The following is a 144,179-nucleotide window of genomic DNA, read 5'->3' as shown; positions in this document are numbered from 1 at the left end:
GCATCTTTTAAAATACATATTTATAACAACTGCCCCTTGTCTGCCTGCAACCATGTATTTGAACAAGGCTGGAGAAAATTATTCTCACTTAATTCATGACCACCCTAATTAATTAAGCCTTACAAACTTCATGGCCTTTCATGACTCTACAACAGCAATAAAAATGTTTACTTTTAAGAGATCATCAGTGGTCCTTATATTTTTTAATGCCAAAGGCTGTTTTTTAATCTTCACTTTTGTTGATCCTATTTGCAGCATTTGGCATAGCTGGTAAGTGTCTACTCCATGAATTACTTTCTTCATTTAGCTTCTAGAATATTCCAGTCTCATGATTTAATTCTTGCCATTGCAGTTATTCTCTCTTTCTTTCTCTTTCTCTCAGCTCTCTCAAAGATTTGCTAATAACAATAATGTCAATCATACAGAATTATTAATATACATTTACAGGAAGAAAAAAGTTGTGAAAACTCTCTGTACTCTTTTCCACCTATGGCCCAACAAGTACTCTCTTGTGCCTGGGTTTTATCACTGTCACATGCACCTTCTATCTATGACAGTCAAATTGAAGTAGTGGTCAAATAAATGCAATAAAATATTTGAACTAAATACTCAACATGGAAAAAAATATCAATCTTGAGTAATATGTCTAGCTCAAGAGAGAAGCATGTGACAAATGTCAAAGACAGCTAAGTCTTGCTTTAAAATGTGAAGAATCAGAATACAAACAGCTGATTTCTTATTATATGCATGAAACAAATACTTCTGGAATAAGAATTATCAAAGATAAATAGAAATAATGTTTGAGTTATGAATTTAATATTATACACATTTATAAACAATAAAATTAATATGAATGTATAGGATTCATATAACAGCATTTTTTGATGATGGTAATTTCACTATGTCTTAGCAATTAAGTAATTGGTTGAAATTCACTGAAATGGTGCATCAGAGAGTTCAGACTTTCTTAACACTGGAACAGACTCTGTGACTCCTTTGTATCAGATAGTAGCATGTGTGGCTGTGTATGTGTTCACTCAACAAATACTTAGTGTCTACTATCTGACAGACACTCTTCTAGGCACTGGGATACAGCAGTAAACAAAAGACAAAATTCTTAGTTTTCTAGCATTTTAGATAACAATAAATTAAGCCTGGGTGTGAAAGACTGATGGTAACAAAATGTAAATTGGATGACATGGAAAATTTCATTGAATAGGTAAATAAAGATATAAAGTAGAAGTAACATGTATTTTCACATAAATGTTATTCCAGACAGAGTTAGGAAAAAATGCAGAGACCCTGAGGCCAAAGTATCCTTTGTTTATACAAAGAACAGCTAGGGGACAATGTGCCTGGAGTGAGTGTGAATGTAGTTACAGATGGTGTCATAGAAATGAGACATCATCAGAGAGTTAGAACAAATAAGTGACAGCATCAGACCAATATTTTCATAGAATAATCTTCAGGGCAAATAAGCAGAAGTAAGGAGACCAGTTAGAAGACTATTACAGTCATCCACACAACATGATGATGGTTTTAAATAGAATAGTAGCAGGGGTCGAGGCCCAATTCTGGATATACTTTAAAGAGAGAAACATGAGATTTAATAATTCACTGGATTTGAGGGGAAAGAAAAGTAACAAAAAAAGATGGCAAAATGACTCCAAGGTTTTGTTCTGAAAAACTAGAATAATGCAGATGGTATTGGGAATGTGATCAGGAGTCCATTAGGAACATGTTAAATATGAGACTTCTAGTAAGTATCTTCATGTGGAACTATCAAGTAAGTAGTCAAATAATTGAATCTGGAGTTCACTGAAGAAGTATAAAGCCGAGATAGATACTGGGAGTAATTAACAATATATAATTATTATGTTACTATTTTTACTTTTAACAAATACAACTGTATCTATATATAGGGTAAAATGTAATGTTTTGATATATGCATACATTGTGGAATGATCAAATCAGGTTAATTAACATTTCCATTAACTCAAATATTTATTATTTCTTTACTCAAGAACATTTAAAATCATCTCTTTTAGCTATTTTTAAAGATATAATAATAAACCATAAGACTAGATGAGATAGGCAATAATGTATCTAGAAAAACAAAGTTCAAAGACAGCACCATGGAGCTAATTTCCAGAGACAGATCAGGAGGTATTGGAAAAAAAAAAAACAGAAGCAGTAACTACATTAGCAAGAGTTAAAGAAAGCCTGTGGTATCCTGTAGCCAAATGAGGAAATATTTTATACAGGAGAGACTGATCAGCTATGCCAAATGCTGCTGATTGGTCGAAAAAAATAAAGACTAAGAAATAACCATTGCTTCTATTCAGCAAGAAGATGTAACTGCTCTCAATTTATACATACCTGACATTGGAGCACTAGATACATAAAAAAGAAGTTTTTCTAGATCTACAAAAAGGTTTAGAAAGCCATACAAGAATAGTGAGGGACTTCAACATCCCCCTGACAGCATTTCACAAAATATTAAGGCAGAAAACTAACAAAGAAGTTCTGCACTTAAACTCAGCACTGGATCCGTTGGATCGAATAGACATCAACAGAATACACCACCCAACAGCAACAGAACATACACTCTTCTCATCTGCACACAGAACTTACTCTAAGATCAATCACATGCTTGGTCATAAAGTAAGTCTCAAATAATCCACAAAAATTGAAATCATACCAAGCAATAAAAATATAAATCAATACCAAGATCTCTCAAAACCAAACAATTACACAGAAATTAAACAATTTGCTCCTGAATGACTTTTGGGCAAACAAGAAAATTAATGCAGAAATTTTAAAAATTATTTGAAATAAATGAAGAGAGAAACACAACATACTTGGTATCTTTGGGACACAGCTTAAGTAATGTTAAGCAGAGAGTTTATAGTGTTAAACATCTACCATCGAGAAGTTAGAAAGATCTCAAATTAACAACCTAACATCACAGCTGAAGGAACTAGAAAAACAAGAGCAATCTGCCCCCAAAGCTAGCAGAAAAAAAAAAAGTATCCAAAATCAGAGCAGAACTGAACAAAATTGAAAATGAGAACATACATCAAAAAAAAAAAAAAATCAATGAAAGTCCAGTTACGGTTGCTCAGGTCTGTAACCCCAGCACTTTGGGAGGCCAAGACAGGCAGATTACTTGAGGCCAGGAGTTTGAGACCATCCTGGCAAATCTGGAGAAACCTTGTCTCTACTAAAAATACAAAAATTAGCCAGGTGTGGTGATATGTGCTTGTAATCCCAGCTACTCAGGAAGCTGAGGCATGAGAATTGCTTGAACGAGGGAGGCAGAGGTTGCAGTGAGCCAAGATCTTGCCACTGCACTCCATCCAACCTGAATAACAGAGCAATACTCTGTGAAGGGAAGGAAGGGAAGGGAAGGGAAGGGAAAGGGAGGGGAGGGGAGGGGAGGGGAGGGGAGAGGGGGAGGGGAGGGGAGGGGGGAGGGGGAGGGGAGGGGAGGGAAGGGAAGGGAAGGGAAAGGGAAAGGGAAAAAATAAAATCATTGAAACCCAGAGTTGGTTCTTTAAAGAATAAACATGATTGATACATTGCTAGCTAGGTTAACAAAGAGAAAAAAAAGAGAAGATCTAAATAACGCAATCAGAAATGACAAAGGTAGTTTTACAACCAACCCTACAGAAATACAAAATATCCTAAGAGACTATTATGAACACCTCTATGGAAACAAACCAGAAAATATATAAGAAATGGATAAATTACTAGAAATGCACAACTTCCCAAGATTGAACCAGGAAGAAATTGAAACCCTCAACAGAACAATAATGAGCTTTTTTCTTTCTTTTTTACTGTTTTTGTTTTGTTTTTATTTTAAGGTCCAGAATACAAGTATAGAAGGTGCAGGTTTGCTACATAGGTATTCGTGTGACATGGTGGTATGCTGCACCTATCAACCCATCACCTAGGTTTTAAGCCCTGCACACATTAGCTATTTGTCCTGATGCTCTCCCTTCCTTTACCTCCCATCAAAGACCCTGGTGTGTGTTGTTCCCCTCCCTGTGTCCATGTGTTCTCATTATTCAACTCCCACTTATGAATGAGAACATGCGGTGATTGGTTTTCTATTCCTGTGTTAGTTTGCTGTGGATGATGGCTTTCAGCTTCATCCATGTCCCTGCAAAAAACATCATCTCATTCTTTTTGTGGCTGCATAGTATTCCATATTGTATATGTACCACATTTTCTTTATCCAGTCTATCACTGATAGGCATTTGGGCTGGTTCCATGTCTTTGCTATTGTGAATAGTGCTGCAATAAACATATGTGTGCATGTATTTTTATAATACAATAAATTATATTCCTTTGGGTATATACCCAGTAATGGAATTGCTGGGTAAAATGGTATTTCTGGTTCTAGATTCTTGAGGAATTGTCACACAGTCTTCCACAATGATTGAACTAATTTACATTCCCGCCAACAATGTAAAAGCGTTCCTATTTCTCCACAGCCACAGCAGCATCTGTTGTTTCTTGACTTTTTAATAATCGCCATTCAGACTGGCATGAGATAGTATCTCATTGTGGTTTTGATTTGCATTTCTCTAATGATCAGTGATGTTGAGCTTTTTTTCATATGTTTGTTGGCCACATAAATGTCTTCTTTTGAGAAGGGTCTGTTCATATCCTTTAAGCACTTTTTCATGGGATTGTTTCTTTCTCGTAAATTTGTTTAAATTCCTTATAAATTCTGAATATTAGACCTTTGTCAGATGGGTGGACTGCAAAAATTTTCTCCCATTCAATGGATTGCCTTTTTGCTCTGATGATAGTTTCTTTCGCTGTGCAGTTCTTTGGTTTAATTAGATACTATTTGTCAATTTTATCTTTTGTTGCAATTCCTCTTGGCAATTTCAGAATAAAATCTTTGCCCATGCCTATGTCCTGAAGGGTATTATCTAGGTTTTCCTCAGGGGTTCTTATGGTTTTGGGTTTTACATTTAAGACTTTAATCCATCTTGAGTATATTTTTGTATAAGGTGTAAGGAAGGGGTCCAGTTTCAGTTTTCTGCATATGGCTAGCCAATTTTCCCAGCACCATGTAATAAATAGGGACTCCTTTCCCCATTCCTTCTTTTTTTTGCCAGGTTTGTAGAAAATCAGACGGTTATAGATGTGTGGTTTCATTTCTGAGGTCTCTATTCTGTTACATTGGTCTATATGTTTGTTTTGGTACCAGTACCATGCTGTTTTGGTTACTGCAGCCTTGTAGTATAGTTTGAAGTCAGGTAGCAGGATGCCTCAGCTTTGTTCTTTTTGCTTAGTATTGTCTTGGCTATGTGGGCTTTTTTTATGGTTCCATATGAATTTTAAAGTAGCTTTTCTAATTCTGTGAAGAATGTAAATGGTAGTTTGATGGAAATACCATTGAATCTATAAATTACTTTGGGCAGTATGGCCATTTTCACAATATTGATCCTTCCTATCCATGAGGATGGAATGTTTTTCCATTTGTTTGTGTCTTCTCTTATTTCCTTGAGCAGCGGTTTGTAGTTTTCCTTGAAGAGGTCCTTCACATCTCCTGCTAGCTGTATTCCTAGGTACTTTATTCTCTTTGTAGCAGTTGTAATGGGAGTTCATTCATAATTTGGCCCTCTGCTTTTCAATTGTTTGTGTATAGGAATGCTTGTGATTTTTGCACATTGATTTTGTATCCTGAGATTTTGCTGAAGTTGCTTATCAGCTTAAGGAGTTTTGGGGCTGAAATGATGGGGTTTTCTAAATATAGGATCATGTTGTCTGAAAACAGAGACAATTTTACTTCCTATCTTCCTATTTGAATACCTTTATTTCCTTCTCTTTCTTGATGGCCCTGGCCAGAACTTCCAATACTATGTTGAATAGGATGCAGGATTTCAGAGGGAATGCTTCCAGCTTTTGCCCATTAAGTATGATATTGGCTGTGGGTTTGTCATATATGACTCTTATTATTTTTAGGTGTGTTTCATCAATACCTAGTTTATTGAGAGTTTTTAACATGAAGGGATGTTGAATTTTATTGAAGGTCTTTCCTGCATCTGTTGAGATAATCATGGGATTTTTGTCATTGGTTCGGTTTATGTAATGAATTACATTTATTGATTTGCATATGTTGAACCAACCTTGCATCCCAGGGAGGAAGCCAACTTGATCATGGTGGATAAGCTTTTTGATGTGCTGCTGGATTCGGTTTGCCAGTATTTTATCAAGGACGTTTGCACCAATATTCATCAGGGATATTGGCCTGAATTTTCTTTTTTTGTTGTATCTCTGTCAAGTTTTGGTATCAAGATGATGCTGGCCTCATAAAATGAATTAGGGAGGAGTCCCACCTATGATTCCAATTGTTTGGAATCATTTCTGAAGGAATGGTAACCAGCTCCTCTTTGTACCTCTGGTAGAATTTGGCTTTGAATCTGTCTGGTTCCAGGCTTTTTTTCGTTGGTAGGCTATTTATTACTGCTTCAATTTCAGAACTTGTTATTGGTCTATTCAGGGACTGGACTTCTTCCTGGTTTAGTCTTGGAAGGGTGTATGTGTCCAGGAATGTATTCATTTCCTGTAGATTTTCTAATTGATTTGAATAGAGTAGTGTATAGTATTTTCTGATAGTAGTTTGTATTTCTGTGGGGTCAGCAGTGATATTCCCTTTATCATTTTTTATTGTGTCTATTTGATTCTTCTCTCTTTTCTTCTTTATTAATCTACCTAGCAGTCTATTTTATTAATTTTTTCAAAAAAAAAAAACAGCTCCTGGAGCTATGGATTTTTTGGAAGGGTTTTTCATCTCTCTCCTTCAGTTCAGCTCTGATCTTATTTATTTCTTGTCTTCTGCTGCCTTTGGATTTGTTTGCTCCTGCTTCTCTAATTCTTTAATTATGGTGTCAATTTGAGATCTTTCTAGCTTTCTGGTGTGGGCATTTAGTGTTATACATTTCCCTCTTAAAACTGCTTTAGCTGTGTCCAAGGGATTCTGGTATATTGTCTCTTTGTTCTCATTGGTTTCAAAGAACTTCTTGATTTCTGCCTTAATTTCATTATTTCACCTGGAGTCATTCAGGAACAGGTTGTTCAACTTACATGTAGTTGTGTGGTTTTGAGTGTCTTAATCCTAAGTTCTAATTTGATTGCACTGTCATCTGAGAAACTGTTATAATTTCAGTTCTTTGAATTTGCAGAATCTTCCAATTCTGTGGTGGATTTTAGAATAAGTGTCATGTGGCACTGAGAAGAATGTATATTCTGTTGCTTTGGGGTGGAGAGTTCTGTAGATATCTATTAGGCCCACTTGATTCAGAGCTGAGTTCAACTCCTGCATATCCTTGTTAATTTTCTGTCTCATTGATCTGTCTAATATTGAGAGTGAGGTGTTAAAATCTCCCACTATTCTTGCATGGGAGTCTAAGTCTCTTTGCAGGTCTGTAAGAACTTGTTTTATGAATCTGGGTGCTCCTGTATTGGGTGCATACATATTTAGGGTAGTTAGCTCTTCTTGTTGAATTGATCCCTTTACCATTATGTAATGCCCTTTTTTGTCTTTTTCTAACTTAGTTGGTTTAAAGTCTGTTTTGTCAGAGAGTAGGATGGCAACTCCTGCTTTTTTCTGCTCTCCATTTTCTTGGTAAATATTCCTCCATCTCTTTATTTTGACCCTATGTGTGTCTTTGCACATGAGATGGGTCTCTTGAATACAGCACACCAATGGGTCTTGACTCTTTATCCAGTTTTTGAGTCTGTCTTTTAATTGGGGTGTTTAGCTCATTTACATTTAAGGTTAATATTGTTATGTGTGAATTTGATCCTCTCATCATGAAGCTAGCTGGTTATTTTGCACACTAGTTGATGTCATTTCTTCATAGTATCATTGGTTTTTATATCTTCATGTGTTTTGCAATGGCTGGTACCAGTTTTTCCTTTCCATATTTAGCTCCTCCTTCAGGAGTTCTTGCAAGGAAGATCTTGTGGTGATGAATTCCCTCAGTATTTGCTTGTCTGAAAAGGATTTTATTTCTCTTTCACTTACGAAGCTTAGTTTGGCTGGATATGAAATTCTGGGTTGAAAATTCTTTTCTTTAAAAATGTTGAATATTGGTCCCCACTTTCTTCTGGCTTGTAAGGTTTCTGCTGAGACATCCACTGTTAGTCTGATGGGCTTCCCTTTGTAGGTGACCTGGCCTTTCTCTCTGGCTGCCCTTAATATTTTTTTCCTTCATTTTGACATTGGAGAACCTGATAATTACATGTCTTGGGCTTGATTTTCTTGTAGAGTATCTTAATGGGGTTCTCTGTTTTTCCTGAATTTGAATGTTGGCCTTCTTGCTAGGCTGGAAGTGCTTCTGGTTAATATTTTAAAGTGTGTTTTCCAGCTTGGTTCCATTATCCCTGTCTCTTTCAGGTACTCCAATCAGTCGTAGGCTTGGTCTTTTTACATAGTCCCATATTTCTTGAAGGTTTTCTTCATTCCTTTTCATTCTTCTCTAATCTTTTCTACCTGCCTTATTTCAGCAATATAGTCTTCCATCTCTGATATTCTTTCTTCTGCTTGCTTGATTTGGCTATTGATACCTGTGTATGCTTCATGAAGTGCTCATGCTGTGTTTTTCAGCTCCATCAGGCCATTTATGTTTCTCTCTAAACTAGTTATTCTAGTTAACAGCTCCTCTAACCTTTTATCAAGGTTCTTAGCTTCTTTGAATTGGGTTAGAGCATGCTGCTTACCTCAGTGAAGTTTGTTATTACCCACCTTCTGAAGCCTACTTCTGTCAATTAGTCCATCTCACCCTCTGTCCAGTTCTGGAGCCTTGCTGGAGAGGTGCTGTGATCATCTGGAGGAGACAAGCCACTCTGACCTTTTGGTTTTCAATGTTCTTTTATTGATTCTTTCTCATCTTCAAGAATTTGTCTAGTTTCGATCTTTGAGGCTGTCCTCAGATGACACTTGGATGAGGTTTTTGCGGAGACGTTTTTTGTTGATGATGCTGCTGTTGTTGTTTTGTGTTTGTTTTTGTTGTTGTTGTTGTTGTTGTTTCTTTCAATAGTCAGGTCTCTCTTCTCTAAGGCTGCTGCAGTTTTCTGGGGTTTCACTTCAGGCCCTATTCATCTGGTTTGCTCCCATACCTAGAGATGTCACTCGAAGAGGCTGGAGAACAGCAAAAATGGTTACCTGCTCCTTTCTCTGGGATCCCTGACCTCGAGGGGCACTGACCTAATGCCAGTAGGAACACCCTTGTATGAGTTGTCTGACAATCCCTGTTGGGGGGGTCTCACCCAGTTGAGTGGCATGGGAAGCAGGGCCTATTTAATGAGGCACTTTGGCTGTCCCTTGGTGGAAAGAGTGTGCTGTGCTGGGGGAAAACCCACTCATCTGGGCTGCCCAGATTCCTCAGATCTAGCAGGAGAAAAGACTAACTCTGCTGGTCCATGGAGCATATGGCCACCTTTCCCCAAGGCGGCTCAGGCCCAGAGAGATCATAGTTCTGTCCCTAAGCCCCTGACTGGAGTTGGAGTTCCTGCAGGGACGCACTGCAGCCACAGTGTTGGCTCCCACCCCTCCCCCAAGGAGCTCAGATGGCTTAGACTGCAGGCAGCCACAGCAGTGTTCCCCATGGGAACTCAGGCTTAGGCTGATCCTAGCCTAGAAGATGTTGATAATCTGCATGGCTCCATGGTTGGGACCCAAGGCTCCAGTGGCATGGGCTCCCAAGTGGGATTTTCCAATCCATGGGTTGCACATTTCCATGGAAAGAGCATGGTTTCCCAGGCTGGGTATCATGCTCACTCGCTGCCTCCCTTGGCTGGGAGTGGGGGCTCCCCTGCCCTGTATGGCTCTCTGATGGGCTGCTGCACCACACTCTTCTTCCTTTTTCTCCATGGGTCATACCAGTCACCTAGTCAGTCCTAATAACAGGATCTGGATACCTCAGTTACCAGTGCAGGATTTGCATGCTCTTTTGGATCTTTTCGATGAGAGCCTCTGATTGCCACTGCTTCTAGTCAGCCATCTTGGCCCCGACTCCCACCCACCAATAACGAGCTTTGAAATTGAATCACTAATAAAAAACCTACCTATCAGAAAAAGACCTGGACCAGACAGATTCACAGCTGAATTCTACCAGACATACAAAGACAAGGCAGTACAAATCCCATCAAAATTATTCCAGACAACTGAGGAGGTGGAGCAACTTCCTAACTTATTCTATGAAGCCAGCATTATTCTGATACCAAAACCTGGCAGAGACACAACAAAAAAGAAAATTTCAGGCCGATATCTCTAAGGAACATAGATGCAAGACTCCTCAATAAAATACTAGCAAACAAAATCCACCAGCAAATCAAAAAGTTAATTCACCACAATTGAGTAGGCTTTATTCCAGGGATGCAAGGTTGGCTCAACATATGCAAATCAATAAAGGGGATTCACCACATAAACATAATTAAAAACAAAAATCATGTTGCCATCTTAATAGACACAGAAAAGAATTTCAATAAAATTCAACCATTCCTCTATGTTAAAAACTTTCAACAAATTACACATTAAAGGAAAATACCTCAAAATAGTAAGAGCCATCTATGACAAACTCACAGCCAACATCATACTGAAGTGGCAAAAGCTGGAAGCATTCCTTTTAATTACTGGAACAAGTCAGGGATGCCCACTCTCACCACTCTTATCCAACACAGTACTAGAAATCCTAGCCAGAGCAATCAGGTAAGACAAAGAAATTAAAGGCATCCAAATAGAAATAGAGAAAGTTCAACTATCTCTCTTTGCAGGCAACATGATTCTGTACCTAAACCCTAAAGACTCCGCCAAGGGCTCCTAGAACAGATAAACAACATAAGTAAAATTTTAGGATACAAAATTAATGTACAAAAATCAGTAGTATTTTGATATGCCAATAGTATTCAAGCTGAGAGTAAAATCAAGAAGGCAATCTCATTTACAATACTCACAAAGAGAAAAAAATATCTCTAGGACTACAGCTAACTAGAATGGACAAAGTTCTCTACAGTAAGAACTACAAAACATTACAAAAAGAAATCAGAGATGGCACAAACAAATGGAAAAACTTTCCATGATCATGGATAGGAATAATCAATATTGTTAAAATGACGATACTGCCCAAAATGACTTGCACATTCAGTAGTATTCCTGTCAAACTACAAGTGTTATGTTTCACAGAATTAGAAAGAAATTATTCTAAAATTAATGTGGAACAAAAAAAAAGGCCTGAATAGCCAAAGCAATCCTAAGCAAAAGGAACAAAGCCAGAAGTGTCACAGTACCCAACTTTAAACTATATTGCAAGGCTACAGTAATCAAAACACCATGGTACTGGTACAAAAACAGATAGGTAGACCAATGGAAACGGTTAGAGGATCCAGAAATAAAGCCACAAACCTATGACTATCTGATATTTGACAAAGTCAACAATAACAGACAATGGTGAAAGGACTCCCTATTCAATAAACAGTGCTGAGATAACTGACTAGACATATGCACAATATTGAAACTGGTCCCCTTCCATTTGCCATATACAAAAATTAACTCAAGATGGGTTAAAATATTAAATTCAGGACCTAAAACCACAAAAATATGAGAAGAAAACCTAGGAAATACTATTGTGGACATCAGCTTTGGGAAATAATTTATGACTAAGTCCTCAAAAGCAATTGCAGCAAAAACCAAAAATTGGCAAGTGGGACCTAATTAAACTAAAGAGCTTCTGCATAGCTAAAGTAACTAAAGAGTAAACAACCTACATAATGGGAGAAAATATTCACAAATTATGCATCTGACAATGGTGTAATATACAAAATCTGTAAGGAACCTAAACAATTCACAGGCAAAAAATAACCCCATTTAAATTGGGCAAGGGATATGAACAGACGCTTCTTGAAATAAGACATACATGTGGCCAATAAATATATAAAAAATGCTTAACATCGCTAATCATTAGAGAAATGCTACTCAAAACCACAATGAGATACTATCTCCCACCAGTCAGAATGGTTATTATTCAAATGTCAAAAGATAACAGATGTTGGTAAGGTTCCAGAGAATAGGGAACACTCATACACTGTTGTTGGGAATTTAAATTAGTTCAGCCACAGTGGAAAGCAATTTAAAAATCTTTCAAAGAACTGAGAGTTACCATTCGACCCAGCAATCCCATTGCTATGTATATACCCAAAGAGAAATAAATCATTCTACCAAAAAGACACATGTACTTACATGTTCATTGCAACATAGCAATGACATGGAATCACAACAGCAAAGAAATGGAATCAATCTAGGTGCCCATCAATGGTGGATTGAATAAAGAAAATGTGTACATATGCACCATGGAATGCTACGCAGCCATAAAAGAAAAATGAAATCATGCCCTTTGCATGGATGCAGCTGGAGGCCATTATCTTAGTGAATTAATGCAGGAACAGAAAACCAAATACCACATGTTCTCATTTATAAGTAGTAACTGAACTTTGGGTACACAAGGACATAAGGATGGGCACAACACAAAGTGGGGACTATTAGAGGAGGGATGTCAGGAAGTGGGAGAAGATTGAAAAACTATCAGGTACTATGTTCACTACCTGGATGATGGGATCATTCATACACCAAACATCAGTGGCACACTATTTACCAACATAACCAAACCTGCACATGTGCCCCTCGGACCTAAAATAATAGATAAAAAGAAATAACCATTGCATTTAGAAACATGAAAGTTACCAAAAATTTAACAAAGAGCATATCTAATGGAATTGTAGAGGCATTAAGGCCAATGCAAGTGTAGTGAGCCTGAATTAAGTGGAGATGTTAATGAATTATGTGAGAATAATTTTCTCCAGCCTTGTTCAACTCTAAAAACTCAGGCAGAAATAAGGGATTTTGATTCCACTTGTATGAAATGTAGTGAAAATGCAAGTTTATAGAGACAGAACATAAATTAATTGTTGCCTGGGGCTATGGTTGGAAACAGGGATTATCTGTAAATTGACAAGAGAGATTTTATGGGGTGATGATGAAAATGGCCTAAAGTGATTTATGATGATGGCCACAGCACAAGTTGTTAAAAATATTGAATTGTACAGTTGAAGTAGGTAAATTTTAGGATATGTAAAACATATCTCAATAAAGTTATTTAAAGACCCATAGATGTATTACATCTATAAAAACACATGCCAGAAGTTGCATTTTCCACCACCAACCCCTTGTTTTGCAGCAAGTTAGATTTCACATCAAATGTACTTAATACAGAACTTGAAGTTCTTGGATTCAATTGCTTATGCTCAACTCGAAATTTATAATGGTGTAGCTTATTTGTTAGCTTCAAAATAACAAACTAGAAAACTAAAATGCAAGGGTTTCATGGATCTAGAACTCTAGACCTAATGAATCTTATATTGAAAAATGGATTTATACAACAAATCTACATTTTAGTACATTCCTGATTTTAGGTAACATAAAGGGTTTTTAAAAAAAGATGTATCTAAACTTTACGGGAAAATAGTATCTTACTATTTGTTATAAATTAGCCCCTAATACCTACTGCACATTCTGAACAACCCTCCTGCTCAGGTCTCACATGGCCTGGCTCCATGCCTTAACGAATGTGTAATCAAGCCTTTATCGTGAAGTGCTTGCACCATGAATCGTCATACTTTTCTCATGCCAGGGTTGCACATGTCCATTCATAGTTACAGTGCAATAATCCCAAATAGATCATTTGGGTTCCACCTATACTCTCTGCTGCCTCCATTGGGTAAAACACCCTTACCTCATCCTGCTGATTAGAGTCAATTTTCCTTAACAGTACAGTGATTGTTCTTTGTTTTGTTTGTTTGTTCATTTGTTTGTTATTTGATCCCTGGACACAGGATTCTAACATGCTCTGCAGCATCTACAATCCCTGTGGAAATGCAAAACTGGGCCATTCTGCAAACCCAATGAGCCCAGTAGAAGTGGGTTTTGTAAAGTCAATATCCTCAGAGGCATACATCCAGAAGTCCTCTTTCCAGTTCTCAGGATTCCAAATTTTCCCTACAATGTTGAAACCTTAGCACAACAAAGCTCTTTTGGCTGAGTGTTTAGATTCTCTAGAGCTTGCTACTGCAGCAAACAGAACTCCCACCTGCCATTCTCCTATCTGCTGTCTAACTATGACTGATTAAGGCCTCTTTGTAAGCTACCACTGAGATTCTCTGGGTCTCAATCATAGCCAGTAATTGCTTGTTAACAGCCTTCAATCTCTCATTATCCTTGTGCATGGCATCAATAATCAATGAAACTTAGCGGCAACCAGCTAAAGCCACTGACTTTTTTATTTATTTATCTATTTATTTATTTTTGAAACAGAGTTTCCCTCTGTCACCCAGGCTGGAGTGCAGTGGTGTGATATCGGCTCACTGCAACCTTCACTTCCCGGTTTCAAGCAATTCTCATGACTCAGCCTCCCGAGTAGCTGGGAATACAGGCGGCCGCAATCACGCCCAGCTAATTTTTGTATTTTTAGTAGAGACAGTGTTTCACTACATTGGCCAGGCTGTTCTCGAACTCCTGGCCTCAGGTGATCTGCCCACCTCGGCCTCCCAAAGTGCTGGGATTACAGGAGTGAGTCACCGCACCTGGCCAAACTTCACTGACTTTAAATGTCTGCTTTATTGCATCTGTCAAATTTGTCTCTATTGGAACATTTTTCTCAGTTGCCAAAAAATTTTTAGAATTCTACTGTCACCTCATGGCAGGGACTATCTGTGCCCCACCTCCCAACCAGGATCATGTCCTCTGTCAGTTGCAGGGTTAGTTAAGCCAAGACAAATTCACATCTTACCCCCTGTATACTTATAATAGTCTCATTATCACTTGTTTTAGTTTGGATCTTCCGAGAAATAGACACCAAGACAGTATTAAATGTTCCAGAATTTTATCAGGAGAAACAGCCCTTGCAAAAAAAGAAAAAAAGGAAAGAAAGATGAAAAGCCTGAGAAAGCTGCCAGACACTGAAGTAAAAAAGAGAAGGAGAGAAAGCTGGATGGAAGCTGTCTTGGCTTTATGCAGCTTAAAGAAGGCCCATGCACTGCCAGGAAGTTTTCACAAAGCTGTTGGAGAGTCCTCAAGCTAGATCCACTGTCAGGGGAATCTCAGGTCTCCTAGGAATGCCTTCCTTAGGATCTCCATCATTTTCCATCAGTGGTTGGGAGCACACCATGGGAAGTGTGGACTTCACAAAAATGCACTGATGCATTTCAGCCTGCAGCTGCTCAGACCGTTTATTGTTTATGCTCCTTGTAGTGGGAGATCTCCAAGTGGCACTCCCATGGTGCCACCCATACCACTCAGATTATGCAAAAGCAGGCATCTTTATCTTGCTTCTGATCTTAGAGAAAAATCTTACAAACTTTCACCATTGACGATTATGTTAACTACGGGTTTTTCGTCTATGGCTTTTATCATATGAAGGCATTTTTCTTTTATTCCCAGTTAGTTTAGTGTTTGTGAATGCTTTTCCGAATCAATTGATATGCATACCTGCTTCCAGAATTTCCAGGCTTTAAAAATGGCTCTAGTCTTTGTCAGCGCAGTGACAACGCTGTTCCAACATTGATGTAACTCAGAGATTTATTTGACATCCAACCTGAAAACTAGCAAACTGAGTCTACAGGAACTTGTTTCATCCATCCTAGATAACAAGGGTACTTCAATAAGGAGGAAAGGAGTTGGGATGCATTTGCCAAATAAATGATCACAGTCCTGTCACAGAGTGATTTAGAAGATGTTCATTCCAATATGGGAACTACGACATGCCTATACCTAGTCACAGATGGTACAACCTTCATAGTTTCTATTTCACAGTGTGAGAGGGAAGTAGCACTCACCAAATATTCTATAGGTTATCTTGATGTTTTCCAGCCTCCTTTGCAGTTAGGACTATGTGACTAGATTGGGTCAATGGACCATGAGAATAAACTACTTGTTGTATCACTGCTGGTTAGAGGCAGTTAGTGAGCAGATTATGAGTTTTTCACACTTCCTTCCATTTTGTTGGCAACTGTGGGATCTTGTGGTGAGAATATGGAGCCACAAGACTAAAGAAGCCTGGATATCTAGTTATCACATAGAGGACAGACTCTACTGCCCAGGAAAATTGTTGGACCCACCTAAGATGATATATGATAACCAACATCAGATGGATTTTAAATTGTTGGAAATTCTAAAATGTTAGGATGGCTCATCTCAATTATCCTGGGTAAGAGCATCCTCCGAAACTTGTCTTTGTTCTTAACTATAATTCTGGTGAAGCAGGCAAGTTTATAGGTTTCCCTTTGGTGGTCCACACAGATGTCCTGCATGATGTGTGCTATATCTGTTTAAGTAGGCTTCTTCCTTTGCCCTGGAATTCAAAAAATGAATTTGCTCATGGAATCAACCTAAGTGTCCATCAATGGTGGACTGAATACATACGCACACACCATGGAATACTTTACAGTCAAAAAATGAAATCACGTCCTTTGCAGCAACATGGATGGAGCTTGAAGCCATTATCCTTAGTGAAATAACTCAGAAATAGAAAATCAAATACTGCATGTTCTTACCTATAAGTGGGTCCTAAACCATGGGTACATGTGAACACAAAAACAGAAATAATAGACACTGGAGACTCCAAAAGCAAGGACAGTGGAGGTGAATGAGGGTTGAAAAACTATTTGTTGGGTACAATGTTCACTATTTAGGTGGTAGGTTCACTAGAAGCCCAAACCTCACCATTACACAATGTATGCATGTAATGAACCTGCACATCCGCACACTGAATCTAAAAGGAAAAAAATATAAAGTTGCATAAAATACTCATGGAGAATTGGTCATCTGTGTTCAGTTCATCATGAACCTACTCTCAAGTTCATTAGGCATAAGAATTCGGTTAAAATATTGAGCTTTATATTTGTATATTTGAATCATTAGTCAATACAAATATTTGTACCCAAAGAATAACTGATGTTATCAGAGAAATGTCCTACTGAATAAGAATCTTTAGAATTGGTGCTATGCAATGAGTATTTGGAAAATCTCTCCAAGTAGAATAATCTACACACTTAGTTATGAACTACTGGTATGAAGTGAAAAGAGATAGAAGTCAAGAGTGAGTAAACATTAATAAACAAATAAGTGGATGGTAATAAAGCAAAGTGAGAAAAAACTCTTGGAGAGATTAGACATAGGGCTAAAAATCAAAACAGATAAAAACATTTTAGAAATGAAAGGAGTAAGTTAAAAAAAGAAAATCAAATATCAATTTAAAAAGCAAAAAAAAAAGAGGAATAGGAATTCATAAATTTAACACTGTAGAGGTAAGTGATGAGTTTTCCAGAGTAATTTCAGAAAAAAATTAAGGGACCAAAATCGTCACTGGCTTTTGACACAGTTTGTATGGAGTTCTGAGTAACAGGAAAGTTTTTTTCCAGGGAGCAAAATATTTTCTTTTTGCAGCACCTTCATACTTGTAGCACCTATCTCTCTCTTCAGATCTAAAAGCAAAAGTCACTTTTTTCAAGAAATTTCTACTCCATCTTCAAATATTTCTTCACCCCTCCACTTCTTTCTACAATTTCAGGGTAGATGTCAGGAAAAGTAGAAATGCTATTTTATAGAATGTCCCAAACTCACACTGGCCCAGAGCCATGAGAATATTTCACTTACCTTAGGTTTTCATAAACTTGGTATATTTAATCATAGCAATTGGTAAATGTTTGCCTTACGTACTGTTCCTCTTCTCAGACCTACCAGCTCATCGGTATTTGAATAGCTCTAAGGGTAAGGTCCTTGGACCACAGACTTGGTAGCCTTGTCATTTTTGGTGGTGCAACTCTAGTTATCTCTTAGCAGCTTTTCCACCCTCCATAACAGAGAGCAGGTCTGAAATTTACCTTTTGGAACTCTGACAGATGTTGCTCTTAGGCTCACTCCAAACTATGTCAAATGTCCTAGGGACCCAGAAAATTAAGTATTCTTTTTTTGTATTATTCATTTTTATTATTTATAATCTATACACAATAATTGTACATGTTTATGGGGTACAGTGTGATTCTCCATTGCATGTAAACGTTGAATAAAATGATTAAATCAGGGTAATTACTGTACCTATCACTTTAAATGTTTATCACTTCTTTGTGGTGGTAAAATTCATAGTCTTCTCTTCCAGCTATCTTGAAATATACATTTTTATTTTCTATAGTCACCCTACAGTGTAGTAGAACACTATAACTTCCTATCTAATTGTAACATTGTACTCGTTTACCAATGTATCTTGGTACCTGATATGGTTTGGCTGTGTCCCACCCAAATCTCAACTTGAATTGTATCTCTCAGAATTCTCATGTGTTGTGGGAGGGACCCAGTGGGGAGGTAATTGAATAATGGGGGCTGGTCTTTCCTGTGCTATTCTCATGATAGTGAATAAGTCTCATGAGGTCTAATGGGTTTATCAGGGGTTTCTACTTTTGCTTCTTCCTCATTTTCTCTTGCCACCGCCATGTAAGAATTGCCTTTCGCCTTCTGCCATGATTCTGAGGCCTCCCCAGCCATGTGGAACTGTAAGTCCAATTAAACCTCTTTTTCTTCCCAGTCTCAGGTATGTCTTCATCAGCAGTGTGTAAACGGACTAATACAGTAAATTGGTACCAGGAGTGGGGTATTGCTGAAAGATACCTGAAAATGTGGAAGCAACTTTAGAACCAGCAGAGATTGGAACAGTTTGGAAAGCTCAGAAGAAGACAGGAAAATGTGGGAAAGTTTGGAACCTCCTAGAGACTTGTTGAATGGCTTTGACAAAAATGCTGATAGTGATATGAACAATAAGGTCCAGGTTGAGGTGATCTTGGATGGAGATGAGAAATGTGTTGGGAACTGGAGCAAAGATGACTTTTGTTATGTTTTAGCAAAGAGACTGGTGGCATTTTGTCCCTGCCCTAGAGATTTGTGGAATTTTGAACTTGAGAGAGATGATTTGGGGGTATCTAGTGGAAGAAATTTCTAAGCAGCAAACCATTCCAAAGGTGACTTGACTGCTGTTAAAAGCATTCTGTTTTAAAAGGGAAACAGATCATAAAAGTTCAGAAAATTTGCAGCCTGATGATGCAGTAGAAAAGAAAAACCCATTTTTTGAAGAGAAATTGAAGCTGACTGCAGAAATTTGCATTAGTAAGAAGCCTAATGTTAATCCCCAAGCCATGACAGAATGTCTCCAGGCCATGTCAGAGACCTTCACGGCAGCCCCTCCCATCACAGGTCTGGAGCCCCGGGAAGAAAAAGTGGTTTCATGGACTGCGCCCAGGGTCACTGTGCTGTGTGCAGCCTAGGGACATGGTGCCCTGTGCCCCAGCTGCTCTAGCCATGGCTGAAAGGGGCCAACATAGAGCTCGGGCTGTGGCTTCAGAGGGTGGAAGCACCAAGTCTTGGCAGCTTCCATGTGGTGCTGAGCATGCAGGTGCACAGAAGTCAATAATTGAGGTTTGGGACCCTCCACTTAGATTTCAAAAGATGTATGGAAACACTGGATGCTCAGGAAAAAGTTTGCTGCAGGGTTAGGGAACCTCTGCTAGGACAGTGTGGAAGGGAAATGTGGGGTCAGAGCCCGTACACAGAGTCCCTACTGGGGCACTGCCTAGTGGAGCTATGAGAAGAGGTCCACCGTCCTCCAGACCCCAGAATGGTAGATCCACCAACAGCTTGTACCATGCACCTGGAAAAGCCACAGGCACTCAATGCCAGCCCATGAAAGTAGCCAGGAGGGAGGCTATACCCTGCAAAGCCATAAGGGTGGAGCTGCCCAAGACCATGGGAGCCCACCTCTTGCAACAGTGTGACCTGGATGTGAGACCTGGGGTCAAAGAGATCATTTTGGAGCTTTAAAATGTGACTGCCCTGCTGGATTTCAAACTTACATGGGCCCTGTAACCCCTTTGTTTTGGCCAATTTCTCCCATTTGGAATGGCTGTATTTACCCAATGCCTGTACCTCCATTGTATCTAGGAAGTAACTAGCTTGCTTTTGATTTTACAGGCTCATAGGCAGAAGTGACTTGCCTTGTCTCAAATGAAACTTTGGGCTGTGGACTTCTGAGTTAATGCTGAAATGAGTTAAGACTTTGGGGGACTGTTGGGAAGGCATGATTGGTTTTGAAATGTGAAGACATGAGATTTGGGAGGGACCAGGGGTGGAATGATGTGGTTTGGCTGTGTCCCTACTCAGATCTCAACTTGAATTGTATCTCCCAGAATTCCCACATGTTGTGGGAGGGACCCAGGGAAAGGTAATTGAATCATGGAGGCTGGTCTTTCCCATGCTATTCTCGTGATAGTGAATAAGTCTCCTGAGATCTGATGGGTTTATCAGGGGCTTCCACTTTTGTTTCTTCCTCATTTTCTCTCTCTGCTGCCATGTAAGAAGTGCCTTTTGCCTCCTGCCATGATTCTGAGGCCTCCCCAGCCATGTGGAACTGTAAGTCCAATTAAAACTCTTTCTCTTCCCAGTCTTGGGTATGTCTTTAACAGCAACATGAAAATGGACTAATACAGTACCCTCACCTCAAAACTCTAGTAATCACTATTCTACTTAACTTCTATGAAATCAACTTTGTTGATCCCACGTGAGTTGAGATCATTTGTGTCTCACTGCCTGGCTTATTTCACTTAACAATGCCCTCCAGCTTCATCCACGTCGCTGCAAATGACAGAATTTCATTGTTTCATATGGCTGAAGAATATTTTGTTTTGTATATATATCACATTTTTAAATCCATTAATCAGTAGATAGGCTTTTACGTTGATTTCATATATTGGCTATTGTTAATAATGCTACAATAAACAAGCGATGGTATAAATCTCTTCAACATAAAGTTTCATTTCCTTTGGATATACACCCAGTAATGGGATTGCAGGCTCACATGGTAGTTCTATTTTTAGTTTTTTGAGACATCCCCTTACTGTTTTCCATAATGGTTGTACTAATTTACATTCCCATTAACAGTGCAAAAGAGTTCCCCTTTCTTTACATTCTCATCAGCATTCACTTTTTTTTTTTTTGTATTCATAGCCATGAAGCCAATCCAAGAGTCCCATGGACAGTTTTGTTTTCATTTGTTTGTTTTTGATAAACATAGAAATTGACCCTTCTGGTGTTAAAGCTTGACACTTACATTCATTTTATCTGAGTTCCTTCCTCAGGAAAGGATTCCCAGGCCTCTCAGAAGGTATCAAAAAACTGAAACTCACCAGATCATCACATTCAGACAATAATTCATTCTCTCATTCATCACGATTGCTTCTTTAATTTATTTGTTTTTTTGTTTGTTTGCTTTGTTTTGTTTTATTTTTCAGACAGAATCTCTATCATCCATGCTGGAGTGCAATGGTGCGATCTCAGCTCACTGCAACCTCCCCTTCCTGGGTTCAAGTGATTCTCCTGCCCCAATCTCTTGAGTAGCTGGGACTACAGGCATCCACCACCAAGCCTGGCTAATTTTTGTATTTCTAGTAGAGACAGGGTTTCTCCATGATGGCCAGGCTGGTCTTCAACTCCTGACCTTTGGATGATTCACCCACCTCTGCCTCCCAAAGTGCTGGGATTACAAGCGTGAGCCACCACACCCAGCCCATGATTGCTTCTTTACCCCTCCTGAGTTCCTGTTTTCCCACACATAGTTACATATTTCTTCCCTACTATGTAAATCTCTAATTTGATCAGGGAGATGAATTTGGACTTGGCTGCAGCACCCAATTAAAGCCATCTTCCCTGGCAATACTTATTGGCTTTCTGTGCAGTGAGCAGCAGAACCAAGACCAAACCCCTGGTGTTTTGATAAGAGCCATTCTAACTGAGGTGAAATAGTATCTCACTATTACTTTGAATTTTACTGATGATTAGTGATGTTGACCATTTTTTCATGTACATCTTGGCCATTTTATTTTTAAATTTTTTTGGATACATAGTAGGTGTAGATATTTATGAGGTACATGAGATATTTTGATACAGGTGTGCAATGAGTAATAATCACATCATGCAGAATGGTATCTATTCCCTCAATTTTTCCTTTGTGTTACAAAGAATCCAACTGTATTTTTAGTTATTTAAAAATGTACAAGTATATTATTATAGTCACCTTGTTGTGCTAGCAAATAGTAGGTCTTATTCATTCTTCCTATGAATGAGTAAAATTCCATGAATGAACAAGAATATCTCCCCTCCAGAACCCTCACCCTCATTGCCACTACCATTCCGAGCCTCTGGTAACCATCCTTCTACTCTCTATCTCCATGAGTTCAATTGTTTTGATTTTTAGATACCACTAACAAGTGACAATATTTGATGTCTGTCTTTCTGTGCCTGGCTTATTTCACTTAACATAATGATCGGCAGTGTACCACATTTTCTGTATCCATTCTTTTGTTGATGGATGCTTAGGTTGTTTCCAATTTTTTGGCTATTGTGAACAGTGCTGCAACAAACATGGGAGTGCATATATCTCTTCAATATACTGATCTTTTTCTTTTTCTTTTTCTTTTCTTTCCTTTTTTTTTTTGAGACAGAGTTTCACTCTTGTTGCCCAGGCTGAAGTGCAATGGTGCAATCTCGGCTCAGTGCAACCTCCGCCTCCTAGGTTCAAGCGATTCTTCTGCCCCAACTTCCCAAGTAGCTGGGATTACAGGTGCCCACTACCATGCCAGACTAATATTTGTATTTTTAGTAGAGATGGGGTTTCACCATGTTGGCCAGGCTGGTCTCGAATTCCTGACCTCAGGTGATCCAACTGTCTCAGCCTCCCAAAGTGCTGGGATTAGAGGCATGAGCCACTGCACCTGGCCTGATTTTGTTTCTTTTGGGTATATGCCCAGCAGTGGTACTGCTAGATCATATGGTACCCCAAGTTTTAGATTTTGAGGAACCTGCAAACTGTTATTCATACTGGTTGTACTAATTTATGTTCCCACTAATAGTGTACAAGGGTTCCTTTTTCTCCACTTTCTCACCAGCATATGTTATTCCTTATCTTTTTTATATAAGCTATTTTAACTGGGGTGAGATGATATCTCATGGTAGTTTCTATTTGCATTTTTCTGACAATCAATTATGTTGAGCACATTTTCATATGCCTGTATGTCTCTTGGCCATTACTTCTTCTTTTGAGAAATGTCTATTCAGGTCGTTTGCCCATTTTTAAATTGGATTACTTGGTTTGTTTTGCTACTGAATTGTTTGAGTTCCTTATATATTCTGGGTATTAATCCCTTGTCAGAAGTATATTTTGCAAATACTTTTTCTTAACCTATAGATTGTCTTTTCACACTATTGATTTCCTTTGTTGTGCAGAAGTATTTTACTTTGATGTAATCCCATTTGTCTATTTTTACTTTTATTGCCTGTTCTTCTGAGGTCTTATTGAAAAAAATCCTTGCCTAGTCCAATTTTATAAAGTATTTCCCCTATAGTCTTCTAGTAGTTTCATAGTTTGGGGTCTTAAATTTAAGTCTTTAATTTATTTTGAGTTAAGTTTGGGTATATGGTGAGAGATAGTGCCCTGGTTTTACTGTTCTGCATGTGGATAGCCAGTTTTGCCAGCACCACTTACTGAGGAGACAAAGACAGTTCTTCTCCCAATGTGTGTTTTGCTACCTTTGATGAAAATTAGCTGGCCCTAAATACATGGATTTATTTCTCTATTTGATTCCATTGTTCTATGTGACTGTTTTTATGCCAGTGCCATGCTGTTTTCATTATTATACTTTTGTAGCATATTTTGAAGTGGGTACTGTGATGCCTCCAGCTTCGTTCTTTTTGCTCAAGATGGCTTTGGCTACTAGAGTCTTTTCCATTTCCGTATGGATTTTAAGATTGTTTTTTCTATTTCTGGGAAGAATTTCACTGGTATTTTGATAGAGATTTCATTGAATCTGAAGATTGCTTTGGATAAACATGGACATTTTGACAATATTAATTCTTCTGATCCATGAACATGGAATTTTTTACTTGTGTCCTCTTCAACTTCTTTTACAATCTTTTATATTTTTCATTGTAGAGCTCTTTCACCTTCTTGGTTTATTCCTAGATATTTAAAATTTTATAGCTATTGTAAATTAATTTGCTTCTTGATTTCTTTTTCATCTAGTTTACTATTGGTATATAGAAATGCTACTGATTTTTGTATGTTAATTTTGCATTCTGCAACTTTACTATCTTGATTTATTTTTTCTAACAATTTTTTTGGTGAAGTCTTCAGGATTTTCTATATATATGATTATGTCATCGGCAAACAGGGATACTTTGACTTCTTCCTTTCCTATTTATATGCCTTTTATTTTCTTTCTCTTGCCTAATTGCTCTGGCTAGTACTTCCAATAGTATGTTGAATAAAAGTGGTAGAAGTGAGAAGCTTGCCTTGTTCCAGATCGTACAAGAAAAGCTTTCAGCTTTTCCTCATTCAGTATGATGTTAACTGTGGGGTTTAATTTTTAACACATGGCCTTTATTGTGTTTAGTTATATTCTTTCTATACCCAATTTTTTGATACCAATTGGGTAATCATATTCAGAAAGAGTTGGAGATAGATTTGAGCCATGATAGAAAAGTAGCTTCAACAAGCTATTGAAAACAAAAATAGAAAAAAGGTGAACTACCCCCAAGAACAGTGGTTTGCTAGCAATTATTATACAGCTATTTCTGTGATGTGAGGGAGAGGAAGTCCACATTGATAGGTTTATCAGTCTCAGCAAAGGCTAATTTCAAGCTACCATTTGATATTTCTAGAAGAGTTGGTAATACATGCAAGTCATACATTACCATAATATACTAATTCCACCATAAAGATGCAATAATTATAACCTAAAAAGCAAAGATAAAAATACAACAAAATAATGAATAAATGGTGTCTTTCAAGTATTGATTTTTAATTTATTTAGATTTAAGTAATGTTTTTAATAGTGGCTGTTTAACAACTGACTTGCAAATATTCTGAAATTTTAACTGGTGAGCTCTGGTGAGATAGTATGAAATGGCTCTAGCACACCACTGCCAAGGGAACTTGTGAACAGCGAGATGATTCAGGCTCAATGGGGCCTGACCATATAAAATTTGATAAACTCTAAGAATACAAAGTTAGCTTCATGACTTTGAAGAGAATCTGTGCAACTAAGTTGCTCTTAAGTTTTTGCTTCCTTAGCTTTATGGTAAATCTACTTTTGGCAAACAGGTATTTTAACACACTAAAGTGGCTTTACAGCTTTCATAAATGAGCAGGAGTAAGAAGACAGGGATTGGACTCAGATACCATCTGCATAAATGTCACTGTAACCAGTCACAGAATACCTAGACGCTAGGAACTCTGAAGGAAAGGGGATAGGTCAGACTTGAGGGAGATTCTGGTCAACCTAAGAAGCAGAAGGGAAAACAGATACTCTCTGCTGTGAGGCTGACTGGCAGTCCCTCTTGCCTTTATGAGATGAGGGTCTTAGGCTCCTTTCACCTGATTCAGAGCATCTTATGGATCCAAATTTGATAGGGTAGAATTTGGACTGCAAATACAGAGAATTCAATGGACGTAAGTCATGAGATTCAGGCCAGATGATTTATTTCATAGTTTAAAACCCTCAGCAGTGACAAGAGCAATGAGAGAGAAATTGTGTCTTGTTCCTCCTTGGTTTGGGCCAGTTTCTGATAATGTATTTGTTACTCTCCTCTCTCCAAGCAGTAGCATTCAAGGTTGTTAGAGACTGGTGCTGTAGGAGAAAACAAAACAAACGCCAATGTTGCTCATTTTTCTTTCTTGTAGCTAACACATTTCTAACTCAAGTAATTTTAAAACTATGGGTGATTAAAAGCAAAAAATTAAGAAAATAAAAATTCCAGAAAAATATTACTTGTTACCACGACTGAAGATACTCTTAGTTTTAAAATAGAAGTGACTGGTTAAAGTACACTGGTTTTTTATCCATGTTTGGTAACTATTTACATCAATAAATAAAGTGACTTGAAAACTCCATTCTAAATATATGCAACAATTTTATTTTAAAATTGAAAGGTGGTAATTCTAAGTATCTTTTTATTAGATAACACCAACATGTACATATACACACACATGCATGCATGCACATTGGTGTGTATATCTATATAATGAAATTTTTAAAGAATGATCACCCCTGGTGCTGGGACTAATGATGATTACCATTTCATTCTTTTACTCACATATATATTTTAATCAATGTTTATTATGTGTTACTACTATAATAATAAGAATGATTCACACACTCACATGCACACATTATTTATTGAATAAGAGAAGAAAGTGATGGTAAAGTTAAGATTCATGCATTCCAAGTTCTCTGGCTAGAAAAGGATCTTAACACCATTAAAAGTTAAAATCATTCTTTAGAACTTTAAAAAATAAAACCAGTTAAATATAAATGAATTCAAAATGTTTGCTGTAAACTTTATAAAACTGAAAAAGACAAAATATTTTAGAACCAAAATAAATAATATTTAAAAGCAGAAATTTATTAACAGTAGGCTAGGTCTAAAATCTCAATTTACATAACAGAAAGATTAGTGAAGGGAGAGATTTTTTAAAGGTAAAATATGCTAAGCTTCCTTCATACTAAAGGGAGTCTCAAAATGCCTCTAATTCCAGATGTTCATATTTCGTATTTTCTACTTCTATTTCTATATTCTTTATAGAAATAGCTCATTACAAAGTGACATAGTGGAAAATTACAAAGAAAATTCAGTAAGGTAGTAAAATAAAAGAAGTAGAATTTAAGATATGCTAGGGCTCAGAAAGTATACCACTCACATATCCAAACTAGCTAATAAATTAATAAATTATGAAAGTTACAACTTGATACAAATGGACTGATAATTTAGTAATAGATATTTTAAAACAACAAAAGTCTTCATATTACACTATATTTATTCTTGATATCTTCTAGGGATTTATCTCAGGCGATAACTTGACAATTGCTCACAGATATATATACATACCAGAATGCTTATTACGGTGTATTTGTAATAACTAAAAACTGGAAGTGGCATAAATATTCACAATAATAGACTTTCAAAATGTTAAATACAGTAAGACATTCTTCTTCAAAGGGTTAACTTGTTTAAGTTTCCTAGTCCTTTGTTTCCTGCTTTCAAGACAAGACTCCCTCACTCTCTGTGTTCCCTTGCCCTGGGAAACAACCTTCCTCGAAGTCTTTATCTGTAGAGCCCACCTTCCACATCTGCTACTCACTCTGTAAATCACCCCTCCCATCACAACACCCCCTCCACCCTCCCCAACTCTCCCCGCCGCCAAAACTGTTTTCTCGCCAGTGTAACCGCATCCCTGCGGTTCCTTTTTCCCTTCTTAAGGGTATCTTATAAATGGCAAAAGTATTTATTTTAAAAAATTTGTACTATATATGGTAAGAACACAGCATGAGATCGACCATCTTACCACATTTTTAAGTGTACAATATGGTTTTGTTAATTTTAGGGACAATGTTTTTCACCAGATCTCTAGAACATTTTCATCATGCATATTTGAGACTTTATGCCCACTGACGCAACTACCCATTTGCTCCACCCCCTGGTTCCTGGAAACCACCATTCTGCTCTAATTTTGTGAGTTTGACTTTTTAGATACCTCACATAAGTGGAATTATTCAGTGTTTGTCCTCAAGGTTCATCCATGTTTTACACATTACAGGATCTTCTTTTTAAGGCTGAATAATATTCCATTAGATACATACACATACACACACACACACACACACACAGAGAGAGAGAGAGAGAGAGAGAGAAAGAGAGAGAGAGTGAGAGAGAGAGAGAGAAAGAGAGAGCGAGAGAGAGAGAGAGAGAAAGGAGGAGAGAGATGCCACATTTATTTTTATCCACTTATTTATCGATGGACATTTAGGTTGTAGCCACACTTGGCAGTTGTGAATAGTGCTTCAGTGAACATTAGAATGCTAATATCTCTTCGGTTTCCTGATTTCAATTCTTTTCCATAAATTTCAAGAAGTAGAATTGCTGGGTTATATTGTAATTGTATTTTTAATTTTTGATAACCCTCCATGTCATTTTCCATAATGGTTTCAACATTTTGCATTCCCACCAACAGTATACACAAAGATTCTAATTTCTCCACATCCTCCTCAACATTTCTCTGTTGTTGTTGTTGTTTTTAAGATCTATCCTAACAGGTGTGAGGTGAATCTCATTGCGGTTTTGATTAGCATACATTTGATAGTTAATGAAATTGAGCATCTTTTCATATGCCTATTGGCCACTTGTATGTCCTCTTTGGAGAAATGTCTATTGAAGTCTTTAGCCCATTTTTTAAATTATTAGGTATTTTGCTACAGAGTTGTAAGAGTCTTATATATTTTCTTTGGCAAAATGTCTATTCAAGTCTTCAGCTAACTTTTAATCAGGTTATTAGTTTTTTGCTATTGAGTTGAAAGAGTTCTTAATATATTTTGGGAATTAGCCCCTTAACTGATAAATGGTTTGCAAATATTTTCTCCCATTCCATTGGATTTTCAGCATTTCCTTTGCTATGAAGAAGCTTTTGAGTTTAATGTTGCCCCATATGTCTTTTTTTTATTTGTTGTCTGTGCTTTTCATGTCATATCCATGAAATCATTGCCAAGACCAATGTCATGAAGATTTTTCTCTATGTTTTCTTCTAAGAGTTTTATAATTCATATCTTACATTTAAGTCTTCAATCCATTTTGAGTTGGCCTTTGTGTATAATGGCCCAATTTCATTCTTTAGCATGAGGATATAAAGTATTCCCAACACTATTTGTTAAAGAGACTATCTTTTGTGGTTCCATACGAATTTTTGGATTATTGTTCTATTTCTGTGAAGAACGTCATTGGTATTTTGATAGCGATTGCATTGAATCTGTAGATTGCTTTGGGTTATACGGACATTTAAACAGTATTAATTCTTCCAATCCATGAGCTTGGGATATATTTCCACTTTTTTGTGTCCTCTTTAATTTCTTTTATAAGTGTTTTATTTTTATTTTTATTTTCATTTTTATTTATTTTTAAGATGGAGTCTCACTCTGTCACCCAAGCTGGAGGTTGGTGGCATGATCTCGGCCCACTGCAACCTCTGCCTCCCATGCTCAAGTTATTCTCCTGCCTTGGCCTCCCAAGTAGCTGGGATTACAGGCTTGCATCACCATGCCTGGCTAAATTTTTTTTTTTTTGGTATTTTAGTAGAGATGAGGATTTTTGCATTTTCATCAGGATGTTGGCCTGTAGTTTTTTGTTGTTATTGCTGTGTCTTTGTAAGGTTTTTGAAGGAAATGTTGGCCTTGTAGAATGATATTGGGAATATTCCCTCCTTCTCAAGGTTTTGGAATAGTTTGAGTAAAATTGGTACTAGTTCTTCGTTAAATATTTGGTAGGATACAATATTAAAGCTATCTAGTCCTGAACTTTTCTTGGATGGAAAACTTTTTATTGCAGCTACTATGTCATTATTCATTATTGATCTGTTCAGATTTTCTGTTATTCATGGTTCAATCTTGATAGGCTGAATGTGTCTAGAAATTTGTCCATTTCTTCTAGGTTTTCCAAATTATTGACACACTTTTGCTCATAATATCTCTACTTGAATGCTGCCTTTAAATTACTGAAGTGTCAATTGTAATGATTTTTCTCTGATTTGGGTTCATATAAATCGTATCTTACATTTAAGTATTCAATCCATTTTTTTCTTTTTCTTAGTCAATGTAGCAAAAGATGTGTTTATCTTTTCAAAAACAAACTTCTTGTTTCATGGACCTTTCTAATTCTCAATTTCATTTATTTCTGCTCTAGTTTTTATTATTTATTTTCTTCTACTAATGTGTGGTTTGGTTTGTCCTTGCTTTTTTTCTTGCAGTGCACCATGAGGTTGCATAACTGAAGTCTTTCTACTTTTTTGATGTCAGTATGTATAGGTATAAACTTTCCTTTTAGTACTGGTTTTGCTGCATTCCACAGACTTTGGTATGTTCTGTTTCCATTTTTGTTTCCTTCAATTTTTAAAAATATTTCTTTCTTAATTTCTCTATTGACACACTGGTCTTTCAGGAGCACATTGTTAAAGTTTCATGTATTTGTATCGTTTCCAAAGTTCCTCTTTTCATTGATTTCTAGTTTCATTCCATTGTTTTTCAAAATGATACTTGATATTATTCCATCTTTGAATGTGTTATGACTTGTTTTGTGGCTTTACATATGATCTGTCCTGGAGGATGTTCTATGTGCTGATGAAATTAACATATGTTCTGCACCAGTTACATAAAATATTCTGTAAATGTCAGTTAGGGCCATTTGATCTAGTGTTGTTTAATTCCAATAGTTCATTGATGATTTTCTGTCTGGTGATCTGACCATTGCTGAAAGTGTGGTGTTAAAAGGCCCCTACTACTATTGCATTGCAGTCTATTGATGTCTCTAGGTATTTATTCTAGTCTTCAGAGTCTGGCTTTGTTTTTACTTGCCCTTCTTCAAATGACTTTCCAAGAATTTAAAGAAGATTGAGTATTAAGTTACTCAAGTCTGTTGCCTCTACAGGCGTTTCAGTGCTAGAGGGATCTCTAAGCCCAGATATGCTGTATCTCTTGCAGACTCCTAAATACACAACTCTGATGGACTTGGAGGAAAATAGGGAGAAATTCCTCTGTTCACAGGCAAAGTCCCTTGCTCTCTTCTCTCTCTTTTCCCCAGGCAGAAGGAATCTGTCTGTGTAGTGGGCTGCCTGGAATTGGGAAAGGGAAGACACGAGCACTCCTGTGGCCATCACAGCTGGTACCCTGCTGTGTCACACCTGAAGCCTACAGCCTCCCAGATCAGCATAGTACTGGGGCTCACCTGGGGCTCATCTGAGGACCGAAGCTACCATTGCCTGACTGCCATTGATGTTTATTCAAGGCTACTTTAGTTAACTGGTGGTTCATCACACAGGTTGGACAACGGTCCATCCCACAAGGGCAGCCAGATCTCTTCTAACCAAAGTTTAGAAGACCTAGAAACACCATTTAGGAGCAATGACCTGAAATTAGGACTTTGGGATTCTGCCGTATGCTTTATTTTCCTGTGCCTGGGCTGGTACCTGGTTGCAAAATAAAGTCTATTGTACTCTTTCCCCTCCTTCTCCCAAGCAGAAAAAGTCTCTCTCCATACTACATGGTATGGAATTGGGAAAGGGGTGATGTAGGCACTCTCATGGCTGCCACAGCTAGTGTTGCGCTGGGCTGTACATCAAGCCTACAGCATCTGAGACCAGGACAGCACCAGGGCTTACCCAAGGACTGTAGTCACTATGGCCTAGCTGCCACTCAAGGTTATTTGGGGCCCCAGGCCATGTTCATCAGCCTGCAGTGAAGTAGGCTGAGACTTGGGTTCCTCGTGCTGAAGCAGTGGAGTCCCCTTGGCCCACGACTGATCTAAATGCTCGCTGTCAGCACTGGTGGAATTCTGCCTAGTGCTGTGTTCCGCTGTGACAGTGCAGCACTGAGTTTCAGTGCAAAGTTCCACACCAACTTTGCTTTCCCTCCCCCAAGAGCACAGCCTCTCTTCTGTGATATACTGCCTGGCACTGGGGGAGGGGTGATGCAGGAAATGGAACTCTGTCCTTTTGACCTCCTTCAGTGCATCCTTCCACGTTATTATGCTAACACCATGTAATGTGATTGCTTATCTGGTTTTGGGCTCCTATGAAGATGCTTTCTTAAATTGATAATTGTTTGACTTGATGTTCTTGGTAGTGCGTACAATTGCTGAAGGATTCTATTCAGCCATCATGCCTTACTAATGCCTTTTGTTAATTATCTTTTTCTGTTTAATCTTATGGTTATTTTGTCCCTCTTTTATTCTCTTGCTGTATTCCTTCATGTTTCATTTACTTTTTTATTGTATAATTCCTTTCTCTTTCACTTTTGTGTAACTTCTGTAAGTATTTTTATTACTATGCAGCTTATATTTAAAAATCTTGTAACAGTTTGTTTTGAACTGATACTATTAATCACATTTAAACACTACAGTTTTATTGTCCTCCCAATAATACACTTTTATTGTCCTCCCAATAATACACTTTTATTGTCCTCCCAATAATACTTTGTTACTGATGTCACACTTTATATTACAACTTACATTATGTGCCCATTAACATATTCTTACTTATAATTATTTTAATGCTTTTGTCTTTTGATATTATAGTAGAATTAAAAGTGATTTACCCACCACCATTACATATTCTGAGGAATATCAGCTAGATGTTAAGCTAGAGGTGCCTAATGCTCATCTCCTCCCACAAAAAGACCAAAACAACAAATAAGCTAGTTTTGACCAAAAAGACTAAGGAGAGCTCAGGTGTACATCAAGGGAGTGGCAGAAATTTTGTGAAGCATAGACACTCAGGATGGCTGCATAGAGAAGAGAAGAAAACACTTTCCCTGTGCTACCCCATCCCCACAGTCAGAATCAGATCAAAACCTGAAGGGAAGTTTTTCTGCAGGGAAAAAGGTAAGCAGTAGACCCCAACAGTTCCCATTATCACCACAGACACCACACTCTTTGCTACTGGAGAATCCTGTAGTCCTTACAGCCACTGACACCAACCTAGGGAGCTTCCTGGAGTTCACATAGCACAGGATGCAGCAAAAGTAGTTCTAAAAGAGAAGTTTGTAGCAATAAATGCCTACATTAGAAAAGATGAAAGATCCCAAGTAAATAGCCAAACATTGTGCCTCAAGGAGCTGTAAAAAGAACAAATGAAATCCAAAGTTATTGAATGAAAGGAAATAATAAAGATTAGAACTGAAATAAATCAAATAGATGACCGAGAAACAAGAAAAAAAAATCAATAAAACCAAGAGTTGATTATTTAAAAAATAAAATTGGCAAACTCCTAGATAGAGTAATTTTTAAAAAGAGAGAGAGATAATACTTAAATAAATAAATTAGAAATAAAAGTGGAGACATCACTACCAGATGCCTCAGAAATAAAAAAGTTTTAAAAAGGGTGATTATGAGGAATTATACGTCAACAAAATTGATAACTTTGAGGAAATAGATAGATTCCTAGAAAAATATCATCTGAAGATTGAATCAGGAGGAAATAGATAGCTTGAAGAATTAAAAACATTTCAGCAAATAAAAATCCCAGGACCAGATGGTTTCATAGCTGAATTCTACCAAAAATTCAGGGAAGAATTATTATCAGTATTTCTTAAATTTTTCCAAAAATTAGAGCTGAAAGGAACACTTTCTAAAACATTTTACAAGACCAGCATCACCTTGATGCCTAAGTCAGAGACACTGCCCAAAAAAATAAATAAATGAAACTACAGGCCAGTATCTCTGATGAACATTGATGCAATAATCATCAATAATACAGTAGCAAACTGAACTCAACAACACATCAAAAGTTTACACATCATAACCAGGTTGGATTTATTCCTGGCATGCAAGTCTGCTTTAACACATGCAAATCAATATGCCATATCACATTAACAGAATAAGAAAATAAAAACCTCATGATCATGTAAATTTACACACAAAGAAGTGTAGGAGGATCAGTCAGGGTGGTGGGAAAAATAGGAAAGACGCAAACCTTCTTGGAAGGCTGGGTAGTTTTGCAAAAGCTTCAGAAGAGAATTATGGCTGAAGGCAGCCAAATTCTCTTATCCAGAGGCTGAGGGCAAAGGGTAGATAACAAGGGAATGTAAAGGAACTTATCTAGATAAATTTGTTTACTGTAGGACTGCTCTATACTCAGGGGAGTGGACAATGTTAATTACCCACAAATTGTGTTTGCTCCAAGCCTTTGTCATTAAATCTGCACTGAATAAATACGAGCATCTCCAGCTTATTGGAGCTGCACTCTTGTCAGCGGTGCTAAGCTGTGCAGTTCCCTAGCTGCATTCTCAGGCAAAATACCTGTGTCTGTGTATTTCTTTCATTGGTTGCCTGGCCAGAGTCTGTGGGACAGACTCATCAAAAAAGCTTTTGACAAACTTCAGCATCCTTTTCTAATATTTTCAACAGTTTAGATATATAAGACAGTTTTCTCAACATAATAAAGGACATTTGTTAAAAACCCATAGCTAACATCATAAAGCTTTTGCACTAAGATCTGGTATAAAGCAAAAATGCCCATTCTCATCATTTCTATTCAACATAGTACTGGAAGTACTAGTACATACAATCAGACAAGGAAAATAAATAAAAGGCCTCTAAATCAGAAAGGAGGAAGTAAATTATCTCTATTTGCAATTGACATAATCCTATATGTAGAAAACCCCAAAGCTTAGAAAAAACCAATAAATGAATTCAGTATAGTTGTAGGATACAAAATCAATATAAAAAATCACAAGTATTTTTATATACGAAGAACCACCTAGCTGAAAAAGAAATTAATAAAACGGTTCCATTTCTGATAACATCAAAAACATAATATACTTAGAATTCAAATTAATCACGAAGGTGGAACATTTGTACACTGAACACAATAAAACATTGATTAAAGGAGATGAAGAAGACACAAATAAATGTAAAGACATACCATGTTCATGGATCAAAATAATATTGAAATGTTCATGATATTCAAATCAATATGCAGATTTAACAAAATCTCTCTAGAAATGCCAGTGGCATTCCTCACAGAAATAGAAAAACAAACCTAAAATTAATATGGAACCACAAAAAATTCCAAATAGTTAAACCAATACTGAGAAAGAAAAACAAAGTTGGAGACTTTGCCTTCCAGATCTGAAGTTATATTACAAAGCTATAGTAATCAAGACATTAATGGCACTGACATCAAAACAGAAACATTGACCAATGGAACAAAATAGGGAGCCCAGAAATAAATCCAAACATATATGATCAACTAATTTTCAACAAGGGCACCTAGAGGACAGAATGGGGAAACAGTAGTCTCTTCAATAAGTGGTTCTGGAAAAACTAGATTTTCATATACAAAAGAATAAAATCAGATTCTTTCTTACACCATACACAACAATGAAATCAAAAAGGAAGAAAATGCCTAAATTCTTGACCTGAAATAATAAAACTCTTAACAGAGAACATAGAAGGAAAGCTCTTTGATACTGGCCTTAGCAATTAATTTTTAGACATCACACCAAAGCTCAGGCCGCAAAACAAAAATGAATAAATGGAACTATGTTAATCTAGCAAGCTTCTGTACAGCTAAAGAAGCAATATAATGAAAGGAGAACCTATAGACTAGGAAAAATATTTGCAAACCACATCTCTGGCAAAAGATTAATATCCAAAATGTATAAAATACTTTTACAATTCAATTGCAGAAAAACAAATAAATTGATCAAAAAATGGGCAAATAAGCTAGACAGACAGTTCTCCAAGGAAAACATAAAAACGAAGAACAGGTATATGGAAAGGTGCTCCACATCACTAATTCATATGTCATCAAGGAAATGCAATTTAAAACCTACTATATATTGAAAAGATCACTTTTTTATCCACTAAATAATAGTGGCACCAGAAGTATAAATAAGATGTGAGTATATTATACAACTGTTTCTGAACACTTCCTTCTTTTTTATTGGTTTATTTGTCTGTCCTATGATGCTCCTATATTGTTTTGATTACTTAACAAAAGTTGTCAATATCAGGTAGTATAAGTTTTCTTTTTCCTGTGTTTTCAAGATTTTGTTGACTATATGACTCCATTTATCTTTATATAAATTTTACAATCTAATTTTAATTTTCCACCAAAAAATGTCAAGATATTTATTTTGGGATTGCATTAAATCTACATATCAATTAGGGAAAAATTATATCTTAAAAATATTGAACAGTATGTTCTTCAACTGGTTTAGATATTAAAATTCTCAGCAGTATTTTATATTACAAGTGTAACTGTATTGCACTTTTTCACTGGATATATATCCCTATGTATCATATATACATATTTCCCTATACTATATATAGTTGCATTTTTTAAATTTCATTTTATAACTGTTGCTTACACAAAAATAAAATTGATTTTTATATGTAGCCTTGTATCCAAAAACCTTATATTTTCTTTATTAATTTTGTTTTGTTATTTCTTCAAATTTTTGTGCATTGAAATTTGAAGCCATATCATCTGCAAACAATAACAGTATTCTTTCTTCATTTCTGATCTTACTACATTTGCTTACTTCTTTCTTACCTTATTTTACCAGCTAGGATTTCCCATATGATGTTGAAAATGTCAGTGTTGAAAACAATAACGGACATCCTCCTGACCTCAGGAAGGAAACATTCACGATTTCACTATTAACTAAAATAGTTGTATGCTTTTTTGAAGATGTTCCTTATCAGTTTTTAAAAGTTTTTTTCACTAGTTAACTAGGAATTTTTATCATAAAAGTGTTTTTTTTTCTTTAAAGGGTATTTTTCTTTATATATAGAAATTATCATATAATTTTTTCTCCTTTTCCTTAATATGGTAAAACATATTTTAAACTAGTTTTTCATTCTTAGATACCTAGGCTATCTCCATGGCCATAATATATGATCCTCTATAATACTAAGTGGATTTATTTAGAAATCTTTTATTTAGCATTTCTACATCTCTAATTAGAAATAGATCTATAATTTTCTTTTCTGATAGTTCCCTTAAATTTGGGGGCCATAAAGCTAGGCTGACCTCATAAAACATGATGAGAAATGCTCCCTTTGTTGTATTCTCGGCATAAGTATATGTAAGAGTGGTATTACAGTAGTCCCCTCTTATCTGCAGTTTTGTTTTTTATGCTTTAAATTATCTTCAGTCAACCACACTTCAAAAAAAACTCCAGTATTTTGAGACAGAGAGATCATATTCACATAACTTTTATTACATTACACTATTATAATTGTTCAATTATATTATTATTTATTCTTAATCTCTTGATGTGTCTAATTTACAAATTAAACTTAATCATAGGTACATATATATAGGAAAAAACAAGTAAATGTAGAATTGTTACTATTTGTGATTTTAGACATCCATTACGGGTCTTGGAATGTCTCCCACACACACAGATAAGGGAGGACTGCTGTATTTCTGTATTTCCTCCTTAAACATCTGGATGTAATAGTTTGAATTATTGTCCTCAATTTTTCACTTATATCTTAAGATACGATTATTTATACATGTTCTTTGCCATGTGACTTTGTAGTATCTCCCATTATAGTGGATGGAGTATATTACACACACCACCTTCATTGACACTGAGTTTGACATTGTTACTTGTTTATATAATAAAACATAAGCTGATGGAATTGAGGAAATGTTCACTGAATTTGGCTTGGCTTTGTGTTCTGATGCATGCCATGAAAAGATCATGCTCAAGTATCCACTTTGTGAGAAAGTTCTAAATTACAGCTTCCAGGTCTTGAATAAATATAGACTTCTTTATACTTTCTTTTTCTTCTCTCTATTCCATTTTGGGAAGATGGAAAGAAGTGTTTTTTTAAAAATGTGTTGTATTTTAACTAAATATTTAAACTTATCAACTTTGACTTCTTCTAATGTCCAGAAAATTAGACATGATATCATTTTATTACATGATAGTAATTTGTATCATTTCTCGTTTTATTTTGAACTATTAGCTAATGTTTATCAATTATATTAATCTTTTCAAAGAATCAGCTTTTGTCTTTGCTTATGTTTTTATCTGTTTATTTTCCTCTACATTATTTCTGCTCTTTAGTACTTCCTTCCATCCACAATTTTTGAGTGTAAGTAGCTCTTTTTTCTATCTTCTTGGTAGGAATTATAATAAAAACACTTTTGATTATTTTCTCTTCTATAATATGCATCACAAAGTGATCAAAGTAAGGATCAAAGATAATCTTGCCTAGAAAGCAGAGATATGCTTAATTTTTGTAGAACCTAAAGCAGCCAACATTAACAATAGAATTAGGACGGTGATGGCCCATATTTAACAGTGCTTCTCTTAAAAGCAGGAATTCCCTCACTGCAGATATGTATCTCAATATTTACTAAATGAATCATCACAGTCAGTGTTTAACTTTGTACTCCAAGGATGAAGAGAGAACATGAGAAATAATATTGGATGCTACTTGAAATACTCTCCCATTTTATAGTCTATCCAACATTTGGTAGGGAAAATCTGTATATACTGATAGTAAAAGAAGGATATCTAATTTTATAAAATGTTGTGTTTGATTCTTCATAATCTGATCCCTAAATTTACTATCTCAGATGAATTGAGACAGGGAAATGAATGATAATTTCAATGCTCAAACTTACTCTCAGTAATTTTTTTTCTGAAATAATAGCAGAACTATAAGCACCTATGACATCATTTAGAGCAGGGGTCCCCAACCCCACAGCCATGGCTTCTTAGAAAGCAGACCACTAGGCAACCTACAGAATGGGAGAAAATTTTTGCTATCTCCTCATCTGACAAACGGCTAATATCCAGAATCTACAAAGAACACAAACAAATTTACAAGAAAAAAAACAAACAACCCCATCAAAAAGTGGGTGAAGGATATGAACAGACACTTCTCAAAAGAAGACATTTATGCAGCCAACAGACACATGAAAAAATGTTCATCATCACTGGTCATCAGAGAAATGCAAATGAAAACCACAATGAGATACCATCTCACACCAGTTAGAATGGCGATCATTAAAAAGTCAGGAAATAACAGGTGCTGGAGAGGATGTGAAGAAATAGGAACACTTTTACACCGTTCGTGGGACTGTAAACTAGTTCAACCACTGTGGAAGTCAGTGTGGTGATTCCTCAGGGATCTAGAACTAGAAATACTATTTGACCCAGCCATCCCATTACTGGGTATATACCCAGAGGATTATAAATCATGCTGCTACAAAGACACATGCACACGTATGTTTATTGTGGCACTATTCACAATAGCAAAGACTTGGAACCAAGCCAAATGTCCAACAATGATAGACTGGATTAAGAAAATGTGGCACATACACACCACAGAATACTATGCGGCCATAAAAAATGATGAGTTCATGTCTTTGTAGGGACATGGGTGAAGCTGGAAACCATCATTCTCAGCAAACTATTGCAAGGACAAAAAACCAAACACTGTATGTTCTCACTCATAGGTGGGAATTGAACAATGAGAACACTTGGACACAGGAGGGGGAACATCACATACCGGGGCCTGTCGTGGGGTGGGGGGAGGGGGAGGGATAGCATTAGGAGATATACCTAATGTAAATGACGAGTTAATGGGTGCAGCACACCAACATGGCACATGCATACATATGTAACAAACCTGCACATTGTGCACATGTACCCTAGAACTTAAAGTATAATTTATATATATACACATATATATACATATATACATATATATACACATATATATATACACATACATATATATACACACACACACACACACACACACACACACACATATAAATAAAAGGAACCAGGCCACAAAGCACAAGGTGAGCACAGGCCAGCAAGCATTACTGCCTCAGCTCCACCTCCTGTCAGCTCAGCAGTGGCATTAGATTCTCATAGCAGCATGAACTCTATTGTGAACTGCACGTATGAGAGGTCTAGGTTGCACACTCCTTATGGGAATCTAACTAATGATTGATGATGTGAGCTGAAACTATCCCCCTCTACCCCACCCTGTGGAAAAATTTTATTCCACTAAACCGGTCCATGATGCCAAAAAGGATGGTACCGCTGATTAGAGCATCAGTTATCTTTTTATATGCCAGTAAGATATCACTAAAACACATGCTAAAAAAAAAAATGCTTAAAAAAAAAAAACCCCGATGCTAAAAAAAAAAAAACAACTCACAATTTACATGCTCATAGATGGTAGTTGCCAGTGTGAGTGCACAAAAATCTCTCCTTTTATAGGTCAAGGAGAGGCTGAGATTTCACAAAACCAAGGTTTTATTATTTATTATTATAAAATGACCTATGGAGAGAATTAAACAAATACATAAAGAATGCTTGGTTTCAAACTAACCATTTTTAAGTGCTCCTAAGCAATGATCAAAACTTACAATGCAAAATGATTCAACACATAGTCCCATACTCACCTTTCACTGAGGGATGACTTGCTGTTACTGCTGCTTTCTTCTGACACAGAGCTATAAAATTGATAAACTTTGTTTTAAAGTGATGAAAATTGTAATTCTTGAATAATTAAACAACTGAATGAAAACTGTTCTTCAAAGAAACAGCGATTCAAATAAATGAAAGGTCTCCTTTTAACAACTTAAACAGGTACTGTTTCAATATTAGAACAAATGCCATCAGTTACCTCAGTCTGGTAACTGAGTCTTCTCATTCTCATTCTACATTTAATCAAGAATTTATGTTTGTAAACCCACATTTATATAGGCAGCTCCCCTTATTTTATGATATCCCTAATTCCTCCGTTCCAATAAGGCAAACCATAAAGTAGCACTCAAAAATTTTAAATACTTTTTCTTTACAGATCAATATATTTCTTTCTCTCTCTCAGAAAATATAAACACGTTTTATCTTTGCATCAGTTCTCGGAGGGTAAACCTAGATGTAAATATATCTGTGATGAAATATTGTAAATTATGAATAAGGGGCTCAATATGATGTTTAAAAATTTGTGCAACTGATTACAGATAACATGATGATTTCACTCATTAAATGGATGTACTCAAAAGTTTAGATAAATTGAAAAGCTATTATTACCTCCCATTCTGTAGAGTTATAGAGAATAATCTTAAGGAAATAAAGATTAAATCACTTACTCACGGTATCACAGTATTACATGCAAGATTTATAACTTAAAACGAGGTTTCCTGAAGCTAAGCGTAATTCTCTTCCTACATGGTGGTGCCTCCTGTCTCTTTAACCTGACATTATTAACTACACATGTAGTTTCTAATTAAGAAATGATTTTACAAATCAGCAATATCTATATTTAGAAAAATAAATATTGTCAAAATAGGTTTATAGATATTATCTCTAATTGAGAGAGGTGTTCTAATAAAGATGTTTATCACTGGCCTGAAAATCTGTATCTAATAAATTTAGTTTTTGGAAGTTCCCTTGAAATGCAGTGTCATATAATTCTAATAGAGCTCATAGGTGATATGACTGTATGGACAGGGTCGGTGAACTAAGAGGCTAAATAAACCTCCAAAATTCTCCTGGCAGCCATATCTGCTCTTACCATGATACTAGTGGTAAACTCTGTAGTTTTAGTAATTTGTAAGATGAGAAAAAATATCAAAACAAATAACAAACAGCATCAAACCATTTTTAAAATGTCTCCCTGAGCCTCTCTTTATATTGCCTTAGCTACAGTTGGAGATTATTCCTGATGAAACATAAATACATTTTTCTTGTCTTTCTTAATGTAATAAGAGTAAATATATGTATATATATTTTTTTACATATATATGTATATACATACCTCTCACTTTCATTTTCCCCTCTATAGCATAGCTCTCTCAATTTTTTCTGTTTTATTAAAATGGCAGTAGTAATAAGAAGCACAGGTAGAGAAATGTAGAAAATGAGTTGAAACCGTTGTTTTTGAAAAGTGGCCTATCTTCCCTCCTCCATGTAACTTCTCTCTGGAATGAAAAACAGCAATTTTAAGTTACGTCAGAGATTTTATTATCCCAATGAAAAGGAGAAGATATCATTACCAACATCATTTCCAAACATCAAACATTTCTTTTATATATATAAAGTGAATATAATAAAAACAAAAACACTAATGTACCAAATGGGATGTTACTAGTGTTTTATTGATGATTTTTGAGTTCTCAACCTTCCACCATATGATGAACTAATATCTTATTCGATCAGTTTCTCTGGAGAACCCTGATTAATACAGATTTTGGTACCAAGATATGAGGTGCTGCTCTAACAAATACCTAAAAATACAGCAGTGGCTGTGGGACTGGGTAATGGGTAGAGGTTGGAATCATTTTAAGGTGTAAACTAAAAAAAGCCTAGATTGCAATAAAGGACTGTTGATAGAAATATAGATATTAAAGGTGATTCTGGTGAGGGCACTGAGAGAAAAGGGAACGCCTACCTCTTCTTAGAGAATATGTACATAATCATGAACAGAATGTTGGGAGAAATATGAATATTAAAGGTGCTTCTAGTGAGGTCTTAGACAGAAATAAAGCAACATGTTATTGGACAATGAAGGAAAGGTCATTCCTGTTAAAAAGTGGCAAAGACTTGGCTAACTTGTGTTCTAAAGTTTTGTGAAAGATAGAGTTTGCAAGCTGACGTTAGATAACAGCTGAGGTGACCCCTAGGCAAAATGTTCAAGTTATGGCCTGAGTCCTCCTGACTGCTTATGGTAAAATGAAAGAGAGGAGAGATGGATTAAAGAAGTAATTGAAATAATTGTTAGCCAGAAATTCTCAGCCTATCCATATTTCCCAAAATCAGAAAACGTGTTCTGGAGAGAATACCAAGGGTGTGGCTAGAAAATCATTTGATAAAGAGATTACGGATGTGAATAATGGATTTAATCAGCCATCTCAGCAGAAATCAGAAACATAAGACAATACCAGCATAGATGGAATTATACTGGCAGAGACATTGCCAGTTGGAAATGAAGGAAAAAGAATGGGACAAAAGGGCTATTTTGCTATGAGCATGCTTTATCTTTCAAGAAAAGTAAAGAATAATTGCGCCTTTGACTCAAAGATTATCGGGGTGCCACAGACCAAAGGATCAAGGCTGCATTCTCTTTGGTTATACAGGGCGGGGCCTCCTTTTTAATTTCAGCGGACCAAGTTGCCCTAGCCCAGTGCCTTATGGGTGGGACATTGTAAAGATAGTATGAACAGGGTAGGCTCCCAAGCCAAGGGAGTGGGACTGCCACCTAGGATTGTGGAAGTAATGCACCACCTCAGTGAGCCTGGAAGGAAGAACATTCAGCCAAATAGGATTTGGATAGGATTTAATTTACATCTCAGTTCATATGGGAGACTAAAGACAAAGCAATTGAGGTGTCTGGTGTGTAGTGTATGGCCAACTCTCAAGCCTAAGACACAACGGAACTTGCACTGCTAGGTTTTGGAATTTCTTGAAACCCATCACCTCTTCCTGCCTTCTAATTTCTCCCTTTCGGAATGGGAATGTCTGTCCTATGCTTATTTCACCACTATATTTTTGAAACAGGGCTGGGCGTGGTGGCTCATACCTGTAATCCCAGCACTTTGGGAGGCCGAAGTAGGCAGATCAGGAGGTCAGGAGATCAAGACCATCCTGACTAATACAGTGAAACCCCGTCTCTACTAAAATACAAAAAATTAGCCGGGTGTGGTGGCGGGCGCCTGTAGTCCCAGCTACTCGGGAGGCTGAGGCAGGAGAATGGCGTGAACCCGGGAGGCAGAGCTTGCAGTGAGCAGAGATCGCGCCACTGCACTCCAGCCTGGGCGACAGAGCGAGACTCTGTCTCAAAATAAATAAATAAATAAATAAAATATATTTTGGAAACACATAATTTGTCTGGTTTTACACTTTCACAGTTGGGGAGAAATTTTGTCTCAAGATAAATCATATCTCAAATGTTACCCATTCCTGATTTAGATGCTATTCAGATGAGACTTTCTACTTAAAATTGATGCTGGAATGGCTTAAGGCTTTTGGGACTCTTGGCATGGGATGAATTTTTTTGCATGTAAGAAGAACATGAATTTGGGGAACACAGAGTGGAATTTTATAGACTGAATTGTGTCCCCCTAAATACATATGTTTAAGCCTCAACCCCCAATGTGATGATATTTGGAGATGAGGACTTTGAGAAATAATTAGGGTTAAATGAGGTAATAAGTGTGGGGTCCTAATCTGATGGGATTGTTGTCTTCATAAAAAGAGGAGAGACCAGAATGCATGTGCTCCCTCCCTCCCTCTCTCTCTTTCTGTCTCTCTCTATCTCTCTCTCTCTCCATTCACAGAATTATTGTTGAAAAGATGTGGCAAAATTACTGTTAATTGCAGTTTACATCATTTCAAAAATGTTCATCCCCAAAAATAAACAAATAGACTTCTCAATATAGTGATAATCCATTGATAAAATTTATGCACAAATATCAGTAGATTTTCTACATGTAACAAGTAATGTTGAAATACAATGACAGAAAATATCTCCCAATAACCAATTTTTAACAAAACCATGCCCTTTTTAAAAATGATAAATTTCTGATCTATAAGACCCTATTATACCTATACAGGGATGAAAGAGACAAAAAGATACCACTTCATACCCATCAGGATGGCTATAATCAGAAAAAAAAAAAAAAAAAAAAAACAGAAAATAACAAGTATTGACAAGGATGTGGAGAAATTGAAACAGAAAATAACTTGTACACTGCTAGTGGGAATGTAAAACAAAGTCGCTGCTGGAAAATAGTATGGTGATTCCTCAAAATATTTAGAAATATAATCATCATATGACACAGCAAGTTCACTTCTGGACATATACACAAAATAACTGAAAACAGAGTCTCGAGATATTTGTAAGCCCATAGTCACAGAAACATTATTCACAATAGCCCAAATGTGGAAGAAACCCAAGTATCCATTGACAGATGAACAGCTAAACAAAATGTGGTATATACATACAATAAAATGTTATTCAACCTTTAAAAGAAATGAAATTCTGACACACACTACAATATGTATGAACCTTAAGGACATCGGGCTTAGTGAAAAAAGCCAGGCTTTTTCAAAAAAGACAAATACAGCATGATTCATTCCATTTTTGAGTTACTGAAGTTGTCAGATTCAGAGACAGAAAATAGAATAATAGTTTGCAGGGCCTGGGAAGAGGAGGAATGAGGGCTTATTGTTTAATTGATTTACAGTTTTGGCTTTGCAACATGGAAAGAGCTCTGCAGAGAGATGATGTTGCACAACAATGTACTTAATGTCATGGAATTATACACTTAAAAAGCATTCAGATGGTAAATTTTATGAGTATTGTGCAACACTTAAGTGTGTGTGTGTGTGTGTTTGCATGCGTATGTTATAAAAGGTCAAACAAACCCATAAGAATAGAGAGACAACGGTGATGAAATAGTAATTCATAGAAAAATTATAAATTTCCTATCACCATCAAGCAACTGGGAAGCCCCATAACATTAAAGAAATGTAAGTAGAATATAATTTTTTCTGGTCTATGAACTTGTCAAATATTAAAAGGGTTAATAATAACCTCTGAAAATCAGGAATGTATATAGTATTATTAATGGTCATCTCTGAGGTTTAGGATAAAATGAAAAACTATGGAAAGAAAAATCATAAAGTGAGATTAAAATATACTCTTTATAATTTTATATACTAAGTAGTCAATTAGGCAAAAATATATGTGAATTTAGACTCCAGCATATGCAAAAAGCTGATAGTCATACATACAAGCACATATATATTCAATTATGTACATATTTTATATGATTATATCTATATACATAGAGCTGTAGAACAGATTGTAAGTTCCTTGAAAATATTCATGAAATAGTAACAAAAGTCAACAATGTTTTTGGCTTACAATTAAGGCAATCATAAAATCCATAATTTGACATTTTTTCTGGGTCATATTATGTTAACACAAAGCAGTGACATTAAAAGTAAGCAGAATGGGGATGATGAAATAAACCTGGACTCATTTAGATGACCATTGCAGCCCAAACTCTTTATGTCCTAAAATGCATTCAGGATCACAAGTGTTTCTCCCACATTGAGTCCAGGCTTTATTGGGGAAAGCTCAAGGCCTCCTTGACTGGGTAGAGGGCCTCCAAAGGGACTACATGGGGACAAAACATACAGCCAACTAGCATATCAGCCTAGGTCTTTCAGGGTAGACCTGTAAGCCCCAGAATGGAAGAGATGAAAGAAGAGCCCATGGCAGCTGGCTAAAGGAAACTAGTTGGGTTAGAAGGTTTTCTCTGACTGCAGGCTCATGTGCTGCGATCTGGACTTCCATCTGGACTTAGAGCGGTAGGCCTAGGATACCAATCACATAGGTTTGCCTAGAACTTATCCTAGTTGTAGTACTGAAAGTCTTACATGCTAGTGAATCTGTCACTGGGACAGAAAAATTTCTGGTTGGCAACTAGTGTGGAAGGTTGCAGGGAAAAGAACCAAATATAAAATATTAATATAAAACGAAATATAAAAGGTGAAAAAAATAGGGACTAAAAGCAACACTGTTTTAGTGTCAAATGACTAAATCACCGATTATCCATCTTCTATAGTTGCTATTGCTGCTTTTTTTTCTTTTTCTTTCCATTACTGCTGACGTTGGCAACCACAATTTGTGTGTTCACTCTGATTAATGTAACTTAAATGTGCAATTTAAAGGTATCAAAAGCATCAGTGTTAACAGTCCATCTTTGACGTACACTACAAAATCACTGTTGTGCTTTGCATCAAGATAGCACACATATAATTTTTCAAATTGAGAATATTGTAATTGTGTTTTCTAAGAACTTGGATAACGAAAATAGAACAATTATAATACGAACACCAGCATGACCAAGATATCACAGATAAGGAGGCTAAATGACTGTATTTATTATTATTATTATTATTATTATTATTATTATTATTGAGTCAGAGTCTCACTCTGTCACCTAGTCTGGAGTGCAGTGTCATGCCCTCAGCTCACTGCAACCTCCACCTCCCAAGTTGAAGCAATTAGCTGATTTATGTTCTTTCTTTGAAAGTCTTACATTTATGTACCTTCAGGGTATATAATATAGGCTGAAAATTTTAAATAAAAATAGAAATTTAAATAAAAATAAAAATAAAAATTTAAATGCCCAGTAAAGGATTTTTATTTTTTTATTTATTATTTTTTTAAATTATACTTTAAGTTTTAGGGTACATGTGCACAACATGCAAGTTAGTTACATATGTATACATGTGCCATGTTGGTGTGCTGCACACATTAACTCGTCATTTAACATTAGGTATATCTCCAAATGCTCTCCCTCCCCTCTCCCTCCACCCCACAACAGGCCCCGGTGTGTGATGTTCCCCTTCCTGTGTCCATGTGTTCTCATTGTTCAATTCCCACCTATGAGTGAGAATATGTGGTGTTTGGTTTTTTGTCCTTGCGATAGTTTGCTGAGAATGATGGTTTCCAGCTTCATCCATGTCCCTGCAAAGGACATGAACTCATCATTTTTTATGGCTGCATAGTAGTCCATGGTGTATATGTGCCACATTTTCTTAATCCAGTCTATCATTGTTGGACATTTGGCTTGGTTCCAAGTCTTTGCTACTGTGAATAGTGCCACAATAAACATATATGTGCATGTTTCTTTATAGCAGCATGATTTATAATCCTTTGGGTATATACCCAGTAATGGGATTGCTGGGTCAAATGGTATTTCTAGTTCTAGATCCCTGAGGAATCGCCACACTGACTTCCACAATGGTTGAACTAGTTTACAGTCCTACCAACAGTGTAAAAGTGTTCCTATTTCTCCACATCCTCTCCAGCACCTGTTATTTCCTGACTTTTTAATGATTGCCATTCTAACTGGTGTGAGATGATATCTCATAGTGGTTTTGATTTGCATTTCTCTGATGGCCAGTGATGATGAGCAGTTTTTCATGTGTCTTTTGGCTGCATAAATGTCTTCTTTTAAGAAGTGTCCGTTCATATCCTTCGCCCACTTTTTGATGGGGTTGTTTGTTTTCTTCTTGTAAATTCGTTGGAGTTCATTGTAGATTTTGAATATTAGCCCTTTGTCAGATGAGGAGATTGCAAAAATTTTCTCCCATTCTGTAGGTTGCCTGTTCACTCTGATGGTAGTTTCTTTTGCTGTGCAGAAGCTCTTTAATTTAATTAGATCCATTTGTCAATTTTGGCTTTTGTTGCCATTGCTTTTGGTGTTTTAGACATGAAGTCCTTGCCCATGCCTATGTCCTGAATGGTATTGCCTAGGTTTTCCTCTAGCATTTTTATGGTTTTAGGTCTAACATTTAAGTCTTTAATCCATCTTGAATTAATTTTTGTATAAGGTGTAAGGAAGGGATCCAGTTTCAGCTTTCTACATATGGCTAGCCAGTTTTCCCAGCACCATTTATTAAACAGGGAATCGTTTCCCCATTTCTTGTTTTTGTCAGGTTTGTCAAAGATCAGATGGTTGTAGATATGCGGCATTATTTTTGAGGGCTCTGTTTTGTTCCATTGGTCTATATCTCTGTTTTGGTACCAGTACCATGCTGTTTTGGTTACTGTAGCCTTGTAGTATAGTTTGAAGTCAGGTAGCGTGATGCCTCCAGCTTTGTTCTTTTGGCTTAGGATTGACTTGGCAATGTGGGCTCTTTTTTGGTTCCATATGAACTAGTAAAGGATTTTTAAAGAGTTAAATTGCTATATTATAGGACTTTCTGTTTCTCATTGTAAACTACTGTTTACTGAAAATACATAATTCAAATAAACATGTATTTTTCATGTTATCATGTGAAAATAATAATATATGCGTATAGTTACAGGTTATAGGCTAAATTATTATGGGGTTTTTTTGTCTGATACATAGTTTGATGTGGCTTTGTATTGTCTCTTTAAAAAGTTGATCAACCTAGGTATGTGTTTATATAGCACCCAAGCTACAGATAAGTCTGCCCCAAAGTTTCAGGACTTTCTTGCAAGGTCCTAAAAGAGATGGGGGTAGAGGCCTGGCCAACATGGTGAAACCCGTCTCTACTGAAAATACAAAAATAAGCTGGGCGTGGTGGTGGGCACCTGTAATCCCAGCTATTTGGGAGGCTGAGGCTGGAGAATCACTTGAACCCAGGAGGCGGAGGTTGCAGTGAGCAGAGATCGTGCCATTGCACTCCAGCCTGGGGGACAAGAGCGAAACTCCGTCTCACACACACAAAAAAGAGAGAGATGGGGGTAGAGTTCGCAGCCCATCTATGCTCCCAGTTATTTTGGGTAGGCTCATACCTTCTAGAACCAGGGTATGCCCTTCACCACCAGTTGAGCCCAATTCATCTAGGCCTGATTAATCTCAAAATACTACTCAGGAACATCAGGACAGGATTAGAAAGAGCAAATCTCCAAAGATTAGCATGGAGCCCTTACAATGCAGGAGAAAAATAACCAATTATAAGTGAATAGGAAGAAAAGACAGCCTGAAAGATTCTAGGGGCATTAATATAATAATGACTATACTGACACTATTATAAACTCTAGTTTATAGGAGTTTATAATAAATATAGTAAATATAAATATAATAGTAAATATAAATATAGGAGATAATCCAAAGTGAACAGTTTAAATTAACTGGTCAAATTTTACACACCAAAATTTCTACTTTTAAAACTGCCTAACATTGGCCATACTTTTTCTCAGTAAAGAATGTCAATGCTGATATAGAAAGAACAGTATAAACTTGCACTGTCAACATTTTTTAAATCTTATAAATAAAAAAAAGCATGTTGACATTAGTTGCTTTGTAATCTGGCTTGAAACCTATAATTTACTATCTTACATACTGTGCATAATTAATACAATTTTAAGAACACTAACCAGTTGGTGGTACTAAGTGTCCATCATCAATACTTCCAAATGCTCCTTGCTTTGGTTGGCAGTAAGGAGGATTATATCCCTTTTCACAATGGCAATGGTTAAAATTGTTGCAAACCTTAAATAATAAAAAAAAGAATAATTTCGATGGAGACTAATGAATAATCTATACTTATTCCACAGAGTATCTCATTCTAGAGAATTTATCTAAATAGATAAATTTGTCAAATTTTCCCTTGCTAATGTTCATACTACACAAAGTACATCTATCTTGTGTTGTCAAATCAAATTTTTTTCTAAAAAATTCTTTTAACTCCCCCCATAGCCAGGCCCAAATACCTCAAATTACCAGTAACCTGTCACTAATTATAACCTACTTGCTAGCTGACAGCCCAGACTCTAAATTAACTTGCAGCACTAGCAAGAAAATTCTAATGGTCTTTATTTACCAGTTTCTATCTTCTATTGCTTATAGCACATCCTCCTCACATATCCATCAAACATTTAATATATCCAGAATCATCTTAAATGTTTTCTCTTTGTCTTCTTTAATAAATAGTTTGATAAGTTTCTTAAGAAGACAAAATTGAGGTTATAAATTATAGACTATTAAATGACACCAAATGACATAAAAATGGCAAACAAAAAAAGTCATTTATTTTTTTAAAATCCTCAAATTGTTTGATTGTTAAAAGCAAGTTGTTTAAAATAAACATTGCAGTTACTTACTCCATGACGATCACAATGATTAGAAGCATCACACAATTTTAAATTCATCAGGAATCTAACATGTTTACAATGCATTTCGAAACAATACTAAAAACAAAGCCAAAAAGTACAAAATAAAATCAGTCAAAAAATCAGATTTTGTGCCTGGCTAACACATTCAAAAATTCAAGAAAATATTAGAATTCATATTATCAAAAACTTGCATTAAAAAGCTGTGAGTGTCCAGTGGAAAAAAAAATTGTGACTACACTGAAGTAAACATGAAATAAACTATGTACTTTCAGTTTGTAAAGATGTAATCATATGTAAGAAGCCAGAGGTGTTATTTTCTTTCCATTTAGTACCAGAAGTCAACTTAGATAAACTACTGGGAAAAATAACTTGATTAGTCCTTTGAGTTCAAGAATTATCTGAAGAACATTTTAAAATATACCCATGTGTGGGCTCCCCTTGAGAGCATTATATCAAAAACTCTGGGGAGAGGATCCAGTTGTTTCTCAGGAGCAGCCAGGTTTGAGAACTATTGAGCAGAGAAGTGAGATCTTAAAATCATGAGTATGAGCAGCAAGGGAAGATAGTTTACTATTCCATATGATAAAATAAAAAGAAAGAGGGAAGAAAGGACAACAGGTAATTATATGAGGTAACAGGACAATGGGAAACTCCCTTGGTGAGCTGGATAAAAGGCCTTCTAAGAAAGAAAAGTTTCATGGATGAAATTAAATTTTTCTAATTTATGACATACATTTATGTGATCTTCTTTAATTATCAAAAAACTGTCACTAAATTCACCACGTTGTGAAAGAGTTTTATACCTGGAGTGAGTTTTGTCTTTGGGTCATAATAATGACTATATGCAGAAACAGGAGAGTCAGGACTCTGTAATGGAGGTTTGAGCTAATATCATTTAGATTTCAAGGGTAAGGGAGGCTTCAGATCATATTTGTATTCCATATGTTTCAAAATGAGCAAGAAGTAACAGGGACTCTGTTTCCTTTTTATGTGCTATTTATTATCAAAATGTTACTAAATAGAAATAAATTTGTATTTAGCAAGTCTACTCAGAAGCTTTCTCTCAAAAACAGTATGTTAATTTAACTTCACATAGTATCTTTTTGACTTAAATCAATTAGAATATTAAAATTGTATTAAATATATACTTAATTTATAGAATATTACATGTCTCCAATAATATTGCATAATTATTTTGTGCTATATTAATTGTTAATGTTGTTTTCATATTTTGGTATGTTAAATAAATAATAACAATAATGTGCATTATATTATAGTAGAACATAATAGTATAATAATAGTCAGTTTAAGTAAAGTATTCATCTACCAATCAGGAAAAAATCAGAGTCCATTATAAAAAGTAAAAACCAACATACATTTGGCTTTTCTATTGAAACAATAAATACAATTCAAGAAATGTTATCGCAAAAACCATGCTAATAAAGAAAAATTCTTGCTCACATAATATCTTACTCAACCAAAACTATTATTCATTTGAGATCTTCAGCTCTTGTCTAAAGATTTACTCACTAATAATGTATGCAAAATTATTAGATTATATGTCAGAACATCAAAAAATGTGTGTATAAAAATTACTAAAATGTTATATTACTCTTAAAAGAGGTGTGAAGATGATTAATAACATATACTGCTGAACTTTTAAATAAATAGGGAAAATGGAGAATTACCTAACTTTTCAATATTCTATTTAAACATTCTTTAAGAGGCCCACCTAAGGTCCACCTAAAGATTATTTAATCATTTGAGTGAAAATTCATACCATGTAAAGACATTACCAGGTGAATGGGTAGAACAAAAAGGAGAGATGGAAACATAACAAATATATTAGCACAGGAGGCTTGTTTGAATGTGCAGGTCTGAGACCCCATTCTCTATCCAGAGACATAAGGAAAACTGTGGGAGTGAGAAACGGGACCTGATGGAGAACTCCACCACACCTCTCCCCTACAGAGAGACATGCAGTTGGCTGGCCTGATGAATCTCCTATCCTTCCAGGAGGCACCAGCAAAGACCATGGAGAGCCCCAGTGGCAATAGGTAAACCAAGCCAACCAAATAATATTGTAAAGGCTCTGAACATTGAACTGCCTTTGGAACAGCCCACAAAAGAAGGCCAAGACCTAAACAAGATCACTTCCTGCTAAAACAGTGCTTTATATTTGACACAGAGTCTCCTAACATAATAAATACAATTTCTGGATGCAACTAAGTCATTCCAAGAGCTAAGAAAATCACAACTTGAATGATAAAAGACAACCAGCTGATATCAGAACCAAGATGATTCAGATGATGGGATTACATGACAAGGATTGTAAAGCAGCTATTATAAAAAAATCAATAATCAATTACAAATCTTCTTGAAACAAATAAAAAAATACAAAAATCTTAGCAAAGGAACAGGTGATATAAAAATAAACCAAATGGGAATTATAGAATGAAAAAATACAATAACCTAAATTTTAAAAAAAGCCAAGTGACTGAGCTTAAATCAGTAAACTTGAAATAGCAAAGAAATGTTTATCAAAAATCTTGGAACACCACAAAGGAAGAAAAAAACAGGGAAAGGAAGATGAGTAAATAAAATGGACTATCCATTTCTTTATAGGTTTTTAAAATTATAGTTAATGATTGAAACAAAAATTATAACACCACCAATGATACTTAAATGTAGGGAAGGTAAACACAACTAAAATGGGAATGAGGTTGTTTTCTCATTTCACTCAAAGTGGCAAAATGTTTATAGCAGTAGCCTCTTTAGGCCACATACATATATCATAAAACCTTGAGCAGCCACTATGAAAACTACAGAAAGACATGGCTAACTTAGAAACACTATAACTGGATCAAGATAGCATCCTAAAACAATGTTTAAATCACCCATTGAAAGGCAAGAAAAGAGAAAAATAAGAATGGGAACCAGAGGAAACAAATAATGAAATAACATACTTAGGCAATAACATTATACCAACCAAAAGACATGCCACACTGTATTGAAGGCATGACTCAACTCTGTGATGCTTTTAAAAACTCACCTCGAATTCAATGGCAGAGATAGATTTAAATAAAAAGGACAGAAAAAATATATCATTCAAACATTTATCCATAAAAGCAGGAGTAGCTATATTTATATCTGATACAGTAGACTTCAGAGCAAAGAAAATTACTAGAGACAAATGAAGACATTATGTCATGATATGATAATCATTCCAACAATAATACACAGTTCTCCTAAATGTCTACATCCCAAACCACAAAGCCTCCAAACATAAGGCAAAAAGTAATAGCACTGAAAGGAAAATAGACAAAGCCACAATTGCAGTTGGATATTTTGACACCTTTGTCTCAGCAATTTACAGAAATTATACAGAAAGTCAGCAGATATACAGGAATCTGGACAAAACAGGATTTAACTGATGCATATACAGGTCACTACAACCCGTATCAACAGAATATACATTTCTACAAGTGCCTATGGAATATGCAGCAAGATATATCATACTCCTTACCATAAAGAAAACCTCAACAAGTTTTTAAAAATTAAAATTATGAGAACATGTTCTCTGATAATAATAAAATCAAACCTGAAATCAATAAAAGAAATACAACAGGAAAATTTCTAAATATGTTGAAATTAAACAATACATTTATAAACAATTCATGTATCAAATAGCCCTCAAAGAAACTAAAAAAAAATACATAGAATCAAAGGAAAACAAAAATATACATTAAAATATGTAGGATGCAGCTAAAACAGTTCTGAGAGGGAGATTTATAAGACCAAATGCTATAAATGAGAAAAAGCCTCAAAGCAATCATTGAAGTTACCACTTCAAGAAACTGGAGGAAAGGAAGAAGAAATTAAACTCAAAGCAAAAGAAAGTAAACGATAATAAAAGCAGAAATCAATGAAATTGATTGCTAGTTCTATATGAAATTAAAAGCTGGAAAATAATAAAGAAAACCATTATAACAAAGAGTGGAGTCTTTAAAAATTTTTTATGAAATTAATAAATTTTTTATGAAATTAATAAATTTTTAGCTAGACTGAGAAAACCAACGAAACAAAAAGCAGATGCTTTGAAAATTTTTTATGAAATTAATAACTTTAGCAAGACTGAGAAGTTAAAAAAAGAAGACAGAAATCACCAATATCAGAAATGAGATAGAGGATATCATTGCAGATCCTGCAGCCATTACACAGAATTATAAAGAAATACTATGAACAACTTTATATTTATAAATTCAGAAACTTTGAGGAAATTGACCAATTTCTGGGAAACTATGAGCAACCAAAAATCACCAAGAAACAGCTTATAATCTGAAGACCAATACAACAATTGAAGAAATTGAATTCATAGTTTAAAACCTCCTAAAAAATGAAATTTCCAGGCCCAAATGATTTCACTAGAGAATTCTATCAACATTTAAAGAAAAAAATTAACATACATTTTACATAATCTCTTTCCAAAAATAGAAGAGTGAAAAACAGTTTTCAATTAATTTTATAATGCCATATAAAATGACCAAAATCAGATAGATACATTGCAACAAAAAAAAAACTACAGACCAATACCCCTCATGAATTTGGTTACAAAGATTATTCAACAAAATATTAGCAAACTAAATGCAACAATGTATAAAAAATTTATACACAATGACCAAGTGATATTAATACCAAGTATGTAATGCTGTTTCTACATTTAAAAATTGATTAATGTAATCCAACATTCAATGAACTAAAGAAGAAAACTCATGTGACCACATCAATCGACACACAAAAAGCATTTGACAAAATTCAAGACACAAGTATAATAAAAACCTGCAATAAATTAGCAGTAGAAGACGGTTAGCTCAACTTAAGGGGCATCTGCAAAAAAGAAAAAACCCTACATCTAACATACTTAATGATGAAAGACTTAATACATTCCTCTTAGATTAGGAAAAAGTCAGAGACATCCTCTCTCAACACTCTTATTCAACATCATACTGTAAGTTCTAACCACTGCAGTAAAGCAAGAAAAAGAAATAAAACATATACAGATTGAAAAGGAAAAAATAAAATGGTCTCTATTTCCAAATTATTTTCTACATAAAAAAATCCCAAGAAGTCCACAATCAAACTCCTACAACTAATTTAACACAGGACAGTTGCAGGATAAAAGAGCCACACCCAAAATTCAATAAGAAATGGGGAAAGGACTCTCTATCTAATAAATGGTTCTGGGATAGCTGGTTAGCCAAATGCAGAAGAATAAAACTGGACCCCTACCTTTCACAATACACAAAAATTAACCGAAGATGCATTCAAAACTTAAACCTAAAACCTGAAACTATAACAATTCCTGAAGAAAGTCTAGGAAACAACTCTTCTGGACAAAAACTTAGGATTAAAACCCCAAATAGAACTTAGGACTAAAACTCCAAAAGCAAATGCAACAACAAAAAAAATAGATAGATAGGATTTAATTAAACTAAAAAAGTGTCTACATAGCAAAAAAATAACAACAGAGTAAACAGACAACCTACAGAATGGGAGAAAATATTTGCAAACTATGCATCCAACAAAGAACTGATATCCAGAATCCACCAGGAATGCAACAACTCAACTGAAAAACAAATAATCCCAGTAACGAGTGGGCAAAGAACATGAACAGACATCTCTCAAAAGAAGATATACGAGTGGCTAGCAAACATACGATAAAATGCTGAGCATCACCAAAGATCAGAGAAATGTAATTTAAAATTATGATGATGCCCCATCTCACACCAGTCAGAATGGCTATTTTTTATTTTTTATTTTTTTAGAGAGAGTCTCACTCTGTTGCCCAGGCTGGAGCTCAGTAGCACAATCTCTGCTCACTGCAAGCTCCACCTCCCGGGTTCACACCATTCCCCTGCCTCAGCCTCCCGAGTAGCTGGGACTACAGGTGCCTGCCACCAGGCCCGGCTATTATTTTTGTATTTTTAGTAGAGACGGGGTTTCACAGTGTTTACCAGGATGGTCTCGATCTCCTGACCTCGTGATCCACCCTCCTCAGCCTCCCAAAGTGCTGGGATTACAGGCGTGAGCCACCGCGCCATGCCTCAGAATGGCTATTCTTAAAAAGTCTAAAAACAACAGATGTTGGTGAGGATGTGGATAAAAGGTAACACTTATAGATAATTATATATATGTGAAGAAAAGGTAACACATATACATAATTCATGTGGAGAAAAGGTAACACATATATATAATTCAGGTATAAAGGTAACAGATATATAATTCATTTATTATATATAATATATAATTAATTATATAAATATATAATACATAATAAATGAATTATTTATCTAGATATATAAAGATATTTATATATCTAGATATATATCTTTATCTTTTATATATAAATATCTTTTATAAATATCTTTATATATCTAGATATATAATTCATTTATTATATATAAGAATTCATTATATATAATAAATTACATTAATTATACAATATATAATATATGCATTTATCATATACAATAATTAAATGAATTTATGTTATACATTATTTATGTATTTATATTATATACATTACTGTGTAGTAATTCATGTATTATATATCTACATATCTAGGTATATAATTAATTTATTATATATTATTTATATATGAATTTATTATATATGAATTATATAATTCATTTATTATGTATGAATTAATATAATGTATTATATATTATATTGTATACTATATATTATATTATATTAATATATAATTTATATATATTAATATAATATAATATATAGTATACAATATATTATATAATATATTGTATACTATATAATATATTATATAATATATATTATATTATATATTAGATAATATATTATCTAATATATTATAATATATTAGATAATATATTATATATTATCTAATATATTAGATAATATATTATATATTATTTAATATATTATATAATATATTATATATTATTATAATATAATAAATATATATAAATTAATTTAATATATAAATATATATTTATATATTAATATATATTATATAAATATATAATATGTTATATAATATATTATATAAATAAATATATAATATATAAATATATATATAAATATATGATATTAATATATGATATATACATTTATTATATATTATGATATATAATAAATGAATTATATATCTAGACATATAAGGATATATAATACATGAATTATGACATAGCAATAAAAATAATTAAATCATGTCCCATGCAGTACAGCAACATGGATAAAGGTAGACATCATTATCATATATGAACTAACTCAGAAACTGAAAATCAAATACCATGTGTTCTCACCTGTAAGTGGAAGCTAAAAAATAGGTACATATGGACATAAAGATGGAAATAATAGGCACCAGCAACCCCAAAAGTGAGGAAGAATCAGAGGGTTAGAGTTGAAAAATAACTGGAGACAATGTTCATTATTCAGGTGACAGGCACACTGGATGTCAAAACTTCACCAATAACTGCACATGTACCTCCATGAATATATAAAAATTTAAAAATAAATTGTTTAATGTATCAAAAAATTTAGAATAATAATTTCTAATAAAAAAGTAAATTAAAAATTTGGAAAAATAATCTAAATAAAACTGTAAACTCCACAAAGCTATAGAAATTAAACAAAACACTCTTAAGGAACCAGTGGATCAAAGAAGGAATCACTAAGGAAATTAGAAAATACTTACAAACAAATAGAAATATAAACACAATATCCCAAAACTTATGGAATGCAGTGAAAGAAGTACTAGGGGGAAGATTTATTAGTATAAATGCTTACAATAAAAAAGAAGAGAAATTTAAAATCAACAACCTAACTTTACAACTTAAGGAAATAGAAAAATAAATAAATAAATAAACTAAATTCTAGCAGAAGGAAGGAAATAAAGATTAAAGTGGAGATAAAATACAGAGTAAAACAATAAACTTAAGGAAACCAAAAATTGGTTCTTTGAAAAGATGAACAAAATTGACAAACCTTTATCTAGATGTACTAATAAAGACAGAAAACTCAAATTACTAAAGTCAGGAATAAAAGTGAGAACATTACTACCAATTCTACAGAAATAGAAAGGATTATAAGAATACCAAGATCAATTGTTTACCAATGAACTGGATTAGCTTGATAAAACTGACAAATTCCTAGAAACAAAACCTATCAACACTATGAAGAACTTAAAAACCTGAACAGACTCCTAACTCATAAGGAGATTTAATTAATAATTTAATTAATTAATTAATAATCATAAGCCTTCCTATGAAGAAAATTTCTGGACATAATGCCTTCAAATATGTAAAGAAGAATTAACACCAGTTCTTCTCAAATTTTTCCAAAAACATGAAGAAGAGGAAATATCTTCTAACTCATTTTATAAGGCCAACATTATCCTGATATCAAAGCCAGACAAATATACTACAAAGAAAAAATACAGACCAATAACCATTATGAACATAGATGCAGAATCCTCAGTAAAATGCTGGCAAACTGCACTATATTAGGAGTATACACTATGACCAATTGAGATTTCTGGAATGCAAGGATGGTTCAATGTATGATAGCTGATCGATGTAATGACCACATTAATAGAATGAAGGAGAAAAACAAAATGATCATCTTAATTGATAAAGAAAAGGCATTTAACAAAATTCAACACCTTTCATGACACAAACATTCAAAGTACACTCAGTCATGAGGTAGAAGGAAACTACCTCAACATGATAAAAATCCATATATAAAAATCCCACAACTGACATTATACTTAATGATAAGACTTCAAAGCTTCTCCGCTAAGATCAGGAACAGGGCAAGGATACTTCCTTTCACCACTTCTCTTCAACATTGTACTGGAAGTTCTAGCCAGAGATGTTAGCCAAGAAAAAGAAATAAAAGGCATCCAAATTGGAAAGGAACAATTAAAACTTTTCTGCTTCCAGAGGACATAATTTTATAAGTAGAAAACTCTAAGGATTACCCCAAACAGTTAGAATTAACAATGTATTCAGCAAAGTGGCAAAATACAAAATCAACATATAAAAACTGGTTTCATTTCTATACAGTAACAATGAACACTCTGAAAGGGATATTATGAACACATTTCCATTTATGATAGCATCAAAAAGTACTTAAAGTACTTAAGAATTAATTTAACAAAGCAGTTTAGGATGTCCATACTATTCAAAGTGATCTACAGATTCAATACAATTACTATAAAAATCCCAATGATTTTTTTGCAGAAATGGAAAAATTTATACTAAAATTCATATAGAATCTCAAAGAACCCCAAAAACAATCTTGAAAAAGAACAAAGCTAAAAGAGTCACATTTCCCAATTTCAAAACTTACTAGGAAGCTACAGGAAAGAAAACAGTGTGGTACTGGCATAAAGACTAATATATTACCAATGGAATAGCATAAATAGCCCATAAACAAATGCTTGCATATATGGTTAAGAGATACTACTGAATTTTTACAAGGGTGCTGAGACCATTCAATGGAGAGAGGACAGTCTTTTCAACAAATGGTGCTGGAGAAACTAGATGTCCACACACAAAAGAATAAAACTGAACCTTTACCTAACACCACATACCAAGATGAACTTGAAATGGATTCTATAGGTAAACATAAGAGCTTAAAACTATAATACTCTTAGAATAAAATATAGGGCAAAAGCTTCATAATATTGATTTGGCCAGTCATTTATTGGATATGACACCAAAAGTACATGCAACAAAAGAAAAAATAGACTAATTGGATTTCGTAGTTGTTTTTAAATTGTGCATTAAAAGACACTATCAACAGAGTAAAAAGGCAACTCAAAGAATGAAAGAAAATATTTTAAAATCATATCATAAGAGAGTAATATCCAAAATATATAGAGAATTCCTAAAACTCAACAACAAAAAAGATGATTTAAAAACGGGAATAGCATTTAAATAGACATTTCCCTAAAGAACATATACAAATGGTCAATAAGCACATGAAAAGATGCTCAAAATCACAGATCATTAGGGAAATGCAAATCAAAATTACAGTGAGATACCACTTCACACCCATTAGGATGGCTACTATCGAAAAAAAAAAAAACGGAAAGTAAGTGTTGGTGAGGATGTGGAGAAACTGGAATCATTATGCATGGCTAGTAGAAATGTAAAATGGTATAGCCACCATGGAAGACAGTGGAGCAGTTCCTCAAAAATTTAAAAATAGAACTACCATGTGATCCAGCAATTCTACTTCCAGGTATATACCCCCAGAAATTGAAAGCACAGTTTTGAAGACATATTTATACTGCCATGATTATAGTGGCATTGTTTATAATAGCTAAAACATGGAATGATTCCAAATGTTCATCAACAGATGAATAGATAAACAAAATGCAGAACGTACATACAACAGAATAGTAGTCAGCTTTAAAAATGAAGGAAATTCTGACATACTACAGTATAGCTGAAACTTGAGGGCCTTATGCTAAGTGAAATAAGCCAGTCAGAAAGAAAAATACTATATTATTCCTCTTATGTGAGATACCTATAATAGTCAAATTTATAGAGTCAGAAAGTAGAATGGTGGTTTTTCAGGGGATCAGAGGAGGTAGGAATGGGGAGTTATTGTTTAATGAAATGAGTTTCAGTTTTACAAAATGAAAAGATTTATGAAGATAGAGGGTGGTGATGGTTTTACAGCATTATGAATGTATATAATACCACTGAATTGTACACTTAAAAAGGTTAAAATGGCAATTTTTATATTACGTGCATTTTACCACAAGAAAAAATGGAAGAAAATGCATTGGTTAGTACATTGTCAAAATGAGTATAACCAGAAAAATCATTTTAAAACACTTTAATTTGTGTAGTTCTAATTACCATATCAGGACCACACATGGAACCATCTTGTACAAATGTTTCATCTCTGTCTTCAGCTGAATAATATGATGTGATTGAAATAGGTGAATTTACTGGAGGTGGCGTCCTCCTGGGTAGGTATGTAGACACACATGTTTGGTCTCGTACATGTGCATAAATCACAGATAAATTTGGACGTGATATTAAGTCTCTGTGTTCCCATGTACAGACTAATTTTCCACATAGAATATGTCTAGAAGCACAAGGAAGAAAAAAATTACCTTATTGTTTATTGAGATAACATAGGTTGCTGATACAGTGAAATTTTTAAAAAGTGATTTACTAATTTAAATCCAAATTTCAACTATTTTCTCTCAGTACATATTTTTTTGCACAATGACTTATGTTATGATTCTTTTTTGTTTCATGAGGCAATCTGGCAAGTGAAAAACTAATGGTTTTTACACTATGACAGCTGTGATCTGTTCCACAATAGCTGCTGAAATTTGAGAAAATGATCTCTGGTCTTCAGTTTTTTCAATAGTAAATGGGATAAGTAATTCTTATACACATTTGATGTACATAAATTGAATAATATAACCTATATTATAAATATATAATATATATAAGCTGCATAACAATGTCTAGCTCATCACAACAATAAACAGAGGACATTTTTATGGTCATTGTTGTTTTAACATTATAGGCGCTGAACAAATGTTCTTGTAGGCAGTGGATAATATTGTCCAGCTCAGATGATGTAATAAAGAAAACCTGACCCCCAACATTCGATTTTACTGCATATAATATATTTCCTAGGATTTTAACAATCTCTAACCTACATTCCAAACAGTTTTATAATTTTCTAAATACATACTGAAAAAGACAGTGTGCAGTGCCACAGTTTCCAAAATTGTCTCCTCTGGTATTAATTTCATCATAACAGAAAACCGGAGCACCTCTTGAACCTATGAACAACAACAAAAACTTAAGTAAATTACAATACAGAATTTAAGTTATATTAAAGAAATGAAAGACTCAATCTGGAAATTACAATGTGATCCATAAGAAAGTTTATAATTACCCAGGACTAAAAAGTTTCTGGGGGCAGAGCTAGGATTAAAAAACAAACTCCTTTTTATAAGCCTAGAAGACTTTCTTCTGCAGAAACAGAAAACAAACAACAACATTATTAGAATGCTTCTGTATTGTTAGACAAATAAGCAACTGTCGCCCTCTCTATTTCCTATAAATTATTTACTTCCTGCCTTACTTCCCTACCCGTTGTGAAAATGCTGTTTACTCTTATTCTAAATGAAACAGTAGAAAAATAGTATCTTTAGTGCAATAATGATGACAAACACAAAGAACACTTCATTTAACTCTCCTTGCTCCACACTAGAGTCATAATCTATTATTAGATTATTAGATCTTAATAATTATTAGATCCTAATAATCACTAAATAAAAATTGTTGAATTTTAAAATTAGAATATCAATGTTCATCTACTTCAGTCCTTTATATATTTAGTTATGTCTAATTTTAAAATTCTGAAAAATTCAAACATCTATAATAACTGTCCTATTACTTTGACTTAGTAGTTTAGACGTAGTTTACGTTGATCATGTTAGTCATATGTAATCAAAATAGAGATCATTTGTTGTTACCACTATTAATTGACAAGAGAGCTATCTTCAATAATTTCACAGACTTTCATACTTGGAGAACATGATCTGTAAATTTCACTCAGTTAAGGAGCACAATCCATACATGTACAAGGTGCTACAGAACAATAATACTTCGACAATAATACATTAAGGCTTTTCTGAGTATCCACCTTACTTTTCTCATGGTTTAAATCAGCATCTCAAAATATAAAGTTTCCTTCCAGATCTACCTTTGCCCAAAGTAGGCGATCTCCTATCTGTACTTATTTGGAGTTTTCAAGCTATCTCTATATATTTATCTATTCCATTGGCTAAAAGGAAGTATAAAATTTTTAAGGAAAAGCTTCCCTATCCTATTTTATCACCTAGCCATAATTTGTCAGCCAAAGGAAGAACTTTGTCTGAAATAGTCAAAAGATTGTTGACTATTCATAATTATCCAAAAGAAACTTCTGAAAGACATTTATAAATTTAAGGATGTCCAGGATTAAATGGCTAAATATACAATTGGTTCCTAATTTTATGGAATACTAAGTTCCATACATGATTTTACTTTTTCAAACATTTCAGAATATCTTTCAGTGAACTGAGAGGTAAAAGATGCCTTCAGGACCCCAAAGCAGCCTTCACATCTTTACTGTGTTTTCCAGATTATCATAAATGTTAGTGTCTATGTGTTCATTAAAGGTCAAGTCACATTATAGGAATATTTACCTAACTGCCCAGTGCTCATCAAAGCTCCATCACCTGTTTGTAGTCTGTTTCTTAAATCCAGAGCAATTGTAGCTTTAGATAAATTAGTTGAAGCATCCTCAGACCTTGTATAAGGATTACATTTAAATTTTATAGTGCTATATACTAAATAAGCCTGAATATAGATGCTGAAAACCCTGAACATATTTTATTAGTTGATTAAATAATCATGAAATATTGTTTATTTCTCCTTCTCACACAACTATTCAATAATCCAGCAAATCTTTTACACGTCCCTGGTAAGTATGCTTCTATGGTTTGGAAAATATCTACGCCCAGAGCCAACCTTTGTGCCACTTTCATAAGAATATTGATCCAATATGGTTTTTGATAAATCATATCTTAAAAATTGAAAAAGAAACATTACCAGGTTAGTTTTGCAAAGACTGTTCATACTTTAGTGTGGAATATAATCCTTTTTCAGAGTCTTAATCAGCTTAAGTAGTCAAACTTCTGGCCCTCTCTAGAGAAGGAGGTCTCAACACAGCACAGCAGATATAATTCTTTGTTGTAGAGGCTATCCTGTGTATTACAAAGCATTTAGCAGCACCCCTGACCTGTACTCACTAGAAGCCAAGATTCACCCCATCCAAGCTGGGACAACCAAAAGTCTCTCCAGGCATCCTGTCTAGTGGGCAGAGGCCAAGGACGCTGCCAAATATCCTACAATGCACAGGAGAAGCATTCCCTGCCCCCACTTCTCACAATAAAGTATGAGCTGGCCTACATTATCACTAGTGCTGAGGTTGAGAAACCCTTGTATAACGGTTGGATTAGCACTTAACATTTGTCTAGATGATATACAACTCAACTTGGTCATAAAGCCCTCTAATAATATATGGAACTTTACAACTCATGAGACTTTCAGCCTTATTAGGGCAAACATAACCACAAACCAAATAACACCAAAGGTAATAACATCATTTTATATTATACCTACAATAGGAAGTTTCTGCATTTGCAGAGATAACACTGAAGAGGAGCATGCTGTAGGGGCCAGACATTTCCAAAAACAAAATTTAGTAAAGAGCTTAGAAAAAGGTGGTAACCATTTGAGGTGTTTTTCCTTCACTGGTTTGATTTTTTTGAAAAAAAAAAAGCTTAATACTTAACCTCGTTCTTTTACCATAGATCTACAGATTTCCCTATTTTAAATGCCATTGCTTGATAAATAAGCTATGTCTTTCAATGTGACAACTTCATTAGTATATTTTGTCCAGAAATCAACAATTTGGGGGGGCATGATGATTTGTATTAGGCCTGTGGTATAAGAATTCTTATTGTCTGTTTCCTACAAATAGCATATAGGTTTTACCAAGCAAAACTAATGCCTACTTCAGAATTATATCAAACCCTGCTCAAGGATCATTTGAGCCAACCATGACAGGTCATAGATGACCTACTCAAATAATTGGATATTTGTAGGGAACACACATCATAATCTAATAATAATAATAATACCTTATATTTACTGAGTACAGTCATCAGTTGCTTAATGATGAGGATATGTTCTGAGCAATGTATCCATTGTTGTGTGAACATCATACAGTGTAGTTAAACAAACCTAGATGGTATAGCCTGCTACACACCTAGGCTATATGGTGTAGCCTATTGCTCCTAGGCTGCAAACCCGTATAGCATGTTATTGTACAAAGAACTGGATTTAATATGCGTTGAAATACAGCTACCATTGAGGGTAAATTTTCATCAGGCTTCTATTGCCCTCAGGGGGCTAGCAAAGTGAGATTGTTTTTCAAAAATAAGTACAAAAACTGGTAGTCAAGTCCAGAATTATCACGTCCTAGATGCATGAACACATGGTCACTAGAAGTGGACATACATTATTTTGAAATCAAGGTGCTTTAGAAGTCATGCTTGCCTTCCAAAAAAAAAAAACTGTACTCTTTGGGGCAAATACCCGTGTACTCCCACAGTTCTCACAAAGGACTTTAAAATCTCTTAAAATCACTGATAATACTAAATACACAGTGAATGGCATAACCCGGAAGACACCTGATTGGCAATCCACTATGTGGCTCTAATTTTATCTGCCTAGCATTGAGTCCTGGCTTTACTTAAAGAAACATTAGATCATAGATCTGAAGTACTGTCCCATTCCTCCTAATTTTACTGGTCATTCGTTTGAATGATTTTGTTATTGTTTTTGTTTTCCAAGACGGTGTCTTGCTCTGTCGCCCAGGCTGGAGTGCAGTGGCGTGATCTCAGCTCACTGCAACCTCGGCCTCCTGGATTCAAGCGATTATCCCGCCTCATCCCAAGCACACCCGGCTAATTTTTGTATTTTTAGTAGAGACAGGGCTTCACCATGTTGGCCAGGCTGGTCTTGAACTCCTGACCTTGTGATCCGCCCGCCTTGGCCTCCCAAAGTGCTGGGATTACAGGCATGAGCTACTGGCCCCAGCTCTTTGTTTGTATGTTAACAATGTTTTAAAGTCTATAGCTATTGTCTTGCCATATGGTACAAATAATGATTCTGTTAGAAAAGCAGGACAAAATTATGAAAATCATCAAAACCCCCATCTCACCTTCTCCTTAAATTCCTGGCAGTCACATTGCTGTAGACAATATTTAGAGATCTATGACCTGGTTAGAGAAGACCTCAAGGGAGGGCTAAGAATGAAAAATTTCACTCTCTCGGAGAACATGCACTGCATACGTTCAGGAATTTGTATCTTCCAATCAAGCAAATGACATTTATAGGAAATTATCAAAATGGACTAGATTGCTAATGAACTGAAGCCCTCACTTTTCAGCAAGCGCTTAGAAACCCAACTAATCAGTGATTAGCCCTGCTTTCCTCTGATTAAGAAACCTTGTTTCCTTTAAACTAAACCCCCACCACAAATTCTATATAATATTTTGAAAAACTGCATTTTCACTTGAGGTTTATTTTCTGTTCCTACAGAAATTCCATATAAATTCAGAGAGGTTTTTTGTTGTTGTATTTCACAATCATGAAAATTTTGTTTTTGCGCCAGGCGCAGTGGCTCGTGCCTGTAATCCCAGCACTTTGGGAGCACGATGTGGGCAGATCACTTGAAGCTAGGAGTTTGAGACAAGCCTGGCCAACATGGTGAAACACTGTCTCTACTAAAAACACAAACTTAACCACCCATGACAGTGTGCTCCTGTTATCCCAGCTACTCCGTAGGCTGCGGCAGGAGGATCGCTTGAACCCAGGAGGATCGCTTGGACCAAAGAGGCGGAGGTTACAGTGAGCTGAGATCAGGCCACTGCACTCCAGCCTGGGCGACAGAGAGAAACTCCGTCTCAAAAAAGAAAAAGAAAAGATAATTTTGTTTTTTCTTTAACACTAATATACATTATGCAAGAATTCAGTCATTAACACATACATTTACATTTTTGTTCCATAAAATTCAATAACAGAGTTTGGAATAATCAGAATTTAGGGACTAAGAAGAAAATTATGATTATTACCTCTTCCAATTAAATCATCACATTGTTTGTCAAAAGTCCGACACTTTCCTTGAAAACAGAAGGCTCCACCTGAATCACAATATTCTCCATCACGTACATAAGTGTCAGGCAAACAGTATGGAAGGTCCCCATTGCAATATTCAGTGAAATCGCATTCTTTACCAACTGATTTCCTACAAATCATATTAGCCGGTTTGAACTAGGAGGAAAGAGAAACATAAAACTTTAAATATCAATGCTATTTAAGTTTTATTTCTGTGTAGGCTCTATATGCTGGTCCATTTTTTTCCCTAAGTTTCTAATAGCAATTAGAAAATTAAATCTTCTTGTTAACTATTTAAGCATCACACAGGATTCTTAAAATATCTCCTTTTAAAGCCTGCAACATTTTTAAAATGTTTATGATGAGGATTTATCATTTTATAAATGGCTGCTGATTTCTTCTTTAAGATTAATATGGAGAAACCAGAAACTGCCCAACTGAGCAGAGCCAAAATGGATTACAAGTAATTTTTATATCCCTAGCTCCACTTTGCCTTTCTTTCCTTTATGGATGTCTGCTTATCTTTGAGTTTCTAGCTTCTCTTATAAGCATTACCCATTTTTTTATGCACAAGAAATTTAATCACACAAATGATGAAGATATTCTAAGAACACGCAGGAGAAAGTTTATTTCATATTTATTTCAAATTTCATGTTGCAAAAAACTTAAAAATAACTTCCATAATTACATATTTCTGATCTGCTTCTGGGCTTCCCTTTCTACAAATTTACTTTTGCTAAGAAGCATCTAATCATCATCTCTGAAAACTCTTCTTTCTTCAACACATGCCCCAGTCTCTTATGGCTATTGTCATTATCCTATGCAAAGTAAATAAAAATTTTCCTAGCTTTCAAAGGTCCTGAAGGCCCAGCTTATATAACATTTATCTTCTCAAAATTGTTTTTCGCCAACTTTTTCTTAAGTTTTCAAGTATTTGCTATCTGTAAAAAGTCTCACACAAATTTTCCAGGTGATGCATGAGAAGACAAATACAATATCTACTGTCACTCAAGCTTACAGAGTCAACATTTAATTCAAAACTAATTGTTCAAAGTATTTATAGAGGAAAATTTGCATATGTATAATGAGAAAGTATCAACACTTGTTTCTTCAGAATTTGTTTCCTTTTACGAACTGGTATAAAAGGCAATCGTACTTTGATTCTAACTTTTTTTTTTTTTTTTTTTTGAGACGGAGTCTTGCTCTGTCACCCAGGCTGGAGTGCAGTGGCGAGATCTCGGCTCACTGCAAGCTCCGCCTCCCGGGTTCATGCCATTCTCCTGCCTCAGCCTCCCGAGTAGCTGGGACTACAGGCGCACACCACCACGCCTGGCTAATTTTTGTTGTATTTTTTAGTAGAGACAGGGTTTCACCGTGTTAGCCAGGATGGTCTCGATCTCCTGACCTCATGATCCGCGCGCCTCGGCCTCCCAAAGTACTGGGATTACAGGCATGAGCCACTGCCCCCAGCCTACTCTAACATTTTTAAAAATACCTGTGAACACTCACTTCCTCAAGTACTCTTTGAATCAAGCTTTATCATCCTACTGGCTCCTTCATTGAGAGGCAGAGAAAATTCTTTTAAAAATATTTTTACTTTGTAGGTATATGAGAGTCGTGACTTTAGAATATTGAAAAACTATATTTTCACAATCATTGAGGTAAAATTAAATAAATTGAATTGTGTTGCTCAAGAAGTGCACCTCATGGGCTCATCTTTTTTTGTTCTGGATCTCACCTTTATTATTATTAATTATTTCAATCGTTTGGGAGAACAGGTGGGGTTTGGCTACATGGATAAGTTCGTTAGGTGTGATTTCTGAAATTTTGTTGCACCCATGACCCAAGCAGTGTACACTGCACCCAGTGTGTAGTCTTTTATCCCTCACCCCACTCCCATACCTTCCCACGCATCTCCAGAGTCCATTATATTACTCTTATGCCTTTGTATCCTTATAGCTTAGCTCCCACTTATAAGTGAGAACATACGATGTTTGGTTTTCCATTCTTGAGTTACTTCACTTAGAATAACAGTCTCCAATTCCATCCAGGTTACTGCAAATGCCATTATTTCATTCCTTTTTATGGCAGAGTAGTATTCCATTGTATATGTGTATGTGTATATATGTATGTGTATATATATATGTGTATATATACGTGTATATATGTGTGTGTATATATGTGTATATATAGTGTATATATATGAGTATATGTATATATGTGTATATGTGTATATGTATATATGTGTATATATTTACACATATATACACTATATATGTATATGTGTGTATATATACACATATATACACTATATATACACATATACACATATATATGCATATATATACATACATATATACATATATACATACATATATACACATACATGTATACACATATATACACATACATATATATACACATATATATACATATATACACACAAATATATATACACATACATATATACCACAAATTCTTTATCCACTTGTTGGTTCTTTGTCCACTTGTTGGTTGATAGTCATTTAGACTGGTTCCATATTTTTGCAATTGTGAATTCTGCTGCTATAAACATGCATAAGCAAGCGTCTTTTTCATATAATGATTTATTTTCCTCTGGGTAGATGCCCCCAGTGGGATTGCTGGATCAAATGGCGGATCTACTTTTGGTTATTTAAGGAATGTCCATAGTCCTTTCCACAGTGGTTGTACTAGTTCACATTCCCACCAGCAGTGTAAAAGTTTTCCCTTTTCACCACATCCACACCAACATATTTTTTTTAAAAAAGTTTTAATTATGGCCATTCTTGCAGGAGTAAGGTGGTATCACATTGTGGCTTTGATTCTCAATTCCCTGATAATTAGTGATGTTGAGCATTTTTTCATATGTTTGTTGGTCATTTGTATATCTTCTTTTGAGAATTGTCTATTCATGCCCTTAGCCCACTTTTTGATAGGATTATTTGTTGCTGTTGTTTTTCTTGCTGATTTGTTTGCATTCCTTGTAGATTCTGGATATTGGTCCTTTGTCTGATGCACAGTTTGTGAAGATTTTCTTCTACCCTGTGTGTTGCCTGTTTACTCTGCTGATCATTTCTTTTGCTGTGCAGAAGCTTTTTAATTAAGTCCCATCTATTTATCTTTGTTTTAGTTGCATTTGATTTTCGGTCCTCAGTCATGAAGTCTTTGCCTAGGCCAATGTCTAGAAGAGTTTTTACCATGTTATCTCCTAGAATTTTATCGTTCAGATGATGTTAAATTTAAGTCTTTAATTCATCTTGATTGATTTTTGTACAAGGTGAGTGATGAGGATCCAGTTTCATTCTTCCACATGTGGCTTGCCAATTATCCCAGCACCATTTGTTGAATAGGGTGTCCTTTCCACACTTTATGTTTTTGTTTGCTTTGTTGAAGTTCAGTTGGCTGTAAGTATTTGGCCTTATTTCTGCATCCTCTATTCTGTTCTATTGGTCTACTTGCCTGTTTTTATATCAGTATCATGCTGTTCTGGTAACTATAGCTTTGTGGTATAGTGTGAAGTCTGGTAATGTGGTACTTGCAGATTTGTTCTTTTTGCTTAGTCTTGCTTTGGCTATGTGGGCTCTTTTTGTGTTCCCTATACATTTTAGGATTGTTTTTCTAGTTCTGTGAAGAACGATGATGGTATTTTGATGAAAATTGCATTGAAATTACAGATTGTTTTTTGCCATTGGTCATTTTCATATTATTGATTCTACCCATCCATGAGCATGGGATGTTTCCATTTGTTTGTGTCATCTATGATTTCTTTCACCAGTGTTTTGTAGTTTTCCTTGTAGAGATCTTTCACCTCTTTGGTTAGGTATATTCTTAAGGGTTTCTTTTTGCAGCTGTTGTGAAGGGGGTTGAGTTCTCAATTTGATTCTCAGCTTGGTCGCTGTTGGTGGATAGCAGTGCTACTGGTTTGTGCACACTGATTTTGTATCCAGAAACTTATTGAATTCATTCATCAGATCCGGGAGCTTTTTTAATAAGTCTCTAGGGTTTTCTAGGTATATGATCATATCATCGGTGAACAGCCACGGTTTGACTTCCTCATTATCAATTTGGATCCCCTTTATTTTTTTCTCGTCTGATTGCTCTGGCTAGGACTTTCAGTACTATGTTTAATAGAAGTGGTGAAAGTGAGCATCCTTATCTTGTTCCAGTTCTCAGGGGGGAACGCTTTCAACTTTTTCCCATTTAGGTATGTCCCTTCTATGCCAATTTTGCTGAAGGTCTTAATCATAAAAGAATGCTGGATTTTGTCAAATGCTTTTATGCATCTATTGAGGATCATATGATTTTTGTTTTCACTTCTGTTTATGTAGTGTATCACATTTGTTGACTTCTGTATGTTAAACCATCCCTGCATCCCTTGTTTAAAACTCACTTGATCATGGTAGATTATCTTTTTAATATGCTGTTGAATTCATTTATCTAGTATTGAGTTGAGGATTTTTGCTTCTATGTTCATCAGTGATATTGGTCTGTAGTTTTCTTTTTATGTTATGTCCTTTCCTGGTTTTGGTATTAGGGTAATACTGGCTTAATAGAATGATTTAGGGAAGATTCCCTCTTTATCTTTTGGAATAGTTTCAGTAGGATTGGCACCAATTCTTTCAATGTCTGAAAGAATTCAGTTGTGAATCCATGTGGTCCTGAACTTTTTTTTTGTTGGCATTTTTTTTATTACTGTTTCAATCTTGCTACCCATTATCGATCTGTTCAGAGCTTCTATTTCTTTCTGGTTTAATCTAGGAGGATTGTATATTTCCAGGAATTTATCTGTCTCCTCTAGGTTTTCTAGTTTGTGCACATAAAGGTGTTTATAGTAGCCTTGAATTATCTTTTGTATGTCTGTAACATCAGTTGTAATGTCTCCTATTTTGTTTCTAATTGAGGTTATTTGGATCCTCTCTCTTCTCTTCTTGGTTAATCTCACTAACGGTCTATCATATTTGTTTATCTTTTCAAAGAACCAACTTTTTGTTTCATTTATTTTTTGTATTTTTTTATTTCAATTTCATTTAGTTCTGCTCTGATCTTTGTTATTTCTCTTTTTCTGCTGGGGTTGGATTTGGTTTATTCTTGTTTTCTGAGTTTTTTGAGGTGTGACCTTAGATTGCCTATTTGTACTCTTTCAGACTTTTTGATGTAGCCATTTAATGCTGTGAACTTTCCTCTCAGCACTGCTTTTGCTGTATCCCAGAGGTTTTGATAGGTTGTGTACTATTACCATTCAGTTCAAAGAATTTTTAAATTTCCATCTTGATTTCATTGGTGACCCAATGATCATTCAGGAGCAGGTTATTCAACTTGATATATTTGCATGGTTTTGAGGGTTCCTTTTGAAGTTGATTTCCAATTGTATTGCACTGTGGTCTGAGAGAGCACTTGATAATGATTTCGATTTTCTTATCTTTATTGAGACTTGTTTTGTGGTCTATCATATGGTCTATCTTGGAGTATGTTCCGTGTGCTGATGAACAGAATGTACATTCTGCAGTCGTTGGGTAGAATGTTCTATAAATATGTGTTAAGTCCATTTGTTCTAGGGTATACTTTAAGTCCATTGTTTCTTTGTTGACTTTCTGTCTTGGACCTTTCTAGTGCTCTCAGTGGAGCATTGAAGACCCCCACTATCATTGTGTTGCCATCAACTTCATTTCTGAGGTCTAGTAGTAATTGTGTGTGTATAATATATATAATATATAAAGTATGATATATATCAATATTAATAGATTTTAAAGAAGAGATATACTGTAATACAATAATCATAATGGACTTCAATATTCCACTTTCAACAACAGACAGATAATCCAGACAGAAAATTAATAAGAAAACATCAGACTCAAACTACACTTTAGACCAAATGGACCTACTATACACATAAAAAACATTCTATCAAACAGCAACAGAATATATATTTTTCTCAAGAACACATGAAATATGCTCCAGGATAGATCATATGTCAGGCAGCAAAGTAAGTCTTAGAAAATTTAAAATAATTAAAATAGTATCAAGTATCTTTCTCACCACATTGATATAACAAGAAGTCAATAACAGGACTTGGAATTTGGAAATTTTACAAGTATATGAAAATTAAGCAACATACTGCTGAACAATCAATGGATCAAAGAGGCACTTAAAATGAAAATTTAAAAATATTGTGAAATATCTTGATACAAACAATAATAGTCACACAATATACTAAAACTTATCAGATGCAGCAAAAATCATTCCAGTGGGGAAGTTTATAGCAATAAATATCTACATCAAAAAAGAAGAAAGATATCAAATAATCAACCTAATGTAATTACACCTCAAGGGACTAGAAAAAGCAAAATCCAAAGTTAGTAGAAAAAAGGAAATAAAGATAGGAACAGAAATAAATGAAATAGAGGCTAGAAAAAAGTAATGAAACTAAGAAATATTGATTAATTGTCATAGACTTTGTGAAGTTACATATTAACTTTTAGGTTTTTGTCTGATAGAATAGGAAATAATTCCTGTCATTTAGAAAAGATAACCAAATAAGTTATTGTTTTTTTCCTGTGGATATTAACCAGTTTTGAACATAGTAATATTATGCTAACATTCTTTTGTTTCCAAATCCTATTTATCTAGTTTTGTTACTTACTCTTGAACAAGCCTATTATTCTTTCTAGTTCCCTCATTAATGAGTTGAATAAAACTCTGACACATTAATTGTATATTATGAGAGTAGCCCTTATAATTTTTTGAAAATTATGCTTTTTTCAGGGTCAATCTATTATTTTTTGCTTATTCATGTGTGTGCATGTGTGCGTGTGTGTGTGTCCAGAAATCTGTAGCAATCTCAAATAAAATGTATTATAAAAAAGAATAGCTTACTGAATTAGCATATTTCAAAAAAACAATTTTCAAATACATTGCACCCCAAATATATATCTGTTAAATAATTAGAACAAACACTGTTTTTAAAGTTAGGAAATTGTGAGCCTATAATGTGACTCGACAAGATGGGTAATGGAATTTTTTATTTTTTAAAGGCTTATTACAGATTTATTTATAATTGCCAAAATTGGGAAGTAAATTAAATGTCTTTCAATAGATAAATACATAAGTAAACTCTGGTACATTCATATAATTGAATATTATCCAGCTATAAAAAGCAATTAGCTACCAAGCCATGAACTATAGCTATAGAACATAGATGAACTATAAATATATGTTGGTAATGGAAAAAAGCCAATCTGAAAAGGCTACATGCGTATATTCTTACAACTATATGACATTATGAGAGACAAAAGTATAGACACAAATTTAAATCCAAACATTCTGATTTCAGTTTTGTTCTGTTATGCCACATTGTTTCTCACAATGTGATATTATTTTCAATAACACCTACATATTCTTATTTACTTTTTCTTTTTAGAGATATCATCTGCTCCACTGACATACTGGATGACATTTCCATCATTCTACAATTCTCACTGTAAAACCTTCAAGGACACCATTTTAATAAATATTTCCCATGGCCTACAGATATGCTGAAATCATTTTTTTCACTTATTATCAACTAACACAACTCTTGAGTCCACAATCACTAAATTCAGGAGAAACATGTTTCTTGTCCACTAGGTGGGAGTTTATCTTCATCAGGGTGACCTTTTCTGTTTTTAACTTTATTGAGGTTTAATTTATAACGTACATACCATAAAATTCACCTATGTTAAGTGTACACTTTAGTGATATTTTAAGAAAATTTACATAGTTGTGCAACCAGCACCACAACCCAAGTTTAGGACATTTCTATTAGCATAGGATAAGATCCCAGGTATCCATTTATAGTTAATCCCCATGTCTGTGGCTGGCCCCAGGTAACCACTAATCTACTTACTGTCTCTATAAATTTGCATTTTGGGACCTCTTCTACAAATAAAATGATAAAATGGGTGGGGTTTTGTATTTAGCTTCTCTTGCACAGTAGTGTTTTTGAGATTGTAGTATGTATGAGTATTCTGTCAACGTTTATTGCTCTCTAGTATTCCATTGTATGGATATATCATAGTTTTTGTCAATTAGTTTATAGATATTTGAGTTGTTTTCAGATTTTGGTCGTTGAATAATGTTGCTATAGACATCCATATGCGAATTTTTGTAAATACGTGTTTTCATTTATCTTGAGTAGACCTAGGAGTAGAATCCTTCGTTCAATTGGTAAACTTATGTTAAACTGCTTAACAGACTGTCAAACTGTTTCCCAAAGTAGCAACACCATTTTTTGGTCCTACTAGCAGTCTATGAGTTCCTGTTTCTCTATGTTTTCACCAGTATTTGTTATTTTCTGTCATTTGATTACAGCCATTCTAGTGGGTGTCTTGTAGTATCTTGTTTGAATATACACATTGCTAATGACTAACAATGTCTTTACTATTTTTCATGTATTTATTATTCTATGTAATTATTTTGTATATATTTCTATATATTTTGTATATCATTGTATATAACTTTGTATATATTTGCCTATCTTCTTTGAACAGGTATTTTACCTGTTCAAATATTTCATACATTTGTAATTGGATTGTTTCCCTTCAATTATTGAGTTGTTAGCATTATTAATAGATTCTGTATACAAGTACTATATCAGAAACACAGTTTGTAAATATTTTCTTCCCCTCTGTGACTTGTCTTTTTATTGTCTTAATAGTGTTTTCTGAGGCACGAAGGTTTTTAATTTTGATAAAGTCCAGTTTACCAACTATTTCTTTTATGAATTATACTTGTGATGTTGTGTCTTGGAAGTTTCTGCCAAATCCAAGGTTATGAATAATTTTTCCTATGTTTTCTTCCAATAGATGTATAGTTTTAACTACTGCAGTTAGGTTGATTGTCTATTTTGAGTTAAATTTTGTGTATGGCATGATAAAAGGGTCCAAATTTACATTTTTGTATGTGGATATTGAATTGTCCCAATAGCCTTTGCTGAAAAGACTATTATTCCTCTATCAAATTGTCTTGACACATTTGTCAAAAATCAATGGACTATAAATATAAGAGTTTATTTCTGGACTCTCAATTCCATCCCATTTATCCATGTATTTAATGTTATGCCAGTACAATGTTAAGCTAGATTACTTTAGCTTTGTAGTAATTTTTGAAATATGAAATGGTGACTCCATCAATTTGTTCTTCAGGATTGTTTTAGCACTTCTGGGTGCCTTGCATTTCCAGAATTTTTAGGATTATGTCATCAATTTCTGCAAAGAAGCCTACTAGAATTTCGCCAAAGCTTGTCTTAAATCCATAGATCAATTTAGAGATGTACAGAAGAGTTAACATAGCAGACTTCAGACTGCTATACTTAGAAAGGTATATTCGAAAGCTGGCCTTTGGCTGACACCTCAGTTACCGTTCCCACACCATTGCCTAACTAATAAGTCACTGTGCCTGAACTGTTTAGACCTTGTTATTTATAGTGAACAACCAATTTCCATCTAAGAATTTGGAATTTGGGTAGATACTAGGCAAACGATGCCTATGTGACCAGCCTCTAATAAAAATCTTAGGGTCTGGGTTCCCGGCAGTCAAGATTTCACACATATTGTCATAATTCATTGCTGGAGGAATTAAGTCCATCATGGGTGACTCTACTAGGAAATGACTCTTGGAAGCCTGTGACTACTTTCCTTCATACTTGACCCATGAGCCTTTTTCCTTTGCTAATTTTGCTTTGTATCCTTTTTCTGTAATAAATTATAGTGATGAGTACATTCTATGCTCAATCACGTGAGTCTTCCTACTGATTTACTGAACCAAGGGGTAATACTGGGGATCCCTGACAGAAGGGAGAATCGCTGTCTTAACAATACCATTTTTCAACCCATTCACATGGAAGATCTCAGCATTTATTTAGGTTTTTGTATTTTTCTCAGAAATTTTTTGTTGTTTGCATGTATATTTTGTATTCTTAATATATGCCTAAGTATGTATTTTTATGCTATTGTGAATGAAATTCTATTCTTAATTTTATTTTTCTATTTTCCATTGCTAATATATAGAAGTGCAATTCATTTTTGCATAGCAATTGGGTATCCTGTGACTTTGCTGAATTCATTTATTTATTCAAACAGGTATTTTGGTAAATTTCCTAAGATTTTACATACACGGGGTGGTGTAATCTGCAAATAAAGACAGTTATACTTTTTGTCTTCCAAGTTAGATGCATTTTAATTTTTATTCCTACCTGATTTTACTCTCTTGGACCTCCAATACAATGTTTAGTAGAAGTACTGAGAGCTTGCATCCTCACTTTCATTCTGATTTTAGGGTGGAGAGCAGTGAGAATTTCATGGTTAGTATGATGTTAGCTGTAGGTTTTTCATAAATACTTTGCATCAGGTAGGGGAAGTTCCCTTCTATTTACAATTTGTTAATAATCTATAATGGGTGTTACATTTTGTTATATCCCTTTTCTGCATCATTTGAGATGATCTTGTATTTTCTTGTCCTTTATTATGTTAGTATGGTGTGTTACATTAACTATACCACTTTTGCATTACTGAGATAATCCTTTTTGGTCATGTTGGATACTTCCTTTTATGTTTCTTTATTCTGTTTGCCATTTTTAAAGGACTTTTTGCATCCATATTCGTGAGGGATATTGATCTATAGTTTTCTTTTCTTGTCTTTGTCTAGCGTTAGTATCAAGGTAATACTGTTCTCATAAAATAAATTTAGAAGGGTTCCTTCCTCTTCTATTTTATGCAAAAGATTGTGGAGTATTTTTGTATTATCCCTTCTTTAAATATTTGTTAGAATTCACCAGTCAGGCTATCTGGACTTACGTAGTGAATTATCAAACTGGCCAGAGCTTTACCAAATATCCTGTGTAATTGCTCTATCAGGAGATTTGTCTCTGGAAAGAGCACATGAAACATTTCTTCTCAAAACAATCTGGCATTAGAATTGAGCATCAAACCATGATGGAGCCCATTTCAATAGTCACATAAACTCTGTCTGGTAAACCATCCACCACTACACTATAGCAAATCTGCTGGTAAATTCAGAAGCTGATATTCACATGCAAATGAAATCATTTTTATCACCTTTAAAACAGGAACCAATTTAAAAATTGTTTGATTAGTCAACCACATTTTTTTTTTAGCTTAATATCTCCTTTTTTTTTTTCTTTCCAACTTTTTTTTACATTCAAGGGACACATATGCAGGTTTGCTACATGGGTAAATTATGTGTCACAGGGATTTGCTGCACAGATAATTTTGTCACCCAGGTAAGCTTATCTGCTTACCCGATAAGCAGTTTTTCGATCCTCATTCTCCTCACACCCTCCACTCTCATCTAAGCCCTGGTGTCTGCTGTTTCCTTCTTTGTGTCCATGTGTACTCCCACTTATAAGTGAGAACATGCAGTCAACAACATTTTAGAATGTGGTTCTAAATCATCTTACCTAATTATGATTTGAGTTGACAATTTTGATAGAATCCATACTTTGAAAATAACTGTTAGCTACGTACTTTTGTTTCTCCATCAGTAACACTGAGAAAAAAAAAATCATGGCTGAATAATTCTGAAGAGTCACATTGACTAGGACCAGTACACTATTTCTCTATTAGTCATTAAATTAGAGCAAAACAGGCCACTTTTCTTCCTTTATGTATACATCTTCCTTTCAGGTTGATGTAATCCCATTTGTATATTTTTGCTTTTGTTGTCTATGTTTTGAAGTCATGTCCAAAATAAGGATCTCTCTACCACTTCATTTATTCCCTGAAGCCTCTATGCCAATTATTTTCTTTGTCATTAAGGTTTTAGCTCAAATGTCACCCCTCAGAAAGACATTTCCTGTTTACTCTGGCTAAAATACCCTCTTCCCTCACTTTTTATTCTATCGTCCTATTTTATTTTATTTTTAAATCACTTATCACTGTCTGAAACTATCTTGTTTAGTGTTTGTTTGCTTATATGTTTATTCTGTTTACTATCTCCCACTAGATAGTGTGGAGTAAACTATTTCCTGAATTAGTGAATGAACAAATAACTTTAAGCTTTAAATGAACCTGTCTGCTTCTAATGCCAACATTTTATCTCATCCTATTTTGGCAAGGTTTGATCTGCACATTGTTACTCTACGTAATTTTAGGAATAATATGAAAAAGCTAAACAGAATGCTGGAAGCCACTGATTTTTTATATTGATTTTAAAAACTTACTATCTGTGTGTTCAGTGCTATCTATTTTTTTCTGTTTTTCTCTCTGCTATAATCCTTACATTTGGCTGTAATTTCTCATATTTATCTTCCATGTCAATAACTAGTTTGAGCCATAAGAATTCTGATATTCTCTAAGTTTGGCATTTATCTTAAGTTTAAATTGTGAATGTAGTTTATCTGTAATGATTCTTCACTTTATTCACCTTCAGTTTTATTTTGTTCTATTTTTACAACATTCTCTTAGTTCAAAGATGCCAAGCCTTGAAATTTTTTTTTTGAGAATGTTATTTTTTTTCTGAAATTGCTTATAGAGCCTATAATGACTTAATTTTAAAAGCATACACTCCCTCCAATCTTATGGATGTCTGTCATTTACCCTGTTTCAGAGTTTGTTTCATTTTCCCAGAGTATTTCAGTGAACTCTGCTGGGTGTGAAAAATTATTTGGGAATTTTTTAGTTGATAGGTAAAATTACATGTATTTATCATATACAACACAATATTTTAAAGTGAACTATATATATAGTTCTTTTGTAGTGAGAACATTATTATCCATTCTCTGCATTTGTCAAAAATACAACATAATTATAGTAACTATGCTATACAATAGTTATCTTGAATTTATTCCCCCTCTCTAACTTAATTACACATCCTTCAACCAACATCTCCCCATTCCTTCCTCCCTGAAACAACCATTCTAATCTCTAATTCTATGAGATCAACTTTTTAAGATTCTACATACGAGTATGATTATACGTTATTTGTCTTTCTGTACCTGGCTTATTTATCTTAAGATAATATCCTCCCAGTTTAACCATACTGCCACAAATTACAGAATTTCCTACTTTTTATGGCTAAATAGTATTCCACTGTGTATGTATACCACACTGTCTTTATCCAATCATCTGCTGATGGACACAGAGGTTGATTCCATAATTTGGCTATTGTAAATAGTGCTGGAATAAACACAGGAGTGTTAATGTCTCTTCAACAAACAGATTTTATTTCCTTCGGATACATACCCAGTAGAGGAATCACTGGGTCTCATGGTAATTCTATTTTTAATATTTTGAGGAACTCCCCTATTGTCTTCCATAATGGCCGTATTAATTTACAAGCCTATAAACAGTGTGTAGGGGTGCTCTTTACTCCATATCCTTGCCAAGACTTGTTATCTGTGGTCTTTTGATCATACCCATTCCAACAGAAGTGAGGTGATAGCTCATTGTGGTTTTGATTGACAAGATACTCAAGATAGTAATATTGAGCACTTTTTAAATATACCTATTGGCCATCTATATGACTCCTTTTGAGAAATGCCTATTCAGATCTTTTCCACATTTTTTAATTGGGTTGTTTTCTTGCTATTGAGTTGTTTGAATTCCTTATGTATTTTGGATATTAACCCTTATCAGATGTATAGTTTTCAAATATTTTCTCCCATTCTGTAGATTCTCTCTTCACGTTTTTGATTGTTTCCTTTGCTGTGCAGAGGCTTTTCAGCTTGATATAATCCCATTTGTATATTTTTGCTTTTGTTGTCTATGTTTTTGAAGTCATGTCCGAAATAATAACTGACCAGAACAATGTCATAAAGCTTTTTCCCTGTTTTCTTCAAGTAGTTTTACAACTTTGAGTCTTATATTTAAGTCTTTAATCCATTTCGGTTTTATTTTTGCACATGGAGAGAGATAAGGATCTAACTTCATACTGCTGTATGTGGACATCCAGTTTTTCCAACACCATTTATTGAAGAAACTATCCTTTCTTCAGTTATGTATTCTTGGCACCTTTGTAGAAAATCAGTTGACTGTAAATGAGTGGAATTATTTCCAGGCTCTGTATTTTGTTCCATTGGTCTAAGTATCTGGTTTTATGCCAGTACCATGCTGTTTTGGTTACTATAACTGTGTAGTATATTTCAAGGTCAGGTAGTGTGATGCCTATAGCTTTGTTCTTTTTGCACAAGATTGCTTTGGCTATTGGGGGTCTTTTCTGATTTCATTTGAACTTTAGGAATTATTTTTCTATTTCTGTGAAGAGTGTCATTAGTATTGTGATAAGAATTGCAATTAACCTGTAGATTGCTTCGGGTATTATAGATATTTTAACAATATTAATTTTTCCAATCCATGAACAGGGGATAGCTTTCCATTTATTTGTGTCTTCAATTTCTATCATCAATATTTTTTAGTTTTCAGTGTAGACATCAATTAACTCCCTGGTTAAATTTATTCTTAAGTATTTTATTTTTATCTATCATAATGGGATTGTTCTCTTGATTTCTTTTTGAGATAATTCACTATTAATGTATAGGAACACCACTGACTTTAGTATGTACATTTTGTATCCTACAACTTTACTGAATTTATGTACTAAATCTAACAGTTGTTTTTTTTTTGTTTTGTTTTGTTTTTTTGGTGGAGTTTTCTATATATAGATGTACCTCAGAGGTATTGTGGATTCAGTTCTAGAGAACCTCAGTAAAACAAATACAGTAATAAAGCAAGCCACATAAGTTTTGGGGTTTCCCAGTGCATATAAGTTGTGTTCACACTATATTGTAGTGTATAATAGCGCTATGCCTAAAAAATATACATACTTTAATTAAAAAATATTTTATTGATAAAAAGTGATAACAATCATCTGAGCCTTCAGTTTACTGGTAATCTTTTTGCTGCTGGAGGATCTTGCCTCAATGTTGATGGCGCTGACTAATCAGGGTCATGGCTATTAACAATTGAAGTGGCTGTGGCAATATCTTAAAATAGGACAACAATGAAATTGGCCACATCAATTGACTCTTTCTTTCCTGAAAGATTTCTCTGTAGCATGCAATGCTGTTTGATAGCATTTAACTCACAGTAAAACTTCTGTCAACACTGAAGTCAATCCCTTCAAATGTTGTCACTGCTTTATCAACTTTGTTTATGTAATATTCCAAATCCTATATTGTCATTTTGAAAATGTTCACAGTACCTTCACCAGGAATATATTCCATCTCAAGAAATCACTTTCTTCGCTCATCCATAAGAAGCAACTCCTCATCAATTCAAGTTTTATTAGGAGATTGCAGCAATTCAGTCACATCTTCAGACTCTAATTCTAGTTCTCTTACTATTTGTATCACATCTGCATCTACCTCCTCCACTGAAATCCTGAACCCTTCAAAGTCATCCATGAAAGTTTGAATCAACTTCTCCCAAACTCTTGTTAATGTTGATATTTTGATCTCCATCTATGAATTGCAAATGTTCTTAATGGTATTTTAAATGGTGTATCCTTTCTGAAGATTTTTAGATAATTTTGCCCACACCCATCAGAAGACACTATCTATGGCAGCTAGAGTCTTTACATAATAAGGCTTGAAAGTCAAAATGACTCCTTGATCATTTGTCTGACCATGGGCTGCAGAATGGATATTGTGTTAAGCAGGTATGAAAACATTAATCTGCTTATACATCTCCATCAGAGCTCTTGGGTGACTAGTCGCATTGTCAATGAGCAGTAATGTTTTCAAAGGAATCTTTTTTTCCTGAGTATTGGGTCTCAACAATGAGCTGAACATATTCATTAAGCCATGCTGTAAACAGATATGCTGTCATCCAGGCTTTGTTGTTCCAACATAGAGCACAGGCAGAGCAGATTTAGCGCAATTCTTAAGGGTCATGGGATTTTTGGAATGATAAATGATCATTGGCTTTAACTTAAAGTCACCAGTTGTATTAGCCCATAACAAGAGAGTCAGCCTAAAGCTTTGAAGCCAGGCATTAAATTCTCTCTAGCTATGAAAGTCCTAGAAAGCATCGGTATTAGGCCATTCTTCCACTGCCATAAAGTAGTATCTGAGATTGAGTACTTTACAAGAAAAGACATTTAATCGATTCATGGTTCTGCAGGCTGTACAGGAAACATAGTGGCATCTTCTTCTGGGGAGGCCTCAGGAAGCTTCCATTCATGGCAGAAGGCAAAGGAGGTCAGGCACATCACATGGCAAGAACAGGAGCCAAAGCAAGAGGGAGTTGGTTGGGGGAGAAGGGAGACATGCCACACCCTTTTAACCAATCAGATCTCATGAGAACTTAATCACTATCGTGAAGATAGCACCAAGCCATGAGGGATCCACCCCCAAAATCCAAACACTTCCCACCAGACCCCACCTCCAGCAGTGGGGATTGCAATTTAACAGAGATTTGGATAGGGACAAATAGCCAAACTATATTAGCATCTTTTTTCAATAAAAGGCTGTTTCATCTACACTGAAAATCCATTGTTTAGTGTAGATACCAGCATCAATGATCTTAGCTAGATCTTTTGGATAACTTGCTGCAGCTTCTGTATCAGCACTTGCTGCTTCACCTTGCACTCATGCTATGGAAAAATCTTCTTTCCTTAAATCTTATAAACAAACATCTGCTAGCTTAAAATTTTCTCCTGCAGCTTACTCACTTCTCTCAGCCATCATAAAATTAAAGAGAGTTAGGTCCTTGCTCTGGATTAGGCTTTGGCTTGAGGGAATGTTGTGGCCGGTTGGATCTTCCATCCAAACCACTAAAACTTTTTCCATATCAGCAATAAGCCTGTTTTGCTTTCTTATCATTTGTGTGTTCACTGGGCTAGTGCTTTTACTTTCTTTCAAGAACTTTCCTTTGTATTCCTAACTTGGCTAACTGTTTAGCACAAAGTCCTGGCTTTCAACCTATTTCAGCTTTTGACATGCCTGTCGCAGGAATCTTGATCATTTCTAGCTTTTGACTTAAAATGAAAAACATGAAACTTTCTTTCTGGTGAACGCTTAGAGGCCATGTATGGTTATTAATTGGTCTAATGTCAATATTGTTGTGTTTCAAGGAACAGAAAAGCCTGTGGAGAGGGAAAGACAGGGGAATGGCTGGATAGGGATCAATTAGAACATATACATTTATTGATTATTTGGATTGAATCTAATTGGAGACTTTTGACTTTTCCTGTACGTGGAGTATATCTTTCTCTAGGTTTGGAGAGTTTTCTCTTCTATTATTTCTGTAAATAAGCTATTTTTTTTTTTTTTGAGATGGAGTCTCACTCTGTCCCACAGGCTGGAGTGCAGAGGTGCGATCTTGGTTCACTGCAAGCTCCGCCTCCCGGGTTCACACCATTCTCCTGCCTCAGCCTCCCGAGTAGCTGGGACTACAGGCGCCCACCACCACACCTGGCTAATTTTTTTGTATTTTTAATAGAGACGGGGTTTCATCGTGTTAGCCAGGATGGTCTCGATCTCCTGACCTTGTGATCAGCCCACCTGGGCCTCCCAAAGTGCTGGGATTACAGGCGTGAGCCACCGCACCCGGCCACCATCTATCTCTTCATCTTTTTTATTCTTTCTTCAACACCAGCTGCTCATATATTACCTTTTTTGATGGTGCCCCATAAAGCCTGTGAGTTTTCTTCATTCCTTTTCATTCTTTTTCTATTTTCTCCTCTAACTGAATATTTTCAAAATAGTTATCTCCTATTTCACAGATTCTTTCTTTGGCTTTATCAGTTCTGCTGTTTGCACTCTTTACTGCATTTTTAAACATCATTCATTGTATTTTCAGTTCCAGGATTCCTGTTTGATTTTCAATCTCTTGGCTGCTAAAGTTACACTGGGCTAGAATTCAACCCTCCCAGCTGCTGAAGTCACCTTGTCACTGTGGGCTTTTGAAGCCCAACACTGTTGTAGTAGGTGGGTGGTGATGCAGGCCGAAACTTGAGGCCATCTTGCAGGGGCTAGAGGTTACTGTTTGGTGCTGCGGCAGGTCTGAAAGCTCAGATCATAATTACCAGCTAAGATTCAAGGGCCTTGGGCATCTGCCCAGTGCCAGGTTTTACTGCGGTTGACCTGGTATTGGTTAAAAGGTACAGTCCAAGTCTCACTTCCCTCTTTTTCTGGCAAGCAGACAGTATCTTTCGCTGTGCTGTGCTGTGCTATGCTGTGCTGTGCTGTGCGGTGCTGCCTGGGGTTCAGGGAGGGGCGATGCAGGTAATGTAAAACTGTCCTTCCTACCCTCTTTAATGAATCTTTTCTTATAGTAATCCCAAATAGCTGGGATTACAGGCGTCTGCCACCACACCCGGCTAATTTTTGTATTTTTAGTAGAGACGGGGTTTCACCATGTTGGTCAGGCTGGTCTCAAAATGCTGACCTCAAGCTATCCATCCATCTTGGCCTCCCAAAGTGCTGGGATTACAGCTGTGAGCCACTGTGCCTGGCCTTCATTTGCTTTTTCTATTGTTTCCTGCCAAAGATGTGTTAACAACTCTTAAAGTGATTGTGAATTTGTCTGTCTCTCCTCATAGTAAAATTTCGCTTTAAAATATTTTGAAACTATGTTTGCGTGATTTTTAATTTAGAATTATTACATGTCCTAGTGTGCTGGACCAACCCTGTTCTGGCTTGCAAGGGCCAATTGTTAAATTTTCAGAAATTTTGTGAACAGGTTGCTAACAAAGCCATTAATAAAAATTGAATTTCATTAACTTACAATGAAATAAATTAAATTTTTAAAAGGTAACAAATATTGAAAACATCATTTCTTATTTTCCTACATTTTAATTTTACCTATGCTCTTGAAAATATTAATGTCTATTATTAATTTTTGGTGGAAATACTGTATAATGATCTGCTACCATTCACATTTTTCCAACTCTGCATTTAATAATGTTGCATTTGTCACTTTAAATCTGCCATTGTGGGAGTGTTTAAAGGAAGGAATTCAGCAAGTGCTACAAATCAGGGCCCAAATCAGGTTTTGTTGATTGTCTTGGTGTGCGTGCTAAAAGGTTTTGGGTTAATTAATATAATTTGTATGAGGTTGAGAAATAATTCAACAGCAACTAATATACCAGATTTAATAAAGATGAATTTACTCGGTAAGAGTTAGCAAATTAGGATAGAACTCCAATTATCAAATCATGGTTGAATCACAATCATACACTGAGTTAACTACAGAATCAACAAAAGTATTCTGGGAGAAGTATTCTGGCTACATAAATTTACAGTAGAGGGTATTCTTGCATAACTGAAAGCATGTACCCTTCAACTAACTTAATTGCAATAAACTACACCCATTTAAAATGTTTAGTTTAATGAATTTTGCCATATGCATTTACTCATATAATCAAGTTACAGAACACTTCCATTGCCGACCAGAGATATCTCCTACTTATTGAAGTCAACCACTTCTTCACACTAAAGATTACTTGCCATTTTTTTATAATTTTACAGAAACAGAATCATATATCACATAACCTTGTGAATCTGGCTCATTTCAATCAGCATAATCTTTTTTGTGATTCACCAATGGTGATAAATTTACCAGCATTTTGTTCATTTTTTATTGCTGAGTAGTTTTCCAATGACTAGAAATACCACAATGTATCTGTCCAAATAATGATAGGTATTTGGATTATTTCTAGTATTTGGCTGCCATGAATAAAGCAGCTCTAAACATTCATGTAGAAATATTTTGGGGGATATATATTTTCATTTCTTTGGAAAAAAAATACTCAGAGATGGAAATCTAGGTCAAAAGGAAAGTATATATTTAACTTTATAAGACATGGCCAAAATGCTTCAAATATTTTTACACCCAACTAGCAATTTACACAAATTTCAGTTGCTCTACATCTCAACAAAACTCACTATTTTTATCAGAAGGGGATGTATTATTACAGACATTCTAATATGTGTGCAGTATATATGATGTGGTTTTAATTATTTTTCCCAGATGACTAGTGATATTAAACATCATTTCATTTTCTTATTGTCATTTATAAATAATCTACTGTAAACTGTCCAAATTATTTTGCCTAATTTTATTAGGTCATTTGTCTCCTTTTAATTGAGTTATAATATGTACTCTCAAGAAATACAGATTTTGTCTTTTTAAATTTTGTTTAATATAAAATATTTTTAGAGCATTGTTAGGATCACAGCAAAATTGGGCAGAAGGTACAGAGATTTTCCACATGCCTCGCCCACACACATACACAGCCTCCCTCCTTATCAACAGATCAGAGTGGTACATTTGTTACAAATGATAACCCTACCTTGACACACCATTACACCTGGAGTTCAATTTTACATTAGTTAGGGTTTACTTTGGTGTTGTACATGGTATGTGTTTGAAAAATTTATAATGACATGTATCCACCACCACAGTATCATACAGAGTAGTTTCACTGTCCTAAAAGTCCTCTGTGTTCTACCTAATCATCCCTCCCGTCCCTTTAACCCCTGGCAACTGCTGATCTTTTTACTGTCCCCATACTGTTATCTTTTCTAGAATGTCATATAGTTGAAACCATGTGGTACACAGCTTTTTCAGATGGCTTCTTTGACCTAGTAATACATATCTTAGATTTCTTCATGTTTTTTCATGGCTTGATAGCTCATTTCTTTTTAGCACTTTTTATTTAATAGACAATATTTTTAGAGCATTGTTCCATTGTCCAATGCAGCAAAGACTATTTATTCATTTACCTATTCAAAAATATTTTAGTTGCTTCCAAGTTTTGGCAATTAAAAATTAATCTACTAGAAACATCTGTGTGCAGCTACTAGAAACATCTGTGTGCATGTTTATATGTGGACATAAATCTGCAACTCTTTTGGGTAAAATACTAAAGAGAGTGATTGCCAGATAATATGGTAAGAGCATATTTAGTTTTAAAAGAAACCACCATCCTATTTTCCAAAATGGCTGTGCTATTTTGCATTCCACTCATCTTGCTTATTAAATAATGAATGAGAATTCCTGTTGCCCCACAGCCTCATCAGCATTTTGTGTTTTTAGTGTTCTAGATTTTTGATCATTTAATAGGTAGGTAGTGGTACCTTGGTGTTTTAATTTGCATTTCAGCAATAATATATGATGTGGCACACCTTTTCATATTTGCCATCTGTATACCTTTTTTTGGCAAGGTGTCTGTTAAAGTCCTTGGCTCTTTTTTACTCAGGTTGTTTGTTTTCTTACTGTTGAGTGTATTAGTCTCTTCTCAAACTGCTAGTAAAAACATACCCAATGCTGGGTAATTTATAAAGGTAAGAGGTTTAATTGACTCACAGTTCAGCATGGCTGGGGAGGCCTCGGGACACTTACAGTCATGGGAGAATGGGAAGCAAACATGTCCTTCTTCATATGGCTGCAGCGAGGAGAAGTGCCAAGCAATAGGGAGAAAAACCCCTTATAAAACTATCAGATCTCATGAGAACTCACTCACTATCACAAGAACAGCATGAGGGTAACCACCTCCATGATTCAATTACTTCCCACTGGGTCCCTCCCACAAAACATGGGGATCATGAGAACTGCAATTCAAAATGAGATTTGGGTGGGGACACAGCAAAACCATATCATTGTGCCCATGGCCCTTCCCAAATCTCATGTCGTCACATTTTAAAACACAATCATGCTTTCCCAGCAGGGTAAGTTCTTTCTGCCTATAAGCCTGTAAAATCAAAAGCAAGTTAGTTACTTTCTAGATGCAATGGGGTATAGACATTGCATAAATACATCCATTCCAAATGGGAGAAATTGGCCAAAATGAAGGTGCTACAGGCCCCATGCAAGTCCAAAATCCATTGGGGCAGTCACATCTTAAAGCTCTGAAATGATCTCCTTTGACTCCACATCTCACATCCAGGTCACACTGATGCAAGAGGTGGGTTCCCACAGCCTTGGGCAACTGTGCCCCTGTGGCTTTTCAGGGTACAGCACCCCTCCCAGCTTTCTTTGTGGGCTGGCATGAGTGTCTCTGGCTTTTCCAGGTGCACAGTGCAAGCTGTCAATGGATCTACCATTCTAGGTTCAGGAGAATGGTGGCCCTCTTCTCACAGCTCCACTAGGCAGTGCCATGGTGGGGACTTCTTTGGGAGGGGCTCCAACCCCACATTTCCCTTTTGCACTTCCCTAGCAGAGGTTCTCCATGAGGGTGCCAGCCTGCAGCAAACTTCTGCCTGGACATCCGGGCATTTCAATACATCCTCTGAAATCTAGGCAGAGGTTCCAAACCTCAATTCTTGACTTCTGTGTGCCCACAGGCTAAACACCACGTAGAAGCTGCCAAGGCTTGGGGGGCTTGCACCCTTTGAAGCCATAGCCTGAGCTGTGCCTCTGCCCTTTTAGCCATGGTTGGGATGTAGGACACCAAATCCTGAGACTGCACAAAGCAGCAAGACCCTGGGCCCAGCCCATGAAACCATTTTTCCTCCTAGTCCTCTGGGTCTGTGATGGGAAGGGCTGCCCTTCTGACATGCCCTGGAGATATATTCCCCATTGTCTTGGTGATTAACATTGGCTCCTCATTACTTATGCAAATTTCTGGAGATAGCTTGAATTTCTCTTTCTCTTCAGAAAATGGTTTTTTTTTTCTTCTCTATCACATCATCAGCCTGTGAATTTTCCAAACTTTTATGCTCTGTTTCCCTTTTAAACATAAGTTCCAATTCCAAACAATATCTTTGTGAATAAATTTTAAAAAGTCACATCTTGAATGCTTTGCTGCTTAGAAATTTTTTCTGCCAGATACTCTAAATTATCTCTCCCAAGTTCAAAGTTCCACAGATCTCTAGGGCAGGAGCAAAATGCTGCCAGTCTCTTGCTGAAGCATAGCAAGAATTACTTTTATTGCAGTTCCCAAGAAGCTCCTCATCTCCATCTGAGACCACCTTAGCCTGAACTTCATTGTCCATATCACTATCAACATTTTCATCAAAGCTATTCAACAAGTCTCAAGGACATTCCAAAATTTCCCACATCTTCCTGTCTTTTTCTGAACCCTCCAAACTGTTCCAATCTTCGCCTGTTACCCAGTTCCAAAGCCACTTCCACATCTTTAGGTTCCAAAGTCAATTCCACAGCAGCCTCCCACTCCTGGTACCAACTTACTATGTTAGTTCAGTCTCACATTGCTAATAAAGACATACCTGCCAGTGGGTAATTTATAAAAAAAGTTTAATTGACTCATAGTTCAGCATGGCTGGCAGGGGAGCCAGGACACTTACAATCATGGCAAAAGGGGAGCAAACACATCCTTCACATGGCTGCAGCAAGAAGTACCAAGCAAAAGGGAGAAAAGCCTCTTATAAAACCATCAGATCTCATGAGAATTCACTATCACAAGAACAACATGAGGGTAGCCACCCCCATGATTAAATTACCTCCCACTGGGTCCCTCCCCCCACATGTGGGGATTCTGGGAACTACAGTTCAAGACAAGATTAGGGTGGGGACACAGTCAAACTGTATAATTGAGCTTTAAAAGTTCTTTGTGTATTTTGGATAAAGTCCTTTATAATGTCTGTCTTTTGCAAATATTTTCTCAAAAATCTGTGACTTGTCTTTTCATTTTCTTGAAAGCATCTTCTGCAGAGAGACATTATTTAAATTTCAATACAGCCCATCTTCTCAATTATTTATTTCATGTATGTGCCTTTGGTTTTTTTAATCTAAAAAGTCATTGCCAAACCCAAGATCTTCTAGATTTTCTCCTATGTTATCTCATAGAAGTGTTACAGTTTTGCATTTTACATTTAGGAGTGTGATCCATTTTAAGTTAGTTTTTGCAAAACGTATAAGGTTTGTGTCAATATTCACATTTGTGCACATGGATATCCAGTTGTTCTAGCACCATTTGTTGAAAATACTATCTTTGTTCCATCATATGATCTTAGCTCCTTTGTCAAAAATCAGTTGACTATATTTATATCGGTCTATTTCTGGGCTCTGTATCCCATTCCATCAATCTATCTGTGTATTCTTATGTAAATACTACACTTTCCTCATTGTTGTACGTTTATAGTAACTCTTGAGTCAGGTAGTATCAGTCCTCAAACTTTGTTATTGTCCTTTAATATTGTGACTATTCTGGGTTTATTGCCTCTCCATACAAACTTTAGAATTACTTTATCGGTATCCACAAACAACTTTTCTGAGATTTTGATTGGAATTGCATTGAATTTCTAGATCAAAGTTGGAAGAGCTGACATCTGAAAATATTGTTTTCCTATTTATAAACATGGAATATTGCTTAACTTATTTGGTTTTTTCTTTTTTTAAAATCAGAGTTTTATACTTTTCCTCATATAGATCTTGAACATTTTTTTAGATTTATACCTAAGTATTTAATTTCAGGGAATGAGAATGTAGATGGTATCGCATTTTTAATTTCAAATTCTACCTGTTCATTGTTGGTATATATGAAAAAGGTTGACTTTCATATATTAACCTTGTATCCTACAACCTTGCTATAACCACTTATTTGTTTCACATGGTTTTTTGCTGTTGCTGATTTTTTCAGATTTTTTACATAGACTATCATGCCATTTGGGAACAATGACACTTTAATTTCCTTCCTCCGAATGTGTATCAATTTATTTACATTTATCATTTATTGCATTACCTAGGGCTCCCAGTGTGATATTGAAAAGTAGTGGTGAAAGGGGACATCCTTCATTTGTTCCTGATTTAGTGAAAAAGCTTCCAATTCCTCACAGGTCGGTTCTTTGTTGATATTTTTTAATTGAGTTGAGGAAGTTTTTGTCATTCTTAATTTACTCAGTGTTTTTATCATGAATGATTGTTAACTTCTATAAAATGCTTTTAATGCATCTATTAATATGATCACATAATTTTTCTACCTTTACTTTGTTGATGTGATGGATTACATTAGCTGATTTTCAAATGTTGAACTAGCCTTGCACATTTGGGATAAATCCTACCTGATTATGTTGTACAATTCTTTTTATACATTGTTGGAATTTATTTGCTAATATTTTGTTGGGTATTTTTGCCTCTATGCTTTTGAGTGATACTGTTTTGTAGTTTTCTTTCTTTGTAAGGCCTTCATTTTGGTTTTCAGTATTTGAGTATGCTGACTTCACAGAATAAGTTAAGAAGTATTTCCTTTGCTTTTATCTTCTAAAAGAGACTATAGAGAATTGGTATATGTTTTTTCTTTACATGATTAGTAGAATTTACTGGTAAATTCACCTGGGCCTGATGCTTTCTCTTCTGGAAGGTTATTAATTATTTATTCAATTTCTTAAATAGATGTAGGCCTATTAATATTGTCTGTTTTTGTTTAAATCTGGCAGATTGTATTTCAAGGATTTAGTCAATTTATCTAAGTTATAAAATTTGTGGGCATAGAGTTGTTCATATAGCTCTTTGATCATCCTTTTAATACCCTGTCTGTAGTGATGTACTCTCTTTTATTTCTGATGTTAGTAATATGTGTCATTTCTCTTTTTTCTTAGTCTGATAAGAGGCATATTAATTTTATTGATCTTTTCAAAAAACCATCTTTTAATCTTATTGATTGTACCTATTAATTTATTGTTTTCAGTTTCATTGATTTCTGCTCTAATTTTTATTATTTTTTTTCTTATGCTTACTTTAGTTTGTTCTTTTACTGGTTTCTTAAGGTGGAAGCTTACACTGTTGATTTTAGATATTTTTCCTTTTCTAATACATGCAACCAATGTTATAAACTTTACTCTGAGCACTGTTTTGCTGAATACCATGGCTTTTGATAACTGTGTATTTATTTTTATTCAGTTCAAACTATTTTTAAATTTCTCCTGATATTTCTTAGATAACCCATGTGTTATTTAGACATGTGATTTTTAATCTCCAAGTTTTTGGGACTTTCCAGCAATCTTTCTGTTACAAATTTCTAGTTCATTTTCACTGTGGTCTGAGGTCAGACATTTTATGGTATCTATTCCTTGAAGTTTGTTTAGTGGTATTTGTGGCTCAGAACATGGCCTGTCTTGCTGAATGTTCAATATGACTTTGAGAAAAATGTGTATTCTTTTGTTGGATGAAGTCATCCATAGATGTCCATTATATCCAGTTGGTTAAAGTTATTGTTGAGTTCCACTATGTCTTTACTGATTTTTTGTCTGCTGGATCTGCCTTTTTCTGATAAAGCAGTGTTGAAGTCTCCAGCTATAATAACAGATTCATCTATTTCTCCTTACAGTTCTATCAGTTTTTGCCTCATGTATTTTGATACTCTGTTGTTAGTCACATACACATTAAAAATTGTTATGTCTTCTTGCAGAATTGACCCCTTTGTCATTATAATTGTCCCTCATTCTGCAGACTGCTTGTCTGAAATTAATATAGCTACTCCTGGATTTTTTTTTATCACTGTTGCATAGCATATTTTTCTCCATTCTGTAATTTTTATCTACATGTATATTTATATTAAAGAGGGCTCCTTGTAGACAACTGTATTTGTCAGGGTTCTCTAGAGGGACAGAACAAATAGGATAGATGTATATATAAAGGGGAGTTTATTAAAGAGTATTGACTCACATGATCAGAAGGTGAGGTCCCACAATAGGCCATCTGCACACTGAGGAGCAAGGAAGCCAGTCTCAGTCCCAAAATCTCAAAAGTAGGGAATCCGATAGCGCAGCCTTCAGTCTGTGGTCGAAGGTCCAAGAGTACCAAAGCTGAAGAACTTGGAGTTCGATGTTCAAGGGCAGGAAGCATTCAGCATGGGGGAAAGATGTAGGCCAGAAGACTCAGCCAGTCTAGTCTTTCAATGTTCTTCTGCCTGCTTTTATTCTGGCCGTGCTGGCAGCTGATTAGATGGTGCCTACCCAGATTAAGGGTGGGTCTCTCCCAGTCCACTGCCTCTCCCAGTCCACTGACTCAAATGTTAATCTCTTTTGGCAACACCCTCACAGACACACCCAGGAACAATACTTTGCATCCTTCATTCCAGTCAATCTGACACTCAGTATTACCCACCACAACAGAGAGCTAGATCTTGGTTTTTGATCCATTCTGACAATCTCTTTTATTTTTTAAATTGGTGCACTTAAATCATTGAAAGCAAAGTGATAATGAATACAGTTAAATTAATAACTACTATATTTATTGCTGTTTTCTATTTGTGTGACTTTGGTTCTTCTTGTTTTTGTCTTTTTTTTCTTTTCCTTTTTTATTTCTTTTTAGAAAAAGGATCTCACCATGTTGCTCAGGCTGATTTGAACTTCTAGGTTCAAGGAATCCTCTCACCTCATCCTCTCAAGTAGCTGAAACTACAGGTGCACGTCACGATGCCCAGCCTGCCTTTTGTGTTTAACTGAGCATTTTACAATGCTATTTTCTATCTTTTCTTAGTGTATCAGTTATACTTTTTTAAAACATTTTTTTAGTGGTGGCCCTAGAGATGAAAATATACATTTACAACTAATCCAAGTCCACTTTCAAATAACACTATACCACTTCAGGGATAGTGTAATTCATAATAACATAATCATCCTAATTTTTCCCTTCCATTTCTTTTTGGTAGGAACTGAACACTCTGACTTATTTCAAAATGGTTCCTTTTCTCCTCCTTCTTCTGGAAGCACAGGGAATTTTTCTCTGATATTCACTGTGAGAACAAGATTAAACTTCTAGAGGTAAAGCTCATAAAAATATGATAACAACCTCAATAACTGGGTCCTCCTGGAGTTCTTAACTCTCATAGTTACATACACTGAGCCTCTGACATTTGTCAATTTTAGTTTAGGCTTTTCTACTCCAGCGCTGGCTGTGTGAAAGTTTAACTCACATGCTTCTGTTCTAGCAAGTTGTGATCCTCTGTATTCACTTGTTGGTCTATTGAATTTGGGGGCAGTGCTTCATCCTGTGATCTCACTTCTCCAACAGATCTAAAAAGAGTTGCAGCTTATTCAGTCTGTTCACCTTTTTACTAGTTGACACATTGGAGTGGCAACTTCCAAGTGTCTTAGATACCTGACCAGAAACTAAGTCTTGTCTTTTCACATATTTGAATAAAAGCCACTTGTCAATATACAAATTGTACATATTTTCTCACATTCTGGAGCTTGCCATTTTATTTTTATCAGAGTCTAAGTGAAAAAGGTTCTAAATTTGAGAAAGTACAACTTATCATTTTTCTCTTTAAACTTCTTCTTTTCGCCATAATCTAAAAAATTTTGCCTACCACCAGTCACAAAGATTTTCTCTTATGTTTTATCCCAAAAGTTTTTGAGCTTTAGCTCTAATTTTTAGGTCTTTGATTTATTTCAAGTCAATTTTTTGTGTCTGGTGAGAGGTGAAGTTTTATTTTATTTACACATATGTTTAGTTCATACAATTTTGTTGGAAAGATTTTCTTCACCCATTGAATAGCCCTTTGTCTTACCATGCAAAATGGCCATATAAATATTATTTTATAGCTGGATTCTCTGTTCTACTTTATTAATTGTATATATTTATCCTTTGGTCAATACTACCTTTTCATTATTATAACTTCATAGAAAATATTGAAATTTATAGAAAATTAGCATATGTGCTCCAATTTATTGTTTTTCTTTTCATGGCTTGGTTTATTCTAGGTCATTTCCATTTCCATATCAATCGTAGAATCAGCTTGTCAATTTCTACAAAAAGATAAGTGGATTTTGGTTGGGGCTGTGTTAAATGTATGGATCCATTTGTGTAGAGCTGAAATCTCAATATTATGTCTCCCAATCCATGAAAGTGGGAAATGTCTCCATTCATTTCAATGTTTTTTGCTTTTCCTGAGTAATGTTAATTTTTATTGCGCACAATTGCATGTTATTTTGTTATATCTATACATATCATGTTTTGGGAAACATTATATGTAGAATTGTCCCTTTGATTTCATTTTCTGTTCGCTGTTTCTACACAGAAATCCAATTCATTGTTATATGTTGACTTTTGTATTCAATGACTTGCAAGATTCATTAGTTTTATTATTTTGAAGATTGCCAGTAATCTATATTTCTAAGCCAGACTGAGTTTTACTTCTTGTTCTTTATCATTATGCGTTTATCTTGTCATAACCGCAGTGTTTCCTTCTTCTCTCTAAGCAGTCATTCTGAGTTTCTGTGCACCACTGGGTTTTTGCCACTCCCCTCCTGTACTCCAGCACTCTATGACTCACTCTGGTCAAATGTAGTTGTTTATCCATTGTTTTGGTCCTCTCTTGTGTTGGGAGACCAGCATTAGGCACCTCTAGTGCTGTCTAATGGGCCATCTTGCGGATGTCCCTTTATCATATTTTATAATTATTTTTGTTTGATCTTGGTTGTATATTTTTATATTTTTTATAATTATGATAGATTTAATTTCAAAATATTTTAATTAGAATCACCTTTCCACAGAAAATGTTTTTACCTATATTAACAAACCATGCATTTTGCTACCCCATTGGTTATAATCTACCGTTTTTAGATGTTGTTAACTGTTTTTATTTCTGCTTGTTGTTGAGGGTATATCTTTCAATCCCTTCACCACTCTTAGTGGTAATTAAATTTACGTTTGGAGCTAATACACACACTAAATAATGTCAGAAGACAATAACTGAAGACAAAAATTATCTAAGGACCATGCTTCCAAAAATAATAAAATTAGAAAACAAAGGCTCCCATCTTTTCCAAAGAATATATTTTTCAAATCTATTTTACTAATAGATAAGGCATTTATCTTCTTTACTACTAGAACATTTTTTAAATTTTAGAAAAAATATTCTACTAACGTCTTTAGTGCCACAGTCACATTCTTCACTTCCTTCCAACAACCCATTGCCACATATTCTCCTGTGTGTGTAGGTTGGCATTTCAAGAGGGTTTGTCTGAAGACATGTAAGGCCATTATGAGAAGAAATATATTTAAAGTCATCCAAGCTACAGATGTTAAAATCCTTTACACCACCAGAGTACCTAATATATAAAAATATGGGTATGACACAAATTAATGTTGTATATTTTTATATATCCCATAATATGGTGCTTTAAAGAGAGATTTAAAGAGCATTATTCTTCATAGAAGACAATTAGCAAATCTTAAAATATACTTATTATATTAACATGTTTTAACATGTTTTTAACTCCAAGAATAATATATATTTATAATAAAATAAATATATGTGTGTGTATATATATATGTATATATATATACACACACACACACACACACACACACACACATTCCAAAATTCTTTTTAGTCATACATCTTGTTTTATACAAGATCTGGTATAGATACACGGACCTCTAAAAGTTCATGAAAAAATAAAATGAAAATATGAAAATAAATATATAAACTTTATTTCTCAACATCAAGTTCAAGACAGTTTTGTAAGCAATGATATCAACTGTTTAGTCCGGACCTAAATAACTGAGGATCCTGGAAATTTTACTAGGTCAATGAAGTCTTTTTTACATTATTAACTGAAGAAAAATGAGTGCCCTTTAAAGAGTTTTTAAGATTAGGAAACAAAAAGAAGACAGAAGGAGCCAAATCAAGACTATAAGATGGATGCCTAATAATTTTCCATCAAAACTCTCACAAAATTGCTCTTATTGTTGAGAAGAATGAGCAGGAGCATTGTTATAATGAAGGACTCTCGGGTGAAACTTTCATAGGCATTTTTCTGCGAAAGCTTTGGCTAAGTTTCTCAAAATAGTCTCCTAATTGGCAGGTTTTTTGGCCCTCTAGAAAGTCAACAAGCAAAGTATCTTGAGTATCTCAAAAAGCTTTTGCCATGACATTTGCTCTTGACTGGTTCACTTTGGCTTTGGCTGGACCACGTCCACCACTTGGTAGCCATTGCTTTGACTGTGTTTTATCTTCAGGATTGTGCTGGTAAAGCTGTTCCACCTCCTGTTACAATTCTTCAATGAAATGTTTCAGAATCTTAATTTTTATTTGTACACAATTGTACATACTTCATGAATGTTATATCTATATACTTCCTGTTTTGAAAAACATTATACATGGAATTGTACCTTTTATCTCATTTTCTATTTGTTGCCAAATATACAGAAATCCAATTCATTGTTATATTAATACACTGATTGTGTATCCAATGACTTGCAAAATTCACTAGTTTTATTTGATTTTTTTTTCAAAATTGCTTCAAAAAATTTCCATCAAAGTTCTGTTCTTATCTGATCTCCATCAAAGTTCTGCTCTTATCTGCTCTTATCTATCTCTGGACACAATGACTTTGGCACCCACTGAGTGGAAAATTTGCTCACCTTTAATTTTTCAGCCAGAATTGTGTTAGCTGAACCAATTGAAATGTCTGTGGTGTTGACTATTGTTCATGCTGTTGTCAGTCCTGTTCAATGACAGCACAAACAAGATGAATTTTTTTTCCTTGCAAACTGATGTTGCTTGCCTGCTACAGCAAGCTCCATCACCAATACCGTCTCATCCTTTCTTAAAAGGAGTTTTGGCCAATCGCAGTGGCTCACACCTGTAAACCCAGCACTTTGGGAAGCCAAGGTAGGCGGATAACCTGAGGTCAAGAGTTCAAGACCAGCCTGGCCAACATGGCAAAACCCTGTCTCTACTAAAAATACAAAAATTAGCCAGGCGTGGTGGCACGCACCTTGCAGTCCCAGCTACTTGGGAGGCTGAGGCAGATGAATCGCTTGAACCCAGAAGGCAGAGGTTGTGGTGAGCCAAGATCATGCCACTGCACTCCAGTCTGGGCAACAGATCGAGACTCCGTCTTAAAAAAAAAAAACAACTATGATATTGAAAATGCAATATCCCAGCAGGACTCTTGCAGAAATTACAAAGCTGATAATAAAATATAGATGAATATGTAAAGGACCTAGAATAGCCAAAACAATTTGGGAAAATATTTAAAAACTCATGGCACTTGCACTACCTGATTTCAAACTCAGTGTAAAGCTACAGTAATAGAGACAGTGTGCTTTCCTATAAGGATAGACATACAGGTTAATGAATTAGAATAGATATTCCAATAATAAATCCACACATTCATGGTAAATTGATTTTTGACAAAATTGCCAAGACAATTAAGTGGGTAAAAGGCTAGTCTTTTCAACAAATAGTATTAGAATAACTGTCACTCTATATGACAAAATAAAAATGAACTTGGACACATGTACAATAATTGCAAAATGTATCATAAACTAACTATAAGAGCTATAAACGCATGTTGCATAAAAATTGATAAATTGGACTTTTGAATCAAAATTTTAAAACCTGTCTTCCAGAGAAGACAACTATAAAGAAAAAAGACAAGCCACAGACTACAAAGAAACAATTGAAAATCATGTATCTGGTAAAGAAACCATAGCCAGAATATACAAACAAATCTTGTAATTCATCAACAGCACAAAAACCTATATTTTTATTTTACAAAGTGGAAAAAAGATCTAAATAGGCACATTACCAAATAAGCTATGCAAAGGATATGAAGTATGAAAATATGTTCAAATCATTAGCTTCTAGGGAAGTACATATACAACCTATATGAGATAATACTACATACCAACTAAAGAGACGTAAATTGAACATACTGAGCATATCAAGTCTTGGCATTGATGCAGAAAAACTAGGACTAACAGCTTAGTTTTCAGGAATGGAAATATGGGGCCCCTTATGTATAAAGCAGGGAAAATTACTGTTAATGGTATTAAAACAAAAAGCTTTTTCTTTTTTCAGCAGTCTCTCAGGAGTCATGGTGTTATTTGTTTGCTAGTCAGTGTTGTCCTAAATTAAAATTCTAAGTTATTAGCATGAATTTTACCATTTATCTTTATATTGTACAATGCCAGTTTTAAATGCAGGTATCAAAGCATTTTAACTCTTAAAAATTTTATTTTCAGTTGATGATAATTATATATATTTATGAGGCACAATGTGATGTTTCGATACATGTATATATTGCAATATATGTATAAATCACGCTAATTAGCATATCCCTCACCTCACGTATTTATTATTTCTTTGTGATGAGAATGTTTAAAATGTGCTCTTTGGCAATATTGAAATATACAACATGTTATTATTAACTATAGTCACTGCACTGTGCAATTTACTCTAAAATTATTTCTTTTTTCTAACCAAACTTTTGTACGTTTTTACCAGTATCTTTCCATTCCCCATTCCCCACTCCCCACCCCCAGCCTCTGGTAACCACCATTCTACTCTCTACTTTGATGAGTTTGACTTTTTTAGATTCTACCTATAAGTAAAATCAGGCAGAATTTGTTTTCTGTGCCTGGATTATATTTCACTCAGCATAATCTTCTCCAGATTCATCCATGTTGTCATAAATGACAAAATGTATTTGTTTTTTAAGGCTGAATTATGTATAATATCACCCCCATATTTGAATGTGTCCCCTAATGTTCATGTGTTAGAAACTTAATACCCAATGCAACAGTGTTTAGAGGTGGGACCTTTACGAGGTGATTAAATCATGAGGGCTCTGTCCTTATGAATGTACTAATGTCATTATCACAAGAACAAGTTCATTTTCAGAACAGTGGGTTTGTCATAAAAGTGAGTTTGATCCCCTCTCCAGTACGTGTGTCTGCTTTCTTGCCCTTATGCCTTTTGTCATGGGATAACACAGCAAGGAACTCTCACAAGATGTGGGCCTCTCAACCTTGAATTTATCAGGATCCAGAACCCTAAGGCAAATAAACCTCTCTTCTTTATAATTACCCAGTCGTGGGCATTCTGTTTTAACAGTACAAATCAGAATAAGAAAAAAAAATGGTACCAGTAGTGGAGCTATTGCTATAACAAATTTCTAAAAATGTAAAAGCAGCTTTGGAACTGAATAATGGGTAGGGGCTACAAGAGTTTGGAGAAGCAGAAAAGTCCTAGATTGTCATAAATGGAGCATTAAGGGAGATTGTGGTGAGGGCTCAAAAGAAGTGAAGAAGTGTAGAGAAAGTCTGGAACTTCTTAAATATTACTTAAGTGGTTGTGATCATAAAACCAATAAAAATATGGACTTAATGTTCATTCTGATGAGGCCTCAGGTGGAAATGAGAAACAAGGTACTGGAAACAGAAGTAAAGGCCATCCTTGCTACACAGTTGCAAAGAATTTAGTGGAATTGTTTTGGCGTCCTAGGACCATGTGGAAGACATCCTGTGCTCCACAGGTTCACTGTTCAGGGCTGCCTTGGGACTCTGCAATCTGGCACAGTGCTTCTCAGCTTCCCCATCCATGACTCAATTTAAGAGTGATGAACTAGGATATCTGGCAGAAGAAATATCTAAGTGGCAAAGTGTTCAAGGTGCTGCCTGGCTTCTTTTGGCTGCTTATAGTAAAATGAGAATGGAAATGATTTAAATATGGAATTTATCATTAAAAGAAGCAGAACAGACAGATTTGAAAACTTTCAGGATGGCTATGTAAGAAATAAAAAAGCATGTTTAAAAAGGCAACTGTGACCAGGCATGGTGGCTCACACCTGTAATCCCAGAACTTTAGGAGGCTGAGGCAGGAGGATTACTTGAGGTCAGGAGTTCGAGACCAGCCTGGCCAATATGGTGAAACCCCTTCTCTACTAAAAATACAAAAATTAGCCAGTCATGGTAGCACGTGCCTATAATTCCAGCTACTCTGGAGGCTGAGGCAGGAGAATTGCTTGAACCCAGGAGGCGAAAGTTGCAGTGAGCTGAGCTCGCACCACTGCACTCCAGCCTGGGTGACAGAGTGAGACTCCGTCTCAAAAAAAAAAAAAAAAAAGCAACTGTTTGCTAAAGAGATTAATATGGATACAATAAAGCCAGGTTCTATCCTGCTTAACTAGGAAGACAACAAGAGAATGACCCTGAAGGCATTTCTGAGATCTCTGAGGATGCCTCTCCCATCATCCCATCACAGGCTCAGAGCTCTAAAAGGGCTGAATGGTTTCAGAGAACAGGCCTGGGGTGTGCTCCACAGGTTCACTGCCCAGGGCTGCCCTGGGACTCTGCATTCTGACACAGTGCTTCTCAGCTTCCCCATCCATTACTCAAGTGGGCCCAGGTGTGGCTCAGCCACCTCTCCAAAGGGCACAAGTGGTAAGCCTTGACAATGTCCACATGATGCTAACTCTGCAAACCTGCAGAACACAACAGTTGCCAGACCATGGTGACCTCCACCTAGATCTTTTCAAATAATGTCATCAACGACCTGGGAGCCCAAGCAGAGACTTGTCACAGGGATAGAGCCACTGCAGAGAGCTCCCACTAGAGCAAAACCTATCAAGGCCATAAGAGTGAGACCATCACAGAGAGCTCCCACTAGGGAAATGCCTAGTGAAGCCATGGGAGTGGGGCAGTCCCTGAGGCCCCAGAACTTTAAAGCCACCAGCTTGCAACCTCAGTCTGGGAGAGATACAGGCATGAGACTCCAACATGTGAAAGCTACTGGGTGGACTAAGACCAGAAAGAAGCAAGAATCCTGATGTTTTACAGACTCAACCTCCACCCAAGTATGCCCAGGATGGAGGACATGGAGTCAAAGGAGGTTATTCTCCAGGTTTAAGCCAATACTGTTTTTCCACGTTGGGTTTTGGAGTTATGTGAGACCAGTTACCCCTTCCTTCTTGCCTATTTCTCCCTTTTGGAATGGGAATGTCTATCCTGTGCCTGTTCCTCCATTGTATTTTGGAAGCACCAAAAAACAATGCAACTTGTTAATTGCACAGGCTTACAGCTGGAGAGGAATTTGCCTCAGGATAAACCATGCCTAGAGTCTTACCCTCATCTGACTTAGATTAGAATTTGAACTTCAGATTTTTTAGTTGATGCTAGAAGTTAATACTTTGGGGGCTACTTGGGTGAAATGAATGTATTTTGAATTGTGAGAAAGACCAAAGATGGTCTCCAGCTCCTAACCGGGAGTGATCTGCCAGCCTCGGCCTCCCGAGGTGCTGGGATTGCAGACGGGGTCTCGCTCACTCAGTGCTCAATGGTGCCCAGGCTGGAGTGCAGTGGCGTGATCTCCGCTCGCTACAACCTCCACCTCCCAGCCGCCTGCCTTGGCCTCCGAAAGTGCCGAGATTGCAGCCTCTGCCCGGCCGCCACCCCGTCTGGGAAGTGAGGAGCGTCTCTGCCTGGCCGCCCATAGTCTGGGATGTGAGGAGCCCCTCTGCCCTGCTGCCCAGTCTGGGAAATGAGGAGCGCCTCTTCCCCGCCGCCATCCCGTCTGGGAAGTGAGGAGAGTCTCTGCCTGGCCAACCATCGTCTGGGATGTGAGGAGCCCCTCTGCCCAGCCGCCCAGTCTGGGAAGTGAGGAGCGCCTCTTCCCGGCTACCACCCCGTCTGGGAAGTGAGGAGTGTCTCTGCCTGGCCGCCCATCGTCTGAGATGTGGGGAGCGCCTCTACCCTGCCGCCCCGTCTGGGATGTGAGGAGCGCCTCTGCCCGGCGGCAACCCCGTCTGGGAACTGAGGAGTGTCTCTGCCCAACCGCCACCCTGTCTGGGAGGTGAGGAGCATCTCCGCCCGGCCACCCCGTCTGAGAAGTGAGGAGCCCCTCCGCCCGGCAGCCGCCCCATCTGGGAAGTGAGGAGCCCCTCCGCCCAGCAGCCGCCCCATCCGGGAGATGGGGGGCAGCCCCCGCCCAGCCAGCCGCCCCATCCGGGAGGGAGGTGGGGGGCAGACCCCGCCCAGCCAGCTGCCCCGTCCGGGAGGGAGGTGGGGGGCAGCCCCCGCCCGGCCAGCCGCCCCGTCTGGGAGGGAGGTGGTGGGCAGCCCCCACCCAGCAGCTGCCCCGTCCGGGAGGTGGGGGGCGCCTCTGCCTGGCTGCCCTGTCTGGGAAGTGAGGAGCCCCTCTGCCCGGCCGACACCCCGTCTGGGAGGTGTACCCAACAGCTCATTCAGAACGGGCCATGATGACAATGGCGGTTTTGTCGAATAGAAAAAGGGGGAAATGTGGGGAAAAGAAAGAGAAATCAGATTGTTATGGTGTCTGTGTAGAAAGAAGTAGACATGGGAGACTCCATTTTGTTCTGTACTTAGAAAAATTCTTCTGCCTTGAGATGCTGTTAATCTATAACCTTACCCCCAACCCCGTGCTCTCTGAAACATGTGCTGTGTCAACTCAGGGTTAAATGGATTAAGGGCGGTGCAAGATGTGCTTTGTTAAACAGATGCTTGAAGGCAGCATGCTCGTTAAGAGTCATCTCCACTCCCTAATCTCCAGTACCCAGGGACGCAAACACTGCGGAAGGCGGCAGGGTCTTCTGCCTAGGAAAACCAGAGACCCTTGTTCACATGTTTATCTGCCGACCTTTCCTCCACTATTGTCCTGTGACCCTGCCAAATCCCCCTCTCCGAGAAACACCCAAGAATGATCAATAAATACTTTAAAAAAAATTAAAAATTAAAAAAATAAATAAATAAAATAAAATAGTTTTTAAAAACTTACACTGTTAACAAGGCCAATTATCTGAATAACCTTCTGCGTTACAGTGTTTATATCAGAGCCCATGTAATCAAACTGAAAAAGATAAATTATTTTTAAAAACTAGTGGATATAATTAATATTTCACATCTCTTTCATTTTACAATATGCTATATTCTAAAGTAGCCATAGGAATCCACTCCAATTGAAATCCAGGAAATCAGTGATAATATGCAAATAATGATTTAATAAAAATATATAACAACATGATTTTAGGCAATGTTTAATGCACTCAATTTGTAGTACTATTTCTTTTTTATGAAAATTGAATACTGAATTTCTAAAATGGATATCATTATAAATGTAATCCTACACTGAAAAACAGTATGTGGAGAAAGTGGGAAAATCCTCAATGAGTGGATTACCATTAAAATGATACCGTATACTGTGTTAGAAACATCCTTTTTCACAACATATTATAATACATGTTCTAATTTCTTCTTTTTCCAGTAAGCCCGGTGCAGTGGCTCACGCCTGTAATCCCAGCACTTTGGGAGGCCGAGGCAGGTGCATCACGAGGTCAGGAGATCAAGACCATCCTGGCTAACACGGTGAAACCCTGTCTCTACTAAAAATACAAAAAAAAAATTGGCTGGACATGGTGGCAGGCGCCTGTAGTCCCAGCTACTTGGGAGGCTGAGGCAGGAGAATGGCATGAACCTGGGAGGCAGAGCTTGCAGTGAGCCGAGATCATGTCACTGCACTCCAGCCTGGGCAACGGAGCAAGACTCTGTCAAAAAAAAATCCTGCACATTGAAAGATACAATCAACAAAGTGAAGAGACAACCCATTGAATGGGAGAAAATATTTGCAAACTGCCCATCTGACAAGGGATTAATAACCACAATATATAAGAGGCTCATCACATGACAAATGCTGAAGAGAATGCAGAGAAAAGGAAACCCTTGTACACTGCTAGTGGGGATGTACTAGTGGGGATGTACCACTGAGGAGAATAGTTTGCACTTTCCTCAAAAACACTCAAAATTGAGCTACCATATGATCCAGCAATCTCACTGCTGGGTATATACCCAAAAGCAAGGAAATCAGTGCATCCCTATGTTTCTTGGAGCACTGTTTGCAATAACTAAGATTTAGAAGGGTCCATCAAGAGATAAATGCATAAGAAAATGTGGTGCATATACACAATGGAGTACTACTCAGCCATAAAAAAAGTATGAGATCCAGTCATTTGGAGCAACATGGATGCTGGAGATTATTGTGTTAAGTTAAATAAGCCAAGAACAGAAAGACAAACATCGCATGTTCTCACTTATTTGTGGGATTGAAAAATCAAGACAATTGAACTAATGGTCACAGAGAGTAGAAGGATGGTAACCAGAGGCTGGGAAGGGTAGTGGGGGTTTTGACAGGAGGATGAACATTCTGTTTCTTTGGCTAGTGGAACAGCAGCAAAGGTGACACATGCAAAGATGTTAAAGTGTTTGAGCACTGGATTTCTCTCTCTTGACACTGTGGGATCCCTGCAACACTTGTTATGTGAAGAAGCCTGGCCTACCCGCCTAGAAGACACAAAACACAAAGCCCAGTGACCCTATCTAATATTTAGCCAACTTCCAGAATCAAAGACACCTTTTTGACTAGAAGCTGATTTCAGAAGCATTAATGAGCCCAGCTGAGACAAGCAGAACTTCCCAGCCAAGCCACATACAGACCAAAAGAAATATCTAGCAAAATTATTAGCTAAATAAATGGCTTTTGCATTAAGCCACTTTTTTGTGGTGGTTCTTTACAGAGTATTAGAGTATTTAAAATTGGTGCTTGTAAGTAAGGTGCTATGATAACAAGCACCACAAATATGTGTGACTACTCTCAGTCTAAGAAAGCAACCCAGGGTTCCAGATGCATCAGGGGAGCTCTTCTCTAGCAAAGGCTAGAGAAATGGTGAGCTGCTTGTTATCAGAAGCTAAGAGAGCAATGAGGAAATGACTATTATCCTGAAAAAAGTAGTGACCTATTAAACGTAGTAACAAAACAATTGGAAAACTCAAAAAAGTTTTGCCAATTAAATAATCAGGATTTATTTTTCATGATAAAGTTTTGTGTTGGGAGAGGTGTACACTAATCTAGGAATTATAAATTGATAAATACTTTTTAAGGACATGATGATATATATTTGATGCTTTTTAAAAAGTTAAACTTTCAAGAATGTACTTCCCCAAAAAAATCACAAATGTCAAAAGAAATATATGTAACAAGGATATATATGGCAGAATTACTTTTAATAATAAAAAGTAATAATGACATAAAGATCTATGATTATCAATAAGTGGTGGAGTTAATGTGAATTTTGATTCTCTCCTAAAAATATTTTTTCAAATTTTTCTGGATGTTCTACAGTGAATATATATTGCTTTCATTATTTAAATGATGATGTATCCTTCCTAAGAAAGATATCGGAAGCCGGGTGCAGTGGCTCACGCCTATAATCCCAGCACTTTGAGAGGACAAGACGGGCGGATCACGAGGTCAGGAGATGGAGACCATCCTGGCTAACACAGTGAAACTCCGTCTCTACTAAAACTACAAAAAATTAGTCGGGTGTGGTGGCGGGTGCCTGTAGTCCCAGCTACTTGGGAGGCTGAGGCAGGAGAATGGCCTGAACCCGGGAGGCGGAGCTTGCAGTGAGCCGAGGTTGCGCCACTTCACTCCAGCCTGGGTGACAGAGCAAGACTCCGTCTCAAAAAAGAAAAAAAGAAAGAAAGATATTGGAGTGCTTTCACAGTGCCATATCAACTAGGGGCTGGTGTGGGAGAGGTCTTCCCCAGTGATTTATTTCATCACTGATATTACTAAGAATTGTCAGTACAGGATAATAATAAAAAGAAAACCAGCTTTTAGTAGGGCTTTTTATTGTTTTTAGGCCATTGCCTGCTCAGTCCCGACAGCATTCCCCCTTCTTGAAACTTCACTATAGCTGCTGACACTCCTGGAAAGAAAGAAAGAAAGTAGAGGCAACATCTCAACTTAAGCATGGAGTATGTAAAAATTGCTTGTAGCCAGGCACGGTGGCTCACACCTGTAATCCCAGCACTTTGGGAGGCCAAGGCAGGTGGATCACCTGAGGCCAGGAGTCGAGACCAGCCTGGCCAATGTGGTGAGACACTGTCTCTACTAAAAATACAAAAATTAGCCGGGTGCGGTGGTGAGCACCTGTAATCCCAGATACTTGGGAGGCTGAGGCAGGAGAATCATTTGAACCCGAGAAGCGGAGGCTGCAGTGAGCAGAGATCGTGCCACTGCACTGCAGCCTGGGCAACAGAGCGAGACTCCATCTCAAAAAAAAAAAAAAGAAAAATCGTTTGAAACTGATACTTGATATGATTTCTACAATAAAATACAGAATCACTTCATGACTACAGACACTGAAGCATTTTTTTCCCCAGCTAACCCAGGTGATCCTACACTAGGTGTAGCGTGGCATCATTTTCACTTTGAAGGCATTTCTTTTATGCACGTGTGTGGGATACCCATGGGAGCCTCTTTTCTCATTATTATACGGGAACATCACAAGCGGGAGTGTTGTTGGCTGACTGAGAGGTACAACTCAGTGCTTCTCTCCCAGAGAAGCCATGAATGAAATACCATATAATATGAATGGAGATCAAGCTGGCCAACGCTTAAGGAAAATAGAAAAGAACCTACGTGAATATCGGGGCAGGTTCCCTGATACCCTTAGGCACCTAATCAATTCATTATGAAGCACTGGATTTTTAAAAAATGTTTTTGAGAGGGAGTCTCGCTCTGTCACCCAGGCTGGAGTGCAGTGGCACGATCTCGGCTCACTGCAACCTCTGCCTCCTGGGTTCAAGCAATTCTTCTGCCTCAGCCTCCCGAGTCGCTGGGACTACAGGTGTCACCACCACGCCCAGCTAATTTTTTATTTTATTTTTAGTAGATACCGGGTTTCACCATGTTGGCCAGGCTGGTCTCAAGCTCCTGGCATCAAGCAATCTGCCCGCCTCAGCCTCCCAAAGTGCTGATTACAGGCATGAGCCACTGCGCCCAGCCCTAAAGCACTGGATTTTGAAATAAAAATAATTTATGAAATTTGAGTAAAGTATAAAAATTAGAAATTCATGTCTCTCCAGGGTCACCCTAGACCACAGATCCTACTGAGGAACCGGCCTGATTTCATCAACACAGAAAAGGCCTTATTTTTTACCCTGAGCCAGCAAAATTACTGCAATGCGTGAGTGGCTCTGAAGCTTCCGGTGTTTAGGAAAAGAAAGTAGACTTGAAGGAAATAGCAAACGTGGATGACTCTGCAGCTTAAGGCAAAAGGAATAGATGATTAGATGACATTTTATTCACTTTAAACACCCACTTTGTAAAGGGTCCTTTTAAAGGTCATATTTAGGGTTTGGGCTGTACTTGGAAGATAGAGGAAGGAGGCTTCACTTGGACAGCAGTGTGGGGTACAAAGCATCTGACATAGGCTTGTAGCTTTGGAAAAACAATATGTTGGGGTATATGTAGCTCTTTACTCTGTATGTTTATTCCAGTGGGCTTGGCATTTAGTTATCTTTTAAGGAAGGCGTAAGTAGAGGAAACATTTGTAATGCGAAATTACCCAAAATTCTACCAAAAGCAATCCATAGCAGTTGGCATTGCTTTTACTCATGAGAGCTTAAAAATATCTCCCCGTGTTTATTGTGGCAGCGGGTCAAGAGTGAGAGCAGAACGTAAATCTCATTCAGAAATCCGGCCCACATTTTTACTCCCCTTACAAATTCTTTACAATCACAGAAAACAGTTGCCCTATATCAGCTGCCCATGCTAAATGCAGGTGATATTTACCTGTTATATCAGTTTAATGTACAGCCCATCTCATATTCATTAAGTTGATTTGAAAAATGATCAGAAGAATCAGGACTGGGTCCTCCAAGAATATAAAAGCCTCTGAGGCTTTATCCATTTAAGGAAAACCAGGTCTTTCACCTGTGCTCTCGCTTCACCCCAGCATTTTCTTCTACGGCAGAAGCAATGCATTTAGTCATCTCGGAATACTGGTTTAACGCACTAACAGTTGCAGGTGCTTTTCCTGGAATTTTGTCTCTGCAAGAGTTCTATGGTGAGTGTGTTAAAGGCAGCAAGCAAGGGTCACGTAAAGTGAATATTTTATGAGGCCAGGATACATGGCAGTGTAAGCAGAAGCACCCAAGATAATCAAAATAGCTGAAGAATATGATCCACATAGACTTTCAAAGGCATATGCAGTGAAGTGGTGGGACAGTGGGCTGGGAGAAGGGAAGGGGAGAGTGGAAAAGCATTAAAACTATAGGAAATCAGAGAAAATGCTGGCCTTCTGTTCCTTAGCTTCTAGAATTAGGGAGTTGTTATATAATCCAAGCCAGCAGCTGAAGACTATCTGGCTAATACTTTACTTAATTATTCTGGAATGTGCTTTTTTTCTATAAATCAGCCTAAGTCAAAAGAAAGAGGAACTCTCATCTCTGAATCAAATGGCAGGAGGGGCCAGCTGGGAGGGCTCATTCCCCCTGGATCCTATACATATTACTCAGCTCTGTGGCTGTACTGCAGTGCAGGTCAAATGAATTGGTCCCATTAGCGAGCTGGTTATATAGGAGTTAAGAAGAAATTACTTAGGCAGACACTGAGGGTACGGGAGTCCTCAGTAAGGTTTTCCTTTTAATGAAAAGCAACTCCAAAATCATTTTCTTTTCTAACAAACATCAGCCTGTAAAATCAAGCTGCAGACATAGACAAGCAAGCTAGAAGCTTGCACAGGCGAATGCCGGCAGTTGTGCCAATAGGAAAAGGCCTCCTGGGAATAGGCATGTTCAAAATGGCAGCTCCATCTTCTCTTTGCCAGCCACACGTACAGTAAGGAGCAGACAAGATGGCGCTGGCCAAGTAGAAAGTCCATTTGCATAATAAGATTAGGGCAGGGCAACCAGCCTTCCCTGGGCACCATGTAAACATTACACCTGATCAAACCAAACTGTGGGGCCTACGGAAATCCAACACTGCCTCCTCCATCCTGCCTATAAGATCTGGAGCAGTCCGCCGCCGGCCGACTTTTCCCTTTTGGACATCTCTCTCTCATAACAAAGAGCAAGCTGCTCTCCTCTCTCCTTTCTTCTGCCTATTTAACTTCCTGCTCCTTAACCCATTCCATGTGTGTGTGTCCATGTCATTAATCTCAGAACGAGACGACAAACCTCGGGTATTTCCCCAGGCAAGGATGCTGCTTCAATAGGACAGCTCCTTTAGACGAAGGAGACTCTGTAATTTGAATGTCAATGTGAGGAAAAGGGAATGCACATAGAAAAGCAGAAAAGTTGACAGTGCCACTTGTGACAGGATTTTACTGTCATTGTGAAAATTATATGAAATGATTAAGTACAGTAAGGCTCAATGTTTCAGCATAATCTATCACAATAATAAGACTTCTATCAGCTTCTAAGTGATGTAGTTCTTTGCAGTCTGCTGGTTTGTCTGCAGCTTGGTGGTCACAGAAGCAGTGCTCTGTGCCAGCTGGATGAGGCTCATGCACCCTGCGACTGATGCACCTGGCTGAGTCTCATTTGCTCTGATTAGTCACTTTTGCCTTCATTTGCTGGAACTAAAATCCTGAGAGTTTACTTGCAAAGGGTGGTGTCTGGTTACATAATTAAGTTATTTAGTGGTGATTTCTGAGATTTAGGTTCACCCATCACCTGAGCAGTGTACTCTGTACCCAATGTGTAGTCTTCGAAAAAAAATTTTAAATGTACCTAATCAATTTGTGAACTTTGGCAAAATAATTTAAAATCAGAGTGTTAAGTGTGTCAATTAGCTTATATTTGCTGTTTTTGATAAAGTAAAAGAAGAAAGAGTTATGCTAAAGGAACAAACTGTTCCGATTGTAAGGAGAATCCTTATCTCCAGCCATTCACACTCAAAGTAAGAAACTATCTCACATCAAGGGTGTAACTATAGTACATTTTGTTGAGGCCTTTGAGAGATTTAAGATTGTACTTAGTAGACACCCTTTAGTTATACAAAACAGTTTCTAATATTAAGGGAGTTGTCACTCAGAAGCTTGGCAAGCCTCCCAGAGTAAAGGTGCCTATTTTTTAAGGAATTTGTGAATGTGGCTTTTGATGAATGGACTAAACTATAACTGGATACACAGAAAAGCCAACATAAAATTAGAAACTATTGTGCATCAGTGGACACAATCAACTGAGTAAAATGGCAACACACAGAATGGAAGAAAGTATTTGCAAATCATATATCAGATAAGGAATTAATATCCAGAATACATAAAGAAATCCCCAGTCTCTATAACAACAATAGCAACAAAAACAACAGTGCAGTTAAAAGATGGGCAAAGGACTTGAACAGACATTTCTCCAAAGAAGACCTACAGATGAGAAATAAGCACAGGAGAAGACACTCAACATCACTAATCATTAAGGAAATGAAAATCAAACCTACAAGATGATACCACTTCACACCCATTACAATTACTATTATTAATAAAACAAACTGAATATAACAATTGTTGGTGAGAACGGGAAGAAACTGAAGTCCTTGTGCATTACTAATGGGAATGGAACATGGTGCAGCTGCTGTGGAAAACAGTATGACAGCTCTTCAAAAAGTTAAACATAGAATTACCATACGAGCTAACCTTCTACTTTTGGGTATATACCTACAAAAATTGAAAGTGCAGACTCATAAAAATATTTGTACACCAACGTTCATGGCAATAATACAGGAGTTATTAAGAAACAGTTTTTAGGCCACTAGAAAGGGTAAAGGTTCTTGGTGCAAATTTTCCTGTAATAAGAAACATTTCTTACTTAACAGAAAACGCAACAGGAAGGGCCAGGCCAGCAAGCTTTGATATGCAAATGCTGATGATTAAAATCTGGGTCCACTTAACATGGCGAGTCCCACCTTTTCCTTCTTGTTACCAGATGTGCCAAGTATTATGGCCACCTTTAGATAACACCATGTGATAAAACAGTGTGGTGACCCACATTTGCATATTAAAGGACTAAGGTAGGAGGGCCAGGTTTCTCATGGGCTATGTGGATGATACACCTGGTTAAACCAATCCCCTGGGCCCTACGTAAATTAGATACTGCCTCCTTTAGCTTCCCAATATAAGCAACTACTTCTTTGCTGCACCCGGGGTTCCTCTTTGTTCCGAGCCCCCCATTCCTTCATTTATCAGAGCTGTATCATTTTGGTTCATGGGCCGAGAATTCATTCATCGGAGTGGTGAGTATTAGGAGCGAACTTCCACCTTAAATCTGTCCTTTAATTTCAAGGCTCTCCTCCAGCTATCCTGTCGCCAAACTTTTCTTCTCTATCTGTAGTCTCTTACTCTCTGTGTGTGTGTCGAATGTGTGGGAACTTTTATGGGCTAGCGAAATAATCCTGTTAGGCAAGATCAGGAAATGCTGTAGACTGGGGATATAGCTCAGGAAAAATGCCATTGCAACCTTCTAGGAAGAGAGTTCTCGCCTTTCACCCACAGTGAGGTCACTCACTGCTAATGAGCACATGGTATTTCTAAGCCAACAGCGCTTCATCTAGTGGAAATAGAAATCCTCTTCATAAGACACATTGCCAGTCCTTTGCTGCAACAGTTAGGAGTAAGATGTCTTCCACAGCCAAATTTTAGTCTGGATATTGTCCCATCAGCAGGAAAATGGCCATTCAGTTGCTACATTCTTTTAAGGCACCTATTCTGTCTCCAATTAAGATAGTACTTAATTAGTAAGGGGATTTTAAATTCAGAAGATAACCGGAACCATTTTTTTTAAGGGTAAATGCTTTAGCACGGGCCATAATAGCAGGCAATCTAGCACATTGCCTACATTAAAGGAGCCTTGCCCAAAGGTGACACAGTCTCTCCCGAGATCCATTTTTCGGGGAGCCAGGAGGATCACACAGCTTTAGGAAGTCAGAGGGGAATCACACAAGGCAGAGAAGCTAAGGTTGCATGGGTAAAGCGTGGTTAGTCCCATCGCTTAGCTCATCTGATTCCATGGTTTGAAGGACCATGCCTTCAACCATGGGTGGCACATTTAACATGGGGCCAGGATCCAGAAACCAGGGAAGGAAAAATGTCCGAGGATGCTCCCTGTCTTCTCCTCCACTCTGGGTCATATGGAAAGGAAGGAGAATAAGAGGACGCTTTTATTCTCTTTTCTTTTTCTAAATGGGTAACAAATTATCTTCAGCTTGCACCCCTCTGGAATGCACTCGGAAACACTGGCACTTCCTTAACCTCAGAACATTGAAGAAAAAAGCAACTCATTTTCTTTTCCACAAGGGCATAGCATTTTTACTAAACCTTTACAAGCATTGTAAGATCAACCCAGCTCTTTGAGCAATCATATCAGGCAGGCCCAAGGAAAATAGTTTCCCAAAATTAAAAAAGCAATTTCCAGGGGAACCATCTAAGGATCCCCCTTAGTTGGGGCCCCTTCAAGTTCGCTTCTGATTATAGGACCTTAAGCAAATAAAGGGAGACTTAGGCTGATTTTCTGATGACCCTGATAGGTATATAAAAGCTCTCCAAAATAAGAAGTAATGTCATATTGGTCCTAAGTCAGACCCTCACTGCAGCTGAAAAGCAGGCAGCTCTGCAAGCAGCAGAGAATTTTGAAAATGAACAATGTGTATCTCCCATAATACACCAAAAGGTAAGAAAGCAGATTGGGAAAGTGAAAAAGTAGTAGAAACACCATTCCCAATTGGGAGGGAAGCAGTTCCAGTAGACAACTCTAACTGAAACCCCAATAGCTCAGGAGCTAGATGGAAAAGAAAGCACTTTTTAATATGCATTTTAGAAGGCCTATGAAAAACCAGGACCAACCACTCAATTACTCTAAACTATCTATAATAAACCAAAAGCCAAATGAGAATCTTGTAGCCTTTATGGAAAGGCTGAGAGAAGCACTAATAGAACACGCCTCTTTATCCCCTAATTCAGTCAAGGGACAGCTCATCCTGAAGGACAAGTTTATTACACAGGCAGCTCCCAATATTAGAAGAAAACTACAGAAGCAAGCTATAGGACCAAATAGCACCTTAGAGAACTTCCTGAAGGTGGCCACTTCAGTCTTTTATAATAGGGACCAGAAGGAGGCCCAAAAGAAAGAAAGCTCAGAAAAAGGACAAAGTCTCTAGCAGCAGCTTAACAGGCTTGCAAAGTCCAGGATCCCCCAGGTGCATCGGCTAATTGCTATTAGTGTGGCAGGCCAGGGCATTTTAAGAAGGAATGCCCAGGCAGCAAGATGAAGCCACCTCAAACCTGTCTAGTTTGTGGCACAAACCACTGGAGATGAAACTGCCCCCAGAGGTGGAGGTTACTGGGTTCAGAAACAGTCTCACAGATGGTCCAGCAGGACTAATGGGTCCCGGGGCTCAAGCCCCAGCTCCAGCAGCTCAAACTGCCATTATAGCACAGGAGCCCCAGCTAATTCTGGAAATTAAAGAAAGGAAAGTAGACCTCCTTCTAAACACTAGAGCCAGTCTCTCTCTTTTCTCGTCTCTAATCCAGGCCTCCCCTCTTCCCATAGCATGACTGTAAGGGGCATCTCAAGGAAAACTCTAATCCAATATTTTTCTCAACTTTATTTGCAGTTAAGAGGACCTATTAACACATGCTTCCAAGCCATTGTCATGATAGTTCTACTATTCAAAAAAGCCTCCAAGTTAACCCTAGGAAATAATTTAACTATGTGCACGCCACATAAAGTGGCAGGATTACTGTCCTCTAGGGGGAGCTCTTCTTAGCTAACAAACAGTGGTTAAAGAAAGAAGTGCGTAAGGCTGAATAAACAGTAGTCACTCTCCCCAGGCACAGGCACTCAAATAGCTAAACTAATAGCTCTGACAAGAGCACTTGAATTAAGCAAGGGAAAAATAGCTAACATTTATACTAACACTAAGTATGCTTTCATAGCTCTCCATGCTCATGCTGCCATTTAAAAGGAAACACATTTTCTTACCACCAATAAATCTCCTATAAAATGTCACCAAAAAATTAGCAGGCTATTATCCTCAGTTTTTCTATCACAAAAAAATAGCAAAAATGCACTCTGAGTAACATCAAAAGGAAACAGATAAGGTAGCCAAAAAATATAGGTTAGCTGATCAGACAGCTAAGTCAGCGACAAGGAAACTTCAAGGCATTAACACGCTTCAAGCCCTTCTAATCTAGGAACGCTCCATAAGAAAAATTAACCTCAGTATTCCCCTGCAAAAATAAAATAGGCCACTTCTCAAGGGCATACTTTTCAGCCTTCAAAATGGCTATGGTCAGAGAATGGCAAACTCCATTTTCCAGCTTCCGGCCAATAGAAAGTCCTTAAAATCCTTTACCAGGGGCCAGGCATGGTGGCTCACGCCTGTAATCCCAGCGCTTTGGGAGGCTGAGGCAGGCAGATCACCTGAGGTCAGGAGTTCAAGACATGGTGAAACCCCATCTCTACTAAAAATTTTTTTAAAATAGCTGAGCGTGGTGGTGGGCACCTGTAATCCCAACTGCTCAAGAGGCTGAGGCAGGAGAATTGCTTGAACCCAGGAGACAGAGGTTGACCCAGTGAGCCAGTGAGCCAACCCAGTGAGCCAATACAGTGCCACTGAACACCAGTCTGGGTGACAGAGTGAGACTCTGTCTCAAAAAAAAAAAAAAAAAAATCCTTCACCAAGCTTTTCACTTGGAAAAGGATAAAACTTATCAATGTGCTCAAAAATTGTTTTCAGGCAGAAAACCTCTAAACTGGTTAAACATATAACCTCTCTAGCTCACTTCCAACAGGAACCATCTTTATTTAACCCAGGAAACTTAGTATTAGTAAAAACTCTTATCTCTCTCTCCTTAATAAGCCAAGCTGGGAAGAGCCCTACACTGTTCTTCTTTCAAACCCCTCAGCAGTAAAAGTTACAAAAATCAACTCCTGAATACATCACACTCAAGTCAAAGCCTGAAAAACTGAGGGAGCAACCCCTGACAGCCCAGAAAAATGTCCAAAATATCAAAGTGAAGAAATAGAAGATCTTAAGCTAAAAATCATAAAAAATAAGTAACTAAGTGAGGACTACTCATCTTACTTAGCCCCACTCCTACCTCACCAGATACTTTTTACTGTTTCTAACCTTTCCTCTCAAAGTTCACCACCGAATATTAAAACTTCTTTTAAATGCATATTTGCAGGGAGATTTAATTATACATGGGATTGCCTTTATAACTTTGTAAGTCCCCAAAGGGAAATGTTAAATCTTGGCAAGTAAATAAATTATTGTTCTGCCAATCATAACTATATTTTTAAAAAATGAATATTAGCCATACATATATTTTTTATTTTGCTAACCATTGTTCATGGTGTTTTATTTCCTTACGGATTGTAAGCCCATTTATGTATGGCTGATATTAATCTGTAGGAATCCTGAGGTATTCTGCTTGAAGTGACATTCCTCCAGATATAAATACTATTTGCTTCCATCATGCACCCTCAGCTTTTACCAATCTGGGACAAATGTAGCCTCATGGATTAGAATCCTAACCACATAGGTAACAAATATTCGGAGCCTAAATTCATAAGAGATCCAAAGTATAGTCATGAATTCTCAATATGAGTATTTTATTCATTGGTTTTTCTTTTTGTTTCATTCACCTAGAACTGAGAAGAAAACAGGTGATAATATGTTTTCTCCTTTTGCTTTAAAGAAGTGGCATATTTGTTTTGTAGACCATCCTTCCAATTAGACTGAGACAGTTAAATATTATTATTGTATATGAGGGTTGAGGGCTTAAGGGAGTTGTAACCTATCCTTTCACTGAGGATGTAGGTTTTTTGAAAAATCAAAAATGTCAACAAGCTTTAGAAATTAAGATGCTTCACTTTGCAAAAGTGAGTAGATGCTGTATACAAAATAACAAAAACTTGATTAATTTGTATGAATGTGTTCATCGCAAACGTAAAATAGAATGGTTGGTAATTTCCATTGCCTCACTGAAATCAAGTTAAAGAGATATATTAATTTTAAAATAACAATGCATAAAGTAAGACTTACCAAATTTTTGTCCACAACAATATGCATTTCAATATATCGAGGGAATAACTTAATAAAGTCAGTTTTCTGAAAAACACACATGAGTCATGAGGAGCTTACAAAAATTTACCTTCTACTGAAATTATATTGAGAGATACACTGAAAGATACATTGCTCCTGATTACATAACGAGGCTGTTTTCAAGTACAAAATTAGGTGCTATTCAGAAGATTCCAGTTCAAAGTGCCCTGGGTAGTAAGACTTTTCTATTAGACTTCTCAAGATACGTAAAAACTCAGGAATCTTTTACTTTTATAATAATTGAAACTGAAATTTTCAGTTTATAACATACAGCTTTGGTTTTTCTTAGCCTTTTGATAATTTTCATACTAATCTTTCACGCAAGCAGATTTTCTGCTACCAATTACTAGGAAGTTACTTCTGGCAAACAATGTAGTCTAGAAAAATATTAAAATTTACAACCAATGGCAATTTGCTAGAGCCAGACATGTTATTTAGAGCAGTCTATAGGTCTTGGTAGAGAAAAAAAATCATCACTTTGCTTTACATGTACTTTATGTAAGTTGCTCATCCATTTTTGAACTCTCAACTGAGAAATCCAGGTTGTATAATATTCTCCCCTAAATTTTCTGAGTAATTGAAGAAAAAATATTTTACATTAATTATCTAAATGTTCACATATGAAAATTAATGTTTCAGTTTCTTTTATACTATATTCATATCTTTATATTTCTAAGATTAAGTTTTTGCTAAGCTTTCATCTAACGGCAAGCATAATGACAAACATAAGTTTATTCTCTTGCCATTTTAAAAGTCATGTAGGGCCCTCATGAAGAAGTAAAATAGTTTTAAGATTTGTAAGTCACCAAATCTTGGCTCTGAAAGTATTTTTTATTACACAAAATTATACTAAATTAAAATAAAAGAGTCAATACTTACTTCTGAACTTTTTCTGACTTGATACTCTGAATTAAACCAAGTATAAGTGTCATTTTCTTCTAAGAGAATATTAGTGTCAGCATATTTTTCTTCATAAATCTTGTGTATAAATCCTGATACAGCCTCCATCGGTTCAATTCCATATGAGATGTTTTTCAGCTGCATTGTTCCCCTGAGTGTTAAGACAATCGAAACAAGTCTGAAATGATTCTACTAAAACCATAATTTTTTTCTTTTTTTCTTTGAGACGGAGTCTTGCTCTGTCGCCCAGGCTGGAGTGCAGTGGCGCGATCTCGGCTCACTGCAAGCTCCGCCTCCCGGGTTCACGCCATTCTCCTGCCTCAGCCTCCCGAGTAGCTGGGAATACAGGCGCCCGCCATTACGCCCAGCTAATTTTTTGTATTTTTAGTAGAGACGGGGTTTCACCATGTTAGCCAGGATGGTCTCGACCTCCTGACCTCGTGATCCGCCCGCCTCGGCCTCCTGAAGTGCTGGGATTACAGGCGTGAGCCACCGCGCCCGGTCTAAAACCATAATATTATAACGAGAAATTTGGGCCACAGTTTTTAAGATCTAAAGTGACCTTAGCTTTTTTTTTTTTTTACTTTTATCTCTTTATCTTTTGGGGTCTTTCTTACACCAGAACTAGACGACTATATCACAGGATACATATTACCTTACATTACAAATCTGTGATTATCTTCAAGAAAGCATGGTGGTGGCATGGATCTGTGCACTTAAACAGGTTGAAACCCCTTTCTATTATGTATATTTTCTAACCAGCCTGTAGAATCTCTAGGCAGTCTCTTCTTTAGTCTTTGATTCCTTCTCTTTGATACACTTAACTCTCCTCTGACACTTGATACCCTAAATCATTTGTTTGTGTGGGCTGGATTGAAGGTACCATATGCCTAATAATGACTGACTGCAGAGCCAGCGTCCATTAGTCCCATGCATTCCACAATTGTCAATTTTTCTAGGACATTAGGAAATTGGACAATAACAGAATTTGAGAAAACTAAAAAAGTATGAGGAGACCAATCAATCTCCCTACACTCAACCTTTCTTAAAGCCTAAAGCAGCAGATCCTGTCAGTATCAACAGGTAGCCTCTCATCAGGAACAGATACTGCTAGAATATCAATACTATTTTATTAGTAATTTTGGTTCAGTCCTTAAGGAACTGAAATATAACAAAGGTGATTATAGAATTAGAACAGATACATGGAGAATTAATTCATAGGCTAGCAGGATATAATACTGGCAAATTGAGTATCTTTAAGTAGTCTACAACCTGAGTCCTGAACATACGCTGAGAGTCACAAGAGAATTTGGAATACCCGCAACATATCCATTATAATTGCAATCCATCTAGGAAAAAAAAAGAAAAATTAATGGATAACTTATTTTTAAAATAAACACCCCATATATTTTATTTATATTTATTTATATGTATTACTTTATATTTTTTATTTATTTTTTACTTTAGCTACATTTACTATTTATTACTTTAGCTACATTTCTACTTTAATATGATTGGCAATTACCTAATAAATTTGTGCCATGTAGAAATAAGCACCAGCCCAAGTTATTCAATTTCAGCGAATATGTAAAATAACATTCTAGTTATTATAGAATATTTGTCTTTTTAAAGAAATCTAGAATTACAAATACATAAGAAAAAAATAACCTAATTCTTACCTGAACTAGCAGAGGTTTGGAATGACGGATGTCATTTTCGTCATAAGAATTAATAACAGAAGCTGAAGATAAAATTGATCTAGGCAAAAATAATAAAAACATGCTCAAGTTGTGAAACCAAAAAGGTAGAAAAAATATTCTTATACAAATTTTCTTTTTACTGAAAAATTTAAAGTAGTGCTAATCGACTTGTTTTATTATTGTCCATGCATTTCTAGCACTTAAACTGAATTAGGTGCTTAGTGAGACATTTTAACTAGAATAACATACAATACAAAAATGCAGATAAGTGAGCAACTCAGATTGCTAGAGACATGAAGAGGAAATAGCATAGGTCCCAATTTCCAGCATAGAACTTTCTAGTCTTTGTCTATTTCACTCATTGATTTTAGATTTTATACCAAAGTTTCAAAATTAAAGTGTAAGGTTAGGACAGTGATACGGTTTGGCTCTGTGTCCCCACCCAAATCTCATCTTGCGGCTCCCATAATTCCTACATGTTGTGGGAGGGACCCAGTGGGAGATGACTGAATCATGGGGGCGAGTCTTTCCCATGCTGTTCTTGTGATAATCAATGGGTCTCATGAGATCTGATGGTTTTAAAAACGGGAGTTTCTCTGCACAAGCTCTCTCTTTGCCTGCTGCCATCCACGTAAGAGGTGACTTGCTCCTCGTCTTCCACCATGATTGTGAGGCCTCCCCAGCCATGTGGAACTGTAAGTCCAATAAACCTCTTTCTTTTGTAAATTGCCCAGTCTTGGGTATGTCTTTATCAGCAGTGTGAAAACAGACTAATACAAACAGAAAATGTAGAAAGAGTTACTTGTTCTCACTACAAATTCATATTTGCTAAGCTATGCTAAGGGCCAATTTCTTCTCAATAACTCCGGTCAGAATTTTATTTCCCTCAGTAACTATTCAAAAACTTGAGACTACTCCTGTCACTCATCCCACAAAACCCCCATGTTCCCTCACTGTCAGATCACCTGTTCCCATCTGCACTCCTTATCTTTATTGCCAGAAGATTACTGCTTTCATTCAGAACAAACCCTTACACTGGTGCTACAGATACCATCCTGTGCCATATACGGAGGACACTACTTTTTCTATCCTATAATTTTGAACTCTTATGCTCTACTGGATTTTTATCATAATGCTATTTAAAATGATACTAATAAGTCATTATTATCCTAAAGAACTCTTTCTTGACCCCATGTTCTACTGTAGCTATTCCTTATGTACATGTTTTTCAATTCTTAACAGATTTCATCAAAAGAATTGTCTACACACAATTCCTTCACTTTCTCAATTCTTATTATCCCTAAAACTTCCCTGGAAAAGATCCACAAATATTAGAACGCCAAATCCAAAAGGCATTTTAAAAAATCATTGTTACATTGGACCTCTAGCTTCTTTTTGAAAACTGTGGCCACTCAGTCCCCTCACTTAATTTACATAACACTTCATTCTTCTGCTATTCTTCCTACCTCCTTGGTCCCTCCAGCTTTATCTTCCATGTTGGCTGCTGTTTTTGTTCAACCTATCCCAGGAAACATTGCCGTTTCCCAGGGTCCAGTCTTTAGCCACGATCTATTTATAAGCACCCTACGTAAGAGCACTCATTAAAAAAAAAACACAGCCAAGCTACTGCTTTCTGCTCAATCTATATACCTATAGCTAAAACTATTTTCCAATATTCCTATTGAATATTTTCAGAGATTCAAATTTCCTAGCCACATATGGCCCAGGATGGCTTTGAATGCGGCCCAATGCAAATTTGTAAACTTTCTTAAAACATTATGAGATTTTTAAATTTTTTTTTAGCTCATCAGCTACCATAAGTGTATTTTATATGTGGCCCAAAACAATTCTTCCAGTGTGGCTCAGGGGAACCAAAAGATTGGACACCCCTGATCTAGAGGAAAAAACACACTTGGATATCTCATATGTGCTAAAAAACCGAAATCACCCCTTCCTCACACAAATATATCCCCTGTTCATATTCCTCAGTTAATTATGCTATAGCCTATTCATTTTCTTGAGCGACAACTAAATTATCTGAAATTCCTCACTGTTTACTAATCATTCTACCAAATCTATATTGAGGTCCACCGATTTTTCTTTCAAGTGCTATCACTGGTGCCATCATTCAAACCACCACTGTTACTCACCTAAACTGTATCGTGATATAATTGATCACCTTAACTCTAATTTGTCCCCTCAAAAACAGCCTAAAAGACTCAATGTGGCTACATAAGTACATACTTAAAACCATTTTTGGCTCCCAATATCTGACCATGGCATTCTGAATCTTCTACAGCCTGGCTCCTACCTACCTTTCCCGAATCTTTTACCTCTATTTTTCAGAAAATTTGTGCTTCAGTAATTCACATTGACTATGCACATCAGAAAAGCCACTCTGTCTCACACCTCTGTGCTCTACCATGATTTCTTCTCGAAACAGAATGTTGGCTGGGTGCAGTGGTTCACGCCTGTAATCCCAGCACTTTGAGAGGCCAAGGAGGGAGAAATGCTTCAGGGCAGGAGTTCAAGGCCAGCCTGGGCAACATGATGAAACCCCATCTCTACTAAAAGTACACAAAATTAGCCAGGCATGGTGGTGCACACCTGTAGTCCCAGCTATTTGGGAGGCTGAGGCATGAGAATTGCTGGAACCCAGGAGGTAGAGGTTGCAGTGAACCGAGATCACTCCACTGCACTCTAGCCCGGGCAACAGAGCAAGACTCTCTCAGAAAAAAAAATGTCCCCCTGTCCTGCCCCTCTACTTTATATAGCTCTGTCTCCTCCCTTAAGATACAAGTAATCTCTTACCTCTTCCATAAAAGCCTTTCCTGACTTCCAAGTAATACTATTTACACATTTATCATATTACCATATTATAATAAAATTATTTGTTTTTCTATTAAGGTATCTGAATGTATCTTTCTTTATTATAAATTCTTTAACAGTGCAATATGTTTTATTCTCTTTTGCATGCCTAGGACTTTACTCAGTACCCAGTATAGAGTAGGCATCAATATATTTGAATCAAAATGATTCATTCTACTTATACATACTTTTAGAAATTAAGAAGCCAAAGTATTAAAATTTGAAAGGACAAACTAATTACTTACTGCTTTTTGAGATGGACAAAATATGGCTTTCCCTATGGTAATCATGTAAATAACCTATAACAAAATTATTAGAAAAATTCAATAATAACACATGCCAAATAGTGTATCTTCTCCAAATTAGAGTTTAAAATATTGACAAAATTAATAACAACCTGTAACCATTATATTGGCTTTCCTTCCCACACAGATACTTGGAGCTTCAGAATTCTGCATTGAGAACTAAGTGATAAAGCACTCACTTGCCTGCTATTCACTATTACTCACACCTCTGAGGGAGAAGCTTATCTGATGATTATTGTCTTTCAGTTCAGACAGACCCCATCATCAACTCACAACTAATTGTGAGGACCCATTGGTTGCTTACCTAGAGCTCTCCTGGAAGGTAAATTGTCCTACTCATTGAAAGAGACCCTCCCAAAAGATATAAGTACAAGAAATGTAATATACTTCTAGCAATATAACATCAAAAGCCATTGCATTTTACTTATCTGTGTGAGCAATCAAACTCCTCTGGAATAGAATGTAGGAGAGAATACAGGGAGACTAAAGACATGTCTAGAGAACACCATAGAAGATAACAGAAAATGCAATGGTCATTAAATTATGTATTTGGTTAATTTAAGAAATAGCATTTAACAGTTTTCAATTCCTCAACTTTATACTGGAGCATAACAAGCTACTTTGATTCAGGTAAATGTTCTGTGAGGAATCGGTTGAATGGCATTGTGAAAAGAAGTATAAGTGGAATTTGGAAGGGACCTTTAAAATTGTGCCCTCTAAAATCCTTTGATATTAAACAAATAAGATTAAAATTAAAGGATAATATGAAAGCAACAATAAAATTTAAAATCCACATATCTTACAAAGCTAAAACAAAAAAAACTAAAATAAACCAAAAATGTACAAAACCAACCAATAGAAGGAAAAAACTCTCGAAAGACACATTATCCAGAGCCTCCACATCTTTTCATATACAATATCCAACTGATATAAGCTGAATTGTAACCCCCCTAAAAATTCATTAGATGAAATACTAATCCCCAGCACCTCAAAATGTGACCATCTTTGGAGATAGGGTCTTAATGGCTGATGTCATTCTTAACTGTGAGAACCATGAAAGTTTTCCTATTAAATCAGGAACAAGGCAAAGGACTTCCCTTCTCTCCGGTACTTTTTAATATCACACTGAAAGTCCTAGCTAATGCAATAAAGCAAAAAAAGGAAATAAAATGGATACAGATTTGCTAGAAATAAATGTGTGTCCTTATTCACAGATTACATGATTGTCTATGTAGAAAATCTGAAAGAATCACCAAAAAAAAAAAACCCTGGAACAAATAAACAATTGTGGCAAGGTTGCAGGATACGAAGTTAATATTAAAAACTCATTATCTTTCCTTTGTACCAACAATGAACAGGTAATAAGTTAAGTGAAACACACAATGTCATTTACATTTCACCCTGAAAAATGAAATGCTTAGGTATAAATATAGCAAAATATATATTTATGAGAAAAACTACAAAACTAATGCAAAAACTCCAAAAGAACTAAATAAATGGAGGGATATTCCATGTTTATAGATATAAAGACTCAATATTGTCAAGATGTCAGTTCTTTCCAATGTCATCTATAGATCAATGTAATCCCAATGAAAATATCAGCAAGCTATTTTATAGATACCAACAAACTGATTCTCAACTTCATATGTAGAGCCAGAAGACCCAAAATAGCCAATATAATATTGAAGGTGAAGAACAAAGTTGGAGAATTGACACCACCCAACTTCAAGACTTAGTATAAGGCCAGGCGCAGTGGCTCACACCTGTAATTCCAGAACTTTGGGAGGCCAAGGCAGGTGGACCACCTGAGGTCAGGAGTTCAAGACTAGCCAGGCCAACATGACAAAACCCTGTCTCTACTAAAAACACAAAAATTATCTGTGCACGATGGCGGGCACCTGTAATCTCAGCTACTCAGGAGGCTGAGCCAGGAGAATCACTTGAACCTGGGAGGCAGAGGTTGCAGTGAGCCAAGATCATGCCACTGCACTCCAGCCTGGGCAACAGAGTGAGACCCTGTCTCAAAAAAAATAAAAGATTTAGTATAAATTTACAGTCCTCAAAACACGGTGGTGTTTGCAAAATCATAGACAAACAGTTCAAAGAAATAGAGATCCCAGAAATAGATCTACATAAATATGGTCAATGGATCTTTGACAAAGAAGCAGAGGCAAAACAATATTTTTAAAAGACAGTCTTTTCAAAAAAATTGTACTAGAACAACAGTATTGCCACATGCAAAAAATAAAAATAAAAAAGAATCTAGACACAGACTTTAAATCCCTCACAAAAATTAACTCAAAATGGACCACACGCCTAAATGTAAAATGCAAAAACTGTAAAACTACTGGAAATGTTCACTAGAAAAAAAGAATAAAATACATTGGGTGTGACCACTGTAGAAATTATGTTGCGATCTAAATGAAACAGACTATAACTGCAAGCAAATTCTACAAAACAGAGAACTGTTAGGGGAAGTCAAATCATCAGGAAGCTGTAATTTTAGAAGGAAGTATGTAATTTAGATGCTTATAATTTATTTCAGGTGAACAACAAATAATTTAGTATAAGTAAGCCTCATGTAGTATTTCTCTTTTATCTTTATGTACACATGCATTTAACTGGGTATTCTGTATTTTTATTTACAAAATCTTATAACTGTACATCCTTAGGCACTTTTACTTTCGCAGGTCCTACCCCATATGATACCAAACATATTCAAATAAAATCACATCCCACAATAATTATAATTTTCTGTTGCTAAAATATATTACAATGTAAATTTTTAAATCATTATAGTTAAAAGAAACACACTGAATTTCCATATTACAAATGCCTTTATAAAAATTCTGGAAATTAGACAAGTGAGGAATTCAAAGATTATCAGTGATAAACAATGGAAAGGGAGAGTTGGCATTACTGATCTCAGGAAAAAGGAAATTAAACAAAGATGTAATGTCACCTCTTCTTTCCAATCAGAAAGGGAAGCTGTCATAGGGCTCATACACCACAGCATAGCTAGTAATTCACTTGGGAGGCAGCGTGGAGGGGTGTTCAAAGCTGCATGATAAGCATGTTGGTAAATAAAACTCAGCTACTAGAGGAAGAAAAGGTAAAGAAAGGGTATATGGGGAAGGGGAAAAGATATAAATAGTATATCCTTATGTGAAACAGAGAGGAAAGATTTCTGAAACCACTAAACGGAAAAAAAAATTTGGAGGCCTATAATTACTAAATAACAATAGATTATCTTATACTGGAAGAAGCCATGTGAGAAGTATTCTCCTGCTGAATTATTAGAGAAGGACCATTCACTACCATCCAATCTCGGACTGTGAAATTGATGTGATCATTAACAGATAAGCCTGCCCAGAGGTCATCACTATTCAGATCCTCACTGACTTAGTAAAAGCTAAGACAAATCACTAGGGGATCACTAGGGCTAGAACTAGGATACCAGAAAACTCAGTTATCAAGATAAATCATATCTTAATGCAACCTTTTTAAAAATCAATGCAAAAAAACACCATGATGAAAAAAATACCAAAATTTTCAAGACAGACAGGATCTGATCCTGTAGTTACATGATTCATTTCACTTGCCTCACCCTAATCCTGGTCCTGGGGGGATCCAAGTTTTCTGCTACCTCCTTAAATTTCAAACTTGGGGGATCCTATACCTAGCATTTTGGCCCCAAGGGATCTTATCCCTAAAATCCTTCATCATCAACAGAAACACACACACACAGTCTCACACATTCGTAAACATCAAAATGCTCCCTCTTGTGAACCTGTTCTCAGCTGTCAGCTCTGCCTCCAAGAAGTGCAATCCTGCCCACATTCAGCACCTTTGGTCTTGACATTAAACGCAACTTGAACAACATTTCATAGTAAAAATATTATTAAAATTACATTATGTTCTGGATCTGTTTTTGCATCCGATGATGAAATCTTCTCTGGAATTGTGGTCTGCAGGAAGATTTTATGAGGATCTAAAAATAAATATAAACTATGTTATTTTGATACCTGTGGTCTTATGTTATTCATTTCTAACTCTGATTCTGCATTTGTTTCTCTACATTAGCAGCTATTTTTAAAATAATCTACACATCTCGCCCTTTCCACTGTCTTTCTAGTCATTCTTACCTACAAATTTCTGACCCCTGGTCAAGATCTCAAATTTTTATTCCCATTCTCCCCTGCAAATCCCTCTCTCAACACACACACAGACACACACACACACGCACAGTTGGCACTGGCACAGCTAAGTTAACACTAAGTACCAGATTCAGTGTTATAAACAGATGTGGAAATGAGAAAACACAGATGCATCAAGAAAGGTTTTGCAGGGACAAATATAGAATATTGAATACAAGGATGATCTGCACTTTTCAATGGGGCAGGTGGAGGATAACAGTTGCCAAATCAGTAAATCCTTGATAGATAGCTTTTTTTACAGTGATGCAATTATTCGTAGAGTAGCAGAATTTTGTATGTGGAAAAAACCACATATTTCATTTTTGTTCATTTTCCGCATCAGGAAGCCATCCCAGAGAAGTTAAACGATTTTCTGTCGGAGGCTGCCTCTCTGCCTTTTTGGCCACAGACCTTGAAGCAAGGGGCCAGGAGAAAGCGGGAGAGCGTGGAGCCAGGGTAAAGTCTGGGCTGGACCTGGGCCGTGGAAAGAGTGAACAAGGTCTCCCTCGGAAGCCTGGATTCCTGGACTTACTGAGGTCTGCATGCATCCCACCAAGTCCAGTGAGAAGCACCAGAAGAAGGAACATGGCTCGCTGTCTTAGAGCCCTGGCGATGAACAGCAGTTGAGACGTTGAGAGCTGGAGAGGCGCAGCTCGCGCAGGGCTGAGCGCGCGTGAGGCGGCCCAGGAAGGCTGCGGAGAGGAAAAGCGCACAGACGAAGCGGGAGGTGATTGGAAGTAGGTAACGCGCTGCTGGCAGGCAGCTGAGCACTCAAGAGAAGCGTCTCAGCATTGATACGCCAGTCAGTTTATTGTTAAAAAAGAAAGGATTCCTAATTGTCAATTCTCAGGTTAGGGTGGTGCCTGGTGACGCTTTTGCTTATATCTTTTACTTAGACCATCGCTTTTTTAATTAACTTCCAGTTACAGTGAGAAAAGAAACAAATATAAACATATTCTGGTTACTGACAGCAATCAAGTTTCTTCCCATTACATTAATATACCATGCAAACAGTTTAGCTAGAACCAGGCAAAATGCATGTTTGCAGAAAATGTTGCAAACGCTGTGATTTTAACATTCCATGGCTGGGGACACCATTATAGGACAGCTATTGAATGCCGAACAGCCCATACAGTCCCTGCTCAGACGGACTTCCAACAAATCTTCTCTAATGTCCCAAACTATTACTGCTACATTCTGTGTAATCCTGCAATCCCTAGCTTTTACTTCTTTATTCAGACCTTTTAAAATTCTGCCTCTAGCAGAAGCAGAAACAGTTTAGTTTATTGGGGTCCATAGGCACTCTTTCCTTTGCAGGTCCTAGCACACATCATATTAAATACACTAAAATACAGCCACATCCCCACATTAACTGTAAATTTTCAGTAAAAATCTGAAAGCGTGTTTATAAATACGCTTTGAAATTACTTGGATGCAAATCTAAGGGACGTTATCAGCAGAACAATAACAAAAATATTTAAAAAAAGAACCAAGAGACAAAGAAGTAAAGTCACAAGACATGAAATTAATAGTAGAATGGATACAATTGCTTAATGAAGCAGAAATTTGGAATATCAGGTTGGCAAACTCTGACAGAAAAGAACAAGGAAAGAAAAAAAGTAGGAATGCAAAAATAAAATTAAGTTATATGGAAAATAGAAATAGAACTGCCTGTATCTAGAGAATAGCATTTCCCCACCAAAAAAGAGAAAAATCAAAATAGGAGGAAATATTTAAAGAAATAATGGAAAAAGTTTCTGTACATTTAAAAAGTTAGAGAATGACCTTAGATTGAAAGAACCCAGAGATTGCAAACTGGGCATTGAAGAGGAAAACACACACACACACACACACACACACACACACACACACACCTGAAATTTAAAATGATAACAAAGAGAAAATCCTAGAATCTTCTAAAGGAAAAGAACAGGTTGCCTACCAAGGAACAAGAATCAAATCAACATTCATAGCCATACTGAACACATGAAATCAATGGGTTAATATTATTAAATTGTTAACTGAAAAGAAATCTGAAATATTATTCAAATGTGAGGGCATGAGTTTTAAAATTCTCTTCAATATATAAATTCAAATAAAATTTGACGTAAAAATACATATCAGAAAGGCATTTCGTAGAAGAAACCACATGATAAGGAAAACAGAAGATTATATTAAATGATGTCACAGTAACAGCAATCAAATATCTTTCCAGAGTTTGTTTATATGTGAGAGAAAAATACTACATCAAATAATGAAAACATATATATCTAATAATCTAGAAGCATACTTTTAGACAATATGACTATGATGGGAAGAATGGAGAGGGGCAATGTCAAAATGATAATGTTCTCAATTTGAAACATTCTAACATGTATTTATATAACTAAATAGCTTTAAAATGTATCAACAAAAATTGATAGGAGTATAGGGGAAAGCTGGCAAAAGTATCATCAGGATTGGAGATTGAAACACATCTCTTATAATTATTTATAGATCAAGCAGGCAAAATTTAACAAAAATATATGAGAGTTGGATGACTCAAATAAGTATGATCTAGTAAACATTTGTACAATTCTAGATCAACCATAGAGAATACACATTCTTCCCAACCACCCACAAAATATTTACAAAATGATCATGTCCTAGGTTTTATAATATTTCACCAATTTTAAAGAATAAGCATGTAATTGAGTTTATATGTTTTCAATTATATTGATAATCACTATATATTAAGTGAACCAGTCAATTTAATATTAAGGAATTATTGATATAGTTGGATCGTAATTACCATTAACTTTCCATTTGCCCTGTCCTATTTTTCCTCTCCTTTCTTGCCTTCTTTTGGATTGATCATTATTATTTTATTTTCCTACTTTATTGACATGACAGCTATGTAGTTTTTAAATTTTTTAGTGGTTACCTTAGAATTATAGCATTTACTCAAGATAATGTCCCTATCTTAATGTCTACTGATTATCAACCTTAATTACATTTACAAAGTTCCCTCACAGAAATACCTAGTTTTAACTAGGGAACAGGAATTTTGAAGGAATATCTTTAGAATTCTGCCTGCAATAATGTCTTCTAGTCCTTCGGGTCCTTATCAACCAGGTTTAGATATGATTCTTCAGGTGTCATTCTTTGAGGATGAGGTGGTATGGTGTTTTAACAGGTCTTTTAGGTGGTAAAAAGGTACAGTCCCCCCGAACCTGCCATAATGTATACAAACTTTGAATTTTTGTTGCTAGATGTTGCTAGAGTGGCAAACAAATTTCACCAAGTCTTTCCACAACCCAAGATGCCTAACCTGAATTAGGTCACGTGCAACCTGAAAACCCCTAAAGTTGTACAGGGAAATGAGAGTGATGTTGAAATGATGCATGAGGTTTATCTCTCCATAAAGAAATCGCTGGTATCCTGGGACCTCACCTCTTATGAAATGCTTTTCTAGGACCTTAAAGCTGCTATATGATTTATGGCTGGCTCCATCACCCTCATGTCCAAATGCGTAAGGATGGCAAGCACATAGAATACAGTCTGTTGACATAGATTTAAAGAGAAAGGTGAAGGAGCCTAGTCAAGTAGGCAGAACTGAAGACAGTACTCATGAAATGTACCTGGATGCTAAAGTTCCATCAGGCTGCTCCTTATAATTTCTGTTACTTGTCTGTGCCTAATAGTTTAGCTAACCTGTCTGGCATTCTAATGGTTGGAGAAATTTGATCAGCATTGAGCTGGCCTAATTCCTATACATTCAAGTTTCTGACATTTCTAATAGAATTGAAAAACTAATTTCCTATATGGATGCCCACCACATTTCTAGAATATATTGACCTTGAACAATACGGTTGATGGGCAGACAAAACCTATAGGCTCTCTGACACGACAAACACACTGAAAACAATGAAGAAAAGGAGTGAATAAAATGTGCATGAAGAAAAGAATATTGCCTTTTGTGGGGCCCAGCCAAGATGGTTCCTATGGCAGCTTGAGAACACCTTCAAGTAGCTCATGAGTGTGAAGTTAGCTACAAATTAGTTCTTGCTCCAGGCATCCTCTGTTTCCTAAAATTATTGACCCATACTATCACTGACAGATAGATTGCAATGGGTCCCTCTTTATGTTATATCCATAAAGCAGAAAGGGTGTTATCACTTTAGCTAATTCTAATTTGGTTTATGCAGAAAGCAAATTCTTCAGCAGCTAATTATCCATGATTCCACAATGCCTGTTCAGAAAACACATTTTTGCACCTGTTGTCTGTCTTTGGAGAAGGCATATGTATGCCTGAGGTTGGCAGGGCTAGACAAAGGATCTAGGCAGTTCATCTGGATTCAGGAAAGTGAACCTGCATGGCTAGGCCAATAAATTGGAGAGAGAGAGACTTGCAAATGCAGTGGCTGGAAAAAACAAAATTCCTCTCTTTAATTCCTCCTGGAGTTAACCTACTGCATGCAAATAGCTGTCATTCTAGCTGAAATGTATTGTAGACCAGCACTAGCTGGTTATAATGTTGGGTGTGAAATCTCTCTTCATCTGTGTCCACAGAGAACACGTCAGTAAATAAAGAAAACATAAAGACATGGAAACATCTCATGTTCACAGATTGGAAGATTTAATATTGTTAAGGTGACAGTACTACCAAAAACTATCTACAGGTTCAATACAGTCCCTATCCAAATCCCAAGTGGTTTTGTTGTTGTTTGTCTTTTTTTGTTTGTTTTTTGGGGTTTTGGTTTTTGTTTACTATTTTTGTTTTTTGCAAAAATAGGAAAATCCATCCTAAAATCCAATTGGGTATTTCAGGATTTCTTCAAAGAAGTTAAAATTTATACCAAATATGTTTGACTCCATTAAATGTTATGAAGAAGCTACTTCTACATTAGCTAAATATTCAGCTCCCATAAACGGAATCTTCTATCACCATTAACTTACAGACAGAAAAAATTAGAAAACTGATAGAAACATAAAAGACTGGGATCTGAAAAGCTTACCTTAGATTTTCATCACTTAAAGATAGGATTGGACATATTCTTACAGAAAGCATTTCTGAAATGAGAGACACCAGCAGTAAACTGAATGGAAAGGATGCCTTCGTCCTCACAGCCTCCTCCTGAGCATCCAGCAACACGTAAGAAGCCCGTGAGACTCTTGGCCCTTTCTTGAACTTATGAAAAAAAGAAAAGTTCTTGGATATTACGAACTTATGAGGCTCACCAAATATCCAGATATCCGGAAACCATAAGCAAATACCTTCATGTATGTGTCTAAGTAGTTATTCATGGCAGTCTTTACCAATTGCAATGAATATAGTCCTCCTGAGAGTAAATTCTACAAATGATAAATACTTCACTGAAATTAAGGAAGATAGATTGACAATCCATTATTTTCTTGTCTTTCTTAAATACTAACTCGTGTGCTTACTGAATGGCGGTTTCATTTTAAAACAAAATTGGATACATATAAGGAAGATCATTGCATGCTGTTACAGTTTTCACTTTAAAAAAGAAATGTATTCTAGATTTTCAGATATACGTTTAAATTAAAGCCATGGAATATTTTTATTAAATAGATTAAAATACACTTACTTTACTATAAGTTTTCTGTGGCATATCCATTAGCTGAATATTTAATAATAAATGATCATTGAATAATAGATTATAAAACCACAATCTGAGAGACTGAGACATAATTACCACACCAGGAATGTTTTCTAATGGAGTGTGAAGATTTATTTCTATTCTATTCTGGAAGAATTCAGATAAAAAAATTAAAAGTCCTCAAAAACATGAGATAGGTATATTTGAAGTATTATTGTACATATTTTATAAATACTTGTATAGTTGAGGTCCTTTGAGCAGTTCTCAATTATTCAATTCCCAGAGGTCAACTGCTTTGGTTACTAATACAACCTGAAAAAATGCAGAATTTCATAAATATCCCGGGTTTTTTTTAATTTCTTCTTCTTATTATTATTATTATTATACTTTAAGTTCTAGGGTACATGTGCACAACGTGCAGGTTTGATACATAGGTATACACGTGCCATGTAGGTTTGCTGCACCCATCAACTCGTCATTTACATTTGGTATTTCTCCTAATGCTATCCTTCCCCCAGCCCCCCAGCCCCCAACAGGCCCTGGTGTGTGATGTTCCCCACCCTGTATCCAAGTGTTCTCATTGTTCAATTCCCACCTATGAGTGAGAACATGCAGTGTTTGGTTTTCTGTCCTTGTGATAGTTTGCTGAGAATGATAGTTTCCAGTTTTATCCACGTCCCCACAAAGGACATGAACTCATCCTTTTTTGTGGCTACATAGTATTCCATGGTGTATATGTGCCACATTTTCTTAATCCAGTTTATCATTGATGGACAAATAAATATCCATTTTTTACAATGTTATATAACATCAATTTGTGGATGTATAACCATTATGTTAACATAGGTTTTTCTCTAGATAAATATGTAATATATTTGATTTTGCTTCTGCAAGATATGATTTCAAAAACTAACTTCCAAGTCCATACAGCTGTAAATCTGAGTCTGAAATATAACCACATGCTTTTATAGAAAGGTGTACATTATCTATATGTGAGTTATTGTTTATTTTTCCAATAAATAAGGAACAGTTTTGACATTCTTAAATATAAGAAACATCTTAATGGCATCCAAATTTCCAATGAAGAATGACAACATGACTTCTATTAAGTATGTTGGAAATGGTTTCTAAAGATGTATCACATCAGATCTGCTTTTTATCCTTTGAAATTTGTTTGTTTTAAATTTTTAACTGTCTTATTGAAGTGGCATCATTGTCTAGGGTAAATACCTGAGGTTCACCGTCTTGCACCAAGGAAATTGAGTATGCAGACACAAGAAGCAGGTTTAGGAGCGGAGGTTTAATAGGCAAAAGAAAGAGAAAAGAGAACAGCTCTCTCTCTTATGAGAGAGGGGAAAGCCGGAATGGGACTTCCGACCCGCTTCGGAATGCACAGGGCTTTATAAACAGGATTGAGTTGGTGTGTCTGATTTACATAGGGCCCAAAGATTGGTTGGACCAGGTGTGATGTTTACATAATGCACTGGGAAGCTAGCCACCCCACCCTAATCTTTTATTATGCAAATGGATTCTCTACTTGGCCAGTGCTATGTTGCCTGCTCCTTACTGTGCACGTGGCCGACAAGGAAAGGGGAAGATGGAGCCACCATTTTGAACATGCTTAGTCCCCAGGTAGCCACTTTCCTATTGGCACATCTGACAGCATTCACCTGTGCAAGCTTCTAGCTTTCCTTTTTATGTTTGCATTTCGATTTTACAGGCTGCTCTCTGTTAGAAAAGAAAATGATCTGGGGCTGCTATTTGTTAAAAGGAAAATCTTACTGAGGACTTCCTTACCGTTACTATTTGCCTAAATAATTTCTTCTTTTTCTTTTCTTTTTTTTTTTTTTTTTTTTTGCAACGGAGTCTCGCTCTGTCGCCCAGGCTGGAGTGCAGTGGCGCGATCTTGGCTCACTGCAACCTCCACCTCCCAGGTTCACGCCATTCTCCTGCCTCGGCCTCCCAAGTAGCTGGGACTACAGGCGCCCGCCACCATGCCCGGCTCATTTTTTGTATTTTTTAGTAGAGATGGGGTTTCACCGTGTTAGGCAGGATGGTCTCAATCGCCTGACCTCGTGATCCGCCTGCCTAATAATTTCTTCTTAACTCCTATATCACTATGACCTGAATGTGTCCTCCCCAAATTCACATGTTGGAGACTCAATACCCAGTGCAATAATCTTGGAGAGGGGGAGACATTTTGGAGCTGTTTAGGTCATGAGGGCAGCCCTCAAGAATGGGTTAATGCCGTTATAAAAGGGCTTGTAATAGAGACAGTTTGCTCCTTTTATCACTCCTTTCATCCCTTCTGCTAAATGAGGACACAGTATTTCTCCCACTCAGAAGCTGCAGCAACAAGGCATTATCTTGGAAGCAGAGAACAGCCCTCACCAGACACCCAGACCTTCCAGTCTTGATCTTGCACTTCCCAGCCTCGAGAACTGTGAAAAAAATTAATTTCTGTTCTTTATAAATTACCCAGTATCTGATATTTTGTTATAGAAGCACTAAGGGACTAAGAGAAATTGGTACCAGATAAGTGGGGTGTTGTATAACAAGTGCCTAAAACTGGGGGAGCAGCTTTGAGACTGGGTAATGGGTAGAGGTTAGAACAGTTTTGAAGTGAAAAATATACAAGCTAGAAAATTTGTAAATGGAGCATTAAAAACATTCTAGTGAGAGTTCGAAAGAGAAGAGAGGTAGGAAAAAATCTCGTTCTTCATAGATAGTACTTAAATTGTCATAAACAAATTGCTGGTAGAAATAAGGATAGTAAACACTATTCTGATGAGGTCTCAGATGGAAATGAGAAACAAGGTATTAGAAACTAGAGGAAAAGCCATCCTTGCTCTAAAGTGGCAAAGAATTTGACTGAATTTTGTCTGTAAGCTAGGACTTTGTGGAAGGCAAAACTGGAGAGTGATAAACTAGGATTTGTGCTGGAATAAATCACAAAGCAGCAAAGTATTGAAGGTGCTATGTGTCTTCTTCTGGTCTGTTGTAGTAAAATGCCAGAGGAGAAAAATGAGTTAAAGGTGAAATATATAATCAATAGGGAAGCAGGACATAAAGATTTGGAAAATTCTCAGCCTGGCCATATAAAGAAAAAAAGGCTTATTTGGGAGAAAATACCAAGGGTATGACCAAATGAAATGCTTGATAAGGAGAATAGCAAGGATAGAAGGAAGCAAGATGCTATCCATTGAGACAGTGGAAAATTCCTATACAAATTCGTAAATGACTCTAAAAGCATTTTGGAGATCTTTGAAGCTGCTTTTCTCATCATAGGCCCAGAGTGCCAGGGTTTTGAAGGCAGAATGGTTTTAAGGGAGAAGCCTAGGACACCCATGGGACCTCAGGGCTGGATACCCAGGGCCACCTCAAATCTCCACTCCCTGCATTCTGGTGCAGTGCTCCATGACCACCTCAGCTATGACACAAATGGGCCCAGGTGGAGCTTGAACCACTTGTCTGGAGGATGCACATAGTAAAATCTGGCAGCCTCCACATGGTGCTAATTCTGTAGGTGCACACAGTGTGTGAGCTGTGGGAGCATGGCTGTCTGCACCTGTATCTCAAAGGATGCCTCAGAGATCCTTGGTGCCCAGGCAGAGAACTGTCACAGAGCCAGGGGTGCTGAATAAAGTCCCCACTAGGGCAATGCCTAGCAGAGCCATAGAGTTAGGGCCACTGCAGAGGGTCTCTGCTAGGGCAATGTCTAATGGAGCAATGGATGAGGCCACTCTAGAGAGTCCCCACTAGGCAATGTCTAGTGTAGCTGTGGGGATTGGGTCACCCTCAGGCCTCCAGCACTGTAGTCACCAGTGTACAGCATCAGCCTGGGAAGCTGCAGGAATGCACCTTCAGTGTGTGAGAGCTGAAATATGGGCTGCACCCAGCAAAGTCAGAGAGATGGGACTTCCCAAGTCCTTGGAGGCCCAACCCCCCACACCAGTGTATCCACAAGGCAGGAAATGGAGTCAAAAAGATTATTCTCAAGCCTTAAGATTTTATTGTGTTTGTCCTATTGAGCTTTGGACTTACTTGGGACTTGCTACCACTTTCTTCTTGCCTATTTCTCTCTTTTGGAATGGGAATGTCTATCCTATGCCTGTCCCACTATTGTATTTTGAAGGCAGGTAACTTGTTTAATTTAAACAGGCTCACAGCTGCAAGTAAATTTTCCTCAGGCTGAATCATGCCTTGAGTCTTACTCATTTCTGATTAAAATGAGACTCTGAACCTTAGACTTTTGAGTTGATATCTTAATGAGTTAAAACTTTTGGGCCAGCACGGTGGCTCATGCCTGTAATCCCAGCACTTTGGGAGGCTGAGGCAGGCAGAATGCCTGAGATCAAGAATTCGAGACCAGCCTGGAAAATATGGTGAAACCCCGTCTCTACTAAAAATACAAAAATTAGCTGGGTATGGTGGTGCACGCCTCTAGTCCCAGCTACTAGAGAGGCTGAGACAGGAGAATCGCTTGAACCTGGGAAGCAGAGGTTGCAGTGAGCCAAGATCATGCCGCTGCACTCCAGCCTGGGTGACAAAGTGAGACACCATCTCAAAAAAAAAAAAAAAAACTGTTGGAGCTATTGAGATGGAATAAATGTATTTTGCATGTGATAAGAACATTCATTTTGGGGGCTAAGAGCAGAATGCTACAGTCTGAATGTGTTCCCCAAAATTCATGTGTTGAAAACTTAATCCCCAATGCAACAGTGTTTAAAGGTGGGGGCTTTTGAGAGGCATTTAGGTCATGAAGGTGCCCCTCTCATGAATGGATTAATACCATAATAAAAGGGCTTGACAGAGGGAATGTGGTCCCTTTTTGCCCCTTCTGTCCCTTCCACCATGTAAGGACACAGCATTCCTCCCCTCCAGAAGATGGAGCAACAAGGTGCCATCTGAGAAAACAGAGACTGGGCCCTCACCAACAAGCACCTTGATCTTGTTGGATTTCTCAGCTTCCAGAACTATGAGAAATAAATTTCTCTTGTTAATATGTACAAATTTCCCAGTTAGTGGCATTTCGTTACAGCAGCATAAGTGGATTGCAGCATAAGTGGATTACAACAAATGGATTTTACTAAAGTGTATTATCTTTAAAATCACATTGTCTCTTCTATGTCAAAAGCATTATTTTCTAATTTTAAAAGTAATATTTTCATATAAATATTGTGCAGTAAAGTTGAAGTAGTTCTTTTTTTTTTTTTTTTTTTTTTAAGACAGAGTATCACTCTGTTGCTCAGGCTGGAGTGCAGTGGCGCGATCTCAGCTCACTGCAACCTCCACCTCCCGGTTTCAAGCGATTCTCCTGACTCAGCACCCTGAGTAGCTGGGATTACAGGCACCCACCACCACACCTGGCTAATTTTTGTATTTTTAGTAGAGACAGGGTTTCACCATGTTGGACAGGGTGGTCTCAAACTCCTGGCCTCAGGTGATCCACCTGCCTCAGCCTCCTAAAGTGCTAGGATTACAAGCGTGAGCCACCATGCCTGGCTGAAGTAGTTCTTTATCACTGTGTAACACATTACCCTAATACTAGTGTCTAAAAACATTAACAGTTATTATCTTAATCTTTGTAAATCAGGAAGTAATATACCACTTAACTGGATCCTCCAATTTACAGTCTCTCACAAGCAGGAATCAAGGTGCCAGCTAGGACTGCAGTTATCTCAAAGTTTGACTGGGAAAGTATCCACTATCCACTTATTCTGGAATTGCTGGAAAGATTCTGTTTTGCAAGAGCCTTCAGTTTCTTCCTGGCTGTTAAAAGAAGGCCAACCTCAGATTCTTCCCATATGGACTACTCTATGGGATAAATCACAGCTCATGGTTCCAAAAGAGACCCCCTCCCTCCGCTTTAGGAAAGAAAATAGTTGGGAGGGCTTTGTCTTGCATCTTGGATACCAGTTCATCCACAGCAGGATAGAACACTGGTCAAAGTCGTGAGGCCCCCTTTCCAGGTCATGGCTCCTGATGGCATTTCTAGAGACACTGTGGACCCTAAGGGAATCCGCCACCTTAAGGGAAGGATCCAGTTCTGGCAGGATTCATCACCTTCTAACTGAAGAGCCTTTGGACCCTGAATAATCAGCAGTGATACCAGGTACTACATTGAAGGCCTTGGGTGAACCTCTGAGACCTCCTGGCTTCAGTTGAAACTCAGCACATTGCCAGCTGTGGTGACTATAGGATGAGATTTTGTCTGCTTGAGAAATGTGGAGGGAAAAGTAAAAAGGACTTTGTCATGCACCTTAGGTACCAGCTCAACCACAGCAGGTAAAGCGTCAGGTGGGCTCCTGGAGTCCCCAGTTCCAGGACTTGCATCTTGGATAGCATTTTTGGATCTGCCCTGAGGCAGTCAGGGGGCATTGCCCTGAAGGATAAATCCCAGGCCAGGTAGCATTCACCACAAGCTGACGGGAGAGCCCTTGGACCTTAAGGAAACACTGGCGGTATTCCTGCAGTACTCCCTGTGTGCCTGTGGTGGGGTAGCCATGGAATGAGGCTCCTCTGCCCTTGCAAAGGGGAGAGAAGAGTTAGAAGGACTGTGTCTTGTGATTTGAGTCTCAGTTCAGTCACAGTGCAATAGTACACCAGGTGGACTTGTAACATTTTTGACTTTAGTCCCTGGCTCCAAAACAGCACCTCTGAACTTTCCTGGAGTCTAGGGAAACTCACCACCCTGAAGGGAAGGACAAAGATCTGGCTGGCTATGCCACTTGCTGATTGTAGAGTCCCAGGGCATTGAGCAAACATAGGTGGAAGCCAGAGAGTAGTTACTGAAAATATTGGATGAGGCTCAGTGCTGTGCTGGCTTCAGGTCTGACACAGCACAGTTGTACTGGTGATGTCCAGAGGAATGCTCCACCCCTAGCTCCAGCTGGCTCAGAACAGAAAGAGATACTTTAATTGGAAGAAATTAAAGGAAGCAACAAAAGTCTCTACCTTTTAATCCAGAGAATTCTCTCAATCTTGTCCAAAACCATCAAGGTGGTACCTCTATGAGTCTGCAAGAGCTACAGTATTAATGGGTCCCTGAAGCAGGTACAGCTTAGATTACAATACCGAAGTTCTTTAGAATATCTGGAAAACCTTCCCAAGAATGAATGGTACAAACAAGCCCAGACTGAGTAGCCTACAATAAATACCTAACTTTTCAATGCCCAAACACAGATGAACATATGCAAGTATCAAGATCATCCAGGAAAACAGGACCTCCCCAAATAAACTAAATAAGGCACCAGGAACAAATCCTGGAGAAACAGAGATATGTGACCTTTTATACAGAGAACTCAAAATAACTATTTGAAGAAACTCAAAGAAATTCAAGAGAACACAGAGAAGGAATTCAGAGTTCCATCAGACAAATTTATTACAACAAAGAGATTCAAATAATTAAAAAGAATCAAGCAGAAATTCTGGAGCTGAAAAATGCAATTGACCTACTGAAGAATGCATCTTTTAGTCTTTTAGTAAAAACTGATCGAGCAAAAAAAAGAATCAGTGAGTTTGAAGAGAAGCTATTTGAAAATACACAGTCAGAGGAGGCAAAAGAAAAAGAATTAAAAAAAGAAGCAGGCCTACAGGATCCATTATAGAAAATAGCCTCAAAAAAGCAAATCTAAGAGTTATTGGCCTTAAAGAGGAGGTAGAGAAAGAGATAGGGGTAGAAAGTTTATTCAAAGGGATAATCGAGAACTTCCCAAACCTAGAGAACAATGTCAATATCCAAGTATGAGAAGATTAGACAACAACGAGCAGATTTAAGTCAAAGGAAACTGCCTCAAGGCATTTTATAATCCCTTAAACTCCCAAGGGTCTAAGATAAAGCAAGGATTCTAAAAGCAGCAAGACGAAAGAAACAAATGACATAATGGAGCTCCAATATGCCTGATAGCAGACTTCTCAGTAGAAACCTTCCATGACAGGAGAGAGTGGCATGACGTATTTAAAGTACCGAAGGAAAAAAGCTTTTACCCTAGAATAGTATATCCAGTGAAAATATCCTTCAAATGTAAAAAAGAAATAAAGACTTTTCCAGGCAAACAGAATCTGAGAAATTTTAATAACACCAGAACTGTCCTAATACAAATGATAAAGGGCATAGTACTTCAATCAGAAAGAAAAGGATGTTAATGAACAATAAGAAATCATGTGAAGATACAAAACTCACTGGCAATAGTAAGTGGTCAAAAAAAAGAGAGGATATTAGAACACTGAAACTGTGGTGTGTAAACTTATCTTAAATAGACTAAAAAACCAATTGGAAATGAGAACTATAACTTTTCAAGATATAGACAGTATGATAAGATATAAATAGAAACAACAAAAAGTTAAAAAACAGGGGAACAAAGTTAAGGTGTAGATCCTTTGCTTGTTTGTTTTCTTGTTTATGCAAACAGTGTTAAGTCATTATCAGATTAAAATAATGGGTTACAAGATAGCATTGGCAAGCCTTGTGGTCACCTCAAGGCAAAAAACATATGAGTACAGAACAAAATAAAAAGCAAAAGACTAAATCATGTCACCAGAAAGAATCACCTTCACTGAAAGGAAAACAGGAAGGAAGGAAAGAAGGAAGAGAAGACCACAAAACAGCCAGAAAACAACAAAATGGCAGGAGTAGGTCCTTACTTATCAATAACAACATTAAATGTAAATGAACTAAACTCTCTAATCAAAAGACATAGAGTAACTGAGTGGATTAAAAACCATGACTGAAAGATCTATTGCCTACAAGATATACATTTCACCTATAAAGACACACCTAGACCAAAAATAAAGGTATGGAAAAGATATTCCATGCCAATGGAAACCAAAAAAGAGCAGAAGTCACTACACTGGTATTCAGCAAAATAGACTTTAAGACAAAATGTGTAAGAAAAGACCAAGAAGGTCACTGTATAATGATAACGGGTCCAATTCTTCAAGAGGATACAACAATTTTAAATATATATGCACCCAAAGCTGGAGCACCAAGATATATAGAGCAAATTTTATTAGAGCTAAAGAGAGAGATAGGCCCCAATACAATAATAGCTGGAGACTTCAACACCTCAATTTCAGCAATGGACAGATCTTCCAAACAGAAAATCAACAACAACAACAAAATAAGACTAAATCTGCATTATAGACCAAATGGATCTAATAGATATTTACAGATCATTCAAACCAAGAGCTGCAGAATACACATTCTTTTCCTCAGCACATGGATTATTCTCAAGGAAAGACCATATGTTAGCCCACAAAACATTTTAAAAAATTGAAATAATATCAAGTATCTTCTCTGACCTCAATGGAATAAAACTAGAAACTAATAACGAGAGGAATTTTGGAAACTATAAAAATACATGAAAATTAGACAATATGCTCCCCAGTCACCAGTGGGTCTATGAAGAGATTAAAAAGGAAATTGAAAAATTTCTTAAAACAAATAATTGAAATACAGCATGCCAAAACCTATCAGATACAGCAAAAGCAGTACTAAGAGGGAAGTTTATAGCTACAAGTGCATACATCAAAAAGGAAGAAAATTTTCAAATAAACAATCTAGCAATGCATCTTAAAGCACTAGAAAAGGAAGAGCAAACCAAATCCAAAATTAGCAGAAGAAAATAAACATAAAAATCAGAGCAAAAATAAATGAAATGAAAAAAAGACAATACAAAAGATCAAAGAAACAAAAAGTTGGTTTTTTGAAAAGTTAAACAAAATTGACAAACCTTTAGCTAGACAATTTTAAAAAATGGGAGATCTAAGTACATAAAATCAGAGATTAAAAAAAGATATTATAACTGATAGCTCAGAAATTCTAAGGATCCTTAGTGCCCACTATGAGTAACTATATGCCAATAAATCAGAAAATCTAGAAAAAAATGGACAAATTCCTAGAAAGATGCAACCTACTATGACTGAACCATGAAGAAATTCAGACTCTGAACAGATCAAACAAATAATGGGATTAATGCCATAGTAAAATGTCTCCCAGTAAAGAAAAGCCCAGAACCCAATAGCTTTACTGCTGAACTATTCCAAACATGTAAAAAAAATTAATAACAATCCTACTCAAACTATTCAGAAAAATGGAAGACAAGGGAAGACTTCCAAATGCATTCTACAAGGCCAGTATTATCCTGATACCAAAACCAGACAGAGACACACTAAAAAAAAAAATACAAGAAAATACCTCTGATGAATATTGATAGGAAAATCCTTGACAAAATACTAGCAAATCAAATTCAACAATACATTTAAAATATCATTTATTATAACTAAGATTTATCCCTGGGATGCAAGGATGGTTCAATATATGCAAGTCAATCAATGTGATACATCATATCAACAGAATGATGGATAAAAATCATATATTTCAATTGATACTGAAAAAGCTTTTGATAAAATTCAACATCACCTCATGATAGAAAACATTAAAACATTGAGTATAGAAGGAACATAACTCAACATAATAAAAGCCGTAGACAACAGACCCGCAGCTAGTGGGAAACTGAATGGAAAAAACTGAAAGCCTTTTCTCTAAGATCTGGAACATGACAAAGATGCCGCTGTCACCACTGTTATTCAACATAGTACTGAGAGTCCTAGCTAGAGCAATCAGACATGAAAAAGAAATAGTGGGCATCCAAATTGGAAAGGAGGAAATCAAATTATCCTTGCTTGCATATGATGTGATCTTACATTTGGAAAAACCTAGACTCCACAAAAAAACTATTAGAACTGATAAATTAAGTAAACTTGCAGTATACAAAATCAACATACAAAAATCAGTAGCATTTTTATATGCCA

General features: G+C 36.4%; 2 pseudogenes across 1 annotated transcript; one reads left to right on the top strand and one right to left on the bottom strand.

The window, feature by feature from the left end:
• Positions 1 to 25,632: 25,632 nt before the first annotated feature.
• On the bottom strand, positions 25,633 to 128,379 carry ADAM5 (ADAM metallopeptidase domain 5 (pseudogene); annotated as a pseudogene). Its single transcript, NR_001448.2, has 16 exons — positions 128,294 to 128,379; positions 127,477 to 127,556; positions 123,506 to 123,559; positions 120,372 to 120,450; positions 119,965 to 120,041; positions 118,672 to 118,843; positions 117,733 to 117,798; positions 96,967 to 97,150; positions 67,134 to 67,332; positions 62,132 to 62,222; positions 61,276 to 61,507; positions 50,351 to 50,437; positions 49,625 to 49,739; positions 41,516 to 41,678; positions 40,155 to 40,205; positions 25,633 to 25,797 (listed from the first exon to the last, which is right to left on the bottom strand). The product of NR_001448.2 is annotated as an ADAM metallopeptidase domain 5 (pseudogene) (transcript).
• On the top strand, positions 132,568 to 133,102 carry LOC100420403 (lysine acetyltransferase 2B pseudogene; annotated as a pseudogene).

The sequence above is a fragment of the Homo sapiens genome, chromosome 8 (assembly GCF_000001405.40).
Source record: "Homo sapiens chromosome 8, GRCh38.p14 Primary Assembly".
In the NCBI taxonomy this organism is placed as follows: domain Eukaryota; kingdom Metazoa; phylum Chordata; class Mammalia; order Primates; family Hominidae; genus Homo; species Homo sapiens.
The sequence above is the reverse complement of the archived record's forward strand: the minus strand, read 5'-3'. Positions and strand labels throughout refer to the sequence as shown.